We start from the raw sequence: 144,179 nt of genomic DNA, 5'->3' as shown, positions 1-144,179 counted from the left end.
AAAGGACAGTCACCCTCAGAAAAAACAGGCTGAAAATTTTTCTAAAAAGTTAGCTCTCTACAGCATCCTATAAATATTTAAGGTTATATTCACCACTTCATTTCACATTCTTATAATCTTAAGAGCCTAAATGCAAAGCCTGTTCGCCAGACTTGAAAGGCTTGCTTAATGTACCAAGGCAATCATCACACCACTATCATTCTTGTGTCCCAAATGTTTGTCTTGGGGATATATTTGAGATACTGCAGATGCACTAAGAATACATTGTTTTTTTTCACATACACCTGCTCATCCATTCTGAAATTATAATTATAATCTGAGATTCAACTATGGACCACAGTTACAAAAGTTGAGTACTATATACAAATGTAAGTCTAAACATTGGTCCTGGAAGTCTCATTCTCTTTGCACCCATCTCTCATTTAGCAGTCTTAACTAAATCATATTGAAATCAGAGTCACTCCACAGTCTTTGTTAGCTTTTGGAACTGATTTTTAAAAGCTTTAGCATCCAGATATGAGTTCTCAATTATGCACAGTCAACTACAAGAATGAATTAATCATTATACTAAGTACTTTGAAAAGTTGATCCATTGCCAAATGGAAGTTCATGGATGCTCTGGGAGCTCTCCCAATATGACTATATACTCATCTTGTTAGCAGGGTTTTCAGATTCCTTGTAATTCAGAACATGACAGCTATTATTTTATCACAAGGAAAAATGGAATATTGGGAAAAATGGAATATTGGGCTGGCTCAAGCTATAGAGTGCTTTGAATTTCAGGAAGATGGGTCTCTAGAGGCAAATGTCTATCTCTTTCTAAATGTGAATATTGACACTTTAGGAAGCAGAACTTTTTTAATAGTAATTTTTTAAAAATTATAATTACAGTGATAAAAAACTAATACAAACTAAAAAAGAAAAAGAATAAAAAGAAAAAATAGAAGGTGCAGAAAAGAAAAATATAGGAGAAAAGGAAGAAAAAGAATATAGTAAAGAAAAAGAAATATATAAAGAAATGACTTCCCCCTTCATCACAAGTATAAACAATTTTAGTAACATTACCTTCTCTTAAAATACAAGAAAAGATCTCTTCTTCCCATATCCCATCTCTTATCTATAAATGAATCCTGAAAACCTCATCATTTCAGTCCTGATCAGCAAAAGTCCATTAAGGGTTACCAGAGATAACAACGTATCTATTTTAACCTTGATCAAATAAACTGTTATATTCCTTCCTTTTACTTTTAACGATCTTGATCTTTAGTCCTTTCAAATAATGTCCTAGAACTTGATTTCATTTTTCTTTGTCCCTTTTCACAAAATTCTTCAAAGCTTTAACAAGTCTCTTTTGTAAATCCAATATAGGAAAATTATCCAGGTTACCCTCTTGGTTTGTTATTTCTATATCCCTTTTAATTATTAAGACATCAGCTGGTTTCTTTTGTATATCCTATGTCCAGTGTAGCATCTTTTTACATTTCATTCTTATAGCCTATCATTTTTAGATCCACTTTCAGATCAGTCTCAGTCTTGTCAGGTAAAACTTGTTCCTCTTCCATAACATCTTTTAAACACAATCTATCTATAGAGGCAGACACATGGGTCCCAGTGCAGACGATGGTAAAATCTGCAGCTCCTCTCAGTTCCACCATTACTGTGAGCTTCAGTTCTCCTGTAGTGAGGCTTCAAGCCTCCTGAGATCTCCCTCTTCAGGCATCTTTTATGTTTGTCATTCTGCCACTAATGGTGACCATAACATGGTGTCACTGTACCTTTGCTGCTGCAGCTCCACCTAATAGCAGAGATGAGTCAATTGCCTTATTTGCTGCTGTTGTCACCACTCCTGCTAGATGAGCTTACAACACTGGTGGTTAGTAACCAGACGTCTTCAGTGTCCCTATGCCAACGCCAACTAAATTCTTCCTGTTCTCTCCTAACCTAACCTTCACTTTCTGTAGACAGCCTAACTCCTGAGTTACAGATCTGGCTCCATCCAAGCCAATACAGTCACCATTTAGTTCCAAGAGACCCGATCCAGGACCACTCCAAGCACACATTTATATCTACCAGCTTTCTCTCTTACCAGCAGCACCATTTCCAAACCAAATTCACAGAACAGACCGTCTATAAAACAATCATCACCAGATACCAGCTTAAAACACACACACACACACACACACACACACACACACCCTATCCATCATTCCATTTGTAAAGTCAATACCATCTTGGATAATTTCTTAAGGCATGTGTATACTGTGACCAGAGAGAAACAAATGAGGCATCACATTAAAACCCAAAGCACATGTACTACAGAAAATCAGCCATCATTCCCACTTATCCTCAGGAGTGCAGTCTACTCTGCAGTTTTTGGAACCTCCACGACACAGTGATCAAGGGCAGGATGGCTAATGATACTGTCAGGCAGACATACCTGTCTGAAAACCATTCCTCAATGAGTGTTTATTAATTGTATTCACCAAACTGAAGAGAGGACTTGAGTGAGTTTCCACAGAGCTTTACCCTGGGCCTTCTACATCTCAGCCGTTTGATCAATGACTCAAGATGAAAGAATGGAGGCCTTTTTACCAGCATTACAGATGGCACAGACTTGGGAGGGTTAGATAAGACTCCGAAATTAACACAGTAAATAAAATTCAATAGAAGCAAATGGCATTCTCTGCATTAGGCAAATCATCAAGGGCATAATTACTGTATAGGATCATGGATGCTATATATGTGAAATATATATATGTATATTTCACATATACTGTATGTGAATATATATGTGAATGTATATGTGAAAAAACTTCGCAGGGTAGTAGCCAATGACAACTGAACCTAAGTTGGAAGGGAAATGTGAATAATGAAAGTTTGAAACAAAATGGATATGTTTAATCTGGAGACGAGAAAACTGAGGTGGAAGTTGATGGACCTCAAATGTTTTATCATACACAAGAAGACAATCTCTAGTTTTTTGTTACTTTAGAGGGAAGGACTAGATCCATAACAGACAGATTCTGATTGAACATTAGAAGAAACTTCCTAACAGTATGGATAGTTCATGGTCAGCGCATATTACTAGGGGCTAGAGGATTCACCTATCTTCAGTCCACTATTACTTAAAATGTCATGCCTTTTCTTTTTTTTTAATAGTAATTTTATTAAAAATTACAATTGCAATTTTTTAAAAATCATATGGCATAGCAGTTTGGTGTTCATGCTGCTTTTTCTTGCTGGGAAATCCTTGTAAGGTCCAGCAGCCAGATGGGTAGACTATTTAGCCGTAACAAGTCACGTTGCCTGGGGTGCACCACGAGGAGGCTAGAAAGCCGGCTGGGTGACCTTGAGCCAGTCACTTTCTCTCAGCCCAACTCGGTACAATTGCAATGATAAAAACTAATAAAAACTAAAAAAAGAATAAAAAGAAAAAATAGGTGTAGAAAAGAAAAAATAGAAAGAAAAATAGAAAAGAAAGAAAAAATAAGAATATAGTAAAGGAAAAGAAAATATATAAAGAAATAACTTCCCCCTTCATCACAAGTATAAACAATTTTAGTGACTTATCACCTTCTCTTAAAATACAACAAATGATCTCTTCTTCCCATAGCTCATCTCTTATCTATAAACAAATCCTTAAAAATTCATAATTTCAGTCCTGATCAGCAAAAGTCCATTAAGGGTTACCAGAGAACAACATGTCTATTTTAACACTGATCAAATAAACCAACTTTATATTCCTTCCTTTTACTTTTAACAATCTTGATCTTTAGTCCCTTCAGATAATGTCCTAGAACTTGATTTCTTTTCATTTTTACTTTGTCCCTTCTGACAAAATTCTTCAAAGCTTTAACAAGTCTCTTTTGTTAATCCAATATAGGAAAATTATCCAGGTCACTCTCTTGGTTTGTTATTTGTATAACTCAGCCGATCTCTTTTGTATGTTCAGTGCAGCACCTTTTTCCATATCATACTTGTAGCCTGTCATTTTTAAATCCACTGTCTGATCAGTCTCAGCCTTGCCCAGTAAAACTTGTTCCTCTTCCATAACACCTTTTAAACAAAGTCTATTTATAGAGGCAGACTCTCTTAAAAGTAACTTCTGGGTCCATTGTTCAAAAATATCCTTCAATATGTCCAACATTAAACTATTTTGTTCCATTCTGTATTAGTAAGTAAAATCCAAGTGTTCTTCTCCTTTAATTGTAATCTTTAGTTCCCTCTAGTGTCCAACCTTCAAAGTCCCATCCTATGTTTTTTTTAAAAATTCAAAACAAAAGCATTTTCCCACAGGAAGGATTCTTATAATTAATTCCAAAACCTTATTTCAAATCCATCTGGACCCTTAGTCCATTTAGAACTTAGATTTTGGAAAGTTACACTCACTTTTTTGCCGTTTATTCCAGAAAAAAAAAAGTTTAAGTCCTTAAACTTGTATTTAAAACTTCACTAAGGATTGAATGAAACTCAAGTCTGATGTTTTCAGACTTGTCAATCCAAAGGTTCCTAATAGCTGAAAAGCAGTTAACAAGCAATTTCTGAAAGTGATTAAAAAAGGAAATATGTGAACCTAGTGCCCTTTTGAAGGCACAGATTGTGGTTTGAGCAAGGTGGCTATTCCCTCACCTCCCAGAGCTCTAAATCCACCAGAAACTGTCTTGTGGTCTCCTCATGAGGAGCAACTGTCTGGAGCACTTGTGCACAACCTCAAGTCCTCTCTTTGTCAGGAGAGGAATTACAAAGAGCCGGTCTACTTGCCAGGTCTTCATTCCAATGTGGTTGTTGGCTCTGCTTTTAGTGGAGTCATCTTCAGTTAACCATTTCTTCCCCAGCTGGGAATAACTTCATCTTTCCTACCCCTAAGAACCCAGTTGTCTGGACCAAAGCTTCCAAGATCATACACGACATTCAGATGTGACATCACAGCAGCTGAGCCAATTGTTGCTATGCTAGGCAGTGGTCCTACATTGGGTTCTCTGGTGTAAAAAAAGAAAAAAAAGCATGGTTTGCAAGTGACTTGTTGTAATAATAGAACTGATTAAATACTTGCAGCAAGCAATATCTGATAGCTTCAAAACTAGCCAATAAGGCATCTAAACAGACCAATGTGGACAAAGAGCTTTCTAAAGTGCTGAAAAGAAAAAGGGACATATATAGGCAATGGATGAAGGCATGTACAGCCAAAAAATGATACAAGACAGTTGCCAGAAATTGTAAGGATTGTGTCAGGAAGGTTACAGTACAAATGTACATCCTAGGAGACTGAAGAAACTAGCAGAGGTGATTACAGAACTGCTAAACAAAGATTTGTTTAATCTCTTGAGAATTCCTGGAGATCTGGTAAAGTTCCAGAAGTCTGGAGGAGTACAAATGTTGTCCCATCTTCAAACAAGGGAAAAGGAGGTCCTGAAAAATTACAGACATATGAGCTTGACATTCATACTGGCAAGGTCCTCAAGCAGACTTTTAAATAGCATAGTTGTGAGCACTAGGATATGAGTATAACAGTTAAAAAGAGCCAGCATGGGTTTGTCACATATAAGTCATGCTAATTAACCTTATCTTCCTTTTTTACAGAGTACTTGCTTAGTAGATCCAGGGTATGCTGCTGTGAACATAGTGTACTTTGGCTTCAGCAAAGCATTTGACAAAGTTTTACACAATATTCTCATTAATAAAATGGTAAATTATAGGCTAGATGATTCAACTGTTACATGGATTCACAATTGGCTGAATGATCACACTCAAGCTAAACTCGTAAATGGGTTCACATCAGACTGGAGAGTACAATCAAGGAGCTTTTTCCTGAGCCTTATGCTGTTCTACATATTTATTAATGACCTGGATAAAAGGGTTGAGGGGACAATTACCAAATTTGCAGATGGTACAAACAAGGAAAAGTGACTAACAGTTTAGAAAGAGTTCATTTTAAAAGATCTAGACAGGCTTGAATGTTGGGTCAAAATGGACAGGAAGAAATTTAACGGGGAGAAATGTAAAGTTGCAAATTTGGGCAGAAAAAAAATGATTTGTATTGGTATAGCATGGGAGAGACCTGATTTGACAGTTGTTGTTTGTTTAGTCGCTTCCGACTCTTCGTGACTTCATGGACCAGCCCATGCCAGAGCTTCCTGTCGGTCGTCAACACCCCCAGCTCCCCCAGGGACGAGTCCGTCACCTCTAGAATATCATCCATCCATCTTGCCCTTGGTCGGCCCCTCTTCCTTTTGCCTTCCACTCTCCCTAGCATCAGCATCTTCTCCAGGGTGTCCTGTCTTCTCATTATGTGGCCAAAGTATTTCAGTTTTGCCTTTAATATCATTCCCTCAAGTGAGCAGTCTGGCTTTATTTCTTGGAGTATGGACTGGTTTGATCTTCTTGCAGTCCAAGGCACTCTCAGAATTTTCCTCCAACACCACAGTTCAAAAGCATCTATCTTCCTTCTCTCAGCCTTCCTTATGGTCCAGCTCTCGCAGCCATATGTTACTAGATTTGACAGTAGTACAGGTAAAAAGGATCTGGGTGTTCTAGTAGATCCCCAGTTGAATATAAGCCAACAGTGTGATGCAGCTGCTAAAAAAACAAATGCTATTTTAGGATGTATTAATGGGAACACAGAATACAGGTCACAGATTGTAATTTTTTTGTTTTGTTTTATTTTGTTTATGAAATTTAAAGGCTGCCCCCAATCTGTCACAACTCTGGACAGTTTACCAAATAAGAGAATCAAAACAAAAATATAAATAACTTTTTAAAAAACAAAGGAAATTAGGAGAAAGCCATCTAATAGATTCTACTCTGCCTTGATGAGACCCCACTTGGAATATTGTGTCCAGTTCTGGGCATCACAGACTAAAAAGGACATCTCAGTTTAAAAAGGACATCAACAAACTCAAGGGAATTCAGAGGAGAACTACTTACAGGATCATGAGGGACTAGAAATCAATTTGCAGAACTGCCTTCCCAGTTACATCCACCCAGCCCACCAGAGCGGGGAGACAGGGAATGTTGAGGGTCCCTTCAGTTAGGGAGGTACATCTAGTGGGATCAAGGAAAAGGGCTTTCTCTGTAGTGGCCCCCTCTCTTTGGAACATCATTCCCCCAGATATAACTTTGGCCCCTTCCTCACTCCTGTTCTGGAAGGCCCTGAAGACTGTGGTTCTGTCAACGGGCCTGGGGACCCCAAGCTTCGGAGCCAATCAAGTGGCTGGTATGAATATGTTTGCTGCTGCCAGGGGGTGTCTATTGTGTTTTTATGGTTTTTAATTCTGTAAGCTGCCCAGAGTGACCATGTGTGAGTTGGGCGGCCTTATAAATCTGTTTAATAAATAAATAATAAAGTTCCAGTGTAAAATGGTTAAAGGAACTGGGTATGTTTAGCCTGCAGAAGAAAAGACTGTGGAGAGATATAATAGCAGCAAATATATTAAAGGGAGCAGACTTATTCTGTCACTGGGAGGGCAGGACCAGAAGCAGTGTGTTGAAATTACAAGGAAGTAGATTCAGATGAGAAATTAGGAACAGCTGTTCACCAATAAGCTGCCTCATGAAGTGGAATGTTTCCCTTCATGGGAGGTCTTCAAATAGAGGCTGGATAGCCATCTGTCCAAAATACATTAGCAAATCCTGCACCATGCAGAATGCTGGATCAGATAGTCTCAGAGGTACTTTCCAACTCTGTGATTCTGTGGCGCAAGCATGAGCTTACAATGAAGCAGTTAGTGACAGACAATTTTGGCAAAATGACATCCCACAAGGAAGCAACTGAACAACAAATACTTGTAGCTTGGCCAAAAGCACAGTAGGTGGTGCTGTAAGATAATTCAGTCCCAAATACATCCACACTATTAACCTGCATACCATAGTCTCCGCTTCTGGACAACCTGCATAATTATTATGGATATTTCCTAATTCCTATCTATTCCTCTACTTTTCTACTATTCATAGCGTACCTATGAATCAGGTCCAAGTTCACATATCCTAAGCCATGTTTTGTTTAAGGCCTGGACTGTTGAATAAGCAACGAAGCTGGGTCCACAGTTCACATTAAGATAAAACCAATCCCCCTATTCTGGTTTAAGAGTAATGTGTGAACCCAGGCTGCAGGAAACTTCTTAGCAAACTTTCCAACAACCTTTATAGATACAAGGAGCTCCTTCTACAACGGACTGGTGCTTATTTGCATATATATTCTATGTTTGTATATTTGCTTAGGCAATACTAATAATAGGACCAAGCAATACATCATTATCTGCTAGTCATACCATCTTCTACTGTTTATGAAGAACTTATTTAATTTATGTAAATAGCCTTTCATCCATGAATGTGCCTAGTCATTTTATTTTAAAAAAGCCATATGAGTTAGAAACTTTAGCAAGAAACTAATGGCACGTGCAGAGAAGATCAACGTGTACCCCATTTTTCTGTAGCCTCTGTAGTCCACACATCCCACCCAGGGGTGGCACACAAGGGGTGTATCATAATTCTATGGGAAATCATCATTTGCACTTTAAATTTAGATAATCTAATCTAGTGTCAAATTCATTGGATGTCTGATTTTTAAGACTGAAAGATGCCAAGAAAGTGTATATGTCTACTTCATAATAATTTTATAGATAAGTTTAATGGAGAATGCTGAATTCTAATAAAATAAAACTGGAAGAAGATGCATCCCCCATCAGTTTTCTGCACTCTGTTCACTGATGTACTCTATCTATCTATCTATCTATCTATCTATCTATCTATCTATCTATCTGTAATATTCCTCTCTCAATAATCTTTAATATTAAACTAAAGAGCCCTGTAGTACCATTATGCTTTCTCTATAAAATTCATCTTTCAGGACAGATTGAGTCTGGAACATCTGTATTTTTTTTAAGTGTTTAGCTCTTTTAAGCAGAGCTGAGCTGGTTGTATTGTTACCTTTATAGACTGGGTATCGTTTAGAATGGATGACTGAAAAGAATACGGATTTAAGTTATAGTTCAAGTTCAATACTTTATTCAATAAATACTGACTATAGTTATATAAAATATTGCATACATGTAATTAAACCACCACATAAATGAGTAATCTTTATTAGATGACAAACCTACTAATAACATTCACATTACTTCACTAATGGTCCTGATGCTATATTTACTGGAGCGTTCAACCCACAAAGTGGGAAAGCAAGATGTCCTAGAATTTTGAAAATCATGAGCATAGCTTTCAGAAGCCTCTGATGATGAGTGAATGGATCAGGATGGACCAAGACCACAGGTTTTTATTGGGTATTTTATAAACTTTCTGCCCAAGTTGACCTGTTAGATATTCCTGGCAGTTCAAATGATAAGAAGTTGTAGATCCATAGAATGGGATTCTGTGGGAAGCAGCCATGCAGGTTGAGACCAACCTCCTGATCAGTGCAAGGAACCTAATGAAACCATCCCTGACAGATGGTTTAGTGTTCATTTGAAAAATTATATGTCACTTAAGACAATGGTGAGTTCATATGTAAGACTGTCAAAACCTAGTTTATGGGAGTTAGAAAGAAAGCAGAATTGCTTAGCTCTTCCTTTATATCTTTTTTTTTTTCATCCCAAGGCTATATTGGCCCTGACCCTATTGGCTTTGTGCAAGGCCCTGAAAACGTGGTTTTGCCAATGGGAATGGGGACCCAGGAGTAGGGTAGAGCTTGTGCAGTGGTTGTACTACAATTATGGATGGATGTACATATTTACCTTGGCTATGTATTTTGTTATACAGGTTTTATATAGCTTTATGTGGTTTTTACCATTTCTTAAATTGTTGTACTGTTTTGTTGTTTTTACATTGTTTTAACTGCTTGTGAATGCCCAGAATCAAGTACTGAGATGGGTGGCTATATAAATTTGATTAATAATAGACAGGTTGGACTTGGAAGTTGGAAAGGTCTTGGAAGGCAATGGCAAACCACTTCCATATTGTTCTCATGAAACCAACATAGACATGTCCATCAATTTAGCAATACTTAAGCTCAACCTGAAGAAGATTTTACTTTTATTCTCTCAAAAGAGGGAGGGAGAGCTTCCAGCTATGATCAAGTAAGTAAGGAGGCACAGCTTAGGACTGATAAAGGTAGAATTTGCTGCCTGAAATAAATTCAAGTCCCTGGGGCCAGTCAAAGTACATTGCAGGGTGCTGAAGGTGCTGGGAAAAATGATTTCAGCAGCACCAACTGTATTCTTTGAAAGCTCCCAGAGAACTAACGAGATGTTAGAACACTGAAGAAAAGAAAACATAGTTCCAATATTCAGAATTGGGAAAATGGAAGACCTGGGAAACTACACACCATGTAAATATTTGCATCAGACAAGGTGCCAGAAGATACTGTCAAACCTGCGAGTGCTTAAAAAATTATGCTATTATCAGGAGTTAGTAAGGGTTTGCCAAAAAGAAGTCATGCGAGAACCTTTATTTTTTTCATGATAGTATGACCAGTTTGATAGATCAAGGGAATGCTGCTGTGGACGTAATGTGCCTGGATTTCACTAAAGTATCTGATAGTCTTTCATTATATCCTTGTAAAAAGATTGATATAAATGGGTTAGAAGATACTACAGCCCAGTAGATTTGCAACTGCTTGAATAAAAACACCTAAATGGTGCTCATAAAGAGTTCTATGTCAACAGAAGGGAAGTGTCAGTTGGAGTCCTATAGTCTCTCCTTGCCTCAGTGCTATTCAACAGTTTTATAAGTGATTAGGAAGACAGAATCACAATTCAAAATGAGCTTGACAGGGCAGAAAATGGAGCCAAAACCAGTACTGTAGGATTATGATATATGGTAGCAAGTGTGATGTCCTGCACTTTGATAGGAAAAATCAAATGCACAGAAAGAGGATTGGGGATTGGTGACTGTATAAGAAGTATACAGAAATATTACTGATCATCAGCTAAACAAGCAGTGTGATGCAACAGCAAAAAGACCAATGCAATCTTACAGTGCACTTCAAAGTAGGATGGAGAAGCTGGAGCAGGTTCAGATGAAAACTAGCAGAATGGCAAGAGACTTGGAAACTAAGTCATATGAGGAATAGTGAAAGCTTAGCTTGCAAAAGAGAAGACTGAAGGAAAGTTATGATTGCTGTCTTCAAATATCTGAAGGATTGTTACACATAAGTGGACATTCTGTATTGCCCCAGAGAACCAGAACAATTGGGTTGAAATTTAAAAAAGGAGATTCAGTCTGACTATGAGAAGGAATTTTCTGACTGCAAACTTCTTAAACTGTGGAACAGTCTGTTGAGAAAAATGATGGCTTCCTTCTCAGTGGAAATTTTCAGATGGGAGCTAGCTAGCCATCTGTTGGGGAGGGTTTAGTGAACTTCGTCACTAAATGGAGAGTTGGACAAGATAACCTCTAAGTTCCTTCCATGTCATATATACTATGGTTCTATGAACCTTGATTAATAGAATCAGGTTATGTAGGCTGAATTTTGTACACTTGGACCAGTTTACAAGAATAATGCAATGTGTTTGATTCTAGTTCAGCATAATTTGTTAATATAGCCCCTGTAACTTGTAAATCAGGGTGTCAGAACCCACAATTAAAGAGTTGTTAGATCTGTTGATTGTGTTCTCTGTCACTGAAGCAACAAATCTCAAGCTCCGGATTGGGGGGGGGGTTGTTGAGAGTGAGAAGAAATCCAAAGTCGTACCAGCCAGCCAGGAGTGGAATGCTGGACTGTTAAGGGAAAGGGGGGGGGGAGCGTGGAGGAGGTTTTGACATGCCTATGTGTCTTTTATCAGGTAGCTGTGTGAGAACATGTTTAGTCGTGGCTTTTTGCTTAACATCTGTACACATCATCAATAAATCTGAAATCTGCATTTCATCTGGATGCATGAGTCAGAATTTTACTGAGTCAACTGTGTCAGAACTTTACATAAAGCCACAACTAAAAATCATACAGCTTTACCCAGAGAATTCATCTCTGAGGAAAGCCAACGTTTCCCTGTTCCATTTGGCTGAAATGGAAGAAACCGAGCGGGCCAAGTCGGAGAGGCCAATGGCAGAGGAGGAAGCAGTGGCTGGGACCTCGATAACTACAAGAGCTTGAGGGAAAGTCAAGGAGAAGGGGACCAAGCTGAAGGCTCGAAAGCTCCCAGCTGGCCAACCTCCCTCCCCAGATTCTGAGGAGCACGAGGGAAAGGAGCTCTTGTGTAAATCCAAGCCTGGCTGGACATTTGGGGTAGGAGATGGAATGGAGCGAACACCAGCGAGATGGAGGTCTACTCAACAGGAAGTAAGGAGCCGAGACCTAATGACCGACTGGAGGCTAATGAGACTGGAGCATGAAATGCAGTCCGTGGCAACTACAATAGCCAGCTTGAAAGTTTTGGTGGACAGCCTAGTGAGTCATCTAACCCGATCAACACCAACCCCAGAGACCGGTCTGTCAGCAGCTGGGTTGGGGGATGAATCGGGAGAGTCAGAGCCTTCCCAAGAGGAGGGAGAGGAAGCAGCAGGGCCAACTCCACCAACAGGTCAGCAGGCAAGGAGGCGAGTTCAGATCCAGCCAGCACCAAGACAAAGGTGACATTCCAGGAGCCCGAAAGCATTCCATGACCTGAAGGTGAAGTTTGGAGGGGACCCAAATGAGTTGGCATGCTTCCTGGTGCATGTGAGTGGGTTTATGGAGGAATTTGGGGACAGTTTTCGTTCTGAGGGAGCAAAAGTTAGATACGTGTCCATGCATCTGGAAGCAGAAGCCTCCAAATGGTTGGTAGCTTTGCATGACACCAGGGCCCCAGAGCTGCGGAATTTTGATGACTTTATGATGGCTCTAAGAGACCAGTTTGAAGACCCTTTCACCCGGATAAAAGGTAAAGCCAGTTTACAGTTCCTGAGGCAAGGGAATCGGTCAGTGACAAAGTATGCTATGGAATTTAGAAGCCTAGCAGGGAATCTAATTGACTGGCCAGAGTTGCTTAAGGTGGAATTTTTCCAGAATGGATTACAGCCTGACATCCTAGACCGATGCCTGGCCAGAGGCGAACCAGAGACCTTAAAAGAATGGATTTGTCTGGCTGGGATGGTGGAGGCTCAGCAAATACACTTAAAGAAGCAACAACAGATTCAAGTGCCTATCAAGAAACCAGCCCCATGGGGGGGCATAGCCCGAAGGGCGTCATTGAGAAGAACTTGGGATGAGGAAAAGGAACATCAATTGAAGAAAGGATTATGTTTTAAATGTGGGCAAAGAGGCCATTGAGCTGTGGATTGTTCCAGCTGACCCCCCACCCCATCGCCAAAGTCAAAGCCCAAGCCAACCAAGACTCCTGTCACTAAGGGACAAGCAGCAGTGGCCAGTGAAGTGCTGCAGTTGGTCATCAGTTCAGAGGCCTCTGAGGTGGATTCCTCAGATGAAACCCAGTCGCCGGTGGGAAATGACTAAGGCCTGTCTTCATGGGCGCCAGCAGCCAGGCTGGACAGAAGGGGTGTGACAGAACAGTGGTGAGTGGAGATAATGGCATGGTGGTGGTGGGGGGTGCAGTTAAGGAAAAAAATAAGAGCGCAGATTTAAATGTGCTGGTGGACTTGGGGTGTGCTAAATGTTTGATTCACCCTGCAATAGTAAATGGGCTGGGGTTGAAAGTCCAGAAATTGAAGGAGCCTATAGTGTTAACCAACTGGATGGCTCTGAGGCTACTGGGGGCCCTGCAATGCTCTGTACTGAGGAAGTGGAAATGAGAGTGGGCACTCACTGAGAGATTCTCTGATTTATAATCGTAGCCATAGCTAATTATTCAATAATATTGGGAGTGCCTTGGCTGAAGGCTCACAACCCCCAAGTAGATTGGGTGGCCAGAAGCATTCAATTTAAAGATGGACTGTACATGGGAGAATTGGAGGAAGAAGCAAGGGAGGCCATCGGGAAATTGGCTGCTGTGTCAACAGAGGTGGAGAGGGTTGCAACAATTGACGAGGAATTAATTCCCGAACCCTACCGGGATTTAAAGGAGGTGTTTGGAGAGGCTGAATGTGATCAACTACCCCCCCATCGAAAGACAGACTGTGCGATAGAAATTGAATCAGGAGCGAAGCTCCCCAAACCCAAAATGTACGCTATGTCTTTGAAAGAACAGAAAGTGCTATGGAAGTTCATAGACAAGAATATGGCAAGGGGATTTATTTGCCCAGCCAATTCTCCCTTGGCTGCACCGGTGCTTTTCAGAACAAAGAAAGATGGGTCTTTGAGATTATGCACCGATTACAGAGGCCTGAATGGCCTTTGCAGTTCAAACCAGTATCCTTTGCCCCTAATGAAGGACTTATTGTCTCATTTGTCAAAGGGGAAGATCTTCACAAAGTTGGACCTAAGGGATGTGTATTTCAGAGTGTGAATTCGAGAAGGGGATGAGTGGAAGACTGCTTTTAATTGCCCTTTGGGGAGCTATGAGTACCTGGTTCTCCCATTTGGGTTGAAGGTGGGTCCTGAAGTATTCATGCAGTTGATAAATGAGGTGTTACATGAACATTTGTACAAAGGTTGTTTGGTGTATCTCGATGACATTTTAATCTATACAGAAAGTGAACAAGAGCACATACAGCTGGTGCTCAAGGTGCTGGAAAAATTGAGGGATGCTAAGTTGTATGCTAAACTGTCTAAGTGTGAATTCCATAAGAACCAGCTGGATTATTTGGGGTATAGTGTGCCTGAAAAGGGCATCGAGATGGATCCCACTTAAGTCACAGATGTGTTAGAATGGGCGGCCCCTAAAACTAGGAGACAATTACAAAGTTTCCTAGGGTTCGCAAATTTCTACCCTTAGTTCATCCCACGATTTGCGCAAATTGCATTACCACTGACTGAGTTATTAAAGATGAAAGGGATCAGAGAAGCAAAAAGGACTAAAAGCCCCGGGGCATTGCTAAAGTGGACTCCCGAATGCCAGGCAGCATTTGACAATTTAAAGCAGTTGTTCACTGCTGAACCAATCCTGTGTCATCCCAATCCCACTAAACCCTTTGTCATTCAGGCCAATGCATTGGAAGTTGCAATTGGAGCAGTGTTGTTGCAGGAAAATGTAAAGGGGGAGTTGCAGCCACATGCCTATTTGTCAAAAAAGTTTAGTGAAATAGAACGCAGGTGGCATGTTTGGGAAAAGGAAGCATTTGCTGTGCGCTGGGCTCTGTTAACTTGGAGACACCTATTGGAGGGGGCTGCACAACCTTTTGAAGTGTGGACTGATCATAAGAATTTGGAAGCTTTAAAAACAAGGGGGTGACTAACTGCCAAGCAAATACGGTGGGCACAGTTTTTCAGCAGATTCAATTTCATTTTTAAGTATCTCCCTGGGGGAAAATTTTTTTGGCAGATGCACTGTTGCGCCTTCCCCAACATAATAGCCAAAAGAAAGAGGTAGCAGACACTGTATTTCCTAAGCAACAACTGGACCATGTGCAGGTATGCCAACTGCAGAACAGCTAGCAAAGCTCTTTATTCAGCATGTGTACTGCCTACATGGCATACCCAATAGGATTGTGAGTGATCGGGGGCCCCAGTATACTTCCCAATTTTGGAGATCATTTATCAGAGAGGTGGAGTCTACCCAAGCCTTATCATCTTCGCATCATCCGGAATTGGCCGGAGCTTGTGAATGATTGAACTCTACTTTAGAGCAATTCTTAAGATGTTACATAAGTTATCAACAAGATAACTGGGTGGATTTATTGCCCTTTGCTGAGGTTGCTTACAACAATTCTATTCACCAAAGTACAGGACTGTCTCCTTTCCAAGTACTACATGGCCAAGACTTTGTACCCACCCCTGAACTACCACAGCAACCATCTGTATCCCATGCTGTTAGCGAGTGGATGAAACAGATATGTGCCCAATAGCCAGTAATTCAAACAACGCTTGAAAAGGCCAAGGAAAGTTACAGAAAATACGCTGACAACAAAAGGTCTCCAGAATGGAAATTTAAGGTGGGAAAGAAAATATATTTGTCTAGAAAAATTTAACATCATTGCAGCAGTCTCAAAAACTAGGCCCGAAGTTTGTGGGACCCTTTGAAATTGAACAAATCATCTACCTAGTAACTGTGAGGCTAAAACTCCCCCCAAATCTGAAAAGGATCCATCCTGTCTTTCATTGCAGCCTTCTGAAACGTCTGCATGAAGCTCCTCAACTGCATCCTGAAACCCCAGCACCAGCTCCCCTCATGATCAATGGAGAACAGCATTTTGAGGTGAAAGAAATTTTAGACTCCAGAAAACATCGGGGCAAACTTCAATATCTAATCCAGTGGAAACATTTTCAGGACCATGAGTGGGTGGATAGCTGTCATGTGAGGGCTCCAGATCTTGTAAATGAGTTTCATGCAAAGTATTCTAGCAAGTCTAAACCTTAATTGTTTTGCTTGATAATTTCTTTGTATTAATCATATTAGATATCCTTCTTTTTCAGGAGACGCAGTATGTCAGAACCCACAATCAAAGAATTGTTAGATCTGTTGATTGTGTTCTCTGCCATTGAAGCAACAAATCTCAAGCTCTGGATGGGGGGGAGAAAGTTGTTGAGAGTGAGAAGAAATCCAAGGTCGTACCAGCCAGCCAGGAGTGGAATGCTGTACTGTTAAGGGAAAAGAGGGGGGGGGAGTGTGGAGGAGGTTTTGACGTGCCTATGTGTCTTTTATCAGGTAGCTGTGTGAGAACTTTTTTAGTCGTGGCTTTTTGCTTAACATCTGTACACATCAATAAATCTGAAATCTGCATTTCATCTGGATGCCTGAGTCAGAATTTTATTGAGTCAACTGTGTCAGAATTTTACACAGGGTTTATGATTTAGGGTATTGTGTGACTCAGCCTTGTGATTTATAAAAACAATTATGGTTAAGGAAATTATAGCTTAGGACATGCGACTCTTTTTGGCATAATTTGATTGAGGTTTGATTGATGGGTAATTGTAATCAAGGATTAGGCAATGAAGCCGTTGCTTTTTCTTAGGCAAGAGTAACAGATGTTCAGGCGTGGGAACTCTCTTCACCCAAGGCTGTCTGCCTACCCATGGCTGATATAGAAAGGAAAAGGTCTATTCATGACTAGTATATGTTTTTCTAGCCCTGAAAATACCTTCATTTTGCAATCTGTCCTGACAAGCAGGAACCACGCAGAGACGAGGAATAAGTCTCCAGTGTTTTATTACTGCTACAGTAGACAGAAAATCCTACCAAACTGAAGAAGCGTGAGAAAACCCATACAGATAAACCCCAAAAGTCAAGGCGGGTCTGTTCGGTGTCTCTTTGAATGACTGCTCAATTCCTCGCTACTATGCATGCTTTTTCTCCCCTGGATAGGGGCCCCCTCCTGCTCACCATCAGTGCTCATGACATCACCCTCCCCTCCAGATTTACATTCCATTTCAGCCCCCTCCTCTTCAGAGTTCCTTCTTTCCTCCAAAGTCTCATGAGAGTCCATCTCCCCCTCCAAGCTCCCATGGGAACTGGGCAACAATGGAAATTCTTCAAAGGAAAACTCCTCCAAGGACGAATCACTGCTGCTCTCCAGTTCTGATAATGCTTCTGGCCCAGGTGGCTGCTGCTGGAAAATAGCTAGATAATTAGAAGATTCTTCCCCCCTCCCCCTTGGGAAATGCAAGCTGGAGGTGGAGGGCTGCAGCTCCCCCTCCTCCTCTCGCTCTGGCCTCAGAGCCTCTGGTGGGGGTGGAGGTTGCCCACTTACGAACTCCTCTGCTTGGGATTCCTCTGCTTGCTCAGCCAAGTGAGGAATCTCTGGTAGAGTGTGAGGCTTGGGTTTGTGAGGGAAAAGCTGATGGAATCGTTGAACCAGCGCTGGTGCATGCACATCTCTGGCATTTTCGCACTTGCGCTCTTCCTCAGGGTACCCTTTCCAGTGTATTAAATATTGGATGCCCCTTCCCCTCCTCCTAGAGTCCAGAATTTCCTCAACTTCATATTCCTCCTCCCCATCCACAATTACTGGAGGTGGGGGGGGGCATTTGTAATCGTAAGGCACTTGCGGGAGGGTCTTTGGCTAGCAAGGCTCTGTGAAACACTGGATGGACTTTCATGGATGCTGGCAGCTGTAAACGATAAGCCACTGAATTTATCTGCTGCACCACAGTGAAAGGGCCCATAAACTTAGAGTCCAACTTCTTGGAAGGCCTGGTAGAGGTCAAAAACTTGGTAGAGAGCCACACTTTGTCTCCTACCACAATCGCTGGCCCCTCTTGTCTGTGAGCATCTGCAGCTCTCTTGTAAGCACTCTTTGCCCTGTTCAGCTGCTCCTTTAACAACTCCTGTGCGGCTTGTTGCTCTTTAAGAAAATCAGCCGTGGCTGGAACAGTTCCCTGCTGGGAGGAGGTGGGCAACACCCGAGGGCTAACCCCATAGAGTGCTTGGAAAGGAGACATCTTGGTAACTGACTGCACAGAGTTGTTATAAGTAAATTCTGCCATGGGGAGCAGGGCTGGCCAATTGTCTTGCTGATAAGTGGTGTAACACCTGAGATACTGCTATAACCATTGGTTAATTTTCTCAGCTTGCCCATTACTAGCAGGATGATGCGATGATGATAGGTGGATCTGGACCCCTAATGACTGGAAAAGGGCCCTCCAGAACCTGGAAGTGAACTGAGGGCCTCTGTCACTCACCAAGTGATTTATCATGCCTCTATACCTAAAAACATGGTCTATAAACAACTGTGCTGTGGCTTGTGCAGATGGGAGGCCCTTGCAAGGAATAAAATGCGCCAATTTAGTGAAAAGGTCCACCACCACTAGTATGGAAGTCAGCCCCTGGACCGGGAGTAAATCAGTGACAAAATCCATGGAAACTGTATCCCAAGACCCACTGGGGGTGGGTAGGGGTTGCAAGAGTCCTGTGGGCTTCCCTGGGAGAGGCTTGGCTCGTCTACAGGTATGACAAGAAGCAACGTAACCCTTTATGTCTACAGTCATCTTAGGCCACCAGTAGTCTCTCAGAGCTCTATGGAGAGTTTTGAAAACACCTCCGTGGCCTGCCGTTTGATGGTCATGGCGAAGTCTCAGTACTTCTTCCCTCAATGAGGGGGGAATGTATAATCACCCACTATGCCAGAGGATTCCTGCTTCCACATTAAATGGGTATGCGGTGACTTGTAGACCCCTCTGGAGGTCATCCATCCTGGCCCTGGCATACGGGTCCTGTTGCTGCTGAGCTTTGACCCTTGCAAATAGGTCCTCTGCTTGTCTGCCTGCTGCTAAAATCTCTGTCTGGTTCCCCCTCATAGATTGATCAAAGTTGTGAGGTTTTAATATAGTAGCCTGGACCTCCTGGTGAGTAGCGGGGGTTGCCTGAATGGATTGAGACAAGGCATCTGCCAAACGGTTCTGAGCCCTGGGAATATAAGAAATAACAAAATTGAAACAGGAGAAAAACTGGCTCCATCTGATTTGGCGTGGGGTGAGGGATCTGGCGTTTTGTAGAAGCTGTAAATTCTTGTGATCGGTGCAAACTTTCACAGGAAAGGCTGCACCTTCTAGCCAGTGCCTCCATTCTTGAAATGCTGCTTTAATTGCCAGCAACTCCTTGTTAAAAACATCATAGTTTCTCTCTGCTGGTGAGAGCGTGCGAGAGAAAAAGGCACAAGGAAGCAATGTCTTCCCTGCTTTGTCAGTATATTGCAATAAAACAGCAGCAATAGCAAAATCTGAAGCATCTGAATGCATTATGAATTGCTTCGTGGGACCAGGATGCTTTAAAAGCAGCTGGGATGCAAAGAGTTGCTTAAATTCTTGGAAGGCTGCTTGCTCCCTCTCCCCCCAAAGGAATTTGGATCCTTTCTTCAAAAGCTGTGTGAGAGGCTTGGCCCTGTCACTAAATTTATGTATACATTTTCTATAAAAATTGGCGAATCCTAGGAATTTTTGTACATCTTTCACATTGCAGGGGGGCTGCCAAGAGAGAATTGCCTGGACCTTTGAAGGATCCATGGATATGCCTTCTGTTGATATTCTATAGCCCAGGAAATGTAATTCCGTTAAATTGAAGGCACACTTCTCTAGCTTGGCAAACAGCTTGTTCTCTCAGTCTTTGTAAGACATTACGTACATGAGTTACATGAATTGTAGCATCCTCAGAGAATATTAATAAGTCATCTAGATAAATGACCAGATATTTATCTAGTAAATCAGAGAAAATTTGATTCATAAATCAGGAAAATATGCTGCCGCATTCACCAACCCAAAAGGGACCACAAGGTACTCAAATTTACCATACTTGCTATCGAAGGCAGTCAGATATTCATGCCCCTCTTTCATCCAGATCAGATTGTATGCATTCCTGAGGTCCAACCTAGTAAAAATACGTGCTTTCTGTAAGCAATCCAGCAGGTCAGCTATTAAGGGGAGTGGGTAATTTTCTTTGACTGTGACCTTATTGAGGAAGCTGAAATCATGAACAACTCTCAAGGGTGCCTCCTGAGCTGCAGGTGCCAACGGGTCAGGCTTTTTTGTATGAAGAATGTAGGAGCAGATCTGTCCTAACAGTCAGGAATCACGCTGAGACGAGGAGTAGGTCTCTAGTGTTTATTACTGCTACATAAGACACAATTCTAACAAACTGAAGAAGCATGGGAAAACCCAGACAGATAAACCCCAAACGTTAAGGCGGGTCTGATCTGTGTCTCTTTGAATGGCTGCTTAATTCCTCAGTACTACATATGCGTTTTCCCCCCTGGATAGAGGCCCCCTCCTGCTCGCCATCAGTACTCATGACAGATGCTGGGGAAGTAGAAGGTCAGATGAAACCCTTTTGGAGATTAGAATCCAAGTAATCTTTCAAGGTGGCTAGTTCCTTGGGGGACATGGGATATTGTTTCCTTGCTGGAATCTTGGCTACTGGTATCAACTCAATAGTGCAATCACAGTCCCCATGGGGGGGTAGTGCTGTGGCCTCTTGTTCGTTGAAAACATCTGCGAAATCTGCAGAGTTGGCTGGCAACTGGACCCCCCCTGCTTCTGTGAGCGTGTTGGTTGCTGAAGAGAGAAGAGCGGCTTGAATCTTGTGGTGCTGGCATTCCTTAGCTGGGAAGGAGACTGCTCCTGTAGTCCAGTCCAACAATGGGTTGTGGATCTTCAGCCAAGGTGTGCCCAGGATTATAGGCACATTAAGTGATGCAGTAACATAAAGTTGGATCCACTCAGTGTGGTCTCCCGTTGTTAGTTGCAAAGGTTCTGTGAAACTTCGAATCAGTCCTGCCTTGAGGGGCTGGCCGTCAATGGTCTCAACTTCTATGGGACGTGGCAATTCCATGGTCGGGATGTTCAGGTCTTGTACTGTCTGTACATCAATAAAATTGGTGGAAGCTCCGGAATCCACGAGAGCCTCTAACTTGACAAGGTGCTCTGGGTTTATGTGCATTATGACTGGTAAGTAGAAAAAGGATTGCCTGGAATCCTTGGAATGAGCCCTTCTTAATCGATTGATGGTCTCCCTGCTGAGCTCTGTGGAAGGAGACCAATGGAGTTTCCCTGGTTGGAAGTAGAGGTGGAGGTGGCTCTTGGTTCTGCTGCTTGCCCTGGGGCTCTTACAGAATTTGCTTGGTTTCTTGCTGGGCAAGCTCTCACCATATGCCCCGGGGCTCCGCAGTAGAAACAGAGGGCTCTCTCTCCTTCTCTGCCTCTCAGCCACGGAAGTAAGCCTTCTGCTCGCCCTGATCTGCATTGGCTCCTCTGGTCCTGAGTAGAGAGATGCTGCAGAGAGAGCTGGAAACCCTGGAAGCGCTCTGAAACCCCTGCCTCTCCCCAGCTGCATCTGTCTGAGCTCTTCTAGCCTGGCGTCTATGACCACAGACAGCTGATATAAACCTTCTAAAGTAGCTGGTGTTCCCTGGCGCACTAATTCATTTTTTATTTCCTCATCCAGCCCGTTTGAATTGGTCTTTCAAAGCACTCTCATTCCAGTCCATATCTCCTGCTAACAGCTTGAAATCAGCAATGTAGATTCCCACCCTCTTGTTGCCTTGCTTGAGCTTCCGAATTTCCCGGCTGGCAGTGACCTCTCTGATCGGGTCGTCAAAGTGTGCTCGGAACCCTGCCAGAAAATTCTGGTAGTCATTGAGAATTGGGTCGTTGTTCTCCACCATGGGAATAGCCCATTTGGCTGCTGGGCCCTTTAGCAGCCTTAAAATAAAAGTGACTCTGGTTCAGTCTGTTGGGAACTCTGCCGGTCTGCTGTCGAAAAACATTGTGCACTGTGTGAGAAAGGTTCTCAACTGTCCTGCTTCTCCTCCAAACCTCTCTGGTAAACTGCCCTGGGATCTCAAGACTACTGGCGGAGCTGCTGCTGCTGCTGTTGGTGCCGGTTGTGGGTTAATCGGAGCTGGTTGTTGTAACTGCTGTAGCACAGCTGCTTGTAATGTGTTGATCTGGAGATCTACTTGTTGCTGGTGTTGTTGCAAGGCTGCTGCCAGTTGTTGAATGTCTTGCCAAATTTCCTGGTTTTCTGAAGACATTTCCCCCCCCCCAATTTTTTTTTCTTTCCTCCCTCTTTCAGTGGGAGTAGTGGAGTTTGTTAGGATTGATGTCCTAACAGTCAGGAACCACGCTGAGATGAGGAATAAGTCTCTAGTGTTTTATTACTGCTATATTAGATAGAAAATCCTAACAAACTGAAGAAGCGTGAGAAAACCCATACAGATAAACCCCAAAAGTCAAGGCAGGTCTGTTCTGTGTCTCTTTGAATGACTGCTCAATTCCTCGCTACTACGCATGCATTTCCCCCCCTGGATAGGGGCCCCCTCCTGCTCACCATCAGTGCTCATGACACAATCCATGTCTATCCTACTAGTACTACTACTCATTATACTACTAGTAGTAGTGCATTCATTAATGTATTACAAAGAAAGCAAATATCATTATAGATCAAATAATTCATTACAGGTCAACATTTGCAATATACCAAACTCAGTGCAGTTTCTGCTATCTGTTCTACCTTTTCATCATGAGCTGTTGGGCAGAAAGCACTAAGGATTTTTCAGTACGGAACATATAATAAAAAGGTCAAGGAATACTGTGGGCCTTTATAATTAGCACAGCATTTCTAATGCCTTGGAGCTTCGATTGGTGCTCCAAAGCTAAGCAAGTTCAGGCCTGGTTAATACTTAAGATAGGAATCACCAGGAAATTCCAGTTCTGTAGAGTAGAAAACATCCTACAAGATGATAGTAGCAAACTCCTTCCCTATTGTTAACAAGAAAACTGCATGGATGTGTCCCTCTAGTGACCAGGAATTGAATTAACTCAAGAATGTCTGTCTTTATTATTTTTATTGGAATTCTAATCTGTCAATCTTGAGCACATTAGGAGAGTTGCCTGAAAGCTCTGAAAGGCATCAGTGTTACCCAGCACTTGGTGAGCAACTCATTTGCACAACTCATTGAACTGCCAGCTTTTCAAGCAGCTACAGTAGACCTGGTTCAAAATAGCTAGTCATCCTTGCTGAACAATAATTATCACACTAAACAAAAACCAAGCAAAGCACAAAGAGGCTTAGTTCACACATAGCACTATACACTGTTTATGGGAGGGTGTATGTATATGGAGGGGTGGTTTATTCACTATGCCACAATAAAACAACTGTGATTTATTATAATGAATTAACCTAGTCGAAAGGTATCCTATACACCAACTATTTCCCATTTTCTTTCACTATACCTAATGAGAGAGAGAGAAAGCACACACCAATGAAGTGTAATGATTACTGTAAGATATTGGACTAGCACTGGAGATACTCTGATTTAAGTCTACTCTGGCTTAAGTCCACATGGACATTTCTTGGGTGGCTTCTAGCAAACTCTCTCAGCCCAACTTATCACACAGGATTGTTGGGAATAAAATGAGGGGAGAACCCCACTTGAGCAACTCTAGAAAAGATGGGTCATAAAGCCAGAAATGAAATATATATGCACACACACAATAAAGAGTGCCTAGAAGCATATACAAAAATGGCCTATTAAGCGTTCCCTTTCTCCCTGAAATGAGAAACATTGCTTGTTGTTGTTTATTCGTTTAGTCGCTTCCGACTCTTCGTGACTTCATGGACCAGCCCACGCCAGAGCTTCCTGTTGGTCGTCAACACCCCCAGCTCCCCCAGGGACGAGTCCGTCACCTCTAGAATATCATCCATCCACCTTGCCCTTGGTCGGCCCCAATTTCTTTTGCCTTCCACTCTCCCTAGCATCAGCATCTTCTCCAGGGTGTCCTGTCTTCTCATTATGTGGCCAAAGTATTTCAGTTTTGCCTTCAATATCATTCCCTCAAGTGAGCAGTCTGGCTTTATTTCCTGGAGGATGGACTGGTTTGATCTTCTTGCAGTCCAAGGCACTCTCAGAATTTTCCTCCAACACCACAGTTCAAAAGCATCGATCTTCCTTCGCTCAGCCTTCCTTATGGTCCAGCTCTCGCAGCCATATGTTACTACAGGGAACACCATTGCTTTAACTATGCGGGCCTTTGTTGTCAGTGTGATGTCTCTGCTCTTAACTATTTTATCGAGATTTGTCATTGCTCTTCTTCCAAGGATTAAGCGTCTTCTGATTTCCTGACTGCAGTCAGCATCTGCAGTAATCTTTGCACCTAGGAATACAAAGTCTTTCACTGCTTCTACGTTTTCTCCCTCTATTTGCCAGTTATCAATCAAGCTGGTTGCCATAATCTTGGTTTTTTTGAGGTTTAGCTGCAAACCAGCTTTTGCACTTTCTTCTTTCACCTTCATCATAAGGCTCCTCAGTTCCTCTTCACTTTCAGCCATCAAAGTGGTATCATCTGCATATCTGAGATTGTTAATGTTTCTTCCAGAGATTTTAACTCCAGCCTTGGATTCCTCAAGGCCAGCTTGTCGCATGATGTGTTCTGCATACAAGTTGAATAGGCAGGGTGAGAGTATACAGCCCTGCCGTACTCCTTTCCCAATCTTAAACCATTCTGTTGTTCCGTGGTCTGTTCTTACTGTTGCTACTTGGTCGTTATACAGATTCTTCAGGAGGCATACAAGATGACTTGGTATCCCCATACCACTAAGAACTTGCCACAATTTGTTATGGTCCACACAGTCAAAGGCTTTAGAATAGTCAATAAAACAGAAATAGATGTTTTTCTGAAACTCCCTGGCTTTTTCCATTATCCAGCGGATATTGGCAATTTGGTCTCTAGTTCCTCTGCCTTTTCTAAACCCAGCTTGTACGTCTGGCAATTCTCGCTCCATGAACTGCTGAAGTCTACCTTGCAGGATCTTGAGCATTACCTTACTGGCATGTGAAATGAGTGCCACTGTTCGATAGTTTGAACATTCTTTAGTGTTTCCCTTTTTTGGTATGGGGATATAAGTTGATTTTTTCCAGTCTGATGGCCATTCTTGTGTTTTCCAAATTTGCTGGCATATAGCATGCATTACCTTGACAGCATCATCTTGCAAGATTTTGAACAGTTCAGCTGGGATGCCGTCGTCTCCTGTTGCCTTGTTATTAGCAATGCTTCTTAAGGCCCACTCAACCTCACTCTTTAGGATGTCTGGCTCTAGCTCACCGACCACACTGTCAAAGCTATCCCCGATATTGTTATCCTTCCTATACAGGTTTTCTGTATATTCTTGCCACCTTTTCTTGATCTCTTCTTCTTCTGTTAGGTCCTTGCCATCTTTGTTTTTGATCATACCCATTTTTGCCTGGAATTTACCTCCAATGTTTCTAATTTTCTGGAAGAGGTCTCTTGTCCTTCCTGTTCTATTGTCTTCTTCCACTTCCGCGCATTGCTTGTTTAAAAATAATTCCTTCTCTCTTCTGGCTAACCTCTGGAATTTTGCATTTAATTGGGCATATCTCCCCCTATCACTGTTGCCTTTTGCTTTCCTTCTTTCTTGGGCTACTTCTAGTGTCTCAGCAGACAGCCATTTTGCCTTCTTGGTTTTCTCTTTCTTTGGGATGTATTTTGTTGCCGCCTCCTGAACAATGCTGCCAACTTCTGTCCAGAGTTCTTCCGGGACCCTATCTACTAAGTCCAGTCCCTTAAATCTATTCTTCACCTCCACTGCATATTCCTTAGGAATATTAGTGAGCTCATATCTAGCTGATCTATGGGTCTTCCCTAATCTCTTTAGTCTGATCCTAAATTGTGCAAGAAGAAGTTCGTGATCTGAACTACAGTCAGCTCCAGGCCTTGTTTTTACCGACTGTACAGATGTCCGCCACCTTTGGCTGCAAAGGATGTAGTCCATCTGATTTCGGTGTTGTCCATCTGGTGAAGTCCATGTATAAAGCCGTCTCTTAGGTTGTTGGAAGAGAGTGTTTGTTATGCAGAGTGAATTGTCTTGGCAAAATTCTATCAGCCTGTGTCCTGCTTCGTTTTGTTCTCCCAGGCCATACTTACCTGTAATTCGAGGTGTCATTTGACTGCCCACCTTAGCATTCCAGTCTCCTGTGATAAAAATAACATCTCTTTTAGGCGTGTTGTCCAGTAGGTGCTGCAGATCCTCATAGAACTGCTCTACTTCAGCTTCTTCAGCATTTGTGGTTGGGCGTATATTTAGATCACTGTGATGTTAGATGGCTTGCCCTGAATTCGAATTGAGATCATTCTATCATTTTTTGGGTTGTATCCAAGCACTGCTTTAGCCACTTTACTATTAATTATGAAGGCTACTCCATTTCTTCTGTGGTCCTCTTGTCCGCAGTAGTAGATCTGGTGGTCATTTGATGTGAAGTGGCCCATTCCAGTCCATTTCAGTTCACTGACGCCCAGAATGTCTATCTTTAATCTTGACATCTCACCAATAACCACATCCAATTTGCCCTGGCTCATAGATCTTACATTCCAGGTTCCGATGGTGTGTTGATCCTTAGAACATCGGATTCGCCGTTCACCACCAGCACCGTCGGCCGCTAGCTGTCCTTTCGGCTTTGAGCTAGCTGCGTCATCACGTCTGGGGCTAGTTGAGCTCATCCTCTGTTCCTCCCCAGTAGCATTTTGACCATCTTCCGACCTGGGGGTCTCATCTTCCGATGGTATACCGACATATCTCTGGTTGTACTGATCCATTTAGTTTTCACGGCAAGAATACTGAGGTGGGTTGCCATTACCTTCCCCAGGGATCGCATTTAGTCTGACCTCTCTGTCATGACCTTCCCGTCTTGGGTGGCCCTTCACGGTTTAGCTCATGGCATCATTGAGGTGCTCAAGCTCCAGCACCACGACAAGGTAATGATCCTTTGCTGAAGGAAACATTGCTTACCTGGGAGTAAATAAATTGCATAATGAGGAGATATAGATAAGATTGTACTGCAATTTATACTGCATCCATGAACCTTCTTATACATTTCCAGCACTCTCTCTCTCCCAGTAAAAGACTGGATTCATAGTGTGCTAGGCCCTTGTTTAATCATGGTTTACTGAATGATTGGGTACATAATCACACTATGGTGTACAAACCACAATAGCTGGCTTCACTGAACCTAAACCTAACATGCCACTTCAGGACTAGTTTAAGGAACTTTGGGGTCCAGGCAATACCAGGTTTGGAGATCCTGCAGATTAACATTTCAGATGGATTCCTGCAAAACAAGGAAGAGGAAAAGACAGGGAAAAGAAAAGAGGAAATATCCCTTTCTTTTGACAAAAATTATATGAGAAAAGAAGAGCATCCGTCACACTTTAGGAAGAAAACTGTCACGCTTTAGTCAGCAACGAAAGGAAGCGCAGCGCAAACACCCACCTCTGAGAAAGATCGCAAAGGGCTTGGCTCGCCCCGCCCCTGCCGGCTCCTTCTTCGTACCCGAGTTAAGCCTGGGAGGGCGGGAAGTTTAGGGAAGTTCTCTCTCTGCCTCCGGCAACAGCGGCAGGTGGTGGTTCTGTTGCCGGGAGGCGCATCGCAGCTAACCTGCCGCACGCGGAAGTTCAGCCGCCTCGAGCACCCAGGCTGGAATCAGAACTAGAGACCGCGGGGTCTGAAAGGGCGCCTCAGAACAGTATTTGGCGGAGCGGCTCCCTCCGGCACAGACCCTGAAGTTTGGTTAGCCGGCGAGGGCGCCTCAGATCCGAGCTAGGAGCGCTCGTCTCCTCAGCCTGTTGCACGAGAGGAGCGCCGACCTCTCTCCGCCATGCCGGTAAGGGCAGAACTAAACGTCGCGTGTGCGCAAAACCAACCGGAGAGGCAGTGCTAACTGGCTGAGCCACTTCGGGGACACTCCGGCCGAGTTGCCCCTTCACTCCCTGGGGATTGGGGCCCAGGGACCGTACAGTTTGAAGTGGGCGGTGAGGTGCCAAACACTGACGATTTTAGGTTTTGTTGAATGTTTGGCGCGGGCGGAAGTGGCGAATGGGATAAATAGGGAACTCCCGCAGCTAGAATGAACTGCGTTCCTTGATTCGGCTCTTCAGCTATATACATCCAGGTATCTTAGTTTGTTGCGTGCCAGAAGGGAACTGCAAGACCGGAATTAAGCTGCGGACCTATATTCAGCTCCCTGGAAATAAATCCCACTGAACTGGGTCGGAATTACTTCTGAGACACATTTCTTGAGCCTTCTCAGTCTTCCTGTGCATCGGATCGAGTCCATCACTCATTTTGCAAGAATTTCTTTTCTATGTACTTATAAGCAGAACAAAATATTTGTTACAGATATTTTGGTATGAGGCATCTTTAGGATCAGGTTTGTTTCCTGTTGAAAGTTTTTTTCCCCCGAAGATCGTGTTATAGCTGGAAATATGATCAATGTTTCACTTTTACTTACAAAATTCTTTACTGTACTTAGATTTGATACTACAACAACCGGAAGGTTTTATAGAAAGGTACTGTTGTTTTAGAAAGTAAAACTGTGGAATCGATTTATCATTCCCTGGAGAAAAACTATTAATTATTCTTACGAAGACAATACCATTCTTAACAGCTTAGAGGTTAGATTTCATTTGAATTGAATAGCTGTGTAGCCCAATCCTGTGCATGTTTATTCAGAACTGAGCGAGTGTTACGGACATTTATTAGCTGTTTCACTATTTGATTAGCTAACTAAATACCCTAATTTTAGGGAGGGTGACAGTTGGTAAATGGGAACTAAAAGATGGTTATCCACCCATGCAATTAAAGTTTCTCAAGAGTTTCATACCTCTTTAGGCTAGGCTCATGGTTTACAACACAGGTAGGTTCCTGAGGCTAAAGCTGGCCTCTTTATTCTGAGCTCTCTAATCCTGATTTGACACAGAGCTGCATGAGCAGTATGAAATAAAAAAACTAAAGTTTATATAACTAGAAACCAGAATACAAAACTCAGTCTTAGTAGCTAGTACGTTTTCTCTGAACCATCTTTCTATTAGCAGCATTAGAAATCAAATAGCATTACTGTAAGCTGTGTCCATACACCATACTACGCTATAGTTTCTCTTAAACATAGTTTATGGAATAAGCCAAAATGGCTGGGCTCACAAGGCCATAAACCAGGCGGTCTCGTGTGCCCTCCTCACCACCACTAGGGCTACCATATCTGCACTGCAAAAATCCAGATGCTCACTAGATGGCAAGAGAGTTAAGCAGATAGCTCCTTGAAGGCAGCAACCCAATTACCAACAAAATGACTGGATTTTAGTGGCATGATTTCAGACTTTTTTTAATGGAGGATTTTAAAGGTAGGAATGGAAGCGGCTTGTTTTCTACTTCCATTTCTACTCTTAATCTCCCTCCAAATGAGCTGATTTGGGGCCATTGGGGGTGGGGGAGTGATATTAAAGCATAGGGAAGGTACAGTGCCTTCCATCAGCTTCCCATTCCAGTACTTACAATTGAATGCCAAAAAAATCCTCTCCAAACCCAACTCTACCCCTTCTAGCAATATGACTTAAAAGTATCTTCTAGAACTGCGTTTCTTAAATTTTTTCTCTCAGGACCCTTTCTCACTTTTTAAAATTATGGAGGACCCCAAAAGAGATTTTGTTTGTATGGGTTATATTTATCAATATTGACTGTATTAAAAATTAAAATTGGTGCATTCATTGCCGCTACTGCTTCTCATGAGTGCTTAATGGGATTTTAATATTGTATTATTTTTTAACATAGGCTGGCAAATAATTTTGATTTTGCAGATCCCTATAAGAAACACTGCTCTAGAAGGTTGGGAAGCTGAGTTGTAATCTTCAACCTCTCAGAAGCTTCCTAGTTCTACCATAAGCCCCAGTTTACAAATCATAGTGGCTGAGCTCACACAATAGCTTAAAACCAAACAAATCACATGACTTAGGGCACAACCAGATGCCTACAATAAAGTGTTCTTCTTTATGGTTTACAAACTACAACAGCTAAGTTCTCGTAATATGGTAATCCATAGGGTAAATATGCACTTTGACTCAACCATTTTGCCTTTTATCTACAGGATGGATTATAAATCATAATATCTGATCAGATTACAGTGGTTTATAGAACAGTATAATAAAAAAAAATACCATGTATTTTCCATTTTCAGTTTCTCTTTTTATTGTTTTAACCATCTCTGATCCACCCTGCATATAAACTATGGGCTGTGTTTTGAATCTGAATTAATTTAACACATTTTAGCAGTTCTTGGTCATTTGAGACTCAAACAGAAGAAATATATTTAGTCTTAAATAGAAATTGGGTTCAGATGACAAGCTGAAATGGTGAAAAGTTTTCAAGGTGATAATGATTCACAAAGTAACCTTTTAAATTACAATTATTAACGGAGACTGATGAACAATCACCAAGTAAAAACTCCAGGCAACCAAAACACCTACTGTATTTTGCATTTTAGAGACAAAGTAGGCAAAAAATTGAGTTGCCAAAAATCATATTATGTTATGGTTGGTGCTACAATCTAACAAATTGCTCTTAGAGATTGTAAAATGGCACCTGGGCGACTGCATGTTGTTCACTGTTCCTCCTAAATTCTCTTGCTAATACTTCCAAATTCTTTTGGAGCAGAACAGCTTCTCTAAGAATCAGTAAGGTGGTATTCAGACTCCTGGCTCAAACCTGGAAACATAGCCAAGTACATTTGTGAAGGATTGTCTGATGCAGATGTCTGTGCTGAAAGCATAAATGTCAATAGTAGAAAAAAGACATCGCTGGAGTGATGTTGGCAGGGGGCAGGGGTTATAGGAAATATTCATATGTTGAGTGGTCTGTATTCATAATGCCTGAATGGGATTAGAATGGTTCCTCACTCCAGAAATCAGGAGGATCTGCCTCTCCTTGAAGGGACTGCACTTATGATGCTAGTGGACAGGTAGTAGCTGATTCAAAGAAAACCAAAGATGAAAAGAATATACTCAAATTCTGTACAGTACTGAGGTCAACATCCAAAATACATTAGAAGACATTCCATAACTGTAAGAACCTCTATTATTAGAAGATGAAGTTAGATGAGTACTTCATTTTTTACCAAGTCAGAAGGATACAGGAATTGAAGGAGTATATACAGAAATGCAGCACAGAACAGAAGAGGAATCTATGAAGGTTCTAACCAAACTATGCCCACAAATCTGGAGAATGACACTGTGGCCAACAGCTTGAAAGAGGTCCTTCTGCATACTATACGGGGTGTGCAAACCATCATAAAAATAGCCTTAATTTCACATGCTAGCAAAATAATACTTCAGATCATCCAATGTAGATTTGAGCCCTAAATGGAAAGAGGGATGACAGATGTTCAAGCTGGTTTTAGAAAAAGTCAAGGAGCAAAGAGATATTATTGCTGATGCTTGTTGAACAATTGAAAAAGGCAAAGAATACTAAAGAGAAGTCTATATGTATTTCATTGACTATAGAAAGGCCTTTGATTGTGTTAACCATGTCAAGCCATGGAATTTCCTTCGGAAAATGGGAATCCCAGAATATCTAATTGTCCTCATTCGAAACCTACACACAGGACAGGAAGCTACAGTCCAGATAGAACATGGCTCCTGGTCAGTAAAGGAGTGAGGCAAGGTTGTGTACTCTATCCTTATTATTAAATTTACTAGACAACCTGTGACCGGTTGGGTCATTTTCTTCTACATATAATATAGGCCCATGATGATCACATGACCTCAGCTGACTGCAGTGGCATGGCAGTGAAGTAGTGCTGAAGCCACAACTTTCCCAAATTTCAATCCCACGGGAGTCATGGGTCCTGGATTTTGGACACATTCTGTAAGTTAGCCATTTGGGGTACCTTGGTTGAAAAAGTTTTGCCCTATGATGCATTATTTTCCTGAATTGAAGTTTACAGACTATCAAACAGATGCATGAGTCTTTCTGAATGAGACTCAAGATCAGCCCTCCCAGAACACTGTAATATCAGTTACCGCTAGAGATGGGCAAAACTGAAGGACAAAGCAGTTTGAGGTCATTTGATAGTGGCTCAAAGACTATTTCGGCTTCTCGATGATAAAGTTGTAGAATGTGGTTCTGGGTGGGATGAACATATTTTTCCTAGCCCGTGGATTGTGGGTCATGCTATGTTGACTTGGAAGGAAGCCTCTACATAAGAGATCTTGCATGCGGAGAATAGTGTGACTGTGCTTGGGGTAAAAGTGGACTTAGTTGCACTTGTGGCATTCTGGCCAAAATGAATGCTAAAACAGTGTTGTGTGATTTGCCATATGCTGGAGGTTATATTCATAGCTTCCAATTTATGTAATGGGATTTATAATGTAACATCTTATGTGGGCAGATATTTTAATCCAATACATTTCATGTCGCTTCTAAGAGAATTTTAGAAATGCTATTTTGGTGTTCAGAAATGCCATTGTTACTTTGGAGATGGTATTGCCTGTCTTTTGCTTTGTAATTTCTGCTCAGTTGTACATCTGCCCCAAAAATAATTGTAAACCAGAGGACCCAGTCCTTTCCAAGGGAAAATTATTTTTCAAAGATGCAGTTTCCTGCTTCATAAGAAAGTGAAGATCACAAAACATTCTCTAAGTAAGAAAAACATATAAGATACTATTTCAAGACTGTTGCTGGGTTCCCATGGCTTACAAAACTGAAGACTCAACTTGACTCAAAACTCAAGTTCATGTAATAAGCTCAAACTGCACTACAGTCAGCAGGATATGTGAATCCAGTGTGTAGCATTTGCAAAATGGCAATCACAAAAGCAGAGCTTTGGCTTTCTTCAAGTGGACCATGAGGCCACTGGCCACACTTTCTGGCAATTCTGAGAGTACTAGTCTCAAAACCCTTAAAGCATGCCAGATTGGAGAATGTTCAGTAAAGTCTGTTTACTGAATTATACTGGAATGGTGGTTGGGCTACGCAAATTTCAACAAACAGCAGTAAACCATACCTTTTTGCTAACATCAAGTGGTTTTCTGGATTTTTGCTGTTCCGATCTGGTACCATTAGCCTTAGTAGATATAGCTACCAGCTTGTCTTGTAAAGTGCTTCCAAGCCTTCCTAAACTAGGCTTGTTACATTTTTCTTAAGATTATGAAGGTTTTCGTGGGGGATGTGCTAAGGCTGTAGAAATACTTGTATAGATTTAGATCTAGGCTGCCAAAGTCCTTGTGTAGCTTAAGTTGCTTATGTGTAATGACTTGGCTTTCATCTACAAGATACACAAGAAATACTTCCAAGAAGCAGATCTATTAAACTGGATACATTTTTTCCCTTTGATTACAAAAGGGGTTTATAAAATATTGTTAATAAGCGTATTTATATGTATGTGATAGCGAATATAATATTGTCTCCATATCCATTTGATTACTCTTTAATTTTATCATCTTGTGAATATGATACCAGTGCACTAATAACACCTGATGATCCTGTATTTGGGCAAAGCAATATATCAAGCTATAGTTGCCAACATACATTATAAAATCATTTTAGTTTTTTGTTGATAACTTTTCTTCCTTAAAATATATTTGGTTACTATCCTTATTTTTGCTGTGATAACAATTGAGGGTGATTTAAAAGAAGTTACGTTCAAGTTGTGCGCATACATATTTCTTTTGTTCTCGTATCATGTGTGATATGAAATAAATAGGTTTTTGAAACATTGCAAAAGTGGGGTAATAGTGCAGGGTGATCTCACTTTCAAACAACATTCAATTTTTGAAAATAAATTGCTTATGCATTGAACCCAGTTTTTATGGTCATGCAAAAACATTCCAAAGGACTCATCCCAAAGCTTTTTAGCCCAAGGAAAATAACCCCTTTGAAACATTAAAGTGGTCATTTCTTCTGGAAGACTCTTGCAGCTGTTTCAAAGACTGTCCTGTGATGTATAGACAGCTAGGGACAGTTGTGTCTGCTACTTCGTTTTTTTATTAGAAGTGTTCTCCCTTTAGCAAGCAGATCTCCTTGATGCAATCCAGTAGGCTGAGTTCATACAACATGCTATTAAAACACAGTGTGGTTTGTCTGGTTTGGTTTAGGTCTTGGTTTGTAGTATGAACAAAACTGCTATGGTTGTAAATCAAGGTTTATGGCATAGTACATTATATGAACCCAAATGATTGAGTGCAATGTGTAAATCAGGCCATTGTAATGAAAAGAATTAATAACCCAGCCAAGACAAAATGAAGTACCCAGGAGTAAAGCTTGGTGAGGAAAAAAGTGGGTAATTTTGGTTGGAAACTACATCAAAACAAAACTGTGAACTGGATAATTATATATTGTTAGCATAAAATAAAAACATCTTTGACCATTACCATCTTTTTCTCTAGGATGAAATTCCACTGATACCTCTATCCCCTTTGGAAGGTTATGAAGGACTGATACCAGTAAGTTATATATAAGCTACTTTGGTGTAGGAACCTTTAAAACTAGTTTAATACAAAGTGGATCTAAGGCAGATTTTCACTCTATTCTTAAACAGAGATGTGTGCATATCGAAGATTGCACATTTTTTTAAAAAAAACTTTGCAGTCATAATAGGGTTCAATCCAAAATTTTCTAATATAATTATTTTGGCCTTAAAGTAATTTCTATTCAAAGCCCACTATTAGAATGCCTGTATCATTTAATTCAATTAATAAAAATATTCATTTTTATTGCTGCAATTAAAATCCTTTATATGTATATGCATATATATAAAACAAATGCACACAAACATACACAAATACTTACAAACAGAAAACATATTGGTAACATCTCCTGCAGAGATCGTCTCGGATCCACTTGCTCCTTCAATGGGCTCACACCTGCAGAGCCTTGCACGGTGCCTCTAATTGCTGGAACCCTTACCTTGCAGGGTTCTCTCAAAATGAAAAACTTCCCTGGCCAAATTAAAATTCCCCCAAGTGGGAATGGGTTCAGGATCAGAGAGGAAGGAGGGAGGTGGCAGACACCACAAGCCTGCAAAATGGCAGGAACACACTACAAGTGATTGACTGCCTCCCTCTCATCCCAATCCAAGTCGCGGAACCAAACTATAGTGGCCAAAACCTGGCTCACCTAAAGCAACCAAATCACTTTGAAGATATAATTTTATTTTCATGCATACAAACAACAATACAGTATATACTGGACCCCCAGCAAAGCTGTGATACCTTGCTGAGCGGCCATGAGTGACAGCAGAACCCGGGCTTCTATGCCTTTGGCTCACTACAGTGCAAGGCAAAGAAAGGCAAAGGCAAAACAAAGGAAAAGGCAGACACAGTGGAAATTACAACATGACATTGGAATATTTTAGATAAACCCATCCATGTGACCGTATTATTATTTGACCCTTCCTACTAGGTCAACATGCTAGCCATGCTCTCTCCAAGATATGGTCAGTGAATAGAAACAATCTGGTTTATTGGGTCACTGGTCCCTCACCGAGTCTTCCCCCTGTCACCTCTCAGGGCCAACTCCACTTGCGTGAATATTTTCTTACAAGGCCACTTTAAGGGGTTCATATGTATGAGGGGGCATCTCATAGGCTTGGTAGTGAATGCAGCTTACATGCGCATGGGGGGGTAGTATCTTTTACCACCACGGGCTGTACATTTGTGTGTATGTGTGAGCTGGGAAGCACAGGGCAGATTGCCTATGCTCCACTTTGGGACAGCTAAATAGAAGAGACAAGGGATGGGGGCTTAGAATGGAACAATCGCCAACATTCTGGGCCACTGCAACTGCCTCTCCCATGCAGTTGCACTGAGGACATTTTTCAGGATTTTTTCCTCTGTAGCCGCTGGCCTGATCGGGCATATTTTCAAAGTCATTCTTCATTTCGCCATCTTTTTCCGCCACGCTAATCTTGGTTGTATTGTGTCCTGGTTTTGGAGAGCTACTGCACTGACCAGCAGAGTCTAGACTGCCTTTACATGATATATTTCCAACATTCTGTTGGATGGGAAAGAATAAAAATGCACAGAGCTAAGAGAATCCCTCTGGATTTGTTAATGATTAGCATGTTCAGGCATTATTGTCTGCTACAACAGTTGTGTTAGGGAAGTTGGAATTCTCAGCAGTCTGAACATCATCTTCACCTGGACCTTGAATGGCAATACACTCCATCCTGAAGGTAGGTGTCAATGCAGTCAGAAATCATGATGGTCATAGCTTGAGGCAGTGAGAAATTCTTTCTCAAGTTTCTGCCGTATTGAAATTAAAGCTTCTCAGCTCCTCACTGGATGTTGTCTCTGCTGTGTAAATATCTTGATTGAAGAACCACTTTTATGGGCTTCTCCATAGTTTTTTTTACCTCCATTATTCCAAGGGTCCTTTGCTGTATCGTTACTTAGCTGCCACAAAGCCACAATAATATTCCCTATTTGAGAATTGCCATTATTTTGTAGTAATTAAACACAACAATATAGGGACGCGGTGGCGCTGCGGGTTAAACCGCTGAGCTGTCGATCGGAAGGTCGGCGGTTCGAAACCGCGCGGCGGGGTGAGCTCCCGTTGCTCGTCCCAGCTTCTGCACACCAAGCAGTTCGAAAACATGCAAATGTGAGTAGATTAATTGGTACCGCTTCGGCGGGAAGGTAACGGCGTTCCGTGAGTCATGCTGGCCACATGACCCGGAAGTGTCCTATGGACAACGCCGGCTCCAAGGCTTTGAAACGGAGATGAGCACCGCCCCCTAGAGTCGGACACGACTGGACTTTACGTCAAGGGAAACCTTTACCTTTACCTTTAAACACAACAATATTGTGCCTTTGAACCTACATTGACCTAGTTCACATTTTGTGCTAAACTGTAACGGGATTTCCTGGGTTTGGCTTACTATACAGTGTTATTATGCAAAGCTAGTCATTTATAGTTTATTTAATTAATCATGGCAAAGCCCATCAAGGTTAACCACAATGTATGAATTCAGTCCTTACAGAACCTGTTACTTCTTCATGAGTTAGGATGTATAGTATTTCTAAAAATTTTGTCATCTTTTGAAAACATGATCTTTATAATTTTATAGCTGTCACTGTCACCAAGAATAGAATAGTTACTTTTCTGTCATGAAAAATATTTTACAATACCGTTAACATTGGACAGGGTTCCAGAATCATTCACAGAATTTTACAGAGAACTGATATATTACCATCCAGCTGGAACATACTCTTATTTTGTCATCAATATTTCAATTTTTTCCTTACCAGGAAAAAACCCTTAAGATATTAAGAAGGGAAAGGAAGCAATATCCATATAATGCATTTGATTGGTAGCACTGGTAATTCCTTGGGTCGTTTTTAGTTCTATCTAGGTTCATTGCTGCATCTTTTGGAATTACCTTTTTAAAAACACATTTTCATTCATTTCTTTTTCTGAAGTGAATTAGCTCAAAATGCCACCAAGACCCAGGGGAAAAAATTAAAGAAAAAATATATTCCCCCAATCTTTCCTTTTTAAAAATCCCTAAATAACCCTCACAGCATAAACCTTCTAAGTGTCAAGATATTCCTTAAAATAATCATCTTCAGTATGGAAGAAACTGGCAAAACATTTTTATAGCGTTGTTATGAAAATTACCCAAATGTAGTAGTCTTTAGGAATCAAGCTTGGCTCAAGGGAGTCTTTACTTTTTAGCCTCATAGTCTTTATAGCCTCCACCGAATGGCTGAAAAACATCAGAATCAATGTAACAAATCTAACCTTTCCCCAAGGAGTATTTTGTCATCAAATAAAGGAAATTCTAAGAGCTGGTTTTAAACTATTAAATTTCAAAGGTTTTCTATTTACTTGTACGCTGTAACAATATCCTAGCTGATAATACCTAAACACACTAATCCTTATAAAAATCAAGGTAATTTTCACTTTTTGACAGTTTGCAAAGTAATCCTGTGTAGCAAGAAATATATTATGGTTTAAGTTCACAAAAAGGATAGCTGAAAGACAAAGATTTTACCCTTATGTGCAATTCTTAGATCATTCAATGCTATGCATCATCCATAATATATTCATTTCTTCTTTAGCAGTTCATCTATCAAAATGAGAGCATTATTACCCTTTTTGATAAATGAGAAAATCCACTGAATGTTAATAAAAATTATGGTACACTAAATTTTCTGGGTCAATAAATATTATAGCACCATTGTCCAAGAAATCAATTTGTTTTGAATGAAGAATTATTTTTAGGATTTTTTAAAAATAAAACAGTATCAGAGTGATTTTTAGGATTTGGTCAGGGCTATCTATGTATTGGCTGTTCAGATGAAAAAAGGTTATGTAGCAGAACACGCAGAGGTTCAACTAAACCATGTTAGAGGTCTAACCATCTCAGCAGGTGTTGTTAATTAGAACTTCAAAAGCTCCTTCCTCATGCCCTTGTCAGACAAAAAGTGCAAAAATTACCTGTTGGAGATGGATCTATTCAATATTTCATTAAATATCATGCTGGCTCAGTTTACCTGACATTATCATGTTGCATTGATATGTTATTTTGCATTGAGGAAGAGGAACTAATTGTTAGGAATGGATGGTAAACAGTATCTACGGGCAGTGGTTCAAGATCTGCAAGATGGCAGGTGCACAAAGGAAGCCTTGCCCCTTTTGTATATGTGTATGGTGTTATTCTGCCCACCATCTTGCAGATTTTGACTTCCCCCCTTTCTACCACTCCCCCCACCCAAGTAGGAATTCTTAGTGAAAAAAGTGAGTGGGGAGAGTGTAAAACTCACAGTTGGGAAGCAACATTACGGAGCTGTTCAGAACATTCATTGACTTTCTGAAAGGAGCTAGGATTGCTCCTATGAAGGAAGAAATGTAGCAATAAAGTAATACAAGACCAATGGAAGGATGGATTATTTAAATAAACTGGTGGAGGAGAAACTGTGTGGCTTTCCAGCCATCTTTTCCAGCAGCCTCTTTTGAAGGGAAAAAAGTGAAGAGAGGAAAAGCAAAAGAGAAAAAGCTTTAATAAAGGAAATGTGTTTGAAAATATTTTGCAGCTGAAGAATAAGAAAGAGGAAAGAATAACAAAGCTGACAGTTAGAAACCATTGATAAGTTAGTTGTTCAGATTTGGAGACCAGCAATAGAGATACTTGGGAGAAATGAAAATATTTCAGGGGAAATCTCTTGACAGAAATGACTTTTCTGACAGGAGAAAGGGACTTATTTAAGAGTGGTGCAACCTCTACATGCTCCTTTGCGAGTTAGCCCATGTAAATTCTAGGATTTGAATGAGAATGCATATTGTAGTGAAGTGTTTATGTATTTTCCCCTCTTCCCAGAGATGGCACTAGAGAATGTAATCAGATATGGATGTGTGTATTCAAAATTGTTTGATTAGATATTACCTTCTTCTAGAATAATTCCATTGTACTTTCACTTTATTTTTAGTTTCTTCCTTGTATTAATCACCATTCTTTGCCTATTTAGTGTGTTCAATCTTGGCAGGTGTTTTTGTACATCACCCCAAAAGTTTTTGTTTTGGTTGATAAACTTTATTTATTTATTTATTTGGAGTTTGGAATCAGCCAAGCCCTGAGATTTCCGAACTACACCCTTCTGATTATGGGTGGTGCTCTTTTGGCTGCATATGGATTTGCATTCACACTTGTTTATTAGAAAAAAGGAAAATAATCATCACTCTATAAAGACTCAAAAGATTTTAAAAAATGGTGAAATGTTTTTATTTCTTTAAAAAATTAAAGATGTTTGAAAGATCATTGTCCATGTAAAATTTTGATAGTGATGGAAACAGTTCTAACTATATGGTAAAGGGAAGCAGAAGGAAATATTACAGTATATAAATCCCCATTTAAAAAGAGGGAGAAAAAAATCTGTAAATATAATTTAGTAAATGATAAGCAAAAGTGTTTAATAAGCTCAACAGGTACAAATAATATGAGAAAGCAGAGGTGAGTAAAAGCATAAGAAAAAAAATACCTTAAAACTGTAGAAATCAACAGTATTATGGATTGTTGATGAAGCATATTGTGTTCCTTCTTTACAGAAATGTAAAAAATAAAGATCCATAGCCCTTCAGATTGTCAATAAGTCACATAAAAATGCAGTTTATATTTGAAAGAAAGTGCTTTTCCAAAGAAACATTAAATTGGCACACTTGCTAAATAGCTTGAATTCAGTGTAGTCTTCTCCCTGTTGAGTATGCCTGTAGGGGCAAATAATGGATTTTCTGCTGCAAAATATGAGTGAAATATCTCTCATAACTAAATCTCAGTGGCTGACAGTGGCTAGGTTCATGCATCATGCTAAGCCACAGAGTAATTTGCTTTTGCTTTGGCACAGACAGATGAAATTTCCAGATATTTTGAAGCCAATTTGGGAAAAAATTAAATATATGCAATACTCTTTTTATGCCATCCTTTATTCTTACTATTTAAGAATATACAGTGCAGCATATATATACCTTATGTAATGATCATACTTGTTATGTTTATTAAAGTATCATTTAGTGAGACAGTACATACCTTTACTAATTTGATTTGCTTTAACATATTTTAAAATCTTAAGTGTTTCTTCTTTCCTTGGGGCTTAGTCAAAAGCAGATCCACCAACATCTAGATCAAAAGTCAGTAATAAGCTCACCAGTAAATCAGGCCCTGTGCTGCCTCCTTCCTTCATTGGTGAAAACAGCAATGGCCCAGGGCAAGGCAGACAGGCATCTTGCCCTGACATTTGGGAGTTAATGTATACCTCATTGCTTGTCCTCTGCGTAGCATTCTGATACTCTAGAGAAAAGTCTTCCCATTTTAAGTGAATAGAAAACATTTTATCATAGCATAATATGTGATCAAAGAGAGCACAAATGATTAAGATTAAAAAAGGCAGAGAAATTCCAAGTGATTTTGATAAAAATAAAATAAATGTCCTGGAAGTAGGAAGAAAGCTATACCAGAAGCCTCCCCTGAATAAATTGAACTAAAAATAAAAAGCAATGAAATTATTTGAGATGAAGCTTCAAATAAGGGAATGCAGGATAAGTACTTTAGAAATTTCCACGGGAATGATAGCAATATGTCAAAAAGTAGAATTAAAACAAATGCCACAAAAGAAAAATAGATGAAAAAGAAATAATAAATGGTGTGAGAATGTTGAAAATGGTTAAACTTTAAGAACTAGATATGGTAATGGTAGAAATGTTAGAATATGAATGTGGCTTGCTTATGGAGTAGCTATGTGACTTGTTTAATGTTTGGGTAAATGCTGTATCTGTGGCTGAAGATGGGAAGAATGCTGCTATTGCTCCCCAACACAAAAGGAAAGGTTGCAGGAGTGAATGCAAAAATTACAGATGATAATATGTTAACTGCACTTGGGAAGATGTTGGAAGAATTCTGATTCAAAGAGTATGAGAGGTGACAATGAACAAAAATTGTGAGTGCAGCGCAGCTTTATGCCAGGGAGTGGGTGCACAGATTAGAATTTTGGTCTTCAGCAGGCATTGAGAATGTGCAATAAATGTTCTTTCACACATTCCTTGATTTTGAGAATATATACTTATACAGTATATAAGTCACAGAATGCTTTGCACAAATATGGAATCAAAGATTGGTTCCTGAATGTGATAAGAGTAGTATAGGATGGAAGAAAAACATCTATGTGAATAAATGGAATGCTTAGTTAATAATTCAACACTGAGTAGTGAATTAGACACGGATGTGTGCTGTCCCCTTGGTTGTATAATATATTTATGGATCAGTATATAGGGACATAGTCATAGAAACTTTATTTCGGTCATTGGCCAATAAAATACATTCTATAAAACAAGCAAAATTGTCTTCTAATATCAATAACTTTGGCAACCATTTGTGGGTAAAGGTTACACATAATGTAGCAGAATTTGGGGCATAGGGAATGCTTGTGGTGACATCAGAGGTGTATAGATTAGGGACATCAGTGTACATGTACTTTTATGTGCAGATGTTGGCTGAGCATTCAAATGATTTTCAGTGAATATTAGCTCAATTGTATAATTTGATGAGGAATATGAATCTGAAAATTAAGGAATCAAAGACCAGCATAGTTGTGTCCGACAAGGAAAAGGGAGTGAATGATTGCAAGTTATAAATAAATGGCAAATAGTAGAACAGATAGATGAATTTGGGCAAGAAGCTGGTAGAATGTTTATTAAAGATGGAAAAATGGATGGAGCAGTTTTTAAAAAATGGAAATGCTGGTAGAAAAGCATTGAATAGTATGTGGTCTGCTGCAAGAAATGAATGTTTTTCCAAATAAAAAGTGAAAAAAACTGCATAAGAATTTGTTTCTGTCTGATGAATCAATGTATGAAACTGATGGATGAAAAGATGGTTTGCAAGAAGAGAAGGGGTTATAATAAATGGTAATTTTTTTTATTCCTTTTCTGTGATTTCCATTACCTTGCTTATCCTTATATAAGATAGTATGATGGGTATGCGTGTATGCTTGTATGTGGAAAACATTTGGGGGGAATGAAGAATAGCAATATATGAGTACCTTGTCTTACGGCATTCATTATTCTGAAAGAAAATATTTCACTGGAGGTTTTTTCTTTACCCTTTCCACTTTTTAGTAGAAAAGGGCAAAAAAAAAAAGATGGGGGGAGCTGGCAAAAATTGGGGAAGAAATCCATATATTCCAGTTGTTTTCAAACTCTTTACATCTCTGTCCTAGGGTGATGTCTGAATGGGGCCAGTGAATAAATCATGCTTTGTTTTCAGGCACTAAATCACAGTTTGGAACTGCAATTTATTATTGTCTTACTGATTGGAATTGTAACTTATTAGGTTTGTATTAACTTTGTTCATCAAGGAGTAAGGAAGACAAGCCATACTTAGCATGATATGTGAATGAATATACATGTCTCTTGGAGATAAAATGAGTTGTAGATTTTTTTTACATGTGGAATTGATGAATGGAATCATGGGAGCAGAAATACAGAACAAAAGTATTAGGAAAGTATATTGGACTGGATTCAAAGAGGAAGATGCTTTCCAGTGTTATTTAAAAGGGGAAAAATAAGATTATTGTATATAATATAATATTATATATTATATATGTATAATATATTTCATTGGAGGTTTTTTCTTTACCCGTTCCATTTTTACCTTTTACCCTGTCCATTTTTGTGACAAAGCATTGTCACAACACTTCTGCAATGATTTTCATGGGAAATTCATGAGTATAATATATTATACATACATAATAAGTTGCTGGGGGTCAAGGGTCTTATACATTTAATATATTATTATTTGTTTTCTTCTGTGAGACAAGGAAAACCTGTTACTGACTTTCTGCTAGTTGATTCAATTGATTATTTTTTTCTGACCAGTTCCCTAGGAAATGGGATTTTGTCCTAGTCTGTGATGATCACAGCCCGTACAGTGAGAAAGATTGCAAGAAAAAGAAGTTTCTGGAAGAACTGCACAAGAAAGGGTTCATTATCAAGGTAAGACTGACTCCCCTCCCCTCCCCTCCTCTTCCCAAAGCTGATACCACTTTCCTGACTATCAAGCTGACATGCTGGTTTGAAGCTCTTATTGACAAGAGGTCCACAGCTTTCCTTGCTCAGGATGGAGCTGATGTCAGGTAGCTCACTCAAGCAACAGAACAAGCTCATGCTTTAGATTCAGTGGAATCTACAGGCCTTTTCTCTATCATTGTCACAATGCTTTTGCAACAATCTTCATGGGAAATTCATGAGAATTGAGGATTCTGCCTAGACTGATGTCTCATAAGCCTTCATGTCATTTATTTTTCTGTCTGATTCTTAGATGATTAAGGACCAAAAGCTCTTTTATGGAGTTCATGCACCAAGTGGAATCTTCCGAAAATACCAGTGGCTTCTGAGTAATCCTGATAATGAATCGGGGCTTCTGCTTCCACAGCAACTAGATTACCAAGAGACAGCACTCACTTCAGCAAGGTAAAGTGGCCATCCATCCATCCATCCGTCCATCCCGTCCATCTCAACTTTCTGGTTCTCTACAGAATCTGCCACCATGTGGCAGCAACTGGTTCATATCATTTGTACTCAAATGAAGCTGCTGTCCACACAATCAGAAAGATTTTTGCCACTTGTGACATTATTAAAGAAAATGTTTGCATTGGCATGGAGAATATTGCTTTAACTGAAGGCTTCTGGTTGTAGTTGAAGGGTGAAGGTTGGTTGGGAGTGACTTTCTGAGCAACCTCAAAACTGCAGAAGCATCAACGCTAATCATTTAAAGATAATTTTAACATACAGAGATTTTTCTTAGGGCTTTTGCACTTACTAGATAGTACATGGAAACTAAGATAAATTATACTGCCTACTGAGCAGCTGTGTAGAAGACAGAGAATTGGACACTTTTAAAAACAAAAACAAAGAAACCAAAAGTAGAAAATTCAGGGAAGACCTGAAGTTGGGAGGTCAATTTTTACAGCTTCTTCACTGGCAATGCCCCAAGTGAGCTTTGCCTCCTTTTCTTAATTCTGCAGAAAGTGGATCTACTGTATTTGGTCTTGTTTCTCTAAACTGCACTGGCAGGATGAAGTAGGATTGCAGCCTTTTCAAGGATAAAAGTTATATACTTTAACAGCTCCATTCCAGGAAGAAATACTTTTCTATCATGGATAATGATGGTTGTATTTATTCCTACCTCTGAGCAGTTTACTCTAGCATTGCTATTTCTCAGTTCTTGTGTGTTTTAGGATACGTATTGTGAGCTTTATCCTGCAAAACACAGAACTTCAGGGTACCGAAGGTATGAAAAGATCTTTCTCTTTATTAGTGTAAATGCAATCTGTTTGTATTTCATTTTCACTTTGCAATGTCCTTTTTACCAATGCAGCGATGATCACAGTCAGTTTTATTACTCACGCAGAGGCACTCCCCAGTTCTAGTTCATGTAACCATATCTTCAAGCTGAACCATGCTTTCTGATGAGTAGTAATGACATGATGAACTGAAAAAAATGCTTTGTTTTTTAACAGTGTCACTTCAAACAAAGCAATCTGATGCCCTTAGGGTCCAATGTTTCATTTGTAATGCCAGTGTGATGCATTGGATGCAGTGTGATGATGTTTCTAGGAAGACCAATGTTCAAATTCCACTCAGATGTACCCAGTTCAGGCTTTACTTTTATAACCTGGGTATGAAAGGTGTCTACAATTAAGCAGCAGAGTACATGGAAGAGGGCTCTACAGGAAATGTCCTTTTCCAATTCTTTCCAGGCATGCTTCAAGACCTGTGTAATGGATTATGTAGGAGAACCTTTCCAGCACAACACAAAACAGGGGAAAGCTTAAAGCAAAAGAGCATAATTGGGGTTCTCTGGGTCCCAAGGCAAACTTCCCAGGTGGGTCCCCCAGTTGTGAGAGAGCTCAGAGGCTGAATTCCCCTCCAGCTCAGCTGTGGCAATTGAAGGCCAGGAGGAGAAAGGGATATAAAACTCTTGGGCTTTCATCTAGTGACTGTCCAAATCTTTGTGCAGTGCAGATCTGGTAGCCCTATCAGTCCATATCTTTCTCCTGTGTCATTCCTTTGCTGCAGCTCCTATGGAGGGGAGCATGCTCAGTCTTGCTTCTGGTGGAGGGGGACACACACACTCAGATTTGCTTGTTGTTTGGTTCATTTTAACTGAAGTTCTGGGGCAAGGAATGGGGATCAGGGAGAGACTCCAAGGTGGCCACCGACCTAGAGAGCTAGTGTGATGTAATGGTTAAGGTGTTAGACTAGGCACACGGAGACCCAGGTTGTAGTCCTCCCTCAGCAATGGAAGCTCACAGGATGATTTTGGGCCAGTTCACTCTCTTTCGGTTCTACCTACCTCTGTGGAGGCAAATAGGAGGAGGGTACACTATATATGTGTGATGGAATGTGAGGGTGACTTTGGAAGATGGGAGGAAGAGATGCCACCTAGGGAACAATCGGATAAAAGAGAAAGGAGCCCACAACAGAGTAATGGCCAGAAAAGGAAACTTAGGAAGGATCCACCCTAATTACTCAGGCAGCAAATAGGAAGGGTAGAAGATTTGTACTTTCAGACTAGCAAGATTCTGTTAATGTAGCCTTACAATAAAGAAGAATTAGCTCATCTCATGTTTCCTGTCTGCTTTACCTGAGAGGGTTGACAGTATGCCACCTTGAGTACAAAAGTGTCCTAACAGTCAGGAATCACGCTGAGATGAGGAGTAGGTCTCTAGTGTTTATTACTGCTACATAAGACAGAAAATCCTAACAAACTGAAGAAGCGTGGGAAAACCCAGACAGATAAACCCCAAAGGTTAAGGCGGGTCTGATCTGTGTCTCTTTGAATGGCTGCTTAATTCCTCAGTACTACGCATGCGTTTTCCCCCCTGGATAGAGGCCCCTTCCTGCTCGCCATCAGTACTCATGACAAAAAGGTGGGATATAAATCAAGTAAATAAATCCCTGCCTTCGTTGTTAAAGCCACGTTCCCCTACCTGACGTCTCCTGTTTTTGGGGACCACAACTCTCCTCATTCCCTCCCAGTCAGCATAGCTAATGATCAAGGGCAACAGGAGTGAGTCATCATCTGTGGACTGCAGGTTCTCCATCCTCTGGTTTAGAGCTTTAGCACTTGAAGACTGGTAAATTACACCTGAGAATATTCAGGCAATGAGTGGAGCTAGAATACAGATCATATTAATCTGTTTTCAAAGCTGGTGCTAATTGTCTTTTAAATCATCCGAAATTTCCAAACTCTTTTCAAGGGCAGATTTACATGATATGCCCTGCAGTAATCCAGTTTCTCTCCCTAAGGCAGGTGTCACATAATCCAGTCTGCTTTTTCCAGACATACTGTATGTGCAGCTGACTCATCACCTGTAGCTGGGCAAAAGTAGTTACTTCTGTAACATCACCTGAGAATTGACAAATAATGCAAACCTGGTTTTTCAGCAGGATTATTACACCCTTCCAAGCAAACTGAATCATTACCATGGAATTAGCTGTCAAATGACCAGGAGCAAATATTTTATTTCAAGCTGTTTATGTCCAAAATTAAGAATAAATTAAAGCAATCTATAAATGGTTTGATACCCATGAAGTCTTATAGATGGCCCTAGAAAAGGACAGTGAGCTGTTCCTCAATTTAACCTATTTTGTGGGCTGTTTATTTAGCCAAAATGCTATTCTAGTCCTTGGAGGAAGGATGTTTATCAAATGAATGAGTAACAGAGCATAGCACAGATGCATGAGCCTTAATTGACATGCACATTCTAATACATATGCATGGTGCTCTGAGATATATGTACATGCTTCAAGGAGACATTTACTTGCATGGCTTTATTTTAGGATAGTCACTTGAGTGTCCACTTGAAAGAAATATCCTGGCAGAACTGCACTTTTTTGTGGGGGGGTCTTGATCTTGTTTCTCTTCTGCTGTTAGAGAAGCTTCATGACCTGATGAAGAAGAAAGTGTTCGAAACTGCATTCCCTTTACATGAGGTGAGGAAGTCTGAAGGCCAAGCTAAAGGTGATGAATACAGATGTTAAATAGCAGTTGTGGGCTTAGTTGAGGAATGAAGTTGAGTCTTTTGTCCTGAGTCCTGGATCCAGAAAGATACTTCATTACAAGTTGTTCTGTGTACCTGGGGGTGGTGGTGGTGGTGAGGGGAGCTTTATTGTGCTTACTTAGAGGAAGAGGCTAAACTAAATGTGTCTGAAATAATCAGAAGAAAAGCCTTGTTGGACAACTGCGTTGATATGTATCTATTCAGCATCTTGCAGGTGTTTCTTGCTCAGGACTGAAGAAATTGTTTATAGAATACGTAATCCAAATTGTTTATAGAATTCATAATTTTAACATGTTTAATCACATCATTTCATCTAGAGAGGAAATCTGGGTAGTTTTCTGGAACTGAATTGGGCTCGATGGAGACAAATCCTCTGTAGGCAACCAATTGAAGAAATCAGGTAAGGGACAGAGGATTTGGAAACATTGATGAGGATGCTTGGAAATGCACAAACTACTATAATAATAATAATATATTAGTTTAGATAAGTTTTTGTGTTCTATTTCCTCATCTAAAGGAAAAGAACATGTATAGATTATAATAAGATTTAAATTATATTCCTATTTTGATTCTGAATTGAAATCATGCAGTCAAAAGTGGAAAACTCATCTATGGTGTCATTCATTTCAGATAACAATCTATTTCTCCTGAAAAAGGGATGGTTCTTTGGTATTTAACTGATCTGATCTGAAGATTAAACCTTGCAACAGCTCTTGTCAGTGTTACTCAACTTTTGAACATACTTTAGCATTCCAGTATTTGGAAACTGAAATACTGGATTGCACCAACGTTCAGTGCAATCTGCTATTTTTTGCCCCTGGGAATAGCTTCCATTGGCTGCCTTTGGAAAATAAGGTATCAGCTTGGAAACTGCCTCAGTAGAAGTTCTTTCAGATCCAGAGCTAGAGGGTTTGTGTTCATGTTAAGGCAAGCAATGCTGTTTTGAGAATCCTTTCAAGGTATACTCTTTCCTTTTCAGAATATATTTTGGGGAGAAAATTGCCCTTTATTATGCTTGGCTGGGCTGGTATACACACATCCTGTTAGCAGCTACTGTGGCAGGTATTATGCCGTTCATCTATGGCTTCATCACTTTCAGTTCCAATCAAGTCAGGTGAGTTACCCTTTTTGCTTGTGAGAATATGGCAGGATGATGATGATGATGAAGAAGAATGTAGCCACTTTTGAAAGTTTAGAAAGAGAAACCACTCTCTTGGTCTTTTGGCATTGCGTCCTGTAATTTACAGGCATTTCTGAGCTGAGGCTGGAGAAGGGAACAATGATTTTGAGCAGGCTGCAACTTTCTCCTCTTTAAGTTTCCTCTTCATTTCCTGGTGGACCCTCCAATTTGTGAAGCCAATCTTGCACCTGCACTGGACCTCTCAGGCAGCTGTTGAAACAATCCCAAGTCTTCTTCAACCCTCCAACTGCCCAGTTACTTTTGCCTTGTTCCTTACCCCTCATGCAACCCTTCTCTTTGTTATGGACTGGAACCAATTCAAGAGTAACACTGGGACTGAGAGGCCAGTACATGTGTAATCCAGGAGGAATGTTTCCCAGGTGTTGCCTTCCTGTGTGGATAGAAGCAGTTGGGAAAGATGCAGAATCATTTGTCCGATTTTTCTTTGCTCTACATGGATACATTCAAGTATGCCGTGGAAATCTGGCATATGGGAACCAACAAAAGGCCTACCAAACAATATGGGGAGCAGATGGGAGAGAACAGTTATTAAGATGGAAGGACAGCTTCAAGTGGATATTTAGAAGAGCATGCACTTTAAAAAGGGACGTTACATGCAGTGCACTAAGTAAAGAAACATGATAAAAATACTATATTAATTTAGAGTAATTATTTCCTAACATCTATCCATTAAAGCAACATCCTGGGGGTTTACTAATGCCTTCCCACTCTGGATGAACCTATAGAAAGTCAAGTCTGGTTCTTTAAATATTGCCTGCAATCCTGCATCACTTTTGCAAGGGGAGAGTGCAGCCAATCAAATAAAGAAACTATCTGATGGTAGCTAGCTTTTCCTGGCATATCAATGACTAAAGCTTCCATAGATCATACGAAAGGCTTTCAGAATAAAATGGTGCATTCTTTGCTCAACGAAAGAAGCTATGGGGATAGCATGGAGATAATGTTCAAGGATCCAACATCAAATAATAAGAACTACCCTGCCTGTTAATCTGCATTATGTCATAGATGATGTCTCTGTCAGCCATCAGAAGTTGGAGTGTTATTTAGTTGGGTGTGACATCTTTTTTGCTAAGGAAGATGATTGCCAGTTTGCCATAGAATGGCATATGGCATAGTTTGACATTGTAATCATGTTTTTGAATGTTTTTTTCAATAGAAAACATGCAGACACATTTCCTTAGACATTTAATCATGAAGAGACTTGTTATGGGAATGTGCTCTGGAATTTAACCATGAACAAACTTGTTATGGGAAGGTGCTCTGGAATTTCTTCTGGGCTTCCAGGTTGGCCCATCAGTTGGTGACAAATCCCACCACTTCATCTGACCAGTACTCATTTGTCAACGGAGTCAAGGAGAGAGCTGTGATTCTAAATAAAAATATTTAGTCTCAAAAGGCTAAGCAAGGCCAGACCTGGATAATACTTGGGTAGGAGACACACAGGAAATCCTAGGGCTGAATGCTGACCTGGGAAGTTGAAAAAACACCCTGAAAGAAGATGGCAAGCCACTCCTGTATTATTGACAAAAAATTACATACATGGACCTGTTTATGAAGTCACCAGGAGTCAAGCTTGGCTTGAAAGAGTCTTTACCTTTTTACCTGGCATTACATGGTTGCACAGATCCTATCTAATGTGGGATTGTGGATCTTGACAGTATCACTTGGGCAATCATTGCCCTTAAGGAGGGCCAACAGTTAGACCCATTGTCAAAGTATTCTAGTTCTGGAAAACTTTCCCCATTTAGCGCTTGATAGGAATCTGGGATATTTATGAACTTGACATCTTGTTATTTATGTGACGAGGGCACAAAGGGACAAGAAGATTTGACCTCTGAATCACATGTCTGTATATGTATGATCTTATTCCCCAGAGTCCCCTGAAGGGAGGAGATGGGCGGGGACAAATTGGATAAATAAATGAATAAATCCCATGCATCTATAGAGATCATAATGCCCTCTGTTCTCTTAAGATTGCTACAATCTAATGATTACATGCATTTTTGTTAGATCTTACTGATTTATCTAACAACCCACTTTTTCCCCCCTAGGATTGGTTTCACACCACATTATGGCTTAAAAGATAAACAAATCATTGCAGTTTGTCATGCTTTGGTTGTAATTACACTTTGATTTTTTTTTGTTTTTATAATTATAGTATTTTCTTCAAATACTCTTTTATAACTAATAAAAGTTATAATATTTTCTGATGTTCTTGTGTTTCAGATGGTTTCTAATAATAGTATGAGTGAATTTTATATTTTTAACATATTGTGAACTCTGAGCTACTTTGGGAGAGTTCATTCCTGAACAGAAGCCAATAAATATGCTTAAACAGTACTCGTCCAAACTGACCAAGAATGATAACTTATAATTCCTGCCCATATATTGACATACAGGTAGTCCTCGCTTAATGACCACAGTTGGGCCCAGAATTTCAGTTGCTAAGCAAAGTGGTCATTAAGTGAATCTGATCCAATTTTACAAGCTTTTTTGTGGTGGTCGTTAAGCAAATCACTGTAGGTATTAAGCGAACCACATGGTTGTTAAGCAAATCACATGGTTCCTCACTGATTTTACTTGCCAGAAGCCAGACAGGAAGGTAGAAAATGGCGATCATATGACCACGGAATTGTAATGGTTGCCTAATCCCAAATACTCAGTCTCACAAGCCTGGGCTTAAAGATAACTGATTTATTAAAGGAATAGTATGCAAATACAGAGAAAGCTGAGAATGACCAAAAGCGCGCCAAATACAAACTTAAAAGCCTTGCTTCCAACCCAGTCCCGCCCCGAGCGCTCGTTAGCAACCACCCCCTCCCAGGTGCTAGCAACTGTTACATCTGCCTGGGAAAGTAACCTTGAACAGAGTTGCAAACCCAAACATACATTCCAAAGTAGCAAAATAAAGAAGACAGCAATAATGGAAAATACCAGGAAACGTTCAAGCATATAATACACGGATTAAAGGTTTTGACATGTGAAACGTTACGATGTTAACAGAACATTGAAATGGTGAACATGACATATCGCCCCCCTAAAAAAAAAATGCTAAGGACCCGGCTTATCCGGATAGGCAGAGTGAAAACGAGCAACAAGGTTGGGAGAGCGAACATCGTGACCAGAAACCCATTCAGGATGAGGAAAATGTTTCCAACGGATGAGATACTGCAAAGTGGAGTGCTGACGGCGTGAGTCAAGGATTTCCTTGACTTCGAAGTGTTGTTGGTTATCGATCATGATGGGAGGTGGTGGGGTGGGCTGGGGATGCCAGCGGTCCGACTGCAGGTACGGTTTGAGTAAGCTGCAATGGAAAACAGGATGCAAACGTTTAAGATTATGGGGGAGATCAAGTTTGAAAGTTACAGGGTTAATTTGTGCAATAATAGGGAAAGGACCAACAAACTTAGGACCAAGTTTTTTCGAGGGTTGCGGCGATTTGATGAATTTTGTGGATAGATAGACTTTATCCCCCACAGCAAACGTAGGTTGGGGGGAGCGTTTAGCCTCTGCATGTCTTTTATAGGTGGTTTGGGCATGGCAAAGGGCTCGTTGAATGTTTTGCCATGAGTCTGTTAGAGTTTCAGCCCAGTCAGTGAGAGAGGCTGGCAGTGATTGTGGATGTGGGAGTTTGGGTATTGGGACGAACTCACGGCCAAAGACAGCTTTAAAAGGAACTTGTCCAGTGCTTTGATGTACGGCGTTGTTATAGGCAACTTCAGCAAATGGGAGTAGGTCCACCCAGTTGTCCTGTTGATAATTGACAAATGCCCGCAAATATTGTTCTAGCGTGGAATTAACAGCCTCAGTAGATCCATCCGTCTCCGGATGCCACGCAGTGGAGAGGGCTTGTTCGGTGCCAATCAGTTTTAAAAATGCCCGCCAAAACTGTGACGTAAATTGTGAGCCTCTGTCACTCACCAAACAGGCGGGGATTCCGTGAAGGCGGTACACGTGTACGAGGAATAGGCGTGCCAGCTGTTGTGCGGTGGGGATGGAAGCGCATGGGATAAAATGTGCTTATTTTGAGAAAAAGTCCTTTACCACCCAAATGACTGTTTTTCGTTGACTGGGTGGGAGGTCGACAATAAAATCCATGGATATGTCCTGCCATGGGTAGGAAGGGGTTGCCACAGGTTGCAGAAAGCCTTGAGGCTTGCCAGTTTTGCGCTTGGTTGTTGCGCACACAGGGCAAGCAGCCACATAAGCTTTAAGGTCCTTCAGAAGAGTTGGCCACCAGAATTGACATCTGATGAGGTGAAGGGTTTTAAGGTACCCAAAATGTCCAGCCAACTTATCGTCATGGCAGCGCTGGAGGATCGTCTTTCGTAAAGCTTCAGGGACATACAGACGATCGTTTCGCCAGGCAAAGTCGTCAGTAAAAGTTACAGTGTTTAAGTTTGCCTGTAACCAAGTGTCAGATTTCAGGTGGAAAAGCAACTGTTGTGTCAAGTCTGATGGAATTGGCAAACGCGCCGGACGGGAGGGAGGCGGAGCGGTCTGGCGTTGAGCCTGTGGAGCTCGCGTCTGACTGCATGTTACAGCTGCCAAACTCAATTGCTTTTCAGTCCATACAGTACCCTGCACCGTTGGCCCAGGGCCAGCATCTTGGGGTCTGCGTGATAAAGCATCTGCTAAAAAGTTCTTCCTGCCTGGTATAAACTTGAGTGTGAAATCAAAGCGACTGAAAAATTCAGCCCATTGAAATTGTTTGGGGCTGAGTTTTCGACTAGTGCTTAATGCTTCTAGGTTCTTATGATCAGTCCACACTTCGAAAGGGTGGGAAGCCCCTTCTAATAAATGACGCCAGGTTTCCAGGGCTGTTTTGACAGCAAACGCCTCTTTTTCCCAAACATGCCACCTTCTCTCTGTTTCTGTGAACTTGCGAGAGAGGTAGGCACAAGGTTTTAAAGTGTCAAATTGGTCTGCTTGAAGCAGAAGTGCTCCGATGGAGAAATCAGAGGCATCAACCTGCACTACAAAAGGTTTAATTGGGTCAGGATGCTGCAAAATAGGTTCAGTGGTGAAAATCTGTTCGAGCGCATCGAATGCTTGTTGGCAGGCTGGAGTCCATTTAAGGAGTGCTCCTGGGTTCTTTGAACGTCGCGTATCCCCCTGAGCTTTAGTTTTTAATAGTTCAGTAAGGGGAAGGGCAGTTTCAGCAAAATTTTGGGCAAATGCCCTATAGAAGTTGGCGAATCCAAGGAAACTTTGTAATTGCCGCCTGGTACGGGGAGGTTCCCATGCCAAAATGGCTTCGACCTTGGCAGGGTCCATCTCAATGCCCTTTGCTGAAATTCTATATCCCAGGTAATCAATTTGTGATTGATGGAAGGCACACTTGGACAGTTTCGCATACAACTCTGCTTTTCTCAGTTTAGCAAGCACTTGACGCACCAAGTGAATATGTTCTGCCATGGTTTCAGTATAAATTAATACATCATCCAAATACACTAATACCCCTTTAAATAGGTGGTCATGCAAGACCTCATTGATGAGTTGGATAAAAACCCCAGGTGCCCCAGACAAACCAAAAGGCAACACGTATTGGAAAGCCCCGAGAGGACAGTTAAATGCTGTTTTCCACTCATCCTCTTCCCTTATGCGAATGCGAAAATAGGCTTCCCTTAAATCTAATTTTGAGAAGATTTTGCCTCTGGCCAGATGTGATAACATATCTTTGATGAGGGGTAAAGGATATTTATTTAATATTGATACTGCATTGAGCCCGCGGAAATCGGTACATAGTCTCAAAGAACCATCCTTTTTTGGTCTAAAGAGAACAGGTGCCCCCACCGGGGAGTTTGCTGGCTCAATGAAACCCCTAGCTAGGTTTTTGTCAATGAATTCCCTCAGTGTAGCCAGCTCTTTAGGAGACATGGCATAGATTTTTGGGTGAGGTAATTTCGCATTGGGCAGAAATTCAATGGCACTGTCCGTCTTTCGGTGAGGCGGTAAGCGATCTGCTTCCTTCTCTCCAAACACATCTGCAAAATCTTGGTATTGCTTGGGCAGTCCTTCTAGGGGTTCAAGTGTTTGTACAGTGGTGGTAGCCACCCGTCCACCCTCAATGTCCTCCAATAAGTCTTTTTCTGGTGCTTTATAAAATCCATCAGCAAACGTTACAGTTCTATGCAGCCAATTGATAAAAGGGTTTTGTTGTACGAACCAAGGCATTCCCAAAATGACTAAAGGACCCCCCACTGGAGCTATGACAAAAGGTAATTTCTCCCAATGGGTACCCATTTGCAAAGCCACCAGTCCTGTGGAGTGGGTGACCGCTTTTCCCCCAGCCATAGTTCCGTCCAATTGCGTGAAGATCATTGGCCGTTGCAAAGGGAACGTGGGCAGTTCTAAGGCAGCTACAACATCGGGATGCATTAGCGAACGTGAACAACCCGAATCTAGCATAGCCCAGACTTCCACAGTTTTGGTTCTAGATCCCAATTTCAATTTAACAGTCAGTGTAGGAAAATTCCCACTCACCGAATCGTGGTCACGCCCGGTTTCTTCCACCTGCCCAACGGCGCCCTTCAGAGCAGGTGGTAGCCTTTTCCCGCCGGCTGGTCGAACTGTAATTCCTCCTCCTCATCCCCAAATGGGAGGTCTGAAGGGTCGACTTCTGCGCAGGCAGCCCTCATCTTACGTGGTAATGATGGCGATTTTCCCGACGATTTCCCTGGCCGTTCCTCCGGTCTGCGTTTCGGGCACGAAGTGGCACGATGCCCTTCCTTCCTGCATCTCAGGCATTGACCTTTCGCAAATCGTCGTTCTCTTTCTTCCTCCCAACTTTTCGTTTTAGGGTGGGTTGAAAATCCCATGGCACGAGCCCCTTTACTTGCTCTGCCCTGCGTCAGTTCCTTGCTGTGGGCGAACGTTTCTAGAGCATTTTCCACGCTGCCCACCAACTGTATCCACCCATACAACGTTTTGGGATCGTCCCGACACAAAGCCCACCGGAGGACTTCCGTCTCCAGTCCTTGTTTAAACATTTCCACTAAAGTTGACTGGGACCAATCCTCCACCTTCCCCGCCAGGGCTTTAAATTCCAAAGCGTAGTCTGCGACGGAGAGGGTTCCCTGATAAAGTTTTTTCAGTGCCCTTTTCGCTCTCTCTTGGGCCAAGGGGTCTTCAAAATGCTGTTTTAGTGCCCACAGAAACTCATCAAAGTCCTCTATCTCTGTAGCTTCTGTTTGGCATAACTGCACATACCAATCTGCTGCCCGCCCCTTTAGCTTGTTGGCAATAATATTGATTTTACCCTGTTCCGAACAGAAACTTCGCCCCCAATCTTCCATATAATGTCTAGCATTAGTAATGAAAAAAGATAGCTTGGTAGGGTTGCCATCAAACTTTACCCCAAACGGTGGAAGGGTTCTTATCGGCTCCGCCGGCTGTGATGGCTCCGCAAACGTCAACGCACGTCGAGCCCCCAGTGGTGGCCGATCCCTGGTTGCTCTCGACTCCCTTCCCCTCGATTGTCGGGAAGCCCGAGTCCTACTTCTTCCCCTGAGTGATGGGGACCTCTCTCTCGGGTTAGCCAGTTGGGTGGGGTCTTCCTCCCAATCTTCCTGCAGGGACCCCGACCCTCTGGGGATATCCTTCAGGAGGGCTACTATCATGTCCATTTTATCCTCTATTGCTTTCATGCGGGCAGGGGTGACAGGCTCTTCTAAGGGTCTAATGGTCACTACCACCCTCGGTGATAAGGGGATTTCATGTTCCCAGGATGGCTGTGGTGATTCCCTCCCCGTTCTTGCTTCCACCTCGGGTTGGAGTTCACCCCTTGTAGCACCCTGCACCGCCAACAATAGATCATCCAATTGGGCATCCCGCTTATCTCGACGTGCTGCCCTTTGGGCTCGCGAACTCGGAGCCACCAGGGTCTTTGTTGAGTCCGGCTCCTCTTCGCTCCCATCACTCTCGCATAGTTGAGGTTCTGTCATCGCTAGCGCTCCCCTTTACCCAAACTTGGATGGGGCTAGCGGAAGATGATATAAATGATTCTCAGCTTTATGTATTGGTTGCCTAATCCCAAATACTCAGTCTCACAAGCCCGGGCTTAAAGATAACTGATTTATTAAAGGAATAGTATGCAAATACAGAGAAAGCTGAGAATGACCAAAAGCGCGCCAAATACAAACTTAAAAGCCTTGCTTCCAACCCAGTCCCGCCCCGAGCGCTCGTTAGCAACCACCCCCTCCCAGGTGCTAGCAACCATTACATCTGCCTGGGAAAGTAACCTTGAACAGAGTTGCAAACCCAAACATACATTCCAAAGTAGCAAAATAAAGAAGACAGCAATAATGGAAAATACCAGGAAACGTTCAAGCATATAATACACGGATTAAAGGTTTTGACATGTGAAACGTTACGATGTTAACAGAACATTGAAATGGTGAACATGACAGGAATGTTGTGATGGTCAGAAATGCGAACCAGTTGCCAAACACCCAAATCACGATCATGTGACTGCAGGGATGCTGCAACCGTCATAAGTGTGAGGACCAGTCATAAGTTGTTTTTTTCAGCACTGTCAGAAGCCCAAACTGTCACTAAACGAATGGTTGTTAAGTGAGGACTACCTGTACTATGTTTCCAAAAACTGTAATGTGTAGAGCAATTGATCACCATCAATGAAATTTTGCAGGGGTAGAATAGATGAGCATTGTAATCAGGGACAACCAATATCAACCCATTTAGACACTGTTCTGCCTTAGCCCTATTATAGAACAGAGTGAATTGCAGGGTGAAACCAGTAAATGTCCAGTTTTGTTGTCTCTCTGACTTAGTAAAGAAATCTGTGAGGCCAACACTACCATCATGTGTCCACTCTGTGACAAGAAGTGCCCATTTTGGATTTTATCAGATACTTGCACATATGCCAAGGTAAGAACCCTACTTACAAAAAATATTTCAGCATACCTCCCAGCGTCTTTTCCCACCTTATCAGCACACTTTGGCCTTCTAAATGTTTTATGGCTAAGCTGGGAGTTCAGTTTCCCTGGAAAGTGTATATATTTTTATTTATTTATTTATTTTCTATCCCACCTTTATTATTTTTATAAATAACTCAAGGCAGCGAACATACCTAATAGTCTTTCCTCCTCCTATTTGCCCCACAACAACAACCCTGTGAGGTGAGTTGGGCTTAGAGAGAGTGACTGGCCCAAGGTCACCCAGCCAGCTTTCATGCCTAAGGCGGGACTAGAACTCACAGACTCCTGGTTTCTAGCCCAGCACCTTAACCACTAGACCAAACTGGCTCTCTTCGTATTTATGAAGGGGATAGTTGCTTAATTTGAAACCATATATATTCACCAGTGTTTTGTTTTCCCTGGGAAGATGTAGTCTTTAACTTGACCCCCAAATGCTCCTTTAAAAATATCTTGAAGACAAGACCATGATCGTTAAAAGTCAGCATAGCTTTGTCCAGAAAAGATCATATGAGGTAAAACTTGTCTCCTTTGATAAGATGGCTACTTTAGTGGACAAAGTGACTGCTAGGGATAGAATCTACTTCAGTTTCAGCAAAGGTTTTGACAAGATTCCATAAGACATTCACACTGACAAGCTGTTAAAGGGTAGTTTAGATGGCATGGCAGCATGGTGGATCCACAACTGGCTAGTTAACAGCACTCAGACAATAATCATTAAGGACTTTACACTGAATTGGAGTAGTAGCCAGTTGTATACTACTAGTCAGTTGTGCTGGGGTCAGTATTATTCAGCATTTCTATCAATGACCTGGGTAACAGGCTTAATTGGCCGCTTATAATAATTGAGGATGACAGAAAATTGGGAGGTCTAGCTAACACCCAGTATGACAGAATGAGATTTCTATCTGAACTGGACAGATTGGAAAATTAGTCTGAGAGGTCAAGATATCCTTTAAAAGGAGAAATGCAAGGTTTATATTTGGAGAGGAAAAATGTAGGGCACACATACAGGATAGGAAATTCATGGCTTTCAAATGCTACATTGGAGAAAGACTTAGGTGTGGACATTGACAACAAGCTGAACATGAGGCAGCACTGTGAAACAGCTGCTAGAAGGGATTTGAGGATATGCCCTAAAAGGGCAGACTGAAGGAAGGTGGGCTGATTAGTCTGAAAAAATTAAGACTAAGGGGTGACGTGGTATCTGTGTTCATGTACGTAAAAAGGTGCCATGGGGAAGATGAACAGGAACTGTTTTCCACTCCTACAGAAAGTAGGACCAGAAATAATCGGTACCAATTATAGCTACCTAAATTTCACCTAAATATAAGAAAAGACTTCCTGATGAACAGTTGAATAGTTTATCCATCTATGTCCACTGGGGAAGGGGGTGGTGGATATTTTTCAATTGGCCAAAGTTTTAAATGAGATTCTGTGGGCTTTTTTCACATGTTGTGTTGAACCGTACAGTAATGTGGTTTTTGAAAGTTGGGCTTTGTATGTTTTTCTATAAACCAGACAATTATAATTTATTCAATAAACCCATTATTTAAAAAAGCATATGTGAATCCAGTAGTTATACCGCACACTGTTTTCCAAAAAACTCTAGTGACTTGCCTGTTCTTTTTTTTACCATTTAGATCACACATTTGTTTGACAATGAAGGGACAGTTCTGTTTGCAGTGTTCATGGCTGTCTGGGGTAAGCTTGCAATATGGTTGATCTCTTTTGGGTTTAATGAGGAATGCTATTTTTCAATGTAAACTCCTTTCTATCTACAAGATAATCCTCTCTCTCTTCATTGCCAAAATATTTTTAATCTCTTATTCTGCTAACAGAATATGGAGCATCTTATGGGAAACAAATTATCATAGATGTTATATTAAATTCTTAGCATTCCCTTAGAAATTATATTCTTGGTATTCCTTGGACCTTGGCTGATCTTAAAATGCTAAGCAGGATTGGACTTGGGCAGTAGCTGGATAGGAGACTTCTGGGAAATACCAAGGCTGTCACATAGATTGAGAAGTTTAAAAAGAATCCCAGAGGAAAGGAATAGCAAACCACTGCCATATGGCCAAGATGATTATTAAAGATAGGCATCACTAGGAATCATGCTTGACTCAAAGGAAGCATTACCTTTGTATACCCTAACATAATTTTTCAGAGTCATAGCTACTGTTTTGTTTTATGTGTCCTCTGGGGATCTTGGAAACACGTCCTAGGTTACCTTGATTGCAATCAACTCTGTGCAGCATTAGGCACAGGTCTTGGTATAACTCTATAAAACACAGTCATGGTAGGTCTTAAGTGCCTTCTAGATCCCTTTTATAGAAGGGATTGCCCTACACTGTACAGAATGATTGAGTGGAGGATTCATGCAAGAGATTGAAAACGGTTCTTTTGTTCTCTCTCCCCCCCACCCACCCCCCTGCCCCCCATTTTGTCCTTAATGTGCAGCCACTGTATTTTTGGAGCTGTGGAAGAGAAAGAGAGCTACAGTTGTCAGTGGTTGGAATATGTATCAGTGGGATGAAGAAGAGGTGAGGCCAGTTCTTTTCTGCTCTGTAAGGACATTCCTGTTTCTTCTGATGGCAAGAAAAAAACTCTTCTGTAGTAGCACTAGTGTAAGTGCAGCCACTAGCCAGGTGCTGATGTCTAAACTCACATATCACAAAGTAAAAATAAGGAGTTAACACTCCTACTTACATCTTAGACCAAGAGTTAGCCATTTTTTTAGGCAATGGGCCCCAAACCCCAACACAGTCCTATTATGCAATTTTGTGCAACGTTGTGAACCTGCACAGGCCAGTCCCATATAGTCATAATATGCTACTGATGGATTTTATTAGTGCAGCTGAACTGAAATGCATACACCCCCAACTTCACCACTGACTTTTGGGCTGCGGCGTTGGGTGGCGGGCAAAAGTAAGTGGCAAACTAGTCACTCACCGTGTTGCTGCTGAGTATATATATTTTTTAAAATCCAGGATTTGTCCCTGTAATATTGCCCTAACTCAAATACTGGTTTCAAGCATTATCTTAAAGCCAAGCCTCTTTGGCTACAATAGGCCATCATGACATCAAATTGGAATAAGGGAAAAGTTTCCCTCCTCACTTTAATGACCTGAGAATTTTAAAGCCGCTTCAAGTATTTAAGAAAGGTGTGATTACTGTTACTGCTGGGATCACAAAGTTGATGGCATTGGAAAAGCTGAGTCAGAAGATGTAATGTTCATGAAGCCTTCTTCCTCATAGCCTCTTTTTTGAACAGAACAAATAGTGTTGTTTTCTTTCCACTTTTAATACCAATGGAAACCTTAACAAGAGTCTTCAGTATGGCTGTACTTCTTTCTGTAGGAGGAAGTGGCTTTGGAGCTAATCAATAACCCTGAAAATGCCTCCCAGGAGTATCAACATTCATACATCTGCAGTAGTATTGTGCTTATTTTAGTTCTCATTATGGTATGTGGATACTATTTTTCTAATTTATTTTTCATACTCACTTTGGATGTTAATTAATTAATTAATTTATATGGTACATATATAAACAAAAGACGTCACATCATTGGAGTGTGACTGGAAGGGATTCTTGTAAGAGAGGAAGTATTTCAAAAAGTTTCTTGATTTCTATAAAATCATCTTTTTTTCATGGTCTTCACCTTTCTATTGTGAAAAAGTATGCCAGCTGGACAGCAATTGGATAAGTGAATAGGGTACAATCATCTCATGGAAGGACAGCCAGCAGTATCACTTTCAGCAGTTTTAAACCCTCAGTTCATTTTTCTGGCCAGTACTAGGTGGAAGTTTGTCCTACATTCCAGTTCTTGCCCCCATAAATTAAATCTACCATTCAGCTGCCCTGGCACACCAATATGCTTAAACTTTGAACCTGTAGATTTATGAGGGATTGGGCATTTTATTTTATTTTATTTATTTATTTATTTTATTTATCACATTTTTATCACTGCCCATCTCCCCCCTGAGGAGGGACTCTGGGCATTGCAACAGACCATTTAGCATCATCATCAGACTCCAGTTGCCAGAACTGGGATGTTATTTAAAAAAATGATCTGCTTTAGACAAAAATTGCATTCTCAAGGATTCCTAAAGGGACCTTGTGCTGCACCTCCAAAACTCAGACACACATTCAGATCCCATTTTGGGGCAATAATAATAATAATAATAATTATTATTATTATTATTATTATTATTCAGTCAATGACCAGCAACATAAAATTAATAAAAATAGCAAATAAAATCAAAATAAGTCAAATGAGTACAATAATATATAGACCTGTAAATTAAAACAATTATAATATAATCTATAGATCCCTATTACAAAAATGACATATTTATTTACCTAAACATTAGTAGATCCAACATATTAATACTGTATTGTAATGCTATATTGTAAAATATATCCTCAAAATTTATTAAAAGATAACTAAACAAAATATTGATAAAAATAGAAAAGTAAGCAAAAATCCCTACTTCTTTAACCGGTTTTGCCTTATTATCATTGCGGCAGCACAAAATTTAGCTACTGCACATGTGATGGCTGGTTTTAAGTCCTGAAGAAGATGGTTCTCATAAAAACTGTCTGATCTCCCTGTAAATCTTTCTATTAGGGGGTGAATGTATATTGATCTGATATCCCTGTAATATTTATAGCATAATAAAACATGAGAGATGTTTTCAACCTCCTTGTTGCCACATGTACAAATTCTCTCTGCTAAGGGGTTTTTATTATACCTGCCTTGCAGGAGTGCTGATGGAAGGATATTAAATCTAGCTGTAAAAGATGCTATTCTAATCTTGGGAAAGATTAGGTCTAAGAAAGTAGGGAAAAAATCATTCTGGCCATTGTGGTACTCTCTAAGAAGTTCGAAATATTGGAAGCTTTTATGAAAATATAACCCAGACCTTCCCTTCCAGTTGGAACTGGAATTTATCACAAATCACCAGATTATTTGCACTGTTTCACAATTTAGTAGAACAACTTTTCCAAAATGAGCAATTTGGAAATTTTATTTTTTAAAAATTCTTTCCAAAATCTAAATGTAGCATAATTTTCTACTGATAAGTGGCTGAGAGAAAAGATTCGCAAAGGAGTGTCAGGTCACCTTCTGTTCCACCTTCCTATAAAACAAAAACAAACAAGCAAAGTTTTCAGAAAGTTAGTATGAATTAGTCAGCAGCAAAACTATGGAGTTTACAGCACTTTAAAGACTAATAGCTTCATTATTTAAGCAATATTAGATTAATAATCTACAGTTACAATTTTTCTTGGCTGCCATATATATTTATTTTTTTGTATTGTTTCTGTATTTGGTTTTAATTAATTTTATGATTGTTCACCGCCCAGAGTCACTTCTTTGAGATGGGTAGCCATAGAAATTGAATGAATGAATGAATGAATGCCATAAACCATTTCTTCAGGTGGAATTGATTAGATTCATCATGCTTACCTGAAACTGGTGGGCCGCCTGGCCTTCTGAAGCTTGCATTTCTTCTTTTCAGTGCTATCTGTGCTTCTTATCTTTTTTCAGATCTGCGTGCTGATCGGCATTGCCCATGCTTTAGTCATCTACCGGGTTGTGGTAACAGTAATCTTTACTCAGTCCAACTCAGAATTCCTTCAAGAGCAAGCCACTACTGTGGCAGTCCTGACAGGTGCAGTGTTGCACTACTTGAGCATCGTAATTATGAGCAAGGTACAGAGTCATACCTGCCCCTTATTTTGCAACTGTCTGTTTGCAGGCACTCTGCACTTGTGTAATTTACATTTCTATTGCAGGTGAACAGGTATATTGCACGGTTTCTCTGTGACCTAGGTAAGAAGCACCCAACGCTGTGTACGTTCATCCTTCTACTTGAATATATATGTCCTGAATGATTGTAGAGCAGCCTGTCCTAACCTGTGCTGTCCAGCTGTTTTGGAGTGTAACTTCTGTGGCTCAAGACAGCATGGTCAATCATGCAGGATGAGGCAAATTGTACCTCAATACATCTGGAAAATATTAAGTTGAAGAAGATTTCTTCAGGGGAGGAATGAGGATAAAAGGACCCACCACAGAAATGTTCCATGCTGCATGAGAAATGCTTGCCTGAAATGCTTGCCTAAGGCATGCCTGAGACAAGATCAGATATTCGAAGGGCTATAGCTGACTGCAGTTTTGTCCCTTTATTTCCAGAGAAGCCAAGATCATTCAGCGAGCGAGAAAAAAACTATACAATTAAAGTCTTCATCTTCCAGTTTGTCACCTACTTCTCTTCTCTGACCTACGTTGCTTTCTTCCTAGGGAGGTAAACAGTAAGTAGTAAACTAGGGAGAGTTAGCTATTGGGCAACTGCAGGTGTTAGAGCTGAATTTCAAGATCTGAGTTTCCGTTAAAATTTGCTACATTTTTTCTGTAAAATGATTTGTAAAATGGGAATAAAAATGATGACCTTTTCCTAAAGTTTGTTGTGGGGTCAAATATATAGATTGGAGATCTCTTTGCTGTTAGAAACTATTTTCATCCAGTATCCAACCTTCCTTTTTTAGGGAAGGTTGTTGAGAAGGTGATCATGCAACAGCTTCAGGAGATCCTGGATGAAGCAGATTATCTGGGGTCTTTTCAGTCAGGTTTCAGACCTGGGCATGGGACTGAAACAGCATTGGTCATGTCTTTGGGTGACCTCTGGTGGGGGCAGGATGGGTGTAGTGCATCTATCCTTCCTGTACTTGAGTTCTTGGTGGCTTTCATTGCCACCAACCATGATATCTTTCTGGACTGGCTGTGGGAGTTGGGGAACGGCAGCACTGTATTGTGCTTTCTCTTCCTTCCTCTGTGGCCAGTTTTAGTTGGTGTTGATCTGGAATGAGAGGTTCCACCCTTGGCCCTTACTGTGTGGGGTTCCACAAGGTTTGGTACTCTCTCCGCTCCTGTTTAACGTGTATATGAAACCACTGGGTGAGGTCATCTGTTGCCATGGGGTGAGGTACCATCAATATGCTGACTATACCCAGCTGTACATCTCCACCCCTGGTGAATTAAGCAGTGCTGTTGATGTCCTATCTTGGTGTTCGGAGGCTGTGGGGGTTTCTGTGGGGAACAACAGGCTTCAGCTCAACCCTGCCAAGACTGACTGGCTTTGGGTTTTGGGGCGTTCAGGATCCAGGACCTTACCATTTTTGGTGCAGAAAGGGGTGGCATTGTCCCAAACAGATGCTGTGCACAATCTGAAGGTCCTTCTGGAATCACAACTCCTGCTCAAGGAGCAGGTGGCAGTCATAGTTAGGTGTGCACTAGTTGTACCCTTTGTGCAACTTTTGGTTCTGCACTAGTTGTACCCTTTCCTGGATTGGGAGGCTCTACGCTCCGTCACTCATGCTGTGGTCACGTCTCAAATGGATTAACGTAATGAGCTGTACATAGGGCTGCCCCTGAAGAGCATCTGGAAGCTGCAGCTGGTGCAAATGTGGCGGCATAGACAGTTATGTGTGCTTCAAGATCAGCGAATGTTACACCTCTGCTCCATGAGCTGCACTGGTTGCCAGTTTGCTTCCGGGTTCAAATCAAGGTGCTGGTTATGACCTATAAAGCCCCATGGGGCTAGGTTATTTGAGGGACTGTCTCTCCCCAATTATATCTAACGGTCCCATCAGGCCCAGCCGAAGGGGCATAATATAGGTCCCATTTACTAAGGAATTTCATCTGATGGGACCCACGAAAAGAGCCTTTTCTACCATGGCACCTGCCCTCTGGAACATCATCCCCCCTGAAGTTAGATTGGCCCCAACCCTATTGGCCTTTTGGAAGGCCCTGAAGACATGGTTTTGCCATCACGCCTGGCGATTCTGTGGAAGTATGGAGCCTGCGGGATGGTTGTAATGTTTGTAATCTGCTGGTTGGCTCTCTGCCGTATTTATGTTTTATGGTTGTTATTTAGCTTGTTTTAATTTTTTTTGTTATTGTTGTTTTTTGGTTATTTATTATATGTGTTTTATTTTTTGTTATTTTAACTCTGTGACTTTTAACCCAGAGTCACACATGTGGCAGGGACACCTATATAAATTGAATGAATGAATGAACGAAGCAAGTGAGCAAGCAAGGAAGCAAGCAAGCTACATGGATGGTATATATTTCTGCTGGGAAGGTTGAATTAAGTGTAGTGCATTACACACAGTTGTTTATGGTTTAGATCATCACTGATAAAGCTGTCTTCCTGTATTTGGAAAATATAGGATTCCTTCCCTGATTTCTTTGTTTATCTATGCCCTTTGAAGATCTGACTCTAGTTTTTGATATTTGAGGTACTGTTTTTTAACCCTATTAGAATTCTTTACATCTATCATTTTGCACATGATGATTATCAAAACTATCATTAGGACTGGGAACAATTTATATTTTAATTTCCCTTCCTTATTAGGATTAATGGCCGTCCAGGGTCTTATGTACGTGTGTCTGGCAAATGGAGACTGGAAGAAGTAAGTTACTTTACTATAATAATCCCTTTTTCCACTCCTCTCTTGATCTCCAATTAATTTAATCTCTCTGGCCTTTTCATTCATAGCCTAGCACATTGGGGTGGTTTAAATCTTGGTACCAGATGGAGGTTGACTATTCTGTTGCTTAAATCGCACCATAACTTTTGACTTGAACTCTCAAATTTCTATAAAAAGTCACCACAAAGTTGCGAGCGGTATACTAATACAAGTGTTCATGACAGTAATGGGTAAGTGTGGATGCATGATGTATAAGATGAGTTCAAATCACCCACTTAGCTGTGGAACTAATTGGGTTGATCACTGTCTCTCAGTGTAATGTTTTGTCAGATGACTTGGGAGAGAATAAAACGGGTAGTGGAGGAAAAAAGGACCTTGTATGCCACTTTGCGCTCTTGAGGGGGAAAGCCAGATAAAAATGTAAAAAACTGTGCAGACATACACCATTTTCTGGCTCTTTGCACAGATGCCTTTTGCAGAGCAAGAATACCAAAAAATGACATTAGAAGCAGTCTTTAGTTACAAAACATTCCTTTTTCTTTTGCTTTTTTTAGTGCCATCCTAGTGGCTGCATTACAGACCTTTTCATTCAGATGGCTGTAATTATGACATTAAAGCAAACCCTCAGCAACCTTGTGGAGTACCTGCTTCCGTAAGTAGATCAAATAGAGCTCCCCCTTTTTTCCAGATCATTGCATGGTTACAGCTCAAGTGAAACTACTGTATCTGTGCAATAATAATTTCAGTTCTGCAATAAGAAATGAATTGTGCTTCTTCCTTGGCCTCAGGGCAAGGAAGGAGTTTGTCCTTTCAAACCAGGTGGCCTGATATCTAGGAATGTGGGCGGGGCTTCTCTTCTTTTGGAAGATGTGGTGCAGCCCATATGCTTAAATCATCAAACTGGATCGGACGTCCTGCGATGGAATTCTTTTCTTCGGTCTGGCTCTCTGCCTGTGACATATGTTGTCTGCATTTTTAAATGAAACAGTTGGAGAACCATTACATGAAGGATGCTCTCTTGGAGTTGGGGACTGTGGAATAATAACATTCTGTTCTCTCTTTTCCGTTTTACTGCTGTGATTCTGCTCCCATGCACACACATGGCAGCTCTACATAAGCACTTGGAGGCGGGGAGTGAGGGCATGCCTGTGCTTAAGGGCTACTACACATGTTTGCAACAATTTGCTTCATTGTGGGAATCCTATTTAAGGGCATCTTGATCTTATAAACTGCAGTCATCATCATATCACAGATATTCCTGGCATTATATCAGGCAGCTTCTGCACTTTTTAAAAAACTTTTTTTTTCAGCAGCCAGAGGGCAGCACAATGACATAATGGTGATGTACAGGGCTGCTGCTTTCTGCAGGCTTTGGATTACTTTGAGGGAGTAGGCCTAGTCTTTGTTTGCTTTGCAGTGTAAAGGTGCATTAAGCCTATCTGGAACTTAATCCATCTGATTTCTTTATTCTTCCAATGCAGTTTGATTGGAAGTATGTTGTCAGATTTCAGCTGGCAACTGAAATTTCTCTGGGACGTTGAGGACCACAAGTGGTTCATGGTCTGGTGATTGCCCACCTCATATATAGAGAAGCAGGTTTCTAGAAATAGCCTCACTTCTTAGTTGGAACACAGCCAGTTGTTTCCCAAGAGTTCCTACCTTATACAGAAGAGGCATGTTGCGGGTCCCGTCTACAAAGGAGTTCCATCTGATGGGACCCAGGAGGGGAGTTTTTTCTGCTGTGGCACCCACTCTCCGGAATATCACCCCCGGGGTTAAATTGGCTCCAACCTAACTGTGCCATCAAGCCTGGGGATCCTGTGGACATGGGGGGCCTGCAAGATAGCTGTGTTGTCTGTGCACTGTAGGTTGGCACTCTGCCATCCTTTCTTTAATGTTTCTGGTTCATTGTTTTAATTGTTTTAAATTTTATTTATATGAATTTGTTTTTGCTGTTTTAACCTGTGAGCCACCCAGAGCCATGTAAGTGAGATGGGTGGCTATATAAATTAAAATAAATAAATACTAAGGGAACAGAAGTGTTACCTCCAACGTGAATCAAGCCTATGAAGAACTGTTCTCTTTGCAGAAGCATTCAAATGACTATTTGGAGACAGATCTATGAAGTGTTCAGAGTGCAGATGTTCTAAGCCTTTATGAAAAAATACTAACTATCAAAGAAATGTGAAAAGGAAAGGCAACTTCATTAGCTGAGCATTTTGGAAGATGGGAGAGTTGTGGTCCCACATTTGGGGAAGGCATCAGGTTGCGGGAAGGGTGTATTATGCCTGCTGTTTGCATCTTTAAGAGTGGATATTCATGAGCGTGTTGACAGTCCACAGGTGTCTTCTTTTGAATTCACCTTCCTTAATGTTACATGTTTGCCCCTTCAGCTGGATAACCTACAAGTACCGTCTGCTGTGCAGAAAGCCCCAAAGGATTAATATGGAGCAGACGTCCCAGGACCTGTGCAAGGAGGAATGGCTATGGAACTATCAGCTCAATGAAGTCGATGTCTTCACTTTGTGTGATGAATATATGGATATGAGTAAGTGAAGTTCAGTGGAAAGGCTCACAGGATGCTGAACTATAAGGCTCAGCAAAGAGGGAATTCAGCAACCTGCCATGGTGGTCCCACCAGGGTTAGAGTGCTGGCTGTTTTGTCAGTCCAGACTACATGATAGTTTTGAGAAACATTGAGAATGGAATACTATAGCTATATTGTTGCATTGCCTTCAATTCCTCTTACCACCAGTTCTTTCAAAGAAATATGGTCTTGATCACAGTGAGAATGTTAATTTCTGAACCCAATTTGTGTATGCCCAGAGCAGTTAAGAAAAGCAATGGAAACTTTCCAACAGTTTTGGATTCTAATTTCCCAACTCTTTTGCCATGGGGCAAACTTAGCTGAGGCTGACAGAACCTGAAATGCTAAATTTCTGAATGGCACAGATTACTGTTATTTCAAGAAGAGCTAAATTCTGACAAATTCTCCTGATTTGCCAATTGCATGTAATATTCTATTCATGCCTGCCAATTCTGGTAACTGTGTTTAGCCGCTTTACAGTTCTTTTGTGTAATTGACACCCACTTCTGGTTAATTTGAATCTTCATGTAAAGTCTTTTATCTCCTCATTATTTTTGAGATTTTTCTTAAAGTGCTTTCAGGTTACTATGCTCACTTCCTCATTTTAGGCAATTATAGCAATTGTTATATCCTGAAGGTTGATTTTGTAGATTTTTTACACTAGGAAACAGTTCCATCTACTGTTCATTTTGTGACATTTTTTAACAGCATGTTGAATATTGATGAACATTCTCTGAGTTGAGTTGTTGTGGTTAAAGACATGGAAGTTCAACCTTCCAGGATGCTAATCCTTATGCACAGGGCCACTTTGGACCCTTCTGTGCAATACCCTTCCAGAACTGCAGAAGCCACACAGCCACTGCAACAACAGCAGTTCTTGCCTTGGGTCTCTCTCTCTTGCATTGTCATTCATAAAGCTCCAGCATTCTGAACTAGAGCTCCCATAAGGTTTTTTTGATGACAGATAACGTTTTCTTTGGAAAAGGAGTGGACATCACTGTGCTGTCACCTGCAAGCTCTTGGACTAGGATATACATGTCCCTTCTTGCCCAGCAAATTTAGTAATTGAAAGCTTATGTTCTTTAATTTGCTGCCTTTTTTCTACCTCTTGTTTATATCCTTAGTGATCCAGTACAGTTTCACCACTATTTTTGTGGCCGCTTTCCCCCTTGCACCATTTCTGGCCTTTGTCAATAACCTGATTGAAATTCGGTTGGATGCTATCAAAATGGTGAAACTGAAGAAGCGAATGGTGCCCAAGAAAGCTAACAGCATTGGTAAGATGAGGGTCAAAGAGAATTTTTTTTTTCTCAGCCTACTGGATAGGCCTGTTTGATGTCTCAAAACAGCAATTTTACTGTGATAAGGTTTTACCAAGTGTTCTTTCGATGCAGCTGCTTTTAAGCAAGGTGTTAGAATCTTGGGATTGAGTCAGCTGCTTTGATAGTCTTTGAGGTCAAAAGGAATATATCAACCTCAAGGCTTCTCACTAAAAACACTGAAGCGCAGCCTCCCAAGTCTAGATTTAGGTGGGTTTGGCCATAGCAAGAAGATCCAACAGAGAAAACCAGTTAGATGCTAGTTGGAGAATGAAAGTGGTTATACTGTGTTCCCAATGTTCTCTCTAACACACAGGTCACTGCATTCTTCCACATTTCTTTTTCTCTCAAAGTACTAGAAATCAATCCTTATTACTCCAATTAATACTTTACAGACCATGGTTCATTTATATTCTATATTTTCCACAAACATTCTGTATTCAAAGCAGTTTGCAGGAAAAGGACTATTCTTCCCTGTGAGAGCAGGGATAAAGATTGATTACAGTTATGGAAAAGTCTTCTTCTTCCCCATATTGACTAAGACAATATCTCTTTTGTTTTTCTTTCCTTTTGCAGGTATCTGGTACTATATCCTAGAAGCAATTGGTATACTGGCTGTCATTGGCAATGGCCTAGTTATTGCCATCACCTCAGATTTCATCCCCATGCAGATGTACAAATATACATTCAGCCCATGCAAGCAGAAGAACTATACTGGCATTGAGTTAGTATTATCTGAAATCCTAACATGGCTGTTAAGCATAATGTATAGTTTATTGGTTTTTTTCTTTAAATAGATACATTTTTCTTAACTTTTCACTAAGTTTAAGGCTAGTGGGATAAAATATACGGATCATCATCATCATCATCGGAATATAACTGGGTTTCAAGGACTTTGTGTGTTTGCAAGGATTAGTGACCTTGTATTTGTAGTGGGCCCTGTTGCTTCTCTGGCAATGTTTGCATGACATGTTTATCTATGGTAAATAATTGTGATTAATTCAGTTCAGTGACCTTGATTCACATGATACGTTGAACCACATAGGCTGGATTCCCACTACTCAGCAATCTAAAATGTAGTTGAATAGCTTGTTGTTCAGAGTGTCACATGGATGTGGCCTCTTGGTGTTAGACTCTCTATCAAGTGTCGTCATGTATGGTTATGGAAGGAAGAAATAAAAAGGTAAGTAGATTAAAATGAAGAAAAAAAATTAGAATTAGTCAAATAGGGCAATGCTTGAAAAGCACAGAAAAGGAAATTAAAATGGCCTTTAAAAGAGTGGCACATTTTATGAAATATGTGAGAGAGAATCAATATCTTTCTGACTCTTCCTCACAGGAAAAAATCCAGCACTATCCCATTATTGGTGGCCTTCATTTAATCATACTACATGTATGCCCTGTAACCAAAAGTATTGCATTGAGGAAAAGTATCTCCCATGTTGGAACATCAAAGAACCCAGTAACTTTTAAGTGCTTTCTAACTTAATCCAGAGGCATACACATGAAGTTTCTTCCATGTTTCATATAATAATGAAAATATAGTAACAGGCCAGACATTTTACAGTATTAGGCAAGACATTTTAACTTGCAATTGGAAATCTGAAGCATGGCATATTTATCAGTGTTGCTAATAGGAACTTCAAAAGAATTAAGATAATGAGTAAATCTATCTTGTGATGAATAGGACTATGCATGGAATGGGGTCTTCTTTCAGGACCATTTGAAATCTCATTCCATGGCAGCGGGTACAGAAAAGAGGACTTACTTCTTGGACTCTGTTCTGCACAGAACAGACTGGTGATGCTTTTTGATACTGTGCAGAATCTCCTCTTCAATGATGTGGAGTGGGGGGGGCAGAACACTCAGAGGTTCAATGGGGGCACTTTTTATCATTCTTTGCAGACAGAGTTGATTAGATTTGCCTCAATTTGGACTTCAGTATTGGGGCAGGTAATGGAAGGTTATCTTGGCTACTGCTTGTCAGGTTCATATGGATTGTTTTCAGCTTGGACCTGAGGATATGGACAGAGTGTGAGGTGAGATGAGGGCCACTATGTGCTTGCTCGAGCCTTTCCTTTTCTGGTTGACTAAGATGGCCAGGTTGAGACTGGCCACATGGTTAAGGAAGGTGATAAATATCTCCTTGAGCATAAGATTAATTCCTGCATGGTTAAAGGAAGCAACTATAAGACCTTTACTGACAAAGTCCTTTCTTCACCCAGAAGTTCTTTCTAATTATAGACCAGTATCAAATATTCCATTTTTTGGCAAGGTGATTGAGAAAGTGGTGGATTCACTTTCTGCATCTGAATGAAACTGATTTTCTGGATTAATTTCAATCAAGGTTTCATTTGGGACATGGTACTGAGGCTGTTTTGGTCACCTTGGTATACCACTTAGGTAAATGTAGAGGAGTACCAATATGCTAGTTCTCCTGGACCTCTCAGCAGCTTTTGATACTGTAATCATGGTATGCTTCTGGGACTTCTGGCAGGGTTGGATCTTGGGGCCATTGTTTTGCAATGGATCCAGTCCTTCCTCTTGGGACATGTCCAAAAGATGGTGCTACAAGAATTTTCAACAGCCAAGTCACTGACTTATGGTCTTCTCCAGAGTTCTATGTTGTCTCCTGTTTTATGTAATATCAACATAAAACTGCTGGGGGAGGCCGTTAGAGCTTTGGAGTGAGATGCCATCAGTACACCAATAACACCAAGCTCTATTGCTCCTTCCCTTCTAACACCAAGGAAGCAACCAGTACATTGCCTAAATGTATTAATGGGCTGGATGACGGACAACAAGCTTAATTCAAATCCAGGCAGGAAGTGCTGTTAGTAAAGAAAAATATGGATCCAGGTATTAAAGTGAAACTTCTGGATGGGGTTGCAGTCCCTAGAAACAGCAGGTTTGCAGCTTGGGAATGCACGACAATCATCAACTGGATATGTAGGTGGCAGCTGTAGCAAGCATTAGGTTTGCACAATTAGAGACTCTTCCTGAGCCATATCTTGGTTACAAACTGTCTCAACTGCTACAGTGTGCTATACATGGAGCTACCCTTGAAAAGTGATTGAAATTGCAATTAGAACAAAATACAGCAGGAACAAAATGCTGCTGATCAGTACAAGGTGCAGACATCATATGATGCATGTACTGAAAGATTTGTATGGGCTTCCAGTTGCCTACAGGACACAATTTGAGGTATTGCTGTTGAACTTTAAAGGTCTAAATGGCTTAGGGCCTGATTATCTGCAGGACCGCCTCTCCCACCATAAGCCCATCTGACCAGCTATTTAGATCAGCGGAGAGATCTTTTGGAAGATTTCCTGCTGCCAGAAGCTCAGCTTATCAGCTATGTGGAAAGGGTCTTCTCCTGTGTGGCTCACCAAACTTTTGTTATTTAAATGACAGATTTTGATTTTAATTGTATTAAACTTACTTTGTGACTTTGTATTTTTGATTGTTAAGTTACCTTGAATGTTAGAATGAACAGAAAGGAGGTAGAAATCAATCAATCAATCAATCTCTCTCCTGATCCAAAATTAAGTGTTACAACCTGCAAAACTCTAGTATTATACACTGATAGTTGCTTCATTGTGCTTCCATAGCTGTTTGACAGGTTATATCAACCACAGCCTTTCAGTGTTCAACGTCCAGCACTTTGAACATACTGTGAATCCGGCGGACCTTAAGGACCCAATGGGGAATAAGATAACCCACTGCAGGTACTGGCTAATGCCTATCAGTGTTCCTGTGCTCTCAGCTTCAAAACAGAAACTACACCACCAGGCCAAATAATATTTTTGAACGTATGCCTCCTCCTTTTCTCTAATTTGTGTTCAGCACTCTAAAGGCAGAACTGTTTTTTACAGAAACATATTTTGCACATATACACACCAGGATTTATTTCATGCTACTTCTGTTTTGCCAGTATGCTCAAGGCTCTTTAGAAGTTAAGCAATAAATTACATTAAAATAAACAATATTAAAGCAAACTTTACATTGGCATTCTAAGAGCATTTGTTTTACCCACTGAAGCAAAAATAGCAATTTTAAAGCAGAGAAAAAAATATGTGAAGAAGGCTTAGGGGTGGGGGCAGAATAAATTGCGAAGTTTACCTGTTTCTGTCCACTTCTCCAGGTACCCAAACTACAGGAACAGTGATGACTACAGTCATTCTACTGAGTTTTGGTATATATTTGCTGCACGTTTTGCCTTTCTATTTGTATTTGAGGTAAGTATTTGGCTTGCGAAAGCATGGAGATAGTCTTATTTAGACAGCAAAGCCTACAGGGTTAGTTTCAGGTGAAACCACTTGTGAGCATGAATAACCACTGAAGAATACTGTTGAAGACAGATGTGCAAAACTCTCTTCCAAAAGGCAACCTGTGTCTGTAGGGCTTTCCCATCTGGCCCCCTGGCCTCTCCTCAAGCCCTACCACTTTTCATTATGTGAAAAAGGGTCCCTTCCTTCACAGGCATTGTGCTGTCTTTCCGTGTGTGTGAAAGAGAAGTAGAATGGAGTATGTGTAAGAGTAAGAATGGAGCATGACAGAGAGCAAACGAGAGAGGGGTGAGTTGTGGGGGAAGGGCATCAGCATCTGCATCCAAGCAGTGGATTTGGACTGTGGTCTTACCTGTTGTGGCACACAGCTCCCAGTGTGAACGTCCAGAGCGAGTGCAGCCTGCCTTAATGGTCTGTAGCTCGGCAGGACATACCACACTGAGAGCATTTGTCTCCTTCAGCCAAGTGTGATTGAAGTTCCTGTCCAAATCCAGATCAAGCCAGTTGCCCCATCATAACTGATTATTGGTTGAAATCTATCTACAAATATCCACCTTTTAACAGTTCCATAGCAGGAGGAGATTATCCTCAGGAACTAGGACGTTATACTGCGGCAGACAAATCAGGATGGAATACAGCAGCCTGACCAGAGAAACTGACCTGTCAAAATATTCCGTTGACCAAGTTGCTTATGTCAGAACCTTTGCAATTTCCCCCCACAAAGCTCCAAATCTGTATGCAAATAGGAATCTCTTGTTATCTGCCAGGTATTCAAGAGGCCAGATCTATTTAGCATTAGAGATGAATAATTCTATGATCTTTTTCCAGCATGTGGTTCTTTGCATTAAACTAATTGCAGCATGGCTTGTACCTGATGACCCCAGAAAGGTTAAAAATGGGAATCTGAAAGAAAAACGTAGGAAGCTGTTGCTAAAGCTCAGGTAAGTGTTACTTTATATCAAGTACAAAACTCCCAAAGACAGAGCAAGGGATACCAAGACTGCCAGATGACAACTGGGGACATTTGTATTTTCCAAATGTATATATCTCCTTCTTTGCTCTGCTATTGGAACATCTTGCTTTGCTAAAGATGTGTAAGAGCAGCAAATACTCGATCGTAAAGAAGTTTATTCCCTGAGAATCTTTTCAGAAATACACTGGCAAAGACCAGGATTAGCATTACTACAGTAAAAACTCTGCTGCTTTGGCCCTTGGAGTTCTTGTGAGCCCTGAGTGTTGATGCTGTGCACTGTTGACACCCTTTAGCCATCTGCCCTTTTTGAACAGAACAGATAGAACCATGGAATTTATGGCTGCGGTCTGTCTGTCTCACTGGGCATTGGCAAGTGAGGCAAATGACAAAAGAACCAAGCAAGGAATGGCCTTGATAACGCAAGTAAGCGCTTGAGGAGCCAGTCCTTTCTCTAGATTTTCAAATGCAATCCAACTCAGATCAGAATCCATTTTCATTCTTACTCTGCAATGAAGTTGCACTCCTTTATGATCATTGCCTCTGCTCAATTTCTAGTGGAGCTTTTTCATATGGTTGAATGCCTCCTGGGTACAGTCCTGGGAATACAATATAAACTTCAATAGTTTGAACTGGGAAAATCCCACTGTAAATAGCTTCCTTGCTGTTGTATGAATCAAATCAGTTGTATTCATGCACATTTATGGATGTGATTGCTTCAGTTGTAAAGGCAGATGGGATTAGCATTTCGTCATGCTAGTTAATGGATACTTTTGAGCTTGCATAATGTGAGGCAATGAGCAACTACTTCCAGAATTAAAACCATCACTTGCTTTTTAGATAAGAAGTTCAATTTTTTTCTGGGCTGAGAGCTATACCTGACTTTTGAAAAGCACCTTGGAAGCTACATTCCAAAAAGGAATGGGCAGGGCAAAAATTAATCCTGATTTCATTTTGTTTAGACTTAATTAGAATAGAAATCAATGAAGATGATTTCACCCTGGTTATTATTAAGTAACTTCACTACACTATTCTTACATTTTACAAATGTTGTTCCTGACAGATTTGGAAGGTTTCTGAGGGACTTATCCAAGGTTTTCAAGGGCTGCATGTGATCCCAAGCCCTATGATTGTGCACTTCAGCTTTTAATTATTGTCTGTTCTGTTTTGCAAAACTGAACAGAGTTGAGCTTGTAATGGGACCAAAGAAGTCCCAGTTTTGGTAATGGAGATGATAGCTTGCAACTTTGAGGAAGCAGACTTAGTTGTTGTTGTTTTTTCCTTAAATAGATCTTGGTGTCTATTCATTGTTATTCTGGAAACCACACTGAAAATGTTTTATCTTAGCAGCAGACAATAACGTTTTCAATAAAATCAGTACACTCTCAGCAAGCCTCCCATCTCATAAACGCCATCAGCAACTGCAGCTCTGTCTCTTTATCACAGCTAATTATTAATTTGACCAGCAAATTTCTGGCAGGAGAGTTCAAGTGACAGCAGTTCCTCCTCCTCCTCCTTCTCCTCAAGGGGGAAAGGGAAGGCACGCTTAAAAGCAGAAAGCCATACTAAAGAGAAGGAGGATGAGCCTTAGCAGTTGCCTAGTTATACCAAGCTTTGACAATGGCCCTGAAAGTATTTATGGATAGGAGTAAATCTTGATTTGTGAATTGGACACTCTGTGTGTGTGTGTATCTTGCATTCTCTGATAAGAATAGCAGAAGCTGTTGAATACAAAGGAATGATTAAGAGATACATGTAGCTTCTAGAGATGCAAATGGCTGTAGACCCCATACATCAAAGTCCAGATGTCTTTGAAGATTAGCCAAATGATTAGCTGTTGCTTGGGAGAGTCTGTTTGCCCAGTTAGCCCTTTTCTGTCCCCCTCCACTTTCCCTGCCTTGTTACTTCTTCCTCTTACCTCATCTCTATACAGAGTTCACCTCCCCTCCCTTTCCTCTTCCCTCATCCCTATCCCATGTTTTTTCTCTTTTCTTTTTTGCTGTTTGTGCTGGATAGAGGTAGGGGAGTGTGTGTATACATGCATGAATTTGCCTATGTAAGAAATGATAGGTATATGCAGATGGGAATTAATGAATTATGTAACTGGAATAAATTATTTAACATTGCAATTAATTTTAATTGCTAGTTCTTAATTCAGTTAATATAATGCTATTGTCCTACTCCTATCCCTGGATGGAGTGCAGCTTCTAAGAGGTATATATAACAAACATAATACATACATGAATGTACATACATACACAAGTGTGTCATATGCCAATTTGGTCTAGTGGTTAAAGTGCTGGGCTAGAAACCAGGAGACTGTTCTAGTCCTGCTTTAGGGTGACTTTGGGCCAGTCTCTCTCTCAGCCCAACTCACCTCACAGGGTTGTTGTGGGGAAAACAGTAGGAGGAAGGTGTATTAGGTATGTTCACTGCCTTGAGTTATTTATAAAAATAATAAAGGTGGGATAATAAATAAAATAAAATATGGACACATTCATGAAGAATGTCAGAAGGATGGGGAAAGAGAATTTTCAGGATTGCGGCTAGAATTGGTTATTCTAGATTAATAAAATAAGAAAACTAAGCATTGTACAGGATTTGTGTCTGTTTCTACATATAGAAAAAATATATAATCCTTCCTTCCTTCCTGGGGAGGGATTATGATTTTGGTGTATAACTGGTCTATAACATATCACAGTGTGTCTCACGGAACATATAGGAGGCACCCATTTATTTTCGAATGTATATACTGCCATAATTTCCAAGGTCTCCCAACAGTTAAGTACAACAACAACAGTGCATAATGATATTAGAACATATGTGGTGTACAGGTTAATCTAGCTTCCAGGTGAAGGCTGTTCCACAGAATTGGAGCCACTACGGAAAAACAGCATGTCCTGACCTCAGGCTCCCTCACTTCATGAAAGGGAACCATCAATATTTTTTCCTGGAAAAAGCATATTGGACACGCCATTTCTAATTGGAGAAGGTGGTCCTGTAAGCACCTGGGTGGGTGCCAAGCCATAGAAGACCATGGGAAAACAAGTTGAACCTCATGTACTGTCTGGTAGGGTGATGTCCATATTTCAAACACTATTTTAAATATTTTGAAGTTCCAACTTCCATACCATACTCACATTCATTCAAATATCCTGTAAAAAATCTGAGTGACGTACAAAAGTCTCCTAAGATTTCCTACCCAAGTATAATCATGACCATACCTCCTTAGAGTCTCAATTGTTTTATAGAATTATATGTAATTCAAAGGCTGCTGAATGTAACTGAAGTTATAAAAACTATTTCTCTATATTTCAGAGCAATGGACAATTCCACAGAAGTATAGTAAAAACGGTGGATATATCACAGGAATAGAAACTAGCAAAATGGTGCTATATGCTTTGAAGACGCCAGCAGAAACCTGCAGCCCTGCTTGGTCTATTACTTACACTGTTCTTGGACTTCATACCTCTTCACCGAAATAGCTTTGGGTGGTATGGTTGCTTTGAAATGTCAGTGTTTTTAGGTGAAATTAGACCAGGTAAGGAAAACAATGCCAGGTGACAAAGCAAACAGTACCACATGACATGGTCAATGTAATACTGCATTGCAGAAGGGCTAGAAGCATTTTCAAATGTTCCATATTCTTCTGTAAGAAGCTGCAGTCAGTAAATCATTTGTGACTTCTGCTGTCATGCTAACATCTAAACAAACATGCTGCATACCTCAGTAACTCAGGCCAATAAGCCAGTACTATAGGTAATACCTGAACAGTCTCTCAGTTCATGTAGAATATCAGTAGCTTATATTCTTTATTTGCTGATGCTCCTTGGTTAGGGTAAAAATATACTGTTTGTGTAACAGAGTCCTTAGCCAAAGACACTAATGTGTAGTACAGCCAGTCTTCCCTCCTTACAAATAATCCCAAACTGCTCTTTAAATTTAGGAAAGCTAATAGAGAAACATTTCAACATGTCTCTTGTCTGTACTATAATTGTCATTCCTGGATCATTTTCCCTTTGCATGCAATTTTAATATAGGAACAGGTTTCTTGTATGTCAGTTTTTAAGGGTGATCCAATTTACCATTAAAAATGATGGGGGGATTTATTAAGATCTAATACATACATTATGGGATGCGGTGGCGCTGCGGGTTAAACCGCTGAGCTGCCGAGCTTGCTGATCGGAAGGTCGGCGGTTCGAATCCGCATGATGGGGTGAGCTCCCGTTGCTAGTCCCAGCTCCTGCCAACCTAGCAGTTCGAAAACATGCAAATGTGAGTAGATTAATAGGTACCACTTCGGTGGGCAGGTAATGGCGTTCCGTTTAGTCATGCCGGCCACATGACCACGGAAGTGTCTACGGACAAACGCCGGCTCTTCGGCTTTGAAATGGAGATGTGCACCGCCCCCTAGAGTCGGACACGACTGGACTTAATGTCAAGGGAAACCTTTACCTTTAATACATACATTGTAAGATCTTGTCTAGGTTGTACATAACTCCTGATCCCACTATACATTCCAATGATCTGTTGGGGAGATGCTCTTATTCCAGTTATTTTGTGAGGGTTTTTTTCTATATTATCTACACTTTTTCATTTACAGTTTGGGTCAGTAGAGATTCTTCATGCAAGTGATTTTGGAACCTAATATATAAACAGCAGTTCTGCCTAATCCAGAAATCATGTATATTGTTATAAAGATAAATTAATTTAATTCAGTCATTTTAGAGAATCCTGTTTATCCCAGAAAGGTATATTTACATAAAAGCTGGATATAGCAAAGATAAGAACTCTAGTAACATTAATACGTATAAAAAAGAGGACCTATTAGGAATGTAGCTTGTTGGAACCTGTGTGATGTGTGAGATGAGCTGCAGTTGCTGAACTGATTCTGATTTTTATATCCTCTTATGTTTTCCTTCCAATCAAGTGTCTAATAATGCTGAAAACCAAAAGGTACCCAAACCTTATCATTGTTGTTTATCTTATGGACTTAAATTCCAATTAATTCCTTTGTAGTGTATAGATGAGTAAAACAACTAAATAAACATTGAAGTCAATATGCAGGTAATATCCTGCTACTATAATCCTTTAATCCAGATTGTCTTATGTTTCACTATCTGTGAATTTTATCTGTCTGCATTAAGTTACTTGTATCACAATCAGACTGTAAGCTGTTCGGGTACAGCTTTTTTTTTCCCAGTCTGAGCCAAATTCTCACTCCTTATAAGGAATTTAATTATTGATTTCAGTGATCACAATTATATTCTCTGGCTCCTGAAGTCATTTACAATTTGGACTTTAGGTTCAAAAGATCATACAAAGACCAAATAACAGCCAAGTACTGAACTCTCATGAGTTTAGAACAGATGGCAAGCATCTTGCTCCAAAGTTTAATGTTCTGACAAATTCTAAATCTGATTGCAAATTAAACTTAGGCCTTAATTCTGAAAACATTTTGTTCAAGGATGTTCTTTGAAAAGTTATGAGTCTTAAGGATAAAATGAAGAACATAGCTATGGCTCGGTGGATTATTTGACCAAGAAGTTTAATTCAATTTGAAATTCCTGTTTTTCTGACCTTGTGCTTTGCAACTTGTTTAAAACAAGACTTTTAAGAAGAATAATTAAGATTTTGTGCAATATGTCATTTTGATTAAAATAATATTTTATACAATAAACTTTTAAGAAATAAAAATGAAAACTTTGAAGCTTTCTTTTAGTTGGATAGATTTAACAAGTAATCCTGTATTTTAGAGCTGGGTAAACTTTTTTTGGCCTAGAGGTTGCATTATGACTTTGTGCCCTGCTTGCTGTGATGTTACCACACTAAACAAGGCTAAATATTTTGGAGCCTTTTCTGTATTTGTCTGAGGTGGTGTTCAAGGGAAAAAATGGTTTCTCTAAGCCTTGCAGAAGTTAAGGCACTTACATTAGCTTTTAAACTTCACACAAAACCCCATTATGACCTTATCCCCTCAAAAGGACTAAGAACTTCCATACGCTGCATTTGGAAAGAAAGAAAGGAAGATGCCCACTACAGTCATAAATGAGGAGTGGGAAACCTCTGGCTCTTTACATATGGCTTCCATTTGGAATCTGGATAACCACAGATTTCCAACCCCTCTCAATACAGTTACTGATGAACAGGAAACTTGGCATTTTGCTCTTTTTATTGCATGGATATTTTCTTCAGAGCTTGTGAAATTTAATTTTATTTCTCCCAGTTCCCTCCCTTCAAATGTATCTTATTTTAGGCTAGTAGAAGCTTTTTTAAGAGAATGAAGACGGTTTTAGGTGTACATGTCAGGAAAAACTTAGTAATATTTCCCTGCACAATACTCATAAATACTCATAAATCTTCATATTCTCTGTATGGTAAACACTATACTTGTTGGTTTGGCAGAGTAGCTATGTTGGTTTGGCAGAGTAGCTATGAAGGCCTTGGAAATAATATTCAATGCTGTGATGTGTCTATATGTACAAAGATCAGTGTACAGTGTGATGTGTCTATATGTACAAAGATAATGCAGGCAATGGCATTTCCTGTGACAATATATAGAAGTGAAAATTGGACTTTGAAGAAGCACAATAGAAAAAGTACTGATGCTTTAAAATTTGGTGTTGGAGAAAACTGTGGACAGACAAGAAAACAAACATGGATCATGGAAAAATTAAACCAGAGTTCTCACTTGAAGCACAAATGACCAGGCTCAAATTATCCTACTTTGGACACATTAATACAAAGACCGAGCTCTCTGGAGAAGGTTCTAATGCTGGGAAAGGTGGAAGGAAAGAGAAGAAGAGGACGACCAGGAGCAAGCTGGATGGACTCGGTTACAGTGGTTATGGGTGCACCATTGGAAGACGTAACTGCCAGGCTAGGACAGGTCATCATGGAGGAAATCTATCTATGGTCACTGAAGGTGGATACCAACTTGATGGTACATAATCAGTTTTTAAAAAGGGAACGTTATTAAAGAAATAGTCGCTCATACTATTACTCGTGTTAAACATGTTTGTTTAAAATCAGTGAATTGCATTACATACCAGACTTTATCACTGTATTTTATCACAGTTGGGGTAGTTCTGCTTTTCTAAACAAAACAGGAAGCCCTGAGGAATTTTTGCTAATTGTTCCTAACATTATTATGGATTAAACTCTCATTTATATTTAAACATTAGTGGATTTTCCAATTTAACCTTGCCATTTTAATGAGTATTTTTTTAAAACTAAGTATAAATTTGAACACCCGTTAAGATTTTAAACTTTAAATATTTTAAAATCAGAAGCCAGTGTAAAAAAACCCCTCTAAGATTGTCAGTTGTCAAATGTCACATACCTGTTACATATTAAAGGAGGTAAGATAAAATTATGTGCCAACCAAATACAATATTTCTGGAAGTTTTCAAACAATCTTCCAGGATATATTTTTTTTTAAAAAGGATACTCACTAAAGATTACTTAGATAGCTTTTCAGTCTTCAAGACTCTTATAATAATTTACATGTTTTACCCTGCCTTCAGATTTAAAGTTGAAAGGGGGAATCTATGCAAAACTGTTTCCAGTCTTTGATTTAAATGCTAGTGTTGACTGTTTAATGCCATATCAGTATACTTGGGGACCAGAGTAAGTAATGATTTGCACACCTCCACATAAGTTTTTAAATGGCAAAGTCACTGCTGAGATACAGTGGGTAGTGACAGAAGCTTTTTGAAAGAATGCTGTATCAGTAGAGACTTGCCTAATGCCCATATTGCTGTCCTCAGGTATTAGGCAAAACCCTTTTAATTTTCAACAAGATCCTGAAACATCGTTTTAAGATTCTTAGATCTGAATTCTTTCTGTAGCTATTATCTGCAGCATTCTTGTATGTTTAATATATTTGCATGGAATGTCAGAAATCATGCTGGAAATGTTAACTTGAAGAATAGGATATATATTTGGTAATCCATACCATTATTGTTTTATTATCTTAAAATATTCATAGCAATATTCTCTGTAATACATAGCTATAGAAGGATGTTCAGTGCTTGGACCAGTTCCAGTACTGGTTCTAGTTTGTACTAAATGTGCTAAAATGTGTCCCTGTGTCCTCTGTGAAGGTAGCAGAGATGCTGAGATTCCTTGGCACCTAAGTGGAAAGTGATCACAAAAAAATAGAATATTATATCAGCTTTGGAAAGCTAAATATCTTTGAATTACAACTACAAGACAATGTACAATATCACGATGGGGAGTTATCACATAGCTATTCAAATGTTCAAAATTTCTAGAGGATAATTTCTAAGGGGAGTATAGATAATATGAATGAATTAAAGCCTGCTCACCCAAATTCATTTGACTTAAGATGTGATGTCATTTAATATGTAAAGTCACATGCCTTGCATTTATCTAAAGGATGTTGATCTTGTAAAAAATATTTTAGTTTGGAAAAGCTATAAAACAGTAATTGATTGACTTCTAAGTCTTAATTGAAAGACTTCTAAGTGCTTGGATATCACACAAAATGGCTAATAACTATGAAAACCAACCACAGAATAGAATACTCCACCAAAATACAGTTAAATAAAAGCTTGAGACAAGTATTGCAGATAATAAATTCAGTGCTATCTTTTGTTTGATTTGATAAAAGCCTACACAAAAGGAAGGTTTTGTGTTCCCATAACAGAAGAAGCCAAGTTTAATCTCATGCTTTCTTCTCTGTTATTTCAGAGTTCACTAACCATAGTTTTAGAAGAATAGTCCTGTATTTATAGCTCTGGCAATGGTTTGCAAAGGGCCAAGTACCCTGCCTAATTGTAGGGCCAGTCCAGGGAGAAATGGGAATTGTACAGAAAATTCAAAATTGGCCATAAGACACACCTTTTTTGAGGATTTTTTGACCAGAGAGCAGCAGTGAACCTGTTCTGAATTTCACAACCCATAGCACATGTAGAATATGCTCCTAGATCAAATGCAGCAATGTTTCTCTCTGAAATTCTGAAAAAGACAAGGCTTATTTATTATTAACGTCAAATAATAACTGAACTGCGCTAATAACTTCTGAATCTCATCCCTGTCTTTTTTATATACAGTATATAGTTTGTTTTTTATTGGGTGCTTAAAATTAGCACCTCAAACAGCAAAAGAGGTAGACTTAAAACTATAAAATAAAAAGTTATAAACAGTAATTCCTCAATCTACCATTGTGACTAAGTATATATAGTATAAATTATAAAAAGTCAAATCTTCCAAGAGGTGAGGTATTCCCCCTTGAAAATGGGTTAATAATTACAAAACAATATGTCAAAATGTGTTCTTTTCTAACCTACTGTAGTAGACCTCAGTACTCTGGCTTTCACACCACTTACCTTCCTTCTCAATTTTATATTGAGGGGGTGACAGCCGGCATTAGCAGTATAGTACTTAATATTCAGAGTCTGAATTCCAGTCTGTATTGAATGAATGGAACGGAGGTTCAACCTAATCACGTCTACTTTAGTATGGCAACTTCTATTAAAGGGTCCATCTAATACAGATAGAATTTTTATTAGTGCACATTTAGCAGAAGGAACATCCTGGCACCTGCAACTGAATTGCCATGCAAGAACAGTCACTACTTTGTGCTTCCTCATGTTTTATGTGTGCTGGCAACGTACCCAAAAACAAGTGGTTTATTTTGGAGGACGTTTTTACTATTGCGCTAAATTTTCCTTGTATTTAGGATTAGTTTGACGGACTCATTAGCATAAACTACATTAATTTATGTTTGGACTGTAGAAGCAGAAAAATGAAATTACAGACATCGTTAATACTGATTCTGAAGCTTGTCTAATATGTCCTATTCCATTTTTTACTTGAATACTTTCAGCGCTTTCTGTCTCAAAGTAGCTATCACTGTCATGATTCTCTAAAAGCCAGAAGTAACAGTTTGCTTATCTCTCATTAGTTATTTGAGGTATGGTCTCCAGTACATTTAATTTGTATATGATTGTCAGTGTCAAATAGCTTAACACTTCAGCATTTTAGAATGTTTAACAAATTAACACCCAAAGATGCCTATAATGCTATAGATAGGTTTTGCACACCGTTGTTCCTTGAGCAAAACCTCCCAGGGCAGTTTTCCAATCTTAATTTCTTTTGAAAATAAGGTAAGGTAAGATGCTGAATATATTTCTAAATAAACTGAATATTCAGGTAAAATGGATGGCAATCCTGAGCCCACTTCTAACTTTCCTTCCCTCCCAAGCAAGACCTCCTCTCTCTTTGGAGATTGCCATAAATTCAATTTGTCCCCAAAACAAGGTAGTCTAAATATTCCTCCTTGGCCAAAGTTGGCAACTTCCATTCTGACAGTACTTCTGGCATACAAAGCTGTAATACAAAAAGCTTGCTTTGGTCAATTTTTATTTCTCACAATGAGTTTAAGAGGCATGTTAGCATTCTCATCTGGAAGCAATATATTGGGGAAGGCTAGACTGTTTCTACAGTGAATTCTGCCCTTGCTGTGGGCATTCTACTGACAGGCCATTTAGTGGTCTGGTTTTAATAAAACATGTTCAGGAGGGCTCGTGCCAAGGTTATACAGTAACTAGATTATGGAAGTGCACCTCATGAAGCTCCAATATATTTCTGTCCCAGCTCTAACAGCATCTTCCATTATTTCAAAGTTCAATTTACATCAAAACCTACAACAAAAAGGAGAAGGCCAGGTCCTATTCACCCGCTCCCCATATTTCTTTTGAAGAGATAAAAGTACCAGAGACCCAAACGATATGAAAATGTTCTTACAATGTTGGGCAGTTTTCCTTACTCTATAGGTTGTTAAATATTTAAGCAGGAACATTTCCTTTACTATTAAACTAGTATTGATTGGCAATGTTAATGCAAGGACATTTCAAAGCACATGCTTCCATCTAGTAGCACATGGCTGTTACTGACAATTATAGAAATTAGAAATGGTCCTTGCATCCCTAGGACTGGAGTCCCAGAATAAATGGTAGTCAAATCTTGCCCTTCACACGTGCTGAGAGGGAACAGCGCAAACGGATCCTTCAATAAAACTATTCTATGTATCTGCTCTAAATGAATCTTTCTAAGCTCACTCCCGTTGCTTTAATTTAACCCCATATATATTTACTCTGAAAAAAGTCACACTGAATTAAATCTTACTCTCGGGAAACCAAGCAAAGGATTAAAACTCGAACGAGCAACAATTTAGACTGATACCAGGTTCTCGCTATCACTTCTGTCGCCTGTGTGATACAGTCTAAGTAAATACAGAACATTTACCTTATTCAGGTGTGCATGACCAGCGCATGCTAGGAGCCGTAGCTCTTCCTGGCAAAGAATTTCTACCTCTGTGAAACAGCCGAACTACATTACCCAGAAAGCTTTGTCAAGAAAGGTGTGAGGAACCGCCCCATGACCTACCTGACTGCAGGGCAGGGTTTCCCCTGGCAACCGAGAAGATAATGAAGACTCCTCCCTGAATCAGCAACTCATAGTATTGGCTTCGGAGAGCAAGAGGTTACCTTTGGTACATGGTAGAATAAACTGCTTGAAAGAGGTTGGTGTTCCCTTCCATGAATTGAAGTATCATGTCTGATGCTTTTTCTCTGGCCCATGCTTTTTCTCTGGCCCAGTAGGCACGGCTCAACCATTTGTTGCTTTGCAAGACAAAAATGTAGGATTTCAGGAGTGGGGATTAGGCAATCCCTTTGGGAGAAGGAAAGAGAGCCCCACTCTTTTGTGTGGGCCTCAGCAGAACAAAATAAATCTGGCAAACTGAGTGATATTGAAATTGCTGTCTCCAATAAAGATTAATCTGTTTTTGTAGTAGGAAAAAATCCCCAGCAAAACAATTTAGATGGAGGATAATCTGTGTCTAGTTATATACTAATGATGATCATACTATATACTGGAATCTATCTCCTCATATATAAGCATCACTTCTCAGCCTGTTATCCAGTGAAGTTAAGTGGAGGAGATTTGTCTTTTCTTTAATCTGGGTTTGAGTCAGTAATCTGCTTTAATTTGAAGGAGTTCCTAACCAAGGCATAATTTCCTAAAATGCTTGGAAATTGTTCCCACTCAGTTCATTGAGGCTTGCTCCTAAATCAGTATATATAGGATTATAGTTGTTAGCTGCAATCTTAAAAACACTTATTCCAAAGTATGTTTTACTGGCAAAAGGTAGTTTATTTTTAATGTGAATAGGATTGTGGTCATATTTACCAATGAAGAATTCAAATTATTGGTGGGGTGGGAGAGAAGGAAAGTGCATTACATCCTTATGCCACCTATATAAAAGCAGGTTAAACAGATTACAGTGATACTTCCTTACAAACAGTTTTTTAAAGAAGACTTTATAGACTTTGTGCTTACATTCTTTAACAGCATACTGCAATGCATAAGATTGAACTCTTAAGTATATGTGTTTAAGATTACAACAAAACTCTTAATTTCTTATTGAAATAAACAGCACTTAAGTACTGTTAACTTAGATTGGTGTGTTCTCAATTTTTGTTAAACAACTGCACTACTGCTTTTGAGGGTTTTTTTAAATTATGTATGTAATCAATTTATATGGCTGCCCATCTCACAACAGTGACTCTGGAAGTCTAACATAGGATTAAAAATCCAAATACAACCAAAAAATAATAAATGTACATTGTGGCAATTGAGTTCTAAAGCTTTCGAAAATAAAAAGGAATTGTTCAGTGATCATATCAGATACCTGGCATTTTATGTGGGAATTGTCCTGTTACATTTGAATTTAGTTCATTATCAAGTGAGTATTCCAAATGAAGCCGTAATATCTGAATGATGCTTCATCACTAGGAAAACCAACTAAATGATGCAAGTAAGATTCTACCTATTTTCTTTGGGATATCTTGGAAATTGAATGCTTAATTATACAAAAATTGATCTAAAATTATAGTTAATAATCTATATGTGATTTTTAAAAAAACCTCTTTGGGCCTACTTTCTCCATAATATGCATTCAACTACACTCAGTTTGGTTTCTCTTAAAATCAATAACTTTGGCATTTTGATATTGTTCACTGATTTAGTCTGTTTGTAATTATACTTTTTGAGGAATTCCCATCATTCATAAGCTCTTTCCCATTAGCTTCTCTCATTATAGAATCATATTTATTATTGTTCTAAATTTAGTAAAATCTACTTTCTCCATAATATGCATTCAACTGCACTCAGTTTGGTTTCTCTTAAAATCAATAGCTGGTGATCCTGCTACTTCCATTTTGTCTAACTAAAGAAGATGCTTTTTCTTCTGTATTGGTTAGGATCAAATGAAGGATATTTTTCTCCATCCAGTGAGGGAGAAAGTTGTCAGCAAAAAAAGTTAAGATATTTCCTGGAAAGACATCTTGGCAGAGTTTGCCTTCCAGCAGATATCAAGGTAATTAAAATCTACAATTCCTATTTGCTTCTGAAAGATCTACAATCTACAGTTCATTTCCCTGGTTGAACAGATGATAGGACACTTTAACAGCAGTGTTGGTTTTATGTATTCCTCTGGGGAAGGCAATGGCAAACCACCCCGCTATAGTCTGCCAAGAAAACCTCGCAAAAGGAGCGTCCCCCCAAAGGGTCAGACATGACTCGGTGCTTGCACAGGGGACCTTTCACCTTTCACCTTTTCACCTGCTTAATACTGTATTTGATTTTAGCCAGAAGGTCTAGAAGCTAATTTACCTCCTCAATTAACAACAGTGCATTTCTTACTAAATTATCAATATTCTGCAGTTTCCAGAAAAGCAGCCAAATTTTGTGCTATGGCTATTGCTGTTAGAAGTTGCTATAGCTAAACAAAATTCAGTTTTGTTTCAAAGTGGGTCTTATGTTGGATGCTTTGTTATTTTAACTGTATATGTTTTTGGTCTATGACCATACATAAATAAAAGTAATTCTGCTTTTTTTAGCCTAGATGTTCTCTACAATATTGTCATGTTAATTTATTTGGATTTTTGTTGGTTACTTTTACCTGTAGTGCAATTGCCTTTCTATTCTTTTTTTATTCTGTTCGAATGAACTGTCTATTACTATATTCCAGTCATGGGAGATACCCTCTCGGGTCTCCGTTATTCCTATTAAATCTTAGTAGGTAGTACTGTAGTAAGAGTTCAGACTCATTTATTTTTAATATTTTGAATTATTTCTTGATAAAAAGAATAATAAAAGGGCTTCTGAATATTTGCACTTCAGAATTTTTTTCCCTTTCTATTCAGCCATTGGTAGTGTGTTCAATCCATAGAGCAAAGGATAGCAGGGCTTAGGAATGGAGAAAGGATACAGAGGTGAGGACACACAGAAGGAAGAAAGGTTGTAAATAACTGATGGAGGAAAAGGGGAAGTTTGGAATTGCATTTTATTTTCTCCCATCCAGCTGAGTCAGACATTTGTAGGAGAAACCACTAGCTGTTCATTTTTAACATCTGTAATTTTATGTATTTATTTGATTTGTACCTGCCATAATCACCCAGACTCTTAGCAGTTCACAACAAATATATGTACTAATAATACACTAAAATAACCATGGTGAAATCATATACCAAGATAGAATACTAATGGAAATCATCAATTGTTCATCAGCATCAGCTCAGTCATCCACAGGCCCTCCAAAGCAGTTCAGTTTTTAGAAGCTCATAGAAGAAGAAAATGTGGTGCTCCACTAAGAGCCGGTTCTATTGTGTGTATAGCCAGCCTAAAACAGTGTCCACAAGCCTTGATCCCCCTCATTTGGCTGTAGTGGGGAACCATGAGCAGTTTTCTCCTGAAGGTACTCACAGATATGTTGAAGTCAAGCCATGTAGGGCTGTATAGACTAAAACCAGCACTTTGAATTGTACTTGGAAGCCAGTAGAAAGCTAGTGCAGGAGCTGAAGCACTGGTGTGATATGTATAATTAAATGAAATGTCTTTTCAACTGGAAGGCTATTCTGAAAAAAGATTGTTCTGAAGATAGAAAACACAAGACTGTGACTTGGGTCATACTAAACCAAAATATAGTTTCCTTATTTGTGGTTTAGCATATCATTTGAACCCAACCTTTGTGGTTTGTAAATAATGGGCTTAGTTAGTATGGTGTATAATTCTGCCCATTGTTGGTTTATTCCATAGAGCATACTTAATAAACCATGGATTAGCACACTATGGGAACACAATCTGTACAGGTTTGCTTACAAAGTTTTGGACAAGGAGAAGGAGAGAGGTAGGCAGAACGTTGAGGTCAGAGCGAGACTGAAAATGCGGAACTGCAGCTAGCCCCTCCCCTTAGTTTAACAATCAGAATTACAGTATTATCAGGAAGGAAAAGGAAAGAACAATAAACACTTTGTAACTGCTATTCGCCATTAGAGTACAAAGTGTTCCAAAAAGCTATTGTAGTTTTTTGTGACATTATTGATTGGTTGGCCTGTTACCAAGTGGATTTGTTGAAATATAATCTTGGTGCAACTGAGACTTGCACGATCTACCTTCACCTGAGGATCAGGATCTTCAGTCTTTTAGGGCTCGTTTTGCATAGCTGGAATTTTGACAGCATATCATAGTTACTCTAACAAAATGGCTAGTGGGAAAACTTGTCCCATTACAAAATGGCTCCCATGAGAATGCAGCTTGTTTCAAAGCACCATTTAACCAAAATGCTTCCTCTACTTTCCCCTCCCCGAAGATGCACTCTGCTCACCTTAACCCTTGTTTTGAGCAGATGGGCACATTCTCAGATACAGCACTGGATTAGTATTTTTGGATTTTCAGTTGGAAATGAAAATGCCATCAGTTTTTTCTGGCTCTCTAACATATCATTTAGCATAGAAAAGGTATTCCTTAATACAGTAAACAGTTTATTGTTATTTACATGTAGTGACTAAGGAGTGATGGCTGTCTTTTGTGTATGCTTAGATAATGTGGCAATTTTAACCAGGTAACAATCTGAATACAAGACAACAGAGTCTATTGGTTTTTCCAAAATTGTATTTGAAATGTAAAAGCTTCTGTGTGAGAGAATTTCACTTTCGTACTAGTTTTCTTCCAAAACTGAGCTGCTGCTCATACAGCCCTCTTTCTCAGGGCTCTGAATTTACAGATGTGCTTATTATAGTACGTGCAAAAGAGAGGGGAGAAGAAGTTTGAATAGACTGAATAATTCAGCCTGTACTATTACTGTTGGACACAATAATATTATTTACTAATTGTAACATAACAATGCAGTTGTGGTCTTATTTTGCAAAGTTTTCTCTTACATAGAAGCAAATCTCAGTGTCTTTGTTTGTTAATTGCTTGGGGTTTTCTAGTTTATTCCCTGGGATTATTTTTTTTTTATGTTAACATTTCAGAATAATCCTTGCCAGGGTTCAGGAAAACTGGCTGGCTTAGTGCTACAAAGCTGCAGTCTTCACAGCTGCAGAGCTCTTGAGAAACCTGCTTCATGGCTATTGAGTAAACTTCTAGCTAAATGCTTGGCTGCTGCCAACAGGTTGGGTAGCTTTTATTGTTTTTTGAAAAAAATAGGTTTCATTTTCCAATCGTATGCGGGTGGAAATATGGGAGGAGCAATGATAACAGGTAGGAGGTACTGACTCTCTGAAGTGCAGGCTTGGAGGATTGTGATTGGGGGCAGAGAAAGAGAACAAATCGTTAAAGAAGGATATGAGGTCATAAAAAGAGGGGAATACTTAACTGGCGAAGCCGGTCTGTTGGCCAATCATGTGATTAAAGTTGTTACAATAAAGGAGTGTACAGCAAGGGCACATAAGAATTCTTGGCCTTTTGAAGATGCCTGTCTGCCTCTAGAAGTGGAGGGGAAGCTCTGAAAAGGTAATGCTTCTCACTCTGATCTCCAATTTGCAGGGTGCTCTTCATGAATAAGCTAAAATGACTGTGAAATTGCTCTCAGTTTGGTCCTTGCCATTTGTCCTCTTGACTTTCTGCCTTGCCAGAGGGAGTGGACAGGAAAGAATGGCAATTTCTCAAGGTAAGGTGGCAGCTGCTGGCGGTGGTGCTTGTGGTGGTGGTGGGGAGAGGAATCCTTATATTTGTGTTTTAAGGATAAATAACCTGGATTTTAATAATAAAGCAATGCCATCGGATTAATTTTTGCCCCCTCTCCTTGTTACTTGCCCTGATTGGGATTCCTTTTCTTACATTTCTTATTATTTGACCCAGTTGTCTCTCCTTTATGAACACATAGTAGATATCTCCTTTTGGAAAAGAAAACTATGCTTTCCTTTATGAACACATAGTAGATATCTCGTTTGGAAAAGAAAACGATATTTTGGAAAAATTATCATTAGTACTCGCAGCCATATTTTGAACTTTGTTTTGACAGGCCTATTTCTATCATTAGTTCTCATAGCTAAGAATAGTGGTCTCCCAGCTTCCTACTAGGGGATTTTTCTTTTTTTTTTTTCTGTTACTGTTCTTGATCTCTGAGACATTTTGTTCGAAGTGATTTTTTATTATGAGTTGCCTAATTTATAAGGGACATTGTTATTCATTTGCTGTTGAGGTTTTCTGAAATGTTGCTGTCCCCTGGCAGATATTACCAGTTTCCTGCAAAGTTCCTCATACTGACTGGACTGATGCTTAATGTGGCTGACTTCTCTCTACTTTTGCTTGCCTGGGAAGACTCGTCTTTTTCCTATCTTCTTCTATGAAGTTTCTTTTATTGGGTGCAGAGAAAGACAGGGACCGAACTTGACCGAATACAAGCTAGAGCTGCTGTTAAGGCCTACCTTGTGGCTGTAAGAGCAGCGAAATGTCAGCATTTCTCCGCTCTTACTGCATCTGCAGAATGCCGCCTGACGACCCTGTTCAAGATCACCTGATCTCGTTTAGGGAGGGTGCATCTAGAAATCCATCTACAGGGCCGTGCTGAGGAGTTTTCTTGGCATCTGGAGGATAAAATTGCTCGGATTCGTTCCAAGTTGGACGCTAGGCATGGTGCAGGGTCTGGGGAGATGACTGGGGATCATACTTGCTCAGTTATCTGGGAACAGTTTGATCCTGTTGGGCCCGAGGAAGTGGACAGTGTTCTCGGATCTGTAAACACCATCACTTGCCAACTAGATCCCTGTCCCTCCTGGCTGGTGAAGGCAGCTCAGGAGGTGACAGGTGGGTGGGTCCAGGCGATGGTGAATTCATCCTTGGGGGAGGGAGTGTTTCCAGTGGCCTTTAAAGAGGCACTGGTGTGCCCCCTCCTCAAGAAACCATCAATGGACCCTACCATTCTGGACAATTTTCATCTAGTTTCCCACCTCCCCTTTTTAGGGAAGGTGGTTGAGAAAGTGGTGGCGCTGCAGCTACAGGGGATCCTGGATGAAACAGATTTTCTGGACCCTTTTCAGTCGGGTTTCAGGCACGGATAAGGGATGGAAACAGCATTGGTTGCGCTTATGGATGATCTCTGGTCAGAGCAGGATGGTGGCAGTGCATCCATCCTGGCTCTTCTTGACCTCTCAGCGGCTTTTGATACCATTGACCGTGGTATCCTTTTGGGTCAGCTCAGGGAGTTGGGGGTGGGTGGTGTAGTGTTGCGCTGGTTCACCTCCTTACTCCAGGGCCAGTCCCAATCAGTGTTGATAGGGAGCGAGAGATCTGACCCGTGGCCCCTCCTTTGTGGGGTGCCGCAGGGTTCGGTGCTCTCTCCGCTCCTTTTTAACATATACATGAAACTGCTGTGTGAGATCATCCACCACCATGGGGTGAGGTATCATCAATATGCTGATGATATTCAACTATACATCTCCATCCCAGGTGACATAGGTGATGCTGTTGCCACCCTTTTGTGGTGCTTGGGGACTGTAAGGGTTTGGATAGGAAACAACAGGCTTCAGCTGAACCCTGGCAAGATGGAGTGGCTGCGGATTGGGGGCTTCCAGGTATCCGGGAAATTACCATCTTTGGTTCTGGATGGGGTTGCACTGCCCCAGACAGACCCGGTGTGGAACCTGTGGGTTCTCCTGGACTCACGACTCCTGCTGAAAGAGCAGGTGGCAGTCGTGGCCTGGGAGCCTTTGCACAACTTCATGTTGTGCACCAGCTACGCCCTTTCCTGGATCGGGAGTCCCTTCGAACGGTCATTCATGCCCTGCTCATCTCCCACATAGACTACTGCAATGTGCTCTACATGGCAAGTTGATGTACCCTTGAAGAGTATCCGGAAGCTACAGCTGGTGCAAAATGCGGCCGTGTGAGCAGATTTGGGAGCCCCTAGAAGGGCACATATAACACCATTGCTGCGGGAGCTGCATTGGGTGCCGGTTTGCTTCCAGGTCCAATTTAAGGTGTTGGTTATCACCTTTAAAGCCCTACATGGCATGGGTCCAGGCTACCTGAGGGACCATCTCACCCTAGTTACATCAACTTGTCCCACCCGGTCAGGCAGAGAGGGCATGTTAAAGACCCTGTCCATGAGGGATTCCTGATTGGCAGGGTCCAGGAAGAGGACCTTCTCTGCCATAGTACCCGCCCTTTGGAACAAACTACCCCTGGGGGTAAGACAGGCCCCCACTCTCCTGGCCTTTTGGAAGGAAGTAAAAACATGGCTATGCCATCTGGCCTGATATGGGAGAGGGGACAGCTATTCATGGGGGTGGGTGGCCCCACAAGGGTGCCAAGGTTAAGATCTTCTCATCTTGAATCTTAGATTTTATATTTTGTACTTGTATTTATAATTTTATGTATTTGTATTGAATTGCCACAATTTTTATTATTTGTAAGCCGCCCAGAATCGTGCACAAGATGGGCGGCAGAGAAATTTAATAAATAAATAAATAAAAGTTTTAGCTCAACTGTTATTATTTTAATAAGCAGATTTGAACATATATACATTGGCCATGCTGGGATTGGAATCTAGTCTGCCACTAAATGACCCGAAAACAGAGATGATGATGATGATGATGATGATGATGATGATGATGATGATGATGATGATGATAGAAGCAAGATTCCTAGCATTAGCATCTTCACCAACATAGCTATGCTATGCTCTACAGAGGCAAAGATGGATGTATTTAAAATATGTTACTATTTTATACAAAAATATCCTTTTTTGCTTATTCTCAAGCAAAAAGCTAGTTATGTGCTTTGCAAATGGAAGTAATATAGGTGGCTATGTGAAGTAAGTTCATTATATGCAAGGCCTAACACGAACTAACTGCATTATTAGAATCAGGTACTTTTTACAATGAATTTAGGCAGGCCACTTATTTTATTTGGTGGTCATCTAGAAAAACCTTATCAAGCAAACCCACACAATGTATTACAGAACTGCTGGGATTTTGCAGCGCACATAAATTATATTTAATACAAAAATACTGACTCAGTTTTGGTTGCTTTTCTTCTAATATGTTCATCAGCTGGGAAATGCATGGTAGCATGAAATAGTAGAAGAGCGCAATTGCTTTCTACTCTCCATTTTTCAGAGCAACCTTTCTCAGCTTAGGTATCTTTCAGACATGTGGGCCATGTTGACTATAGAATACTGAAGTCTACTTACCTGGAGGATACCTAAATTGGGGAAGATGCAGAGTAATTCTCTCCTTTTTCCTCATTTGAAATAAAAACATAGCTTGCGCCTTCATTCGAACCAGCAGTTTTATGGGATTAAATTCTGTTCCAATTCCGATACAGTGGAGGTACACCTATAGCTGTGAACATTAAGAAGGGGGTAAATTCTGGCTTGCTTTATGTGAAGAAATATGGAATGGAATTCCTCTGCACAAGGAAGCTGCACTTAGTCTTGTAGTGCTGAACCATGAAGTGTCAATTTGTCTGAATCACCCCTCCATGTGGAATCATAAATGAAAATTCTGGAAGGCCACTTGTGTTGTGCTTCAATATCAACATAAAATCAGAATTCTGTACTGTTTTACAAGAAGACATTTTGCATGGCACTCATTCATCTAAATTTATTGTACCAATTAAAAAAGAACAGAGGAAATCACTGGTTTTCCTTTCCAGGCTAACTTTCCATGATGTGAGAAAGCATGATGATAAACTGTTTTCACAAGAATACTCAGTTTATACACAATGTTTGCACTATATGCACTGATGTTTCATGTCCAAAGAATGACCCAAGACTAGATGACATCCTTACACGTACTTCATCTTGTTCATATTCAGCTGCTGATGAGACTAGCAATTCAAATTTGGCATTCGGTACGTCAACTCTGTCATTCAAAACCTCCCTCTCATTTGATCACCACTCTAACTAGTTTCTGCATTCCAACAAATGCAGCAGCAGCAACCCCAACATTTATGATATGATCAGAATGACATATGCTTGTGTATGATATTGCTGATATGTAGGGCTTCTTAGTCATGGATAGATCCCACTTGCCAAGACAACCAACAAGGGCAGTTTTGTTCGTTCATGGCAAAGCTGTGTTGTTGCCTGGCATGAGTATGTTTGGGCCCTGTGCCATATTGGAAGAAAATACTAAGTTAGGATACTTGGTCAACTACTTGAGCCAAAAGCAAGCTGTCATTGTTAACGCAAAGACATCAGCTCAGGAGAATAAGAATAGAAAGGAATCTCAAGGGGAAATGTTGAGAGGGGCTAGAGGAATATCACCTTCTGCTCCCAGCATTTGTCACTTAAAGCAGCCAGTTCATTCTGCCTAATTGTAGGGCTGGGCCTGTGAGGTAAAGTAGCCTTGCTTTCACTTGCTTTTGTCTGGGCCATAGCCACATTGTTCATAAGACCATGTCTCTGTTCTTTGAGCAATCTAGTGAACTGAAGTTTAACAGTGTTCTTTCTCATTACACACTTCTCTCTCCCCTTCCTTTCCACTGAAGCTACCTTTGTCATGAATTGCTTTGGGCTCTGACCTTAAGTTCAGTTACTTGGAGGAATGTTTCAGAAATTGGCAGAAGGTGTATGACAATGTAAAGTGCTAATTAAAGAAGGTTTAGAAAGTATGACTGGTTTAAAATGTAGCTAGTAAAGTATTGGCTGGCCATATTTCAAGAGACTTTGTGCTATTTATACTGGCTGTCCATGTTCTGAGACCCATCTGAAATCTAACTCTAACCATTAAAACTTATTTAGGACCAGGTTATCTGAAGGACTGTCTACATCCATCTGAATGTATCTAGTTGGGTATTAAGATCTGTTTTGGAGATCTTCTTTTCTGGCTAGCCCTTGGTCAAAAGGAAGTTGGTAAATAGTAAGGACAGGAGTTTCTCAGTAATAGCCTCACGGTCATGGAGATCATTTTCTCAGCATGAGATCGTCTTTGTATCCCTTGAAGCCTTTTCTAGATTGCGGTTACATACTTCTAGGATCAGACTGAATTCACCACCCAAAGGGTGCCGGGGCTAAAGAGTGCTGTCAGCAGCAATAATTGGGCCAAGGATAAAATAAGGTCTCTAATGCTATTTTCTGATCTGCTAGTCTAAAGATCTAGGCAAACATGTTTTGCAGGTTTCTCGGCTGATATGTAAACCAGGAATGAAAAAAGGAAATGTATATAATCTCTGAGCAGTGATTTTTTTCTTTCAATCCAGGTAATTCTAGCCCTTAGCCTCCATTTATGAGAGTAATTTTCTAAATAGATATCCACTTTGTAAAGTTAAGTGTTGAGAAAGAGTTCTGGAAAGAATTAAACTATTTAAAAGACATCCTGACAAAGGGATCAACATGTCTGTGGGCAAATCTGGGTCCACGAACATTCCCCATGGGTGTGTGCAGATGTGCTATAAAAGTTCATTTGTGTAAGCTAAAAGAACAGAACTTTGCAGGCAGCCTGTTCCCGATCAGGGGAAGAGGTCTTTAACCAACAGATAAATGCATCATATTAACATGCCAGTGGAGACTCAGCCCAGTTGTAACAATGAAATAAGCTTCCTCAGAATGCTGGTGAAGGTTTTTTTCTCTCCTTTTTTTGTAGCTTTTGAACAGAAGGGAAAAATCATGACGTGAAGCTAAATGGTAGGACTACTCTATAGATGGTCTTTATGGAGTAGTTCTGCTTATGAGAGGGCAAACAAGTGGGCTGAGTGTTTCTTTATTTGCTGTATGTCCCACTGAGTTTGGCAAGATTTAATATTCTGTTTTAAGTATACAATTTAGAGCAGCCTCGGGTTAATTTTATGTTACAAGAATTGGTTGGCTCTCAGTTTTAATTGGCCAGCCATTTTTGTTTATACTTGCTGGCTTCCATGTGCAAAACTAGCAACAGCTCTTGGTAAAGCAAGGATTCATAATTTGAGTTTTTCCTCTGACACTCTTAGTGGTAGTTAGTGGCACAGTAACTGCAGGACATCAATTTAACTTAATGTTGGTGCTGGCAGGGTATCAATAGTAATAAACTGCTATGTATAGAAGGCATTACCCTCCTGTCAGTTGTAAGCATTTTTGATGTAGGGATCATGCATTAACTTTACTAGGGAAACATATTTATAATCTCTTTCATGCTAGTAGTGGCAATCAAGTACCACTGTGTGTCCAAAAAAATAAGCATCTAGCTCTAAAAATAAACCAGAAAATGCTACCAGTCCCCCCCCCCCTTCTTTAAACATATCTGATAATTTTTCCTTCCTTTTTGAAAATGCTTGTTTCCTCTTTGTTTGTCCTAGAATCTGTGTGTGTATGTTGGAGAAATGTTGTAGTGGAAACAGTAGAATAATTCATAGGGTTAATGTGTTCTTTGTGATTTAGACACGCTTTATTTGCTACTTAGGTTGATCTAAAGACTGCCAGATGATCTGTGGCATCACTCATTTTACTATCTTGATATCTGTCCATGTAGTTAAAGTTACGATATATTCTGTTCTGTTCGTAGTTTTGCTGCTAAGTAACTCCTATAACAAGTGAATGATTTGGCTGCTCTGGGGAGTTTGTTGTGCTTTACTTGCTGTGAAAGTATGACTGGATTCCACAGCATAGGAGTACGTAGTTGCTGTTTAACTGATGTGCTTTATGACTAACCTATTTCTTGGATGGTTTCATTAGCTTCCAATTTATCCTGTGTGGACCCAGATCATTTGTATGATCATACCATTTGGATCCAACAAGAGTCCGTTAATCATTTGTTCTGCCCTTTGGATAATCAGAGCCTCCAGCTACTTCAGTCTGCCTCTGACTTCAGTGTCCAGTGGAGCAAAGATTGCCACCCGCTTAACCTCTCCTCCTCAGGCCACCTGCATAGCACCCTGCAGAACACAAGTGCATTCCTCACCTTTGAGCACCCAAGGGCGAATGATGCAGGCAACTACACCTGTACCCTCTACTTGAATAATCAAAGAAATATCTCCTTTACTATTCAGCTGGACATGGCAGGTGAGTAAAAGAAATTAGAGAAGTGACCACAGACATAAGTTTGGGGCAGTATGTTCCCCAACCCTAGGAGAAGCGGTCTACTAGAGTTTTGGGAGAGATCAGTCTGACTTTAGCTTTTACAAGATTTCACAGCAGATCTGTACCTAACCAAAAAGCTGGCTTGGCTTGGCTTGGCCCTTTTTCCCTCCCTCCCTCCCTCCCTCCGAGTAAGGGCACTGAGCATATCATCATTATCATCTGAGTTGCACTTTCAGCTCTTTTGATCTATCTGTGTTGATCTATGACTGATTTAGTAAGGCAAAATATGTGGGATCCTGTCACTATATAATGAGTTTTTCCTGTCTGATCCTGTTTCTTTGGCTCTGTTTGCAGCAGTGAATAAACTTGTAGTATGTTACTGCATTACCTAAGTTTCCTTATGGAAATGTACTGAATGAGGAAGGGCAGGTGCAACATGTCTGCTTTTGGCAAGAGCATTCTGTTGGTCATGATATTTATTTCTAGCCTGTTTTATGTGTAGAAGTAGAAAATGTATAGCAATTGACATCTGTTTGTGAAAAGACACAAATATGTAGCGTTTCTTTAAGCCCTTTGCTGTTTTTATGTTGTACCGAGGGTAACACAAATAATTGTGAAAAACAGATTGTAAGCCAATTTGTGCAATTAAAAAAATGACTGAAGAATACTCCACTGTTATAGAGGTGCCACTAAAAAGAGAACAGGTCTTTAGATTGCACTGTAATAATGAATGATGGAACTAGAACTGTGAGTAGAGATGGGTGAAGCTGCAAAAAGTGCTAAGATGAGCATTCCTATTCTGCTTTTACTACATGTGATATTATTTATGGTTTCTGTGCATCCTGTTGTACTTTTTCATATATTATTTCTGATCACTTCAGCATTTCTGACTGATAGTGTAGAAATAGCTGTGTTGTTGGGCTCTAACTGAGGTGGGAAAAGGCCCCTCTTTTATTTAGTGTAGGTTGAAAGAACAGTTGGAAGAGATAAATGTCCCTTTCTTCCCATTCCGTCTTACATGACAAATTTTAGAATAGAAAGCCACTGTGAAGCACTTCACTTTTCTAAAAAATAAAAATAACCAAACAAAAATCTCAAAGTTGTCCTGACTTAGCTAGGAATTGGGTGATGGCATCAAAAGTAGTATTTCTTGGTAATAAAAATATTGTGTGTTATTTTCTTTAAAAGCAAATAAGGATTGTATATGGGTGTATGTCGCTGAAGGGATAGGCCCCCTCACTTCCTCATTTGCATCCACAGTTTGAATATGTGCACTTCCCACAGATTAATGCCCTCTGTACTATCTGATCTGCAGAATAATATGGATTGACTTAATTTCTTGGCAAATATGCAAGTGCCTATTTTTACAAAATGGTTTCATTTTTTAAAAAGTAAAGAAATAAATGAGGCTTGATTTTTAGCTTTGAGAAGGGAAGGGCTATAAAAGAAAGAGAAATTATAGATTATAGCAAGACTGGCTGCATCGTATGACACTACTGTAACTACTCCTACATCATTACCCCTCGGATCCCCTTGCATGCCTTTAGATGCTGAATTTCAGTTTTTTTCCATAGTGGAAAATGGGAATAGTTTTTTTTTTCCCCTCAAGGATTCTGAAATTATGTAAGGATAAATCTTCCTTCGAGAGCCCATTTGGTGTAGTGGTTAAGGCATCGGGCTAGAAGCCGGGAGACTGTGAGTTCTAGTCCCACCTTAGGCATGAAGCCAGCTGAGGGACCTTAGGTCAGCCATACTTTCTCAACCCTAGGAAGGAGGCAATGGCAAACCACTTCTGAAATCTTGCCAAGAAAACTGCAGGGACTTGGCCAGGCAGTCCTTAGGAGTCAGCACGGACTCAAAGGCACCAAAAAGAGGGGGAAAAGTCCTCCTTCAAGTCTATCTGACTTCATGGACAGGTCCATGTACTTTAGATTTTTTGACAGCAGAAGTGGTTTGCCCGTCCCCGCTTCCTAGATGGATGGACAGACAGACAGACAGACAGATATCTTCCCAGTCTAGTCTACAGCCCTAGAAATTTTTGATCGTCTCCCACCCAAGCATTACCAAGATCCAACCCTGCTTAGCTTTTTGAAATTAGCTAAGATCAGCTAGATGTTGTCCCCTAGCTAGTAAAAAATGTGAAAAAGTTCCATCCATATGTTATCATGGATGAACAAGCTTATAGCATGGAAGTTAGAGAGTGACCTTTATTGGACTCTGAACAGGCATTAATGTTAATTCAGTTACTGCCAAAAGGAAAGTTAATAATTAATGTGAGATGTCATAATTAGTATTGCTTCTTAGAGTTGTGTGTAGACACTTTCTCCCCGCCCCCCGCCCCCCCATATCCTCAATAGTCTTTTATTTGAGAAATAGCATGTTTTCTTGAGAATCTGGACTCTATGCCTTTTCTAAGTCAAATGGAAAGGCAGGGGTATATGCAACGATATATATAGTTACATCTATTATTTTCCCCAGAGAAGGGGAAATCACTGTGATGGGGGAACAGGGGGACAGATAGTTACTAGGATGCAGATCTCAGCCAGACTAGGCTTAATTTATCCTGTTGTATTAGCCAGCTCTAAAGAATCAGTATTGGATTTGGAAATGCAGCTGGAAGTTCAGTCCCTTAAAAAAAACAAACTGTTTTTGTTCTTCCAACAGATCTTTGCAGTATGCTTCCCCACTTCCTTTATCCCTCTAGCAATCTGACTTTGGAGCAAGCTTTGGAAAGTCAAATAACACTGAACTGCACAGTGCAGCTGCCTTTCAGTAACGACTGTGATCTTGACCTGCACTGGATGAAAGATAATCAGTTGTTAGACAATAAAACTCATGCTTCTTATACTCAGTGGTAAGAAAACTTTTACATAGAATTATCTTTATTTGGTTACATAATGATGGCAGCGAGGAGAATAGGAAGTCTCCCAAACTCGGAAGGTCTTTTGAAGACAATGATCAGCTTTTTATAAGGGCTTATCTAGACAGTTAGCCCTGGTGATTTTCTGGGATAAGAAGCAAATTTGCAGTGAAACTGACTTCATGGATGGAAGCTGCATAGGAAGGAATACTTATACTGAACCTTTAGAAAAGGCGGGTGTGTTAAGAACAGAAAGAAAAGACTTTATGTTTTAAAATGAGAAATGATTGTATGTCTAACTGGAGAGTGGTAGAATAGTTGTCTTAGTTTTTGCAGCTTTGGAATAAACATGAACACTCCTTCACAGAGTTATGGTGCATGGTAAAGCTCAGCTGCTGAGGAAATGTATATGTAACGTTTGCATACTTTAATATGTGTGGATGACATGGGCTGCATTGTGTATTACCATCAGGGTAGTACTTACCACCCCCCAGGGAATCTGGGCAGTAGATTCTTGTGAACTCAGTAATAGAATCAAATTCTAAATGGAAAAAAAAATCATTTATGTTTCTCCAATAATACACCAATGCATTTTGGGCCTATCACCCCCATCACAGCATCTACAAAACTCGTTTGGTGGTTCCACAAGCCTCTCTCCACCCTCCTTCTCCTCAGCACTTTGCTTTTGTCTGTTGACTGTTTCAACTGGAAACGAAAATGGCAACTGGCTGGAGCCTGGGCTGGTGGGTTGCTTTGCAACTGACCAAACTTAGCTGGAGCAGGCAGAGCCTTGTTAGTATTTGGATGGGAGATATCCAGGACATGCCACGGCGGTAGATTAGACAGGGAAGTTGAAAATATTCCAGAAGAAGGAAATGGCAAACCGCTTCTGTACTGTTGCCAAGAAAACTGCACGGTTGTGTCCATATAATCATGAAGAATTTACCTTGATTCAAGAGTGTTATTCCACATTTAGCTGCTCAGTAAAAATTGGAGTGGCAGGGAATGAGGCTTCTTTGCACTGCCTGGCAAGCTTAGAAAGGGCAGTGGGTTGAGAGCTGGTGGAAGAGGCAGACCAGAGAAAGCCAGTGAAGAACATCGTCATTTGTGTGGCCAAGTAGATAGCAATATATGATGAGCTTTCTCTGCTCCTCTTCCTCTTGTCCTTCCTTTGAATGTGAGATACATCTTTAACAAGAGGCGAAGAATATAGAACTGCCTGGACCCCAGCTCTGGCTGGAGAGGTCAGGTGGCTATTGTGGCTGATTTAAGCCTGGAGGCCCCTGCATTTCCCAGGCCCAGAATCAGACCTCCTTGTTCTAAATTGCTCTACCACCAACAGTTGTGACTAAGAGTCCATCCACTTGCTGCACCATTTCCAAACTGCTGCAGGAAACAAAAGCTGGGAAAGATGGCTAGAATAATAGAAAAACAACAGCTGAGAGGAAAGGATATGGAAAATCATGAAGCTAACACGTTGGTCCCTTTTTGGAGTGTTGGGTGCCTCTTTCAGAGCAGCAGAAGTCCAATGGATCCAAATGTTTGGATTTTTTGTTTGTTTGTCTGTGTATTATTTATTTGTGCTTTTTATTCTCTTTTTGATGCTCTTACTCAAAGAGAGAATATAGCAAGAACAGGGCTACCATCCCAATATTTTGTGAGTAGCCACATTTCATAAAAATGACTCTTTAGGAGAGCATTTGGGAACAAGTGAGCTTTATTCTGTCCTCAAATTGTGGCACAACAGGCTGGTTCTGTTAGGGGTTGTATTTGTCTCTTTTTTCGTCCTGTGTTGTGTTGGTTGCTGTAAGCTGCTCAGAGCCTGGGAGAATTGACTGGTAGACAAACCTGAGTAAATAAACCTATTATGTACTTGATTCCACTTAGGCTCCCCCCAAAGTTGAGGACCTCTGGTGTAAACAATAGGATGCTTATGGTTTCACCACAGAAGCTTTTAAAGTAAACCTTTTAGAATTCCACCTTCTGTGGTTTTTTTGTTCAAGGCTATCTGTGGAATCACTCTGCTGGGTTGGAAAAAATGATCATAACCTAGTGAAGGAGGCTTCCTGTTTATTTTGATATGATCCTCAGTGAGTATGCCATATGTTGTTTTTCCTTTGTCTTTTCCCTTTGTGGGAGTCAGATTTGTATATTTTTTCTCTTTCCTTTGTTTCTTTCACTCTCACTGCCTGTCACTGCCTTAGGTGACTTGGGGATGACTTTCACAATGCCCTTAGGCATAAAGCTGGAAAGATGTATTAAGTGCATTAATTTTGTTATTGTCAATAATTGTTCAAAAACAATCTGGCCTATAAGCAGACATTATTCAGAAACTCAGGGTTGTTTTTTCCCACTTGAGCACTTCTGTAAACAGTATTGTATTGACTATGCATTCCTTCTCTGGTATAATATTAACTGATGAATCCTATCCTTTCAGCCTACTGCCCAGGATAGGAAATCTCTCACAATCAGAACTGAGCACAGCAAATTTCTTAAGCATAAATAAAGGGTTTAACTCTATTCAATATCTTTACTCGTCAGTAGCTTGTCAATTGTTAGTTGTTTCTTCTGTCTGGGGGAGTCTACTTTCCTGGACTCATTCTACTACATTTTTTGCAGTTGGGTGTGGTTTTCAGTTTTGATCTAATTTTGGTAACTGTTATGATCAAAGCTGGCAGCTTCAATCCAGCTTGATAGTAAATCCAGAGGTAAAAATGACAAAAAGTAACTATTTGACTGTAATAATTAACTATGACCCTTTAAAAAGGAAAGAAAAGAGGAAAAAAAGGAACTAAAACTCAGGAAGTTTAAAGAGAGTTAGGTGAAAAATTCATGCCCATTTTTTCCTCGAGAAAACAAAACAACCCCCCCAAAAACACATTTTAAGTAAAACATTAGCATGTTCCACAACTAGAACATACAGTTCATTTGTACATAAAAGGGAGTGGAGGATCCCAAATCTCTGCTAGTGTATGTGCACCAGTGTAATCTAGCTGGTTTGATTCCATTCATGAGAACCAAGCCTATTACCCATATAACAACTTATACAGCACTCCCTTTAACTAGGCAAACCTAATCTTTCCACAGTTCCCAATGTGCTCCTTTAAAAAGACCTTCAGTGAACTGAGGCTTCTGTCACCAAAGCACATTTGCTAGGATTGATCAATGTTCCTGAAGAAAGTGGGTTTTTCCTTCAGGCTGGAGAAATTATTTCTTTACCATGTAGAATCACAGTAATGGCAGCTAGTCTGTCTCCATCAGCTGAACCTCTGATCTTGTTGGTGAGAAGGTGGTCTTGGATGGAGGGTAGGCAGATGAACGGGCAACAGGCAAGGCAGCTCCTGACAGATTAAGTTTTGGTAATTGCTGCTAGTATATTTCCTTTGAAAGAAACCTTGACCAAAAAAAAAAAATGGAAAGAATTGTGTGGAATGAAAGAAACTTTGGGAGGGTTTTAAATAGGGACACAGAATTGAAAACTTAGGAACAAGTTGAGTGTGTTGGTTAGCTACTCAATAATACAGTAATACAGTTTAAACTAAAAATAAGCTCTCTGCCTCTCCCTTTAGAAATTTACAATCCAATTCAGACTGTTTACTTGGAAAGGAGACCCACTGAGGTCAATGATTATTCCCAAGCATGCTTGTATATGTTTGCAAACTAAGCCTTGGGAAAGGAGGGGGTAATACAGAAGAGAGAGAGCTTGGAAATTACATGAGAAGGATGAGAGAGAAAGGTAGTATGTATGAGCTTTCTTCTGCTTTTCCCAAATTGGGGTGGGGGACAGGGCTTGGAAAGACAAAGAAAAATGTCATATCAAATTTGACTATGTGACCTTGTGTAAATCACAAATTATAGTTAAAACTAATTGTTGTCCAATTCAGGTAACATCTTTGCAGATGCAAACTCACTTTGTAGTAGAAAAGACAACCATTACCAAGATGGACATGCTAAAACAGGAAGGGTATTAATAGCATAGATTTGCTTAGATTTTCTTAGAAGTTAAATATGGTGATGGAGAGCCTATCACTTTCCCTGATCCAGCATTTCATAGTATCCAAAGGCTCTCCATCCATGAACATCGCATACTTTTCTAGTTTCAAAAAAGGTACAGTATATGATGTAATCTGGATCTATTAATCTGTAATCTCCCTGCTGCACTTGTGGAATTTTACAGGGATCTAGATATTGTTCATATAAGGAATAACTCTGGAATCCTTGGTGCACTGAAGATGTTGCCTAGTCAGGCAATGAAATGTCTGCAAGCAAACAACCAAGCTCAGAGAGCACCAAGGACTCCACAGTTCAACCACGAGATACAGATATTCTCTTCTGTTGGTACATGAATAACTCTTCCATGTTCTCCCATCACTTCTTCTGTTGCCTTTGTTTCATTACTAAAATCAAGTCCATTAAGGAAAGAAGCTGAAGCTTCACAGTGTACTTTCATAGGTAGCATTAGGAGACCTCTGTCTGTAAGCACCCTAACACTTTTGGGTAGTCCAATTCTGATTGAAATTTCCTGATTCTCATCCTTTGCTTTTCTTCCAAAATAACAATATTTAGCAGTATGCTAACTTTTTTTTTTTGCTTCCCAGGTTCAATGACAATGAAACCAAAATATTTATCTCCAGTGCTTTAGCGCTAAACATGACTTCTGATGAAAATTATGGAGTTTTTGCCTGCTTGATTAGAAATACTACAGCATTTTTTACACTGAAAAAAACAGGTAGTGTGCATGTGAGAATGGTCAGTACCCATTCAAAAGGAAATCTCTTAAATAACTCCTTCAGAAAAAATTCTATTGATTATCACTGCAGGTAGATGTGCATAGCACTGTTTGATAGCAGTGAGTTCAGAAAATAATAATAACCTGTAGATCCATTCAAGAGCAGTTTTCTGATTCTGTTAACCAGATAACAAACCAATGAATTAAAATATTTATTTATTTGCTGTACAATCATAGACAAAATAAACATTCATACAGTCTTTTGCATTCCTTTTTTAATGGCAGCTTTAAACATGAGGTGCAAGAATCTGACAGCTGAGTTTGCATTCCACCTGCTGGGTGATTCTTGCTAGCATAAAATTGGAGGAGGGAGTATGATACAGTATTTGCTCCCTTGAGCTCTTGGAGGAGATAAAAGATGCTTGTGCTCATATTAGAAGAGGATGGGTAAAACACTGGGCTTTTGAGAATAAGAAGCAGCACCAGCTTAGGAGCTCATTGTACAAGGGCAGTATTGTAACAAGCTATCATCTGTGAATCTAAGGAGAGAATTGTTGCCACATGATGGCACCAGCAAACAATGAAATTTTCAAGGTTGTAAGCTAGGCTGGGAGGTTCTGGAAGAAGGTAGTGGCCAACCACTTCCATCCTGTGAAATGACTTCTGGGTAATGTCCTGTGAGACATTGAATATACACTGATGTTTTTCTAGCCTGAAAAAAGTCAGCACAAGTTCCCAGTTGTTATTGCACCAATAAGTAGCAGCTGTGAAAATCTGTACTCTTTCATTTCCATATTGTTAAAAAATGTTCCTATTTGGGTGTGTCTATGAAGTCTCCAGGAGTTGAGCTTCAACTCGGATTTGCTACTTCAAAGAACATATCCATTTATACTAGCCAGAGTGGAGCTTAACTTAAAAGAGACCTGTCTTCTCAACAAAAAAGTAACTGTTGAATAGCGTCCATGCAGCATATTTTAAGTTTAGGATTTGGGGGAGGGTATACTTCAGTTTGGTCTCAGTCATTCTGGCCATTCTATTACGTTAAAGGAACATTCTGCAGACTTTTTTGGAGCACCCTTCTGCAACTTCCAGATGCAAAAAGTCTTTTAAAAAGGTGTCTGAGTTTGTCATGAGTAAGGATGGCGAGCAGGGGGCTCTCACCCAGACTGTCAAGCGCATGCGTAGCACTGAGGAACTGTTCAGCCATTCAAAGAGACACAGATCGGGACCGCCTTAACCTTTGGGGTTTATATGGCTGGGTTTTCCCACGCTTTCTCAGTTTGTTAGGATTCTTGTTAAGTACTACTAATAAATATTAGAGACCAAGTCCTCGCCTCAGTGTGTTTCCTGGTAATCAGGACAGAGTTCACACATAACAAGAGAAGCTTGGGTCTGAGATATGTGAAGAATTGACTTCACATCCATCCTTCATCTCAGGGCCTTCAATTTATTGTCTTGTGAATAGGTATGCTTACCACAGAGAATTTTAACTCTCAATTTTTAAAGTTCTGCTCAACTCTGTAGTTGTGTTGTTGTTATTCTTGTTTAGATAGCAACACATCTCTTTTTTTTTTCCAAGTCCCAGAATCAAATTCCACTTTTAACTCTGTCCTATACTGTACCACAATTTGTTGTTAATGTTGTTTCTTTCCTTTTCAGAAGAGACTGCTGGGCATTTGGGTGCAGTGCTAGCTGCGCTTTTTGCTGTGGCACTCCTGCTGTTCGTAGCTGTAATGTATGTGAAGTGCCGACTGAACGTCCTGCTCTGGTACAGGAATCATTATGGAGAAGTAGAAATCAATGGTATTTCCCTGTCCCTTTTTCTCTTGATTCCGAATATTTAACATTTGGAGGCACTGAGAGAAGAGAGGGGTTTGTGAGAAATCGTATGGGATCTTAAAATTCTAGCCAAGCCAATATTTTTGCAGTTTCCCTTCAAATGGGAATAATTAGAGGCCAGAACAGGTGCCTCTTGACACCCAGGGCTCTGTGCAATAGATGAGCACACTAAGGAGGGGAATGTACGTGTAATTTATTTCATTTTATTTCCTGCATCTTTTAAAATAAAGCTTTATTAATTTTTTCAACATATACATAAAATACATAAAAACTAAAAAGAATGAAACACAGAATGCTACAAGAAAAAAGGAAACTAAAAATGTGAGAAAATACAGAAAAGACATGGTAGCTGCCGACTTTCTACAACGAAGATATATATAACTCATTATCAATCTCTTACTCTAATTTAAACTAAGATAAACATTATTTCTATAAAGCATTTCCATCTCTATATGACATTCTCCTCCAAAACACTCACTCTCCCTCTTAAAAAAATAAAACACCCTTTCTAACATAATTATTCGCCTAATAAGCAAATACTCCAATATTATCCCACTTCACTAAAATTTTAGTCCCCTCTGCCTTCTAAAATAACAAAAAATAAATTATTTACATTTGGTTAATATCCTTTTACCCAAGGTAAAATCATTATCACCAAAACAAAAACATCAGTCTAAACCTTTAAGAGACCATCCTGATAAACAATTATCCAACTTCAGAATAGACTAAGGCATTTACATACCTCAGTATTACACACAAAGCCTTCCCCTTACAAGTCTCAAATTCAGCAGCCAGCCTTGATTCTTGGTCTTGATTTTCCAGGAACACAGCCAATCGCATCGCTCCGTTTGTACCCGAGACTCTTCTTTCTTCAGAATCAAAGTTAACTCTCCACAGTCCTATTTTTCTCCCTTCACTTTTTGACTTAGAAGAGTTAATCCTCATTTTCTTCTTTAAAGAAGGAGCACTACTCTCAAAGTAGTTTTCACTCTTCTTTTTCAAGTTGCTGGTAGGCTTTAGACTCCAAAAGTTCTAGGAGATGATCCAGGGCTTGGGTGACATCAAGATAGAGTTCTTTAAAGATGCTTTCATTTCTTCCATGTCTCTCCACAGCGTGTTATCAGGAGAAAAAAGATGTAAACAAAAGCAGTTCTCACAGGAAAGCAGAGGCAAATAGCTCACAGTTCAGCTCCGCAGATTCAGCGAAGTAGATAAATCTTTTATAATCCTCAAAACATTGAGAAAATGGCAGCAAAACAGCAAAAATCTTTAAATCCCAATATTAGAACTTAAATATTAAAAAAGCCAACTTTGCATTTCTTTGTTGCAAAAGGCCTCTCTTCAGTAACAAATAAATGAGGAAAAAAAAACCCTTGGTGTTTTAGAAATGGGGTGGCAAGATTTAGTGTCCGTTTTACGGCTTTGGTGCAGCCCCGAACTTGACGACATCCGTGCCTCCCAGCATTCAGTCACGGATTGATCACAGGGACTCCGTTCTGCGACACACACCCGCAAGAAAATGCTGTCCGGAGAACAAAAGGGATGATTTCCTGGATTCTCCTTACCCGGAGAATTCTTCAGGCTGCAGGGACCCGGTCTGTGCCCAGAAATGCTGCGCCACTGGTGCTGCTTAAAAAAGCAGTGCCATTCAGTCTGCCATTCCCCACAGGAAGCCCTATTTCCTGCATCTTTTGTTCAAAAGTACAGTTCAGTTTTGTCTACCATTCCATCTCTTTATATGACACTGCCTCCAAGGTTATTCCAAACTCAAATGTCAAAAGTCAATTCCTTCTCTTCAGCCCATTCTGAAGTTCCACAAGAAAAAAAACTTTCAGTACTACGGGAATTAGATGGGATTGATTTTTTAAAATTAATCTGTTGGTATAACATTCTGTGTTTTTCTATGCTTTTTTCTACAGATGGAAAAATTTATGATGCCTATGTGTCTTACACTGATTCAGTGGATGATAGAAAATTTGTGAATTTTATAGTGAAGCCACAGCTAGAGAATCGCTATGGTTACAAGCTCTTTTTAGATGATAAGGATATTCTGCCCAACTCAGGTAAGGACTTGGCACAAGAAATGGGTGGTGTTTGGTAGGTTGGAGCTACAGCCTAGCTTCCGGACTTTGTGGAGGACTGCAGAAGCCCATCCAGTGATACTGTGATGTCACCAAAAGGGAATTAACTGACTTTCTTCAGTTGGGACATGCAAATAGGAACAAGGGGCCTCCCGGAAGCAAACCACTCCTATTCTTTCCTTTAAATGGAATATGGGCTAAGTAATTTCCACCAAAATTGGCACATTTTGCTATTAAATTTCAACAGCAGGATCTTACAGGTACCTCACTGAAAGCCTAGGCTTGTTCACTTTGGTCCTATGGAACGATTTGATTTCAAGAGAAATCTGTAATTTAATTTGCTTGTTTCTCCTCGTGTTCATAATAGAGTCACTTTTCTTGAATGCTGGCATACTGGAGTGAAAGGTGGTCTTTGTTTTCAGGACATTATATTTTATATTTGAATACCAGCTCAGTTTTTCAGACAGTTACCGGAAGGAAGTAAATGCAGAATACAGAATTTCTACAGAGCAATATCAGGACAGTGGAAATTGCTGTATGTTGGTCAAAGGGTTTACCCCTCCGGTCCACAGAACCTCTCTTTCCTGAAGCTCCAGCCCCTCCATCTTCTCATCATGTAGCTGTTGCTTGAAATCATTTCCAGTATTTTGAACTGGAAACTGCGCTTTTTTCAACATGTAATGAAAAAGAAGAACATATGAAAAAGGAGATCTGTTCCTTAAGAGCTGCTGCTACAAGCTCCTGGAGTTCTTTGAAGCAGCAGTTCCCTGATATCATGTGGTATTGGTGGTGATATTCTGCAGAAGCTTTAGCTCCTCCCACTGATATCGCATAACCTTTAGGTGTGTCCCAAGGGCTCTCTGTCTGGAATCAAGAGTTTTTTGCACACTGTCTATATGCCCAAGGCAATGTTTTTCAAGTATAAACTCCAATCCTTCTTCAAGGAGATCTATGAGTAAAGTTTAAAAAAATAGTATATCTTAGTGAAGTCAATTGTAGTTAAATTCTAGTTCAATCCTTGCATCCAGTTTCAAAGGGAAGGAAAACACATATGCCTTCAGCATTCACTGGGTATAGAAGCTTAGAAGGTATACAGATGATGTTTTTTCCTTTGGCATATGTCGGCATCTGTAACTTTTTGAAATACCTGGCAAGTTCTCAACATGGATAACATTAAGATTCTGTGAAGCAGAAATTAAACATTTGGTAGATAGGTTTTCTGTGATACAAAGAAAAAAAAAGGTTCTCTTTTGCCATATAATATTTGTGAGGAGAGAGAAGGTACCACCTGCCTATAACCCTTTTTATGTTTTTGCAGCACACTGATACATTCATAGTACATCCCTAACTATTCAAAGATTGTCTCATGATACAGTGTATTGCTTACTTGGGATAAGCTTCACACACTTACGTCTCTCAGAGAACATAAATGAATAGATTATTTTTGTTGGCCTGCCCCCTCTTGGTACCCAAAGTTCTCATGCTCATATTGCTTAGGCTTGATATCTTAAGAAACTATTTATTTGCTTTTATGCTAATGAACTCAGAGGATTCCAGGCTATTTGGGCAACCTATAGGGTCAGTCCTGTTTTGGCAGCTTGTAATATTTCACTCAATTATTGATTTCTAATAACTATCAATCACTTTTTCTGTAATATAATAACTCCTCAAAAAGGAATAAAACCTTAAAAATACAGGGATGTGCAAAATGTGGTGATTCAGGAATAGAATCTCCTAGAAAACTCCAGAATGTTCTGTTTCTTCTCTGGACCATGCTGAACTATGCCACTCCAGCACTGAAAATGATTTCCTCTCTGGACAGCTTTGTTTTCTTGAAGTTCTCTGAACATTCTGTTCCCGAATCACCAAAGTTTGCACCTCTTAATCCATTACCTTAACATCAGAACACAGCCATACCTTATTAATCTGGGTGAACAAATGTATTCTCAGCTGATGCTGAAAGCTTCATGTCTTGGCAACGTTCTTGAGGAGGAAAGGAATTTTAACCTGAGACACCTATATTGAGAACGCCCTCTCTTGGGCTTCTTGTTGTTATGGTCCATGGAGTCAAGCATGACTCCTGGTGACTACAGAGACAAGTCCTTGCAGTTGTCTTGTCATATTTAATGGCATTTTCAGAAGTGATTTGCCTGTATCTTTCTTCCTAGGACTGAGGAAGTGGCCAACCCAAAGTCACCCAGCTGGCTTCTGTGCCTAAGGCAGGACCAGAACTAAAAGTCTCCTGGTTTCTAATTCATGTTAACCACTAGATCTAACTGGCTGCCTCACAGCAATTTCCTGGCAATAAAGCAATAATAACAGAGCATAATCAGATTTTAACAATAAGGGTACTGTGTAATGGAGACAGCATTGCTTATTGCTAGCGCATGGATAGCTGTGGCCAGGCTAGCCCTCTCCAGGAACTAGCCATAGGTAGTGGTCAATTGGAACAGAAAAAAAGGCTTTTCTTCCAGAGGAAGAAATGTGCTCCGTAGATAATGAGGGCCCCAGGAGCATTCTGAAACTCATCGTCTCCTTAAGAAGAAACATTCCCCATCTAGAACAAGAAGCCACCTATCTGCAGTGCCACCATTGTCTGGATTCAGCTCCAGTTTATCATCTCTTGTTGAAAAAAAAAATCACTGCATTCAGACACCTATCTAAAAGCGGTACAAATTCTCTTGATTCAAGAATATAAAGAAATACAGCCTGCTATTTTCAGTGTACTGATGAAGTCTCTGTTGGTGTTTTCATATAAATGTTAGACAACACTGGGAACAGAATAAAATCCTGTGGAACTCTACAGCTTAAATTGCCATCCGAATGAGATACAGTCACTCAGTGCTGTTTCTCTTAAGAATAGCCCAGAAGTAGGAAAGGCGCCACTTTAACAGTGTGCCTTGAATTCCTTACCTTGCGTCACAGAAATGCTCCTGAAGGACACTGTGGTCAAAAGAATCAGGAGCTGTTGAGAAATTGAGCAGGAACAACAAGTTTGTATTCCCCCAGTCTCTCTGATAGAGATCTTCCATCAGGGCAACCAAGGTTGTTAAGTCCCTAAGTATGGGACTTAATTTGGCCTGAACTTAATTTGAATTTGGATGCTAGTGGTAATATACTCCTGCATAAGATAAAGATGAATGATAAAAAAAAAATACCCAAGGGGTTGGTCCTTCTCAGAGAATAAATAAAAAATTATCTTCTTTTCCAGAACCTTCTGCAGATCTGATTATGAATGTTAGCCGATGTCGACGCCTTCTTGTGGTTCTTTCTTATCCATACCTGGAACAGGAATGGTGCAATAATAATTTCAGGTAACCAGACAGTCATTTCTCTAAGATATGTGTGTACTTTATCCCTTCTTTCATTATGCCTGTTTTTTTGAATGCTGTACTGGCTTGTTAACTACATTTTGCTATGATGCATGAACTAATAAATTGTTTCTTGTATGATTCCTCCAAACCAAGATTTCGAACTGTTAATTCATTCTGGTTTCCAATCTCTGTTTCATGAGTTCATGCAAATCACTGTTTGATTTGAATGTCATGGTAAACTGTGACTTGAAAAACCAATACAATAAACATTCTGTTCAGCTGACTATGTGCATGTGGCTCATTCCCAGTCTTCTAAGCTATGGTGGAAGGACTGGGGAATATAATATTTGAATGCAACCACTCTTTTTGATTGGCTCCTAGATCACCTTATTCACAGCAACTAAATCTCTCCTCTGAAAGTGGTACACAGGAGACTAAAATTTGTACTTTGCATGTTAGCTTCTGACATTTGAGCAATTTACATGTTTCTAAGCTTAATGAAATTTGGAAATGATATATATTAGACGAGTGAATCCAATGCAAGAGTTTTCCTGCAGAGTGGAGGACTATAAATAATTACAAAAACCAAGGTTTGTTGGTGATTCTGTAAACCCATTGCCTGTTTTCCAGGGAAGGACTTTGGAGACTGCTGGAACTGTCCCGGAAGCCAATCTTCATTGTCTTTGAGAGCCAATATCGAGAAATAGCACATCCAGCCATTAATTTGCTAAAGCAGCACAAGAGCAACGTGACCTTGTTGATGTGGCATGCTGGCTCCATGGTAAACAGGGGGCAAAAAGACTGTAGCCTCATCATTTGGGGTTTTTTTTTAATAGCAAGACAATATTTAAGATGTTATTCTAAATGTAGAGTAGCTTCTCTTCTGAAAGAGAAGAGAACCAAAGGCAATCCTTTAATTATTTGACCTAATAGCATTACATACTGAGAACCTTTGTCTATTCTTTGAGGCCTAGATTTTGATTTCATGTAATAGAAAAGTAAATTATAAACATTTCCTAATTGTTTATCTTTTCATAATTGACTATTTCAGAAGTTGTAAAGCTGTAACTCTCCAGATATTGCCAAACTAGTAGTCCTAGCAGCTCCAGCCAGCATAGCCAGTGTTGGGTGCTGAGATTTGTAATTTTCAACTTCTTGTGGGTAGAGGTTCCCCATCCTTGCTTAATAGGTTGTTACACTGAATGCCTGTTGGCTAGAGAATAGATTATTGGGGCTGACAGGGTGCTTCTCATATACTTATATATACAGATGTGACTTGATTTGTGCAGAGGATAAGAAAAATTGTGAACTAGTCTTGAGAACTGCAGAAAATTGTAAGAAAAAAGGTTGTAATGCCTTGTCTTTAAAAGAAACAAGCAGAAATCCATAGGGAGGCACCAAACACATGAAAAATAAGAATTGATAACATAAACTGTTTTTCATATGAGGTGTTTAATGCACAGATAGTTCAAAGGCAAGGGAAAGTTATGGATTGGTAAAGATGAAAAAACACAAATATTCTCCAAAGCAGGAATGTAGAAAAGTGTTATACCAACTTAGAAGTTTATAATTGAGACTTATTTCCGTTTTCATATTAGTAGTAAATGGATAATAAGATGGTCTTTTTCATGAAGTTATTGAAGGTGGGATGGAAACTTCTCTTTGAGATATGAAAATAATTTTACATGAGCCTAGTACAAGTTGAGTATTTGAAACAATCCTTATTCCATAGACAAAAACAGCATATGTGATTTTTTTTTCCTCCCTAGGAATTATCTCCTGGCTCAGAAAAAGAAGTGTCTAATTTACATTTCCTGTGTAGTATTCCCTGACTTGCACCAGAACTAAATTGTATGATGGGCCAGACTACGATTTGAGAGGCTCAGGAAATTATTTTCTTGCCAAATGGAAATTAATTGGGAAAAGGAGTTCAAGAAGGAGTTCTAAAAATGAATATATTAAAAGACCAAATGAAAACAATTCCAATGAGAGGGGGGGAAAGCACATATAAGAGATAGAAAGAAGACCAGATTCTCAAAGAAAAGTGCCCGTGGAACCATTGCCCCAAGGGAGGACTGGTTCTCCTGCAGTGGATGTGTTCAGTTGAGGGCTAGACTGCCATCTGTCAGGAATGGTTTAATTTGGATTTCTATACAAAGGAGCGGGGTGGACAGAACGTCTTATTCTATGATCTGATAGAAGCCTGGCCACATTTATTTGTATACTTTTTAAAAGGTTATGTTCCTAAGGAAAGGGCATCTTCTTTCATTCTTGGTATGCAGTCTCCAGCATGGCTGGCTTTCTCTTTTATTGCATAGAATACTGGTGCAATTAAAATCTGGAGGGGACATTGTTTGAGTTTGGGTTTTCCCATGGGTGATATTAGGACAAGGCATTTTCAAAGTGTCCGTTGAAGTTTTTGCCTTCCTTGCCTCACTCCAGAAGTCAGGCTTCCAAAATTCTTTCACAGAGTGATTATTTCTATTTTCTGTCAGTACTTTTCCAAACCTTTAACTGATTGAAGCATAGAAGCCATGTGTCATCGGAAGGAGGGGGACTGGCCGGAGTCTGGAGATCATCGCAAGGTGATCTTCATATAATTTTCAGAATTGTGAGGATCTCAATTCTTATTCTGAAGTGAATTTGTTTTTAGATTTGAGCCATATGAACTAGCAGGAAAGGTGATCTGTACTATGTTTGTTTGCTGGTACACACTGTGCTTTTTAAATGTATACCAAAATAAGTGATGCTTCTAGGAAATGTGCCATTTTAAGTAGCATAATCCTTGCTTCTATTCAGTATGCAAGTATTAGCCATTAACAACAGTAACAAGGAACCACTTCCTGATGGTTAAAATAGCTTTGCACAGGTATTCTGTGATAAATGTTGATAAATTCATCTTAAAAATTATTTATAAATATATATATATATTCATTCATTCATTCATTCATTCATTCATTCATTCATATTCCATCAGATAAGTAGCTAGTTTTAAACCCATATAATTACTCTCCCATTCCTGACAAAATAGACTTTAGGTGGACCTTCCCGTTCCCAGCATGGTGATTCTACTTAGGTATGTCCACTGTAGGTGAACAGTTATTTTATTTATTTAATTTCTATAGCTGCCATCTCAACAAGTGACTCTGGGCGACTTACAATCATAAAAACCACAAAACAATTAAAATAATTAAAAACATTTAAAAGTACAGAATAAATATATATGGTCACCAAGTAAACAATGCATGGATGTTAATATAGCCAAGAAACAGGGCCCGTAACACACTCGGGGCCACAGGCCTGGGCACATAACCAGGTCTTCATGGCCTTACGGAAGGCCAACAGGATCAGGGACATCCTGATCTCTGAAGGGAGAATATTCCAGAGGGCAGGCGCTACAGCAGAGAAGGCACGCCTTCTAGTCCACGCCAACTGACATTCCTTGGCTGACGGGACCCGTAGCATGCCCAACCTACCAGACCAAATTGCTTTTCTAATGCTTTTGCCATTGTTGAGGCTTAACCTATTCAGATCCTGACAAATTGTAGAATAACTACAACCAAAGCCGCCTCTTTTGAGGCTTATTACCAGTTAGAAGATGTGCATGATTTAATTTACACTATAAAGAATCCTAAACAAGTAAATAAAAGCTATGAGGGAAATTAAAACGAAGAATGCAGAAATAACTGCCTCCCCTGAAACAATAACAATTTTAAAAATCCTGTTTCAAAAACAGTGCTTCCTGAAAAATTCCACCTTAATCCTACATGTGAGGATTTTGCAGTTTGCAATCAGCACATGAAAGCTGCACAGACTTGAATACATTTTCCATTTACTGATATTTCTGAATCAAATCGGAGCAGTGCATTAATATTTCGTTCTGACTCTCCTTGTGTGAACAAGGGCTTCAGACTGTTACTCTGCCCTTAATGGCTGGGGGCCCTGATTTGTTTTTTTCTTACACTGAGTGTAAAGGTCTCATTTAGCATCTCTCCTTAAAATAAGGCAGCATGAGATAAAATTATCCCAAGAGAGATTTTAAAGTGGTATTTGATGGAGGCTTTTCTATCATGGCTAAATAATTTCATTCAATAAACACAAATGGCTATGTTCCATCAAGATAAGTTCTGAGAACATTGATCCCCATTTTCAAGAAAGGGGACTAGTAAATTATACACCAATCAGTGTAATAGATATTTTAGAAAAATATATGTGAAATGCCTCTTGCTTACTTATGAGGAATGGGTCATATTGCATGATGAAACTGCTGGAGAATAAGCTGGCGGTTAAAAATTAGAGAGTAATTTTGTACTTATTCATTTAATTCATGTTAACATAAATAAGTTGATGCAGCTTTTGTGGACTCTGAATCAGACAAGCCATTTTAATCAATTGAAATACATTCTAGGAGAAACTTGCTAATACCAACATCAATTACTGTTAATTTTATTGAGAGTGATATACTCAAATTGCATATTATATTTTCTTATGTTGCCAGCTATATTTTACCTTCTGCCAGAATTGTGCATTACTGCCCCTTTTCCCCAACATTTTAACAAATTTGCCATCTTAATCAAAAGGGCATTGCTATTTTCCTGTTATAATCACCAAGAAAAAGCTATCTGAATTTCTTTATGCAGTCAGTTCAGTATAATTCTCCTGTCCTGTTCCTGTGCAAGTCTGTTTGACTGATTATGTGCCAACAAGTTGTTGTCAACTCTTAATGAGTACATAGATTTTCTCCATGACAATCTGTCCCTAACCATGTCCTTCAGATCTTTCAACAGTGCACAGATCACTTCTGAAACTGAGTCTATCCACTTGCTGCTGATCTTCTTCTTCTTCTCTTTCCTTCCACCTTTCCCAGCAGTAGAGCCTTCGCCAGAGAGCTAGGTCCTCAGATAATGTGTCCAAAGTAGGATAATTTGAGCCTGGTCATTTGTGCCTTGAGTGAGAACTCTGGGTTGATTTTGTCCATGATCCAAGTGTTTGTTTTCTTGGCTCTCCACGGTATTCTCAGGGGTCTTCTCCAACACCAAAGCTCAAAAGTGTCAATACTCTTGCTATCCTGCTTCTTCAAAGTCCAACTTTTGCTTCCATAGAGTGTCACGGGGAATACCATGGCTTGCACAATTCTGATCTTTGCAGGTATAGACACATCATGACATTTGAATATCTTTTTCAAGGCCTTCATGGTTGTTCTACCAAGTGCTAGTCTGCAGTGTATTTCTTGACTGCTTGTCCCTTTACTGTTTACGGTTGATCCTAAAAAGCAGAAGCTCTCCACCACTTTGATATCTTCATTATCAATTGTAAGACTGGTGGTTCTACCTGTTGTTGTAATGCTGCTTCTTTTCTCTTCTAACATCTCTCTGAAACTCTGTGTTAAGTTCCTTTCTGAGATTTGTGTTCTTCTTGGCTTTTGCTTCTCTTTTCTTCTTGGCAATTTCCATGGTTTGTTCTGGCATCCAGTTTACTTTCTTCTGGTTTTTTTCCCCATTTTTGGCAGTCTGTTTTCACATTCATCCTTAATCACTTCTTTAAGTTCATTCCATAATTCCTCTGGTTCTCTATCAATGAGGTTCAGGTTTTCAAAATGATTCCTGATGTTTGCTTTGAAAATGGTGAGTACGTGTTCAAGATCATACTGTGGAACTTGACTGGCTTTCTTCTTCTTCTTTAGCTTAACTTGGAACTTGCAAATGAGCAGTTTGTGATCTGCTCCACAGCCAGCACCTGCCCATGTCCTTGATGCTATAATTTAGCTCCTACATCCCACTTTAGCAATAATGTAGTCAATTTGATTTTAGGCACACCATCTGGTGATGTCCATGCATAGAGGCATCTTTTTGGTTGTTTGAAGACAGTGTTGGCTATAAAGAAATCATTGGCATGGCAGACATTGTTAAGTTGGTCTCCTGCTTCATTTCAGTTTCCTAAGCCACACAATCCTTGCTGCTGACCCTATTATAAACTATCTTGTAGTACAAAGACATCTTTGAGATACAGAAGTGGTGCTAATTTTCAGTGATCAAATGTGTTTTGCAATTGTTTGTTCTAGTCTCAGATTTTTGAAAGATGGAGGCTTTGTTATGCCTGAAATACCTTCAGAAAAAGCTGTTGTGTTCTTAAACTTCATTGGATAGTAGTCTAAGAGCATTTCCTAGATCAGTTACAGGATTTTTCATCCTAGAAAGTACGCACTGACTTGAGAGAAAGGTAAGTTTCCCCACAAATACCTTGAACAGGGAGGATCATCTTACATTTCTTGAACAGAGGCAGACATTACTGAAAGAAAGGCGATGAGCAGGAGATGAAGGCATCTGGCTGGACATAATGCAAGCTAATAGCTGGAATGGAGACAAGGGAAGAGCAGGGAAGAGCAGGAGAGAGGGAGAATCTGGCACCAGCCCTGCCTTGTTTGGAATGAGAACTGTAGAAATATATGGGGCATCCATGGGTGAAAAACTTTCTGTACCCTGAGACTCTGCAGTTTTTCCATGTCTCCTGTGTATGTGTACATTTGTCCTCTGTGTTTGAACACTGTGGCTGCTCTTTATTCATACAGCTTTATTTTGCCTCAGCCTATGACAGCTGCAAAAGAAAATTGTCTATTTGTATCTGTGTCTCAACTCACCCTGCTCTTTTTCAAGGAAGGTGCAGTAGTAGATCAGTGATCAGCAGATCAGTAAAACAATGAAAAAGAATGGGCCACATCCAGGAAGGTATCTTATGCCTCCTTGTGTCTGAAAATATAGTAAAGTTTGCAAGGGTTTCTATTAGTGTTGCCGGTTAACTTAAAAGCGATACTCAGTTATACAGATCTCAGTGTTTCCATTTCACTTCCTTCTCCAGAATTGCAATCTCTGAATATTACCCAAACAGGTACTGTAATCCTGTAGGATCTCGTGAAGTCCCTTGTTGCATAAAAGGTATTACTGTAAGTTTCCAGAACTGGAATTATTTGGCAGGGGCGTGGGTGGCAGAAACTTGAATGGGGGATTTGGGTAAGTCATTGCATTCATCATGAGAAGGTCAGACTGTCAGGAAATAACAGGATGGGAGAAGGAATTTTTGCAAGGCTCCTGCTCTCTGCTTGACCTCCCTACAGTTTTTGAGGCTCCCCTGGATATACCCACATATTCTTCTGCTTTTTCTTTACAATGATGAAGGAAAGAAATCTGGCATAAAACACATACATAATCAGAATATACAATTGCACTAAAATCCTAAATTAAAGGAAAAGTAGGTTTGTCTGCTAATACCACTTAATATCTCTTCTCTGGTTTTGCAGGATGTTTCATCTCAGAGATGAAACAAGCTGAATGTAGATACTACTCACTGAACTCTACCTGCCTTCCCAGTAACAGGCTTTTTATCTCTTTTGTTCAATCCTTTGGAAGCCAGACCTGGTTCCTGCACTTTACAGATTGCCTGTGAGAATGTTTTTCTCAAGTCAGGGTTTTGAGATATATCACTGAGAAGATTACCTAAGATGATGAGCATATGACAAATCTCTCTGGGTTGTTTTTTCCCTATCCTCTGCTTCTAGGCAATTTCGTCAGCTTTCTGGAAGGAGCTGTGCCTCTCCCTGCCACGGAAAGTATCTTATCAAGGTCTCAGGGGGGATCCCCAAACCTGTCTCCAGGAAGACAAGGATCCAATGCTGATTCTCCATAGCAACTATCCAGAATTCCAGGGGGATTCCCACTCTGAAGGAGACATTGGTAAAAACACTACTGTATTTAATATTAGCTCTCTCACTGTTTCTTAATGGAATGACTCTGAAGTAAACCTTTCTGGGGCATGGTTCTCCAGTGTGAATATCAGGAGGACATTATTTATTTATTTATTTTTATAAGAACTTTATTAAAATTTCAGAATACAAAAGTTAAAATACAAAATACAGAAAAGCTTGAATAAAGAACTAAAAAAGAAAAATAAAAAAGTACAAGAATAGTGAGAAGAGATAAAAAGAAAGTGACTTCTGACCTTCTCCAACACAGATATAAATGCATACTATTAGTAGCTTAATCTCTTACTCCTAATTAAATGTTAACTAACAGTCTTTCTCTTCAGCAAAGGATCGTTACCTTGTCGTGGTGCTGGAGCTAGAGCACCTCAATGATGCCATGAGCTAAACTGTGAAGGGCCACCCAAGATGGGAAGGTCATGACAGAGAGGTCAGACTAAATGTGATTCCTGGGGAAGGTAATGGCAACCCACCCCAGTATTCTTGCCGTGAAAACTAAATGGATCAGTACAACCAGAGATATGTCGGTATACCATCGGAAGATGAGACCCCCAGGTCGGAAGATGGTCAAAATGCTACTGGGGAGGAACAGAGGATGAGTTCAACTAGCCCCAGACGTGATGACGCAGCTAGCTCAAAGCCGAAAGGACGGCTAGCGGCTGACGGTGCTGGTGGTGAATGGCGAATCCGATGTTCTAAGGATCAACACACCACAGGAACCTGGAATGTAAGATCTATGAGCCAGGGCAAATGGGATGTGGTTATTGGTGAGATGTCAAGATTAAAGATAGACATTTTGGGCATCAGTGAACTGAAATGGACTGGAATGGGCCACTTCACATCAAATGACCATCAGGTCTACTACTGTGGACAAGAGGACCACAGAAGAAATGGAGTAGCCTTCATAATTAATAGTAAAGTGGCTAAAGCAGTGCTTGGATACAATCCAAAAAACGATAGAATGATCTCAATTCGAATTCAGGGCAAGCCATCTAACATCACAGTGATCCAAATATACGCCCCAACCACAGATGCTGAAGAAGCTGAAGTAGAGCAGTTCTATGAGGATCTGCGGCACCTACTGGACAACACACCTAAAAGAGATGTTATTTTCATCACGGGAATGCTAAGGTGGGCAGTCAAATGACACCTGGAATTACAGGTAAGCATGGTCTGGGAGAACAAAACGAAGCAGGACATAGGCTGATAGAATTTTGCCAAGACAACTCACTCTGCATAACAAACACTCTCTTCCAACAACCTAAGAGACGGCTTTATACATGGACTGCACCAGATGGACAACACCGAAATCAGACTGACTACATCCTTTGCAGCCAAAGGTGGCGGACATCTATACAGTCGGTAAAAACAAGACCTGGAGCTGACTGTAGTTCAGATCACGAACTTCTTCTTGCACAATTTAGGATCAGACTAAAGAGATTAGGGAAGACCCACAGTTCAGCTAGATATGAGCTCACTAATATTCCTAAGGAATATGCAGTGGAGGTGAAAAATCAATTTAAGGGACTGGACTTAGTAGATAGGGTCCCGGAAGAACTATGGACAGAAGTTTGCAACATTGTTCAGGAGGTGGCAACAAAATACATCCCAAAGAAAGAGAAAACCAAGAAGGCAAAGTGGCTGTCTGCTGAGACACTAGAAGTAGCCCAAGAAAGAAGGAAAGCAAAAGGCAACAGTCATAGGGGGAGATATGCCCAATTAAATGCAAAATTCCAGAGGTTAGCCAGAGGAGATAAGGAATTATTTTTAAACAAGCAATGCACGGAAGTGGAAGAAGACAATAGAATAGGAAGGACAAGAGACCTCTTCCAGAAAATTAGAAACATCGGAGGTAAATTCCAGGCCAAAATGGGTATGATCAAAAACAAAGATGGCAAGGACCTAACAGAAGAAGAAGAGATCAAGAAAAGGTGGCAAGAATATACAGAAGCCCTGTATAGGAAGGATAACAATATCGGGGATAGCTTTGACGGTGTGGTCAGTGAGCTAGAGCCAGACATCCTGAAGAGTGAGGTTGAATGGGCCTTAAGAAGCATTGCTAATAACAAGGCAGCAGGAGACGATGGCATCCCAGCTGAACTGTTCAAAATCTTGCAAGATGATGCTGTCAAGGTAATGCATGCTATATGCCAGCAAATTTGGAAAACACAAGAATGGCCATCAGACTGGAAAAAATCAACTTATATCCCCGTACCAAAAAAGGGAAACATTAAAGAATGTTCAAACTATCGAACAGTGGCACTCATTTCACATGCCAGTAAGGTAATGCTCAAGATCCTGCAAGGTAGACTTCAGCAACTCATGGAGCGAGAATTGCCAGATGTACAAGCTGGCTTTAGAAAAGGCAGAGGAACTAGGGACCAAATGGCCAATATCCGCTGGATAATGGAAAAAGCCAGGGAGTTTCAGAAAAACATCTATTTCTGTTTTATTGACTATTCTAAAGCCTCTGACTGTGTGGACCATAACAAATTGTGGCAAGTTCTTAGTGGTATGGGGATACCAAGTCACCTTGTATGCTTCCTGAGGAATCTGTATAACGACCAAGTAGCAACAGTAAGAACAGACCATGGAACAACGAACTGGTTTAAGATTGGGAAAGGGGTACGGCAGGGCTGTATACTCTCACCCTGCCAATTCAACTTGTACGCAGAACACATCATGCGACATGCTGGGCTTGAGGAATCCAAGGCTGGAGTTAAAATCACTGGAAGAAACATTAACAATCTCAGATATGCAGATGATACCACTTTGATGGCTGAAAGCGAAGAGGAACTGAGGAGCCTTATGATGAAAATGAAAGAAGAAAGTGCAAAAGCTGGCTTGCAGCTAAACCTCAAAAAAACCAAGATTATGGCAACCAGCTTGATCGATAACTGGCAAATAGAGAGAGAAAATGTAGAAGCAGTGAAAGGCTTCGTATTTCTAGGTGCAAAGATTACTGCAGATGCTGACTGCAGTCAGGAAATCAGAAGACGCTTAATCCTTGGGAGAAGAGCAATGACAAATCTCGATAAAATAGTTAAGAGCAGAGACATCACACTGACAACAAAGGCCCGCATAGTTAAAGCAATGGTGTTCCCCGTAGTAACCTATGGCTGCGAGAGCTGGACCATAAGGAAGGCTGAGAGAAGGAAGATAGATGCTTTTGAACTGTGGTGTTGGAGGAAAATTCTGAGAGTGCCTTGGACTGCCAGAAGATCAAACCAGTCCATCCTCCAGGAAATAAAGCCAGACTGCTCACTTGAGGGAATGATATTAAAGGCAAAACTGAAATACTTTGGCCACATAATGAGAAGACAGGACACCCTGGAGAAGATGGAAGGCAAAAGGAAGAGGGGCCGACCAAGGGCAAGATGGATGGATGATATTCTAGAGGTGACGGACTTGTCCCTGGGGGAGCTGGGGGTGTTGACGACCGACAGGAAGCTCTGGCATGGGCTGGTCCATGAAGTCACGAAGAGTCGGAAGTGACTAAATGAATAAACAACAACAGTCTTTCTATAAAAAACTAACAATTTAATTGTCAAAACCCAAAATCAAAACTTCCATTTTTTCCAGTTACAAGCAAATATTCCAAAAGCAGTTTCCAAGTAGTAACAAATCCAGTCACAGTATTTTCTCTTATCAGTGCTCTCAATTTTGCCATCTGTGCCAATTCCTTTAATTTCAGCATCCCATCTTCCATTGTGGGAATTTGTGCATCTTTCCATCTTTGCACATTCAAAAGTCTTGCTGCTGTTACCATATACAAGAACAAAGTCCCAAATTTTCTTTGAAGTTATCAGTCCATCAAGCCCCAAAGGAAAAGTTCTGGTTTCAACTGTATATTAACTTTATGGATCTTTTGAATTATAAAGCATATTTGCTCCCAAAATTTCTTGGCTATATCAGTAGGACATAATTGATGTTACTGATTCTGCTGGGGCCTTAATTTACTTTTCTTTCTTTTTTAATTATCCCACAATTGGTGAAAAAGATTGAGACTTGTAGCTAATGCTTAAAAGAAAAAACTTATTCTTGTTTTACCTCTAATAAACAGATTTCTTCATTCATTCACAAAAGATAAAATCTGTTCATTAGGAAGTTACAGTGGAGGCAAATGAAAAAGTATACCCCTTGAGTAGTGAAGCCTATCCAATCACTTTTAACTTAAACTGTATTCTCTTCTTCCAGGCCAGGTTTGCACAGTTAGGTTTAATCACAATTATTACTAATTAAGGTAGCTTAACCTTCACAATAGTTATGTTGGGACATCTTGGCCTAATATCTTAATATGTTTCAACTGATTACCAACCTCATCTCCATTCCTTGCTGTTCCTGTGGCCTCCAAATGGCCTAATGGACAAGCGTTGTTTGGTGGCTAATGTAGAATGACATCAGTTTAACTATCCCTTCATTGCCCAGACACCCATGGCATCAGTCTATATAGTAGTCAATGTTTTACCAGACAGTGAACCTCATTGGCTTACTGTGGCACAGTTTACTGCATGCTAATTAATCCATATGTGTTTATAAATTCACATTAAATACTGATCAGCAAGCAAGACAGGAGTTTCTATAAAACACAATTTGCAGTAACCATAAATTGTGTGTGTGGTATAGATATATGGAAATTACATCTTAATTATTGTGATAAATTTATTTGAATGTAGCAATATGGGAGGGTGGCTTATAATCTTTTCATTAAGTAACATTCCAACTTCCTCTGTCATATACTGTATATCCCAATATATCAAAGCTGAAAAAAGAAAGCAATAAGAAACATGAATCAGAATTGGAAGGGGATATTTAGGCCGTCAAGTCCAATCCCTGCTCAGTGCAGAAATCCAAATTAGAGGATGCTCAACAGATTTCCATCTAGCCTCAACTCAAACAAATGCAGTGAAGTTGAATCTACCACCTCTCTGTATAACTGGCTCCAGGGTTGAGCTGCTCTTACTGTTTTTTTCCCCTTTTTTAATATTTGGGAAAACCTTTTCCAATATTCATTCAGAGTCTCCCCTTCTGTAATTAAACACATTGTGTCATATTTTATATTCTGGAACAACGAAGAACAGATCTTGACATTTTTTCTTGTGCATGATATCTTTTAGGTACTTGAAGTCTATCCTCATATCCTCTCCACTGCAGGTCTTCTCTGAAGGATAAATATTCAGAATTCTTTCAACCTCTTTTTGTAAGGCTTCATTTCAGTTTCCTCGATCATCTTTACTGCCCTTCTCTGTACCTTTTCCAGTTTGTCTGACTCCTTCTTAAAATGGGGAGGTGTCCACAGCAATACCATACTTGAGGTGGGATCTGACCAAAGCAGAATAAAGTGGAACAATTACTTCCCATCATTTGAAAAAAATCAGGAGGAGTCTAGTAGCACCTTTTTATAGTTCCCATGATTTGGAAACTCTACTTCTGTTGATATAACTGAAGTTGCATTTACCCTTTTCCCAGCCATATCATGTAGCTGACTCATATCCAGTTTGAAATTGTCTTGTATTTCAACCCCTTTTTCAAAGGTACTATTATCAAGCTAGGCATCCCATTGTACATTTGTGTCCTTGATTTCTATTTTCTAAATGAAGAACTTGGCATATGTCTGTTACATGTCGTTCAGTTATATTCAGCCCACTCCTTTAACCTGTCAAGATACTTTGTAATGTTATATTTGCCTTTTTGCTCTCTTATTCAATTTTCTGCCATATGCAAATTTGATAAACATTTCTGCCACTTCTTGATCCAGTTTAGCCTAGTGGTTAAGGTGCTGGGCTAGAAACCAGGAGATTGAGAGTTCTAGTCCCTCCTTGGGCATGAAAGCCAGCTGGGTGACCTTGGGCCAGTCACCCTCTCTCAGCTCAACTCACTTCACAGGGTTGTTGTTGTGGGGAAAAGAGGAGGAGGAAGGAGTATTAGGTATGTTCCCCACCTTGAGTTATTTTTAAAAATAATAAAGGTGGGATAAAAATAAAATAAATAAATAACAGAGGGTTCCAGTCTGAATTTTATGGTGCCTTGTTTGATCCTTCACTCCTGTTTGATAAGGACTCTTATCCTTAGTAAGGACTCTCCAGTTTGATAAGCAGTCTTTGATTACGATTTTTGAGGCAGCTATGTTGGGACGCGGTGGCGCTGCGGGTTAAACCGCTGAGCTGCCGATCGGAAGGTCGGCGGTTCGAAACCGCGCGGCGGGGTGAGCTCCCGTTGCTCGTCCCAGCTCCTGCACACCAAGCAGTTCGAAAACATGCAAATGTGAGTAGATTAATTGGTACCGCTTCGGCGGGAAGGTAACGGCGTTCCGTGAGTCATGCCGGCCACATGACCACGGACGGGTCCTTAGGGACAACGCCGGCTCCAAGGCTTAGAAACGGAGATGAGCACCGCCCCCTAGAGTCGGACACGACTGGACTTTATGTCAAGGGAAACCTTTACCTTTACCTTATGTCTCCATTTAGTTCTTATGCCATTCAGCCTTTACTTAATTAACTTACTACTCAGAATGTCACATGGCATTTTGTTGGATGCTTTGCTGAAATCTAGATGTATTTGTCTACAACTTCCCAACTTCTACTCAACAGGCTATCCAATTTTTAAAAAATGAGATAAAGTTAGTTCATTTTAGTTTTTGACAAATATGCACTGAGAGCTGGTAATTACTTCAGTGTTTTCAAGGTACTTATAGATTGATCTTATTATGATCTGCTCTAGAGTTTTCCCAAATATTGATGTCAGACTGAGGAGTCTGTAGTTCCTGGATCCTCCTTTTCCCCCTTTTTGAACAATATTTGTTCTCTGTCAGTCACCTGACATTTGACCCCTTGTACAGGATTTTTCAAAGATAATATGTAATGCTTTGGCCAGACTCCTTCAGTACCCTAGATGTGGTCTATCTGGCTCTGAAGAGAAACTCATTTGAAGTAAAATAGTTGTTCTCTGTGTTTCTATCAAACTTAAGCTGCAATACTGCCCATTTATTCTGTTCTTCACAGTTGCTTGCTGGAACACATGCCTGCCACTGAGGCAAAGTAGCCATTGAATGGCTCTGTTTCTATTCTGAAGGGCAGTCTTCCATCTCCAGAGCCTGTAACCTGGAGAAATCATAGTTACTTCATGTTATTCCTTTTTAGGCATTTAGGCCTAGGGGTGCACATTAGATCAAAGATAGGAAAATGCATCTGTGGGCATTCATTAAATCCAGAGGATTTAATGAACTAATCCTGGCATTGGGGATTTGCTAATACAGGCTGAGCTTGCAGAGCAATATATTTTAATTTTAGCAACAGGAGCAAAATAAGTTTGGTGCTCATAAAAGATTTACCAGCATCTGGCAGCACAAAACCTAGCTCACTTATACTCTGAATTTTAGTTGTTGGGAAAAATAAAAGTAATTCATGAGTTTGGCTGGGCTTTTCTTACAGTTGAGACAGCAGTGGTTGGCTTCTTTTGCAAAAGGGATGTGTCCACTGTCATGAATAAGGATTGTTCATTTCACAGTATTGGTCTACACCTTGTTCGAAGCTCTCATTTGTCTGTTGCTGTGTACAACAGCATCTTTGGATGCTCAAGCCTTCATACGCTCTAGCTTGCATGAGAATTTAGGAATTATAATTTGGTTTCTCTTGCCTTTCCCCCAACCAAAGCATCAGAAGTGAAAAACTATAAGGAAATTCAAAAGTTATTTCCTAAATAGAAGTACAGGATGAGATAATAAGACCTGATGGGAGTCAACCTTCATAAAATGCATGCAAAAAATAATCAAAATAATTTGTATCTTCTGCATCAGCCCAAGCAAATGTTGCCTGGCTGTGTGGTCTGTTAATAATTTGTATAATCTAAAGGATAATGAACCTGTCTGTACCACAGTGCAAGTGTCCATAGAGCATCCTGCTTTTGGCATGTCACCTGAATGCTAGCCATGTATGCTTCTAATATTACTGAGCATTTCATGTCGAAGAAGAATTCCGCAGTGGGAAGAGTTGTTTGACTCACAGTATCGCCAAACATCATGAGCCAGTCAGATTTGTATTCAAAATGAAGTAATTATGGAATTGCAGCAAGATCATAATGGATTTGTACATCTGAAATAATTAGATAAAAGTTAGATTTCAAGGGAGAAATTTTGGAATCTCTGAGGGAAGATTGGGAACATCAAATCTATGTGCTGCCCTCATTGTTGAGTAAGACAATGATATAGGAAAGAAGGAAAGGAAAGGATGTAAAAGAACAGGATGAATTGCATCTACACTTTTACCTCTGTGTAAACCTCTAGTTTTCTCCTGCATATTATCTTCTTGTAAAATCTGCAAATATATATATGAGGACAAGCAATGTACTTTATGGCTTTATGTAAGGAGAGAGAGCAATGTAGTACTTTGTGGTGATCAGAACTTGAAGGCTAAGAGCCATTCAAATTGTTCCTTTCTCTGCTAATTGACACAGGGCACCATCTGATGCGAACTTCTTCTGCATAAAACCTAGATGAACAAAAAAATTAATCAGAGTTAAGGACAAATATTTAAGAAGTGGAACTTGCACAAGAAAAGTTTTTATTGGGTTGCAGCTTGCTTCTTTTTTGTCTCCCATTCTGTTGCCCTCAGTGGTTCCCACATCCACAATTTGTGTAGGGTTGTCTATAAATTAGCTGAAGAATTTTGTCATAGAGTCTGCCTTTGGAAGGTCTTTGCTTGCAGTAGGCTACTGTAGAACAGCATGCTGGACTAGGTAGGTCTTGTGGTCTGATTCAGAATGGATTTTCCTATGGTGGTATTGATTTGTTATTTATTTCTGTTATTTATACATCGTTCTAAAGACTTCTAGCAGTTCACAATTGTATGAATGAAAAAAGCATAATAAACATACAATAAAAGGGGAAATCAGCTACAACTATCCTTTCAACCATCAAATTGTGCTTGCCAGCATGAGGCAATTTCAGCTTTCAAACACCTGTAGAATAATTCCATTTTTACAGCCTTTTGAAATGAAGCCAATTTCAGCTTTCAAGCACCTGTAGAATAATTCCATTTACAGCCTTTTGAAATGAAGCCAAGCATCATACTGGTCAGGCAGCAGATATTCCTGTCCCTCCCTCCCTTAGTAACCTTGGGCCGCTGGACAACTGCTGATACTGTACAATAAAGATGAAGTAAGACTGCTTTAGTGCTCTTACCTGCACAGTGCAGGTTTGAGCATCAGCTCTTAGTGTGCTCAGTCAAGTTCACTTCTTGACTTTCTCAAAGCATGATTTCTGTTGCTTCTTGCTTCATCTTCCAAAACTTGGTAAACCAGAGAGCACCGCAGGTTCTGCTGACTGCTTGAGGGCAATTTGTCAAGTGCTCCAGTCACCTTATGTTTACAATCTTCAATCAGACACTTGACAGAACTGCCTACAAGATTAAGAGGAAAATCCTTAAGTGTCCGCTGAAAACCTTCTGGATCTTTAAGGCATTGGGATGGCCCATCCTAATTAAGCCTACAAAGGTCACAAGTGACAAATTGTATTTGAATCAGAAAATGATCTGATCTTGGCAATAGACTCAAGATTGTATTCTCCATCTCCAGATAACTCAGCAATTGCTCTGAAACAAAATGAAGTCCAATTTGTGTCCACATAATGTATGTGAATTGGCCCAAGATTATTGGGAAAGTCTTATGGTTGCTATGGAAGCCATGATATCTGAGCTCTGCCAGACCCTTCCCCAAAGGCATGGAAATTAAAGTTACCCACTAACTGGGGGAGAGATTCCAACTTCAGCCCAGTAACAAGATTCAGGAGATCAGGAAGGGATCTTGCTGGGCAGCACGCAGATAGTATCTGAGCAGGATTCCCATCCTTTCCCTATAGCACAACCTAACAGACAGGCACTCATGCACTGACAATGAAGATCAGTGAAGATTGTCACCCCCTTCCCCTCCCTTGATGTTGGGTTGGTGCAAGACCCCAAACCTGGGAAGGCAGATTTCCAAAAGGACTGCATCTCTGTCCTTGTTCATCCAGGTCTTGATAGTACATGCAGAGCAGTATCACTTGCAATGTTTATACATATCTCATAAATGTATAACTGGAGGTTAATTGAAAGTTGTGACCACAAATTAGTGGAAAGAGAATGAGCAACTTTCTATTTCCAAATTAAATTAACAAATTCACTTTAGTTTTGAAACTCCAATTTCCTATGGGTTGAAAAATCAGTCCCTTCACTCCTGTCTATGCCAAGTGAAGACATATTTTGAAATGAAGCACTTGGAGTAAGTCTAAAACTACCAACTGAAGATCAAACCACATGAGACCCTAGAGGTCTGTAATCGGAGTTCTCCCACAGGGCTCCAGCTTTGATTGAAGCATTGACCACAAATAATGTTAATTCATTTCCTCCAGTGGAATTGTCTCCCAGTCATAGATCTCCTGGATTTCATATTAATTTAAACATTATACTGATTTAATAGCATTTTGCATTTCCCCCAAGGAACTCTAGAAACTGTAGTACTGTCAAAGAAAAAAAAGGTAGAGGTCTCAAACAGAAATATTAGCATTCAGAACAATGTACAATTTGCAGGAAACTAAGCTACTTAAGCTGAGCTGTCGATCGGAAGGTCGGCGGTTCGAAACCGCGCGGCGGGGTGAGCTCCCGTTGTTCGTCCCAGCTCCTGCTCACCTAGCAGTTCGAAAACATGCAAATGTGAGTAGATCAATAGGTACCGCTTCGGCGGGAAGGTAACGGCGTTCCGAGTCGTCATGCTGGCCACATGACCCGGAAGTGTCTATGACAACGCCGGCTCCAAGGCTTAGAAACGGAGATGAGCACCGCCCCCTAGAGTCGGATTCGACTGGACTTTACGTCAAGGGAAACCTTTACCTTTACTTAAGCTACTTAAACATATTGAATAGGTTCAGTGTTAGATATAGCCCCACTTTGAATATTTCGTAGGGATTATAATATGCTCAGTTATTTCAAAGTAACTAGTCCTGTGTGAACATTTGTAAATACTACCTTGTTATCATTTCTTTTCTGTCCTACAGTCGTCCGGGGACCCGTTATCAAAGGCCCACCACCAGTTCGTATGATTGGTCCTGATGGTCCATGTCTTGGGGCAATGGAAGAAGTACAGCTTGAGGAAAACCAGAAGAGTGAGATAGACATTTCTGACCTGGGATCTCGCAACTATGAAGCAAGGACAGACTTTTACTGCCTAGTGACAGAAGATGATATATAAGGCCTGCTAAGATATTCCTGTGAAAATGACAATTTTTATCAGCATGGTGTTCCTTGACAGGGATAATATGCTTGATTAGTCTCTTTAATCCAGAACGACCCATGAAGTACTATAGAATTCTCACCTGGTCTTAATGCTTTTCAACATGTTTATCACTAACTTAGATGAAGGGTTGCAGTGGAAGAAATGTTCAGGTGACACAAAACTCGGAGGAGTAGCTAAGACTTCAGGAGATAAGAATAAAACAGCAGAGGCTTGACATCCTTCTGTTGGGCACTGCATTAAACAGGGCAGTTGGATAAGGTAGCCTCTGAGCCCCCTACATGATTCTATAAGCATTCACCACTGAGATGGATACAAGGTTTCTGGGGACATCTGGTTATCTTGTACACAATAGTGCCATACAATTCCAGATAATGATCTTGCATCAGATCACCATGCTGGGACTTACCTAAGCAGCAGGACTGGCAAGCTTTTCAGTTACTGCTAACATCTCCAGGTAGGTTTTGATATACAAGAAAGGAACATTAATGACTAAACATTATTAGTGTAATTGAAATTATAAAGGGAAATATCAACACTAAGATGATCTGAGACTCCATTCTTGCTAGAAAAATGCAAAGAATGGCAGGTTTCTAAATGAAAAAGAGCTTTGATTTTCTTTGGAAGAAAGTATCAAGACACTTACTTGTACTTATTTCCATGTACATTTGAAAATGCTGCCGTAGTATACGCTATCACCAATGGATGCAGACCTGCATAGAATTTTAGGCCAATAGAATACTATTGCTATTTATTATTTATATAGTGCCATCTAAGTAGATGATGGCATTCTTTATTGGGAATTGGGAAACTAGATTAGTTTCATCGCAAATTGGTTTCATTGGTTTCATTTCTCAAGCACTGTTAGTCTTTGGTAGCTAAAAATCAGAAACTGTCTGGTACCACCTTTTCAGATAAACACATTGTATTAAGGCATACTGTAAGCTTTCATAAGCTAAGGTCACATCATCAGATGCATGGAGTGACTCAAGTGATGCAGGATTTAAATTGGGATGAGGCAAGGGAGAAGAGATGACTGTGGTTATGCAGATCCAGTTTACATGTAAGATAGATTGCAAGTACCTTATCAAAACCTATTCGTTGAGATCTTCTAAAATATTTCAATCTGTTCAGAAATCTCTTGTTCAATTGCACTGGTAACGTTCCTTTTTTCCAAGGGGAAAATTCATACATACTGTACATACATATTAGAGTATCCAAGCTGGTTTCAGTAATAGGAAGTAACTTGAAAGAAAAAAAAGGAAAGAAAAATATCTTAGATGCCTATTGGTAGGGGAAAAAGAGAAGGGATACAGGAACGGGGCTGGGAAGGAGACCAAAATTTTTTTAAAAAGAATTTGGAGATGGAGGGCAAGTATGATATCAAAACATTTAAAACAAATGTCCCAGGAAGTATCAGGAATTGTGGAGTCCTTGGTGCTATCTGAGCCTTGTTGTTTTCTTGCAGACATTTCATTGCCAGACTAGGCAACATCTTCAGGTTGCACTGAAGATGTTGCCTAGTCTGGCAATGAAACATCTGCAAGAAAACAACACTTCAACCCTGAGCTACAAATAGTCTCTTCGATTGGTAGTATCAGGAATTCAATTGGGATACACTATAGGATTGTGAGCAGCTGCTCAAGTTCTCAAAATTTGAAAGTCCAGAAATTAGGACTAATTCTTTTAAGCAGTAGAGTAAGCATAGCATATTGAAATTGCCCCTCAAGTTTTATCCAAATTAAACCCCAAGAAAAAGTTGATTTAGAGAGCAGAAAGGTTATCTTGCAATGATATTAGAGTGATGGTGCTTGACCAAGTGTTTCTTTGTTCTCTGATCATTGTAATGACAAAAGTTCCTCTTCAAAAGGTTTCTTGTTAGAAAAAGATTGTCCAATATTCTAAACCACTTTACTCTCTTCAGACAAGCTTCTGTGTATCAAAGGACCAAGCACAACAGGAACATTTCAACAAGCCAACCTTACACTGGGCTTAAATACTGGTTTGTGCAATTCAAAAGGCAGCTGTTTTTACTCTAAAGATTGGACTGCAAATAAAGTGTTGCCATTTTAGCCAGCTGTAGCCCATTTCCTTCTGGTATAGGCAGATGTGACCAGTGGACTACCAGGCTTTGGTCTCAGCATCACAACTGACGCTGTCCTTTTCATGCACACCAAGAGAGCAAAGCTGAACTGGGAAAATGGCAGGTTTTTCAAGCAAAGACAGAGTCACTTCCAGGCTAACTGGATCCTTGGAACTATCTTGAGAGAAGGGGTTAAAAAGGTAAAATTGCAAATGAGAGCCTCTGTTTCTTGTATATCAATAATTTATTTTCAAGAAATCTTAGTAAAGAACACCGTTACCAAGCATATTATCATTATCTAAGGTTAGTCCATTTCATTTGGCCTATAATGTCAGCCAGAGTTTGAGGCCCACTTGGCACCTTGCTTTAACTGGCTGAAATGACATCTGAGTCCATTTACCCTTACTTTCCTTCAGAAATTGAAAAGTTTAGAGGATGTCTGCAGGCGTATTTCTCCCTCTTCCAATGCACTTTTTGAAGTCAAAGTGAAGTTTGGGAGGTGTCTGGTGAGGGTGAGGGATAGTACATAACACAAGACAATGCAGCATGAACACAGAATGCAGAAAGGAAGGACTGGAAATGCTCATTTTGGTCTACATCAAAGCCCAGTGCAACTCTTGGATCAAGACGCAGCCAGGATATGACACGAAGTCCCATTTCTTTAAAGAACCACTGGATGAAGGAGAGGAGCATTCTCTAATACTGTTCAAGCAGCACATACCTGAATTCCATTATGTTAAAGCATCTCCTTAAAGTTCTTGAAAGTTTGTATGCTTTTTGGTACATCTGCTACATTCAGTGTTTGGGAGCATGATCTTTTGGGTCCATGCAATATGTGCATCTTTTTTTATCCTGAGGACTTTCATGCAGTATATAATAGATTAGATAAATACTCAGCATTAGTTGTTACAGCAAAAGCGGTCTAAAAGTTGGTACTATTTGATGGTAAAGCAAGTGAAAATAGATAGTTGTTGATTATATTGCTCTAAAAATGAGAATCCAGAAGAGAATTATTTAAATATAGGGGGCAAGAAATCATTCAAGAAGCATTGGCTTGTTATGTGACCTATGGGTGACAGGAATACTAAAGGAAGACTGCCAAGAAAGTGGGTGAATTCTTTTGACAGGTCTTCATCACAGGCTCCGGGCTTCACATGCTAATCATGGCATAAAAGGACAGGTCTCTGACATGGGAAGCCATGTAGAATTGGGACCAGAGTGATTACATTGGTCAAATAATGTCCATAGTTAAATGGCAATGCCTGGAAATGATGGCCCCAAAACAAACATTGTGCAAAGAGTCTCAAAAGGAGAGCTCCAAGCCAGATGTTCAACAAAACAGTGACTCTCCTTCAGTCTTAGTATAAGGTATTGCACTTCGAACAACGCATTTCATATAGATGGAGATGTCTCAACTGGCAAGAACCTTTCAGAAAAGTGCATTACAAAAGAACCAACTATCAAGAGGTTACAGCTTCATCCTTGTTAAAGACAGTTTTTTATTATGGCTTTTAAATAGGAAAAAGGAATTAAGGAACATAAAGGTTTAAAACATTAAGTGGTTTGAAGAAAGCAGATTCAATCTTCCCCCCACCAAACCTCAAGTGAAATTGACTGGCAGCAGTTTGAAGACTGATTCCTTCATACCACACCTACTTACAGAATTGACTCTAGCAAAAGGTGGTCATAGCTGTTAACTTAGCTAGCCTTATCTTGCCCAGTCTCTTTTAAAATGGCTATTAGCTATGAACATTAGATAGAATTTCCCCCTTCAGAAACAGTATGGTATTGAAAATTGCTGACAGGCGACGGCCAAGCAAGTTTCTTTGTCTCCACGGAAATGTTCTATTTTTCAGGAACTGTAGGAAATTACAATTTCCTGCAGGAATTAACTATATCTTTGGTCTGATTCAAAGGAGCTTATCATGCATTCTTTTGAGAACTTAATTGTTGGCAGTGCAATCGCATGCAAGTTGTACCCATCTTTTATAAAAGTCTAGGTTTTGAGTTCAGTGTCGCTGCTATTTTTAAGGGCAAGAGCTAGAAACAGCCGGTCTGTGTTACAGTCGCAAGACCCCTGGTCTGAAGTTAAGAAGGGCAATTGATGTATGTACGCACAGTATGGTTCCTTCCTTCTCCATTTTTTGGTGTATTATTCTATTACGTGCCATATCATGGTTAAATTTATTTAAAAACTCCACCAACCTTAATTGTTTTTGGTTTAACAGATATGTTTTGCTCTCCCCTGAAACCCTCCCAAGTTTTTTTTAAGCCCAAAGTGCAGTTCTTCCTCCTCCAATGATGTCACGATATCTTTTAAAACAAAAAGCCGCTGCCCTCATGGCTGCAAGGTTGCCCTTTTTGGCTATAGTAAACCCAGAGGACAGCTTACAGCTGGGGCCGTGCCAGAAGGGCTGTCCCCCAGGGGCGAATGCTAAGTTCCCTTGGTGTAACTGCAAAGGCTGGGTCTTGCTCAAGAGCAGGAGCAACCCAAGGTGGTACTGAGCAGCAGAAGAAGGGGGGCCATCACACCGGTAAAGGGAGGGGCTGCCTCTGCTTTCCCTTGGTACTGAGAGTGCGTGTGTTTATTTTCAACCTGCTGCGTTTCAAAAATCCATTTCCTTTGGGCAGTGCCTGTTTTTATTGTAACTGTTCTCTACTGCATTCTTCTTTAGCTACCTCAATATTTATATTCAGGGAGAATGTTTTCTCAGAAGGCCATTCAGCTTTTGGTGATAAGATTGTACACTTTGACCCGCTGCTGTACAGGCTGGACTGTTTAGCTTTGCTTCAAAATACTTTCTACTATCAAGTGAATCATAGCACCAGTTGCAATTAGGCAGAAATGCAAAACTGTTAATGCTTAAGAAAAGATTTGCTTTGCAAAGCATCTGGGCAAAACAGGAGCTCACCCCTTCTGTTGTAGAGCTAAAGTGTCTTCCTAGTTTATCCAAGCTTGAAAGAGACGAATTGAAGTAGAACTTGACAGGGTCAGGAATGACATTGTCCTCTCCCAGCCTGTCCTACGTGGATAAATTGGCACTATGTACTTACCAGTTTTACTACAGTAACACTCATAATTTCCCTTAAAGAATCCTAGGAATTGTAATGGGTGGCAATGCTGGAGATCCTGCTCTAGAGCTGTGGAACAGGAGAACTTTACAATCACCTTACTAAGTTATTACCGATGCTAACCACATAAAAGGAAGTAAAAGCTGTGACGGGTCAAAGTCCTTATTTCCTTGGTACCCTAAGTGAGTCTGCTCAGGGATCGGTAGCCAGCAGACCCCCAAGCTGGGGAGCAGACCTTGCTCTAAGTGCCCAGGTGGCAGGAGGGCAAAAACCTCCCGGAAGGGAAGAGTTTCAAAGCAGTGCAGAGTTCCTGTTCATTGTCACGGTTGCCTACTGTAGGAGGCAGAATTTTTGCAGTTTCAAGTTGTCCTGCAGCCATGAAGAAAAAGGTGCAATTAAAAAGTTTGTCTCTACCCTTTTGTTAAAGCCACAGGAGCCCGCTCTCCACTACAGCAGGTCACTTTTGGAGTTACTTTATCAGCTCGGTGTCCTCTCTTGAATTGATCTATTGAAATCGATCCCCAGCTCTTCTCCCACCTTCCCTTGGATTTTGCTCTCCACCCTCTTCTCCTGCAATGGCTCAGATTTTCCTGGAGCACAGAGAAACAGTTGCACTCTAGGAAAGATTCCCAGGATACTGGTTAGGGCCTTTTCCAACAACGATAAAGATACTGTCACTTGGGTTTTATAGACTTTGATTCAAGGGCATCTTCTTTGTTCAGATCACCGATGCGGTCCACTAACAAATTAGCTGTGTTCATCTTAGACTGTAAATGATAGTTAATAAACTAGTTTGGCTAAGCCAAAATCAAATAAGCTACACTATAACATGTTATCCAAACCAGGCCATCCCATTAGGCTGTTAGGCATTCGGTTGCGTGAACACAGCCAAGTAGGTTTTTTATCTGTTATGTGGCCATATCTGGTGTGTAGATGGTTGAAACTGTGTCTCAAGGGTTACACAATGGCCCATTTTTCTCCTAGGTTGAGGTTTGTCAGAGCCACTGATTTCATGGCCAAGGCAATGTATCCCACATTGCTCTGATGGAGAATAGGCACAGCTGATAGGAAAAGCAAAGAAATGGCTCTTAAGAAACAGGTTAGCAAATTAGCTGTAGTTTTATCTACGTGCTCAACACTTAAGCTCTAATTATAATCAGGCTGGATTTGTTCTTTTTGTCTTACCTCTTGAAGGAGATAGCGGGAAAGAAATTAACAGCCCAATTTCCAAACACTGGTCTCAGGCATCCTGTCTGAAATTAAGCACATTGGTACCAGAAAGATACAACTATAAGCACATCTATTCTAGCTGGAAACCAGATGAGATGTTTTCCCAGTGTTTATATTCATGCCTTCTTCCAGTATTCAATTACTAAAGCATCACATAGGAAACATTCTACTGTTCCCTGACCTCAACATAATTCAAATGTCATTGATTTTCCCACATGTAGTTTATACATTCAGCACAGTTGCCTGCAGGCAGAAAGACTTCACAATTACTTTACTTAAGTGTAAGGAAAAAAAAAGGTTTTTTCCCCTGCCATTTGACATGTGGCTGCTTGTAGAAGCTCATTCATTAGACAAACTTTGTGGGAGGAGGTGTCTTCTGGCATGGTTGTGTGCTGGGCGTTCCACAGATGACACTTAGAGGTTTAGTGAATGCACCACCCAAAGGAAGCAACTACTTTACAGAGCAAGAAATCAGTTGCTGAAAATAATCACATTTCTTTAAGATGAATGGTGCACGGTTATACAAAACTACTTTCCAAAATGGTTTTGCAGGTAACCGAGGTAGGACCGTTAGTTAATGTTCCATCCCATCCTACCCTGTTTATTGGCTATAAAATTAGGGAACAAAAGTGTTCTACGTGCAGAATACATAGCTAGCCTTGCAGGCAACTGTAGGGAGTCCCCAGCCCAGATAAAGGAGGAGAGATTGTCCCCTGCCAAGGGATCAGGAACTATGGGAATTAAAAAGAAATTCCCATTGAGAATAATGCTTCTGCATTGGGGGCTGTACCTGGTGCGTCAGCAGGGTTGCGTAACTAAAGTCAGAATGCTGATGAGAAATATGCAAGTAGCCAAACACCATCAAAAATTGGGAAAACGTTTTAAACTGGCTACTTGGAATGTTCAAACTGGTTTCCAGGTCAGACATTGTGAAATAATCATTTGTGAATTATTTCAGCATGGCATTTCAATTCTGGCATTATCAGAATGATGTCTCAATTGGATATGGAAATGTCTGTATCCACATACAAGACTGTGACAATGAGATGTTTTTTGTACTACTGGGGAGGCAAGGAACACACAGAGGGTACTGGCTTAGTTTGCAGAGCATCCAAACGTACTGTGAGCTTCATCAGCGTCAAGTCAATTAGCAGAGCTGTCACTTTTAGGAACAATGAAAATGCACTTAATTATGCTTCTCGGAAGCAGGAATAAGGCAAAAGACTTATCCTATCCACAGTTATAAACAATCTTGGATTGCCACAGAGGTAATAAATCCTGAACATCGGTGACTTTAATGCTGTTTTCGGTAACAACCAGCAAGGCTGGAAACATGTCCTGTGCAAATTTGGTGTTGGAGAGATGATACACAATGGCCTGCACCTGCTTATCACTTGTAGAAGTAAATGAACTAATGATTGGAGACATCCAATCAGCACCACTTAAAACCTCAGTTGACATGTCGTTCACCCAATAGAGACAATACACCAGTCCTCAACTATTTCCAAAGCAGCACCTGTTTTCAAACATCACTCGTGGACATCCAGTCAATGAGAGGCACTGTGTTTCTATCACCTTCTACATGCAATCCTATAATTTTGATTAAAACAAACTGCTCATAATGTAGCCACACCCAGTTGTTATGGATGAGTGAAGTTACGAGGCCCTGCTTGCCAACCAGAGTTCCAACTGATTTGTCCCCTTTGTACATTTGGAAGATGAAAATGATCAAGAGGCACAATTAACAAGCATGCCAACAAAATCTATCCAGTAGGAAGAAATTGAACACAACCATAGATTTTGGATGAAAGAAAACTGTGCAAACTCAGAAGATGTGACAGTATTGACAACTTAAGCAAGTTCACCCTTGCTTCAAAACAGAATGGGATGTCTGTTGGAATAGTACCGCAGAAGAACTTGAAGAACTTGCATCTTGCTGCGAATATTATGACCTCTACACTTTTTAGGCCGCCTTAGAGGTAAATTTCAGTATATGAATGACACTAGAAAAGCAGACAGTGTATTTGTGAGCTCTGGAATTGAATGACTGAGTCATTTGCACAAGTACTTCCAGATCTTTTGCAATTGCCCTGTTCTGAAAGGCATTCCAGTAGAGCCACCAACTCTTGACAGCCCAGATGTAACCATTGAAGAATGTAACTCCAGAGTCTCTGAAGCTGCCATCCATCAATTAAAAAGAGGGAAAGCTACTGGAGCAGATAAAGTCACTGCAGAAGCAATAAACACTGGTGGTGATACACTAGTTTATCAGCTCCATTTATTCTTTCAAATGATCTGAGAGTCTAAGGAAATACTTTACTTGTGGAAACAGGCAATATTTCCAGTTTTCAAGAAAGGAGGCAATCAGGAATACAAGAATTGATGTGGGATTAGCCTGTTGTCAGTCATGGGCAAGGTATTTATCAAAGGCTTCAGAGAAGATGGAAACAACTAGCCTCAGAAGAACATATTGATTTCTGGCCTGGAAGAGGATGCTGTGACCAAATACTTGTGCTATAACAATTGCTTGATGAATGCACCAGGTGTGGAAAGAGGCTTGTTGCTGTTTATTGATTTTGCAGTGCTGTCCATCAGCCAGTGCTAGGTGGGCCTGCTCAAATAATACAGCAGATACATAAGGAATCATAAAAGTTGTGTGTGAATGGATAAATGTCCAGAAGCTTCCCAGTATGTAGTGGTGAATTTCCCTTTCTTCAACGTTGTAATTGTTGCAGTCATAAGGAAGATAATTTGCTAGTATTGGGTCATATTTGGATTAGATGAATTAATCAGAGATCTGATGTTTGCTAATGAGCATGTGATTTTTGTTCTTGGTGGTTTTCATCAAGGTTAGGCAGGGATGCTAATTTGGACCACATATGGGCATGTGATTCTCTTACTGGGAAATCCTTAAAGCCATTTTTTTTCCTGGTGCTCATGCGCAACCCCAGGAAGATGTTTAATGGTTTAATTTTTGCACAACTTTGGGTTGTGAGCCAGTTGCACCCATTCCTGGATTGGGGGGCTCTGCTCACAGTCACTCACGCCCTAGTCACCTCCAGATTTGGACTACCGTAATGCACTCCATGGGGCTGTCCTTAAAGAGTATTCAGAAGCTTCAACTGGTGCAAAATGCAGCAGCATGGGCAATTATGTGTGCCCCTAGGATAGCATATTCCACTTCTGCTCTGTGAGCTGCATTGGTTGCTTGTTTGCTGCCGGTTCCAATTCAAGGTGCTGGTTTCAACCTTTAAAGTCCTTCATGGCGTGGGACCGGGCTATCTGAGGGACTGCCTCTCCCTGGTTGTATCAGCCCGGCCCATTAGATCCAGCAGAGGAGGCATACTGCAGATACCGTCTGTCAGGGACCTACATTTTATGGGTTCCAGAGGCAGGCCTTCTCTGCCATGATGCCCACCTTATGGAACATTCTGCCCCCCGATATTCGGTTAGCTTCATCCCTTTTGACATTTCAGAAGTCCTTCAAGACCTGGCTATGCCACCAGGCCTGGGGGTCCCAGGGAACCGGAGATTTGTTGGGATGGCCCCACTATTGAGGTGGATGTACTAATTTTCTCTGTACCTGCAGTTCGTATATATTTGTTTTAATTTTTGTGGTTTTTAATATTTTAATGCTTTTTTATCTATGTATTGTACATAGATTTTTATCATTATTGTACACCGCCCAGTCACTTCCTGTGAAATGGGTGGCTATATAAATTTTGACAAATAAAATGCCAACTGGTGCAACCTATGTGCTCCAGATCACCTTTTCCTCTTTGAATCCAAGTTGCTGCACAGATCTAGTTTTTGTATCTTTCCTGCTGTTAAGTGCCTATTCTAATACTAACCCTAGGACACTTATCTCAATAGAAGAGAATATCTGTAGCACAGGGTTGAACTGTGGAATCCCTGGTGCTCTCTGAGCTTGGCTGTTTGCTTGCAGATGTTTCATTACCTGATTAGGTAACATCATGGGAGGGAGGGAGGGTATTGATG

At 40.2% G+C, this 144,179-nt stretch overlaps 2 protein-coding genes across 3 annotated transcripts; both read left to right on the top strand.

The window, feature by feature from the left end:
• The first annotated feature begins 27,812 nt into the window (after positions 1–27,812).
• Positions 27,813–79,583, top strand: ANO9 (anoctamin 9). Its single transcript, XM_063289244.1, has 24 exons — positions 27,813–28,125; positions 34,676–34,732; positions 43,656–43,772; positions 44,098–44,249; positions 45,017–45,069; positions 47,719–47,777; positions 48,163–48,245; positions 48,825–48,959; positions 57,839–57,935; positions 59,626–59,686; positions 60,446–60,528; positions 61,346–61,450; positions 63,538–63,702; positions 63,786–63,822; positions 64,183–64,294; positions 66,404–66,461; positions 67,034–67,131; positions 68,873–69,027; positions 70,191–70,343; positions 70,962–71,109; positions 73,997–74,113; positions 74,530–74,623; positions 75,503–75,615; positions 78,963–79,583. Exons 1-24 carry the CDS (start codon positions 28,120–28,122, stop codon positions 78,988–78,990), a joined length of 2,286 nt encoding a protein of 761 aa, XP_063145314.1. The 5' UTR covers positions 27,813–28,119; the 3' UTR covers positions 78,991–79,583.
• Positions 79,584–92,487: 12,904 nt separating this feature from the next.
• Positions 92,488–135,867, top strand: SIGIRR (single Ig and TIR domain containing). Of its 2 annotated transcripts, XM_063289242.1 has the most exons (10): positions 92,488–92,628; positions 99,613–99,939; positions 102,622–102,811; positions 107,416–107,546; positions 109,206–109,349; positions 111,305–111,448; positions 114,678–114,780; positions 115,411–115,561; positions 122,333–122,507; positions 133,560–135,867. In XM_063289242.1, the coding sequence occupies exons 1-10, from the start codon at positions 92,529–92,531 to the stop codon at positions 133,751–133,753; spliced, it is 1,659 nt and encodes a 552-aa protein (XP_063145312.1). In that variant the 5' UTR covers positions 92,488–92,528; the 3' UTR covers positions 133,754–135,867. The 2 variants fall into 2 exon arrangements, with proteins under 2 accessions (XP_063145312.1, XP_063145313.1); XM_063289243.1 differs by lacking the exon at positions 122,333–122,507 and having other exon boundaries at positions 92,505–92,628; positions 133,560–133,785.
• Positions 135,868–144,179: the final 8,312 nt, after the last annotated feature.

The sequence above is a fragment of the Candoia aspera genome, chromosome 1 (assembly GCF_035149785.1).
Source record: "Candoia aspera isolate rCanAsp1 chromosome 1, rCanAsp1.hap2, whole genome shotgun sequence".
Taxonomy (NCBI): domain Eukaryota; kingdom Metazoa; phylum Chordata; class Lepidosauria; order Squamata; family Boidae; genus Candoia; species Candoia aspera.
Note: the sequence above shows the minus strand (reverse complement) of the source record. Positions and strands in the feature narration are given on the sequence as shown.

What these genes read in the sequence shown, in the direction of transcription:
- ANO9 (XM_063289244.1), top strand. An exon ending in CTGCATTCCCTTTACATGAG is followed by an intron (nt 47,778 to 48,162) that starts GTGAGGAAGTCT and finishes CATTTCATCTAG; the next exon opens with AGAGGAAATCTGGGTAGTTT. An exon ending in TGATGAATATATGGATATGA is followed by an intron (nt 69,028 to 70,190) that starts GTAAGTGAAGTT and finishes TTATATCCTTAG; the next exon opens with TGATCCAGTACAGTTTCACC.
- SIGIRR (XM_063289242.1), top strand. Translation starts at nt 92,529, where the DNA reads ATGACTGTGAAATTGCTCTCAGTTTGGTCCTTGCCATTTGTCCTCTTG. An exon ending in TATTCAGCTGGACATGGCAG is followed by an intron (nt 99,940 to 102,621) that starts GTGAGTAAAAGA and finishes TTCTTCCAACAG; the next exon opens with ATCTTTGCAGTATGCTTCCC. An exon ending in GGATATTCTGCCCAACTCAG is followed by an intron (nt 111,449 to 114,677) that starts GTAAGGACTTGG and finishes CTTCTTTTCCAG; the next exon opens with AACCTTCTGCAGATCTGATT.